This window comes from Desmodus rotundus, chromosome 12, assembly GCF_022682495.2.
Source record: "Desmodus rotundus isolate HL8 chromosome 12, HLdesRot8A.1, whole genome shotgun sequence".
In the NCBI taxonomy this organism is placed as follows: domain Eukaryota; kingdom Metazoa; phylum Chordata; class Mammalia; order Chiroptera; family Phyllostomidae; genus Desmodus; species Desmodus rotundus.
The window spans coordinates 5,027,646-5,171,824 of record NC_071398.1 but is presented as its reverse complement, the minus strand read 5'-3'; the positions used below and the strand labels follow the sequence as shown (position 1 = coordinate 5,171,824).

Here is a 144,179-nt window from a genome sequence, read left to right as displayed (position 1 = left end):
TTATGGCCGGAGAGCAAGGACTTCTAGAGCCCAAGTAAAGATTCTCATTTCTATGCTGCTGACCTGTGTGTGTGTGTGTGTGGACACGCAAGGTGTTGTGGACCTGTCCCCCCAAGTGACTTCAAGGACACCTGCTCGCCCAGTGAACGTGTGCCAAGGCGGAAGGGGGTAGAGGTAGGGGTGGGCCACCCAAGGTGAAGGCAGTGAAGGGTGCTCGACTGCAGGGGATGAAAAACAACGGCAGAGTCAGCTAAAAGCCGTTTTCATTTTTATTGTAACCCTGCCCCAGCAGTTCTAAACTAGCGTCCCCATCCCCAGTGCTGTGCCATGGAGCAGCAGGTTCGAAACCTAAAGGGTCCCTCGGGGCAATTGACCTCTGCGGTTGAGATGGGTTTCCCGTCCCCTTTCTCACACTGCCCCTCCCGACACCCCCCCCCCCGGGACTAGCCCCATGGGATGCGAAGGTTTGTGAAGCACAAACTCTAAAGACTTGGTAAGGACACATTTGTTGTATAAACAATTCATATTTTACCTTAATTAATTAATTATTTAATGATTGGTTTCTCTCTGCAGGCTGTGTTTATCGACTTTCCTTTCATCTGAAGAGTGTTGATTGAGTTTTTCCTACGTGTCGGGCCAGGTGCTGGGCAGAGGGGGGCACAGCGCAGGAGGCGAGTCGGTGACAAGGAGCTGACACTCTGGAACAGCACAGGCAGTGAGCGAGTGAAGAAATGCATAAACAGCATGGTTCTGATAGAGTCACTGACGAGATTTTTTTAAAAGATCCAACTTGGGATTTAAGGACACACAGAGGCTACAGGTGAAGCTACGGAAAATGATGTTCTGTGATCCTGGCGATAAAAAGGGGGGGCACATCTCCATCAGACAAGACAGAGTTTAAGTCCAAAACTGTCACCAGAGACAAGGACGTTACATAATGATAAAATGGTCAGTGCGTCAAGAGGCTGTAACAACTCTAAATGCTATATGTGTATCCAACATCAGAGAACCTAACACGATAAAGCAAACATCGCCAAAATGAAGGGAGAACTAGACAGCAATACAATGAGAACAGGAGACCTCAGTGCCTCCCTGTCAGTAATGGATACAGTGTCCACACCCAAGATCCATAAGAAAACAGAGAATGGGAGCAACGACGTAGACTGAATGGGCCTAACAGACACAGACGGTCCATCCAACGGCAGCAGAATGAAGGCCTTCTCAAGCACACACAGGACTTTCTCCAGGGTAGAGCGTCTATTAGGTCCCCAAAACACATCTAAAAAAGTTAAGAAGACTGAAGTCGTGTCACTATCTTTTTCTGACCACAGTAGAGTGAAACCAGAACTCAACAGCAGAAGGAAAATTGGAAAACTGAAAAATACGTGAAAATTAAACAGCACAATCTTGAACAACCACTAGATCAACAAAGAAATCAAAAAGGAAATCAGAAACTACCTCGAGGCAAATGAAAATGAAAACACAACATACCGAAACTTATGGGACGCCGCAAAAGCAGGAATAGCAGAGGAGTTTATTGCAGCAAATGCTTACATTAAAAAAGAAGAAAGATCTAAAAATAAACAACCCAACGTTATGCCTCAGAGAGCTGGAAAAAGAAGAACGAACTAAGCCCAAAGTTAGCAGAAGGAAGGAAGTAACATAAACAAGATGGTTTTAGCTAGTGTGAAATGCAATGAAGGGGAATGTTCTAGTGTAATGAGGTAGAAAGTGACGGGCAGGGGTGGGTCTGTACAGGGTAAGGTGATCAAGGATGACTTCTCGGAGGAGGTGGCATTTGAACTGAGACTTGAAGGATAGGAAGAAGCCTGCCATGGCAGAAATAGACAGTGAATGCCAAGGTTCAGAGGCAGGAACACATCTGGTATGCTGGAAAATATCAAAGCAGGCACAAGTGCAGCTAGAAATAAGATCCTTTTTAGGGAAGCTGAAGAGATGCAGCTGGTCCATCATGGAGGACCAGAAGACCACGCTGCAGAGATTGCATTTCATAATACAAGCAAGGGGATGAGGGATGAGAATTCAGCTGAAGCTCTTTGCCACTTCCCCCTTCCCCCCCTCAATTATTATTACTTTTTGCTTTGCCACATTGCTGTTTACTCACTTCAGCTGACTGTTCTTCCTGGCATGCCAGTTTGCCCCTCCTCAGCACTTCCCTGCCCACCTTCGCCCTGTTCGTTCATTTACCTTCTGGATGTCCTGTCATTGGCATCCGATTCCCCACGACGGTGTTCTCTCCATTCCGCAGGCGGGTGTTCTGGTGAGGAAGGCAGGTTTGAGCGGCTCCAGGCCTCCTGCTGACCACCTCCCGTTGTCGGACACAATACCAGCTGTCTGGGTGGAGTGGCTCAGCCAGGGGGACCCAGGTCTCCCAAATGGCATTTAGTACCGTGGACTTGCCCTTGAGCCTTCTTGGGGAAAGAGATGAGCCTCCAGGTCAGGAGTGAGGAGGAAGGAAGGAAAGGTTAGGAGCCGCTGAGGCCTGGGAGAGTTTAGAAGAAAGGGTAAAGGTCAGTCAGTGATTCCCTTGCTTGAGCTCTGGGCTGAGAGAAGTCACCTCGTCCACCAAGTCTAGTTCTCTCTTTCCGTCTTCAACAAGGGCCTCTTCCTTCGTCAGTGCATTTGAGGGAGAAAAACAACCATTTAAGAACTGAAAACATAGCCCTATTTGGTGTGGCTCAGTGGATTGAGCGCTAGCCTGCAAACCTAAAATCACTGGTTCGATTCCCAGCCAGGACACAACTCTGGGTCATAGGTCAGGTCCCCCATTGGGGGCATGCAAGAGGCAACCTTCCCTCACACGTCGATGTCTCTCTCCCTCTCTTTCTTCCTCCCTTCCCCCTCTCTAAACAATAAATAACTAAAATCTAAAAAAAAATTTTTAAAGAGAACTTAAAATAGAAACTCACTTGAGGTGGAGAAAGTCTGGTTACCCTCTGATTAACAGAATAAAAATAATGGGGTGTCCCCCCCCGCCTCACTCCTTCCCCACATGCAGGTGCACACATGCAGTCACACAGTTTGTGAGCAGTTAGGAAGCCCTGGTTGCTGGATGCCACCTTGACACAGGTCGGTGGGTTCTAGCTTTTTCCTGGAGTGGAATATGACTTCTATGGAGTCCCTGCTTTAGCTCATTATTTTTTTAAAGAAAATAAATTATAGGAATTGTGCATCAAATTATAGCCATAAATAGAGTCCTAGGAGATGAAGGGCAGGTGAATCTTGGCTTCTTGCCTAGAAAAAGTACATGTCTTTTATTTTAGAGAAAAGAAGATGACAATCCCAGGCTTCTATAGCGAGGAGGGCAGAATTGAGCTCTGGACTTTTTCTTGAGTCCCCTGAGGAAGATGGCTCAGTGTAGCCCTTGACCCTGAGGATATAGCAGAGATTTGAGCTTACCTGTTTTCTCCTATTGTAACGGTTGGAGAAGCCCCTCGTGTCTCCCAGATTTCCGTGGAGAAGTTAAGCCAAGTAAATCATGGTCCCCACAGAGATGACTTTGCAGATTCAAGAGTACATATATCCTTCCCTCTTCAAAATGCGGCTTGAGGCCCTGCCGGTATTACACAGTCACTAAGAATTTATTGATTGCTTGCTCACTTCTGGCTCCAGATCAGGCAGACAGGACCCCTGACAATGCTGGCTGGTTGGGGACTGAAGGCACCCTTTTATTGGACTAGGATTCTTTTCATTCCAAGTCCCCCAGAGAAAACCCAGACGAACACAAAGACATAAATTATTGATGCATAGAAGTGGAAAATCCGGGACTGGGGTTTTGCATCAGTTATCAATACATAATAGATCACCTCACCACATTGTAGCTTAACACAACTATTTTTTTTAGCTCAAAATCTGTGGGTTGGCAATTTCAGCTGAGTTCAGTTGGATGGCTCTTCCGTTCTCCACTAGGCTCCCCCATTCTTCCTTGGTTGTGGGAGGGCTCAGTAGTGCCGCTCCTGGCCGTGGGCTGGACACTTGGCTCCACATCGTCGCTCGCCCCCAGCAGGCTGGCCCAGGCTTTGCGGCATGGTGGCACGATCCTGAGGAAGAGTGTGAGAGTGTGCCCTCACTTCCGCTACATGGCATTGGCCAGAGCAAGTCACAAGGCCAGTCCTTCTTCCAGGGGTGGAAGGAGTTTCCATCTCTTAACACTCTCAACGGGAGAATGTGCAAACTCACATTACAAAGGGCGTGGCCAGAGGGGAGTGTGAAAAGTCGGCTATGTTTTCCCCCCATCTATTGCTTTAAGCCTGGCTCAGGCCGGGCTGTATGTGGGGCTTCCACAGTGCCATCATTCGCCTCTGCTGACTCCAGCCCCTGTTGACTATTGGCTCAATGGCTATAGCAGGTCTGATGCCCACATTCAGGTCTTGGGAAAGGACAGCCCATCCAATCACGCATTGCGTCTCAGTCTTGTGGATCGTGCGACTATAGCTAAAGCCATCTCTGTGGCTTGGCAAAGGCAGTGCATCGATTGGCTCAGGCTAGTCACATGCTCTACCCTTGTCCTGGGGACAGAGCCCAGTAGACGTACCAAGGCTTTGAGGAGGGGAGTGACAGGACCTCGGGTGGAAGTTGGTGGCTTTTTCCAGGGAAAGGAATGGGCTCTGCTGGTCATAGCGGTGATGGTGGGATGCCAGCAGCCATCCGGCGCAAACCCATAACAGAACATGATTTATTTGCTGAGCCTCTACCTGCTGGGTCCATAGATACTGCAGGAAGTTAGGTGAAGGGCAGTGCATCAGATTTGAACCCGGACCTTCAGATCCCACACCCTGTGTGTTGGCCTGAGTTCTTTTTCTCAACGCCGAGCATATCTCTACACAATACGGGTAATAGATGGCCCTGCTGGGGGGGCTTTTACTTTGTAATAGAAATATCACCCCAAGGGCAGCTTTGGCTTTCTTTGCGATCATCTTCTGCGTGCTGTGGGATCAATACCCTTTCAAACACTTGCCCATTCACCAAGGCATTATCTTCCCCAAACTTCTTTGTCCCCACTTATATTTGTCAACTTTACAATCCTTTTACTGCCAGCAAAAGCTTCGGGAAGCAACAAATAAAAGCAGGGATTATAAAAGGATTCTTATTAAAGCATGCCTTCTTGGAGGCCCAGAGTACAATGCCCTCCGTTCTCCCCTTGTGAAAAGATGTGTTTTCTTGTTTAATTAGAAGAGACCTCCATTCCATTAGAGCAGGACAAGTAGGGCAGTGGGATTGAGACTCCAGGCCCCCAGAAAGAAAGGTTGATTTCTTCTGGCTCCAGCCAACTTTAAGAGTGCATTGCAACTTTGTGAAACATTCCGTCATATTCTGAGGTGCGTGAATGCATGTGAAGCACCGTGTGCCTGCCGCATCGCGACTGGTCATAGTCTCCATTTTGGTGTCGGTTTTGTTATTGTTGTGACTTTGCAATTAAAGCCTGTGTTGGAGAAATGCAAAGGCAAGTGTGACAATCAGGGCCCTAGCGGGAAACAGATGGCACACTCGATTTGGGGAACTCAAGGGGAGCTTGGTAAAGAGATTGTTTGCAAAGACGTGAGCAGGGACCACGCGGGACTGTGTTGTACCCCGGCGTGAGCAACGGCGGGGAACGAAGTCTCCCAGGGCAGGGGCTGGCACTCTGTGGTCCAGGGGCCAGATCTTGCCCACTCCCTGTTGATGAAAGTAAAGCTTTTCGAAACACTGCTATGCCCACTTGCTTACGTACAGGGTGGGGCAGAAGTAGGCTTCTAGCTGTGAGTACACGAAACACAGAATTGATTCCTATATCATTGTGTATTCATTATTGCATTATTTTCCATGTGAACCCCTGTAAACTTACTTTTGTGGGTGACTGCTTTCCCATTTCAGAGGCAGAGCTGAAGAGTTGCATTATATAGCCTGCGACACCTAAAATATTTATTACCTGGTCCCTTACAGAACATATTCATATAACAAGCTTAGAGTCAGTATGTCCTTAAATTCCTCACACAGTCACCTCAGCAGCCTCACTCTGGCCTCAGTCTGGCTCGCTGACCCTGGGTCCAGAGAGGAGCTCTGTGGGGGAGGCTGCCCGACAGGTGCCGTGGCTTTCTGGGAAGAGATGCAGCCGAGCCCTGGCCACGCAGCAGACACAGGGATGGGGGACCAATCTCACAACCTTTGTTTCTGCTGCCTCCCAAACCCTCAATGCGGCCTCGCCCCCTTGGCAGGCCCAGGGCCAGGGTGCCAGTGAACAGGTCCTTAAAGATCAGCCTCTTGGAGACAGAGTGGGGTGGGAAGGGGGGAAAGAGAGTGTCCCAGGCACAAACAGGGGACAAGAAGGAAAAGTGAGGGAACGTGCTTTAAATCCCAAGGGGCTCCAGCCACTATAGAATCTTATTCAGCCCCACGAACCTGCATTATCAAGATACAGGTTGTATATCTTAAATAAACACAATCTTTATTTGTGAGTAAAGCAGGCAAAAAAAATATTGTACTAAAAATGGAATCCAAGGAAGGAAAGTTGCCTGCTCGTCTATTCAAACTACACTTATTTCAGCCTGCAGAAGTAGGAGATGCTTCCCAGGCCTGAGTTATGAAAGACGGGGTCAACCCTTCCTTCTCCCCCACACAGGACCATTGTTATTAAATGTGATTCTTTGATTGTTTACTTAAAGCCTGTTTCCCCAGTTGTAGACCCTGGTTCACGGCTCTGTCCCTGCACCCAATCCAGTGCCTGGCATACAGCAGTCATTCAATAAATGTGTGTCGAATAAGAAATATCTGAAAGACCTTGAACTTGAAAATAGCACGGACTGTCTATGGGATACAGAGGGAATGGGCGAGTGATGGACATGGAAAGTAGTCGCGAGGAAGTCCATGGGGTCACGTCGGTAGAGTGGAAAGGAGGAGTTTCCTTTCAAAGACACATGCCTTACATATGTGATTGTAGCTTAATTCAAAACACTTAGATTGCTTTGCCGAGCATTTGGTGTAAGACTTGCCCCCTCCCTCTTTTTTTCTAAAGGCTGCATTGCTTTGCTGAGAGTTCTAGATTGTCTTCCTTACATAAAGCACGTTCACAATGTATTATCTGAGTTTCCGTGTCCTTTTCTTTAAAATGGAATGGGAAACCTCATGAGACTAAAGGAATATTCCAGGGCTGTTGCTATATCATTCTTCACAATTTTCCTCAATTTTTGACAGATTTGCCAACACTCTTTTTAGTGAGTTCCCTTTATCAAATATTTCCAAAGCATTCAATGTAGCATTCACAGAAACACCCCCAGTTCCTTTGTCGTTCACGTTGCATTAATGTACATGTCACAATAGTAAATGTGACCGACACAAGTGGGTTTGGGTATGAACATAGTGGGTTCCTAGTGACAAGCACAGCAACTCAACCGATGGGAGGGGGACCAGGGACACCCCGGAAGGTAGCTTGCTTCTCATGAGCCTTCAACCTGCTGGGAGCATGAGCGCATTTTACAGGCAGAAGGGAGAGCTTTGGTGAATGTGGTGACTTGATTAAGTGGGGTTTATTTAAGAGAGATTTTTACTGTATGTAAACGAACACTCAATATTCTTGAACTCCTTTGGCAAAGGGCAGTCACATCATCACCGATGTTTGCCCTTCTATCCTCCGAAAACAATGGTAAGAGAGACAAAGCGAACCCAGATAGAGGAGCCGCTGGCAGTGGACCCCAATGAGGGTGAGCACCCTGGACTTCGGGGGTCACTAGCACAGCACTGACGCGGGTAGCCATCTGCTGGCAACTACACGCACCCATTTTCCTTTGGCCTGATTTTTGCCCGATTACTTGGACCCTCCCCACTAACCGAGTGGTGAGGGAAAGGCAGCCTGGGCCCAGAGCCAGAGGCACCGATACGGGGCGTGAGTAGACCGAAGGGCAGGGACAGTTCCAGTCTTTTCTTGCAGGAAATAGTCTGCGGTGGAGGGAAGGTTAGTCATCCAGTGACAGGTGCTCTGAGGCTAGGACTGCTACGTATAACCCTGGCGACTTTGGGCAGGGCACACGAACTTCTATGTCCTCATTCAAGTAAATGGTAATTAATAACTAATAAATACTAACCATGCCCTAGCTATTTCACGGAATTGCTGTCTCTAGTGAAAAAAAAAATGCAGTGTACAAGTGTTAACTATTTCCCTCTTCTTCCAGATCAGCATCTGTAAGAGTCAGGATGTGTTACGCTGAAGTAACAAGCGACCCCAAACCCCAGTGGCTCAGAAAAAAAAAGGCTTGTTTTTTTCTCAGTTGCACCATGTGTCTGTCACAGGTCAGCAGGGGTTTCGGTCAGGGTTCTCACATGCTCTGGGACACAAGAGTGTCCCCTTGGATATGGCCAAGTGCCATGGCAGAGAAGAGAGACGGAGCTCTATGAGATCTCCACCAGCCATGAAATATTTGACTTAAAAATGAAATATGTAACTTCTGTCTGCAATTCTTTAGTTAAAGCTATTCTACATGGCCCCCCACCTACTCCCAAGGAGGCAGGAATATAATCCTCCACATACCTCAAAGAGTAAGAACTAAAGGTATTTGGGGAAAAACACCAATAACTACCACACCACCCCTTCGCTTCATCTTGTTTGCCTCCACTCCTTTCCCTTCCCTCCCTGTCTCCCTCCCCTTTCTTTTTCTTTCCTCTCTCTTTTTTTGTTCTTAGATAAAATGTAGTGCAGTGAAGCTATAACCTTTAAGGCGAAGCCAGATCTCATTTCTTACTTACCATTGGTGTAGGCAACTCTGGGCACATCATTCAAAGCCCTTGTCAGTCACCTTATCTAAAAAAGCTGTTCGTTGTGAAGGTGAAATAATACACAGACGAAGTAGAAACTTAACCAAGGTCTGTTTCCTTCCTCAGTCCATCAATTTCTCCTTTCTTTTTCCTCTCCATCAAAAAAATTTCTCCTTGAAGGAAGCAGGGAGGGTTCAGAGGTCAGGTGTGGGGCCAGAGAGAGAAACCATTTCTGCTTTTATTACATCCTCTACTTCCAGCCAGGTCTTCAGATGATATGCCAGTGGAAGCCAGAGTCAACCCTGATCCCTCAAAGTCATCTCAAGATCATCTCAAGGTGTTGAGAGTTTCCAGGAAATGCTTAGCAAAGCAGTTGCTACGCTAGCTTCAGAAAGCCATCTCCCTGTCTCCAGGAAAGGCGTCCCGGTACCGAGCAGCGCGATGCTTCTCAGCCTTCTTCCTGCATCTGTCCGTCTGCCGGGCTTCCAGATGGTTCCAAAGCTGCTGGTCTCCAGACCGTACTTTGAGTAGTGAGGTTCCAGTGGACACAAATGAACATTTACAGTCTGGGGACCTAAATGAGAATCTTGGATCTGCTCCTGGTGTGCTTCGAGGCTCGGGCACAACACGCACCTAGTGCCAGGCTCCCTGCCCCCCTCTGTAAGCGGGCAGCAGTGGTCACGTCACCTCACAGTGTCGTTTTCGAGGCTTAAATGAGATCATACGTGTGGAAAACTTTGTTGACTGTGAAGCTCTGCCAAGTGTGGGCTATTGGTATGTATCTCTTGCAGCTTCAAGCACCGAGCTCTCTCGTGCGCGCGCTTGGCCTCATGCAGCAGACGTGGCTGGATGCCTCTCCCATGTGCTGCGTAAGCACATCGCTACTCCAGAGCGATTTACCTGGTGTACTGACAAGTTTCAGAAAAACGTGGGAGAGGGGCGCTAAGTCTCGACTATGTGCACATCTGGGTGGGCAGGGCGCTTGGTGGAGGGTTCTGGGGTGGCCCTGAGCTAAGGACAGTTGGTTATAAATGCTCAACACGATGGCATCTGCACCAAATGGAACCTGTTAAGCCAGGCCACTGGCGGGGAGACCCTCCTTTCTCTTATGGGATGTGGTGATAAAGAAATTACATAGTTATTTGAGAGGAACATAAATAAAGATTAATAGGTTAATGAGTTATTTTCCTTTCATTACTAAGCTATTGTACTTTATTATAATTGCTTTGCACTCATTTAATTAAATTTGAACTGGGGCCAACACAAGATAATTTGTTTTCCCTGTACTGAACAATGAGTATGCAGATTGGATGTACTGAAGCAGTAATCAGCCCTCTGTTTGCAGCACTTTTCTACTCCGAGTAGACATTATAATTGATAATTTGATTGTTGCAGCACTCTGTGCAATATATTTTAAAGCAACATTAACATAATGGAAATTATGTTGTGAGCTTAATCTCAGCTTTTCGCTGAGAGGCGATTATCTGGCTTCTTAGTGGAAACCAGTGAGAGCCTGACGGTATCAGATCCCTGTCTGTCCCCTCCTCTCTCCCTCTCTCTCTCTCTGCTTCTCTCCCTCTCTCCTGTCTGTTCCCTTATTCCCTCCTTTCCATCCTCTTCCGTTCTTCCCTCCCTTCCTTCTTTTTCTGTTTTGTTCCCCTCCCTCCCTCTTTCTCTTTCCTCTCTTCCCTCCTTCCTTAACCCCACTCTTTTCGTGCCTGCTCTTCTAGAGGTGCACAGGAAGGCAGAGGAGGGAGCAGGGAGTGTTGACATGAAACACTCCCCAGCTGCATTTCCTAAATTTGAGACCTGTTCACATCCGGGACACTGGGGAGCAGAGGCAAACAAGGGCCTTTCCCACAACCAACCAAAAGAGGAATTATTCACCGTGGTCAGTGCGACAGCCCAGCCCACGCTTTGTGCTGTTGACAAACTCAATGCGTTGATTCCCAAGGCAGTCCTGAGTTCTTTGAGGGCATTTCCGCAAATTTGGGCAGATGAGGAAAAAGCCACTGGCATTCTCTTTGTCTCAATTCCCTTCTTCCCTGGAGCCACAAACACTTTCCTGAAAAGATGTGGCCTTTTTCCTGGGACTAGTTTCCTTTGGCGGGACGGTTTTGTGTCCCACCATGGACTGGAGGTGTGACATTCTGTGTCAGCCCCCAGGCTGGTGATCTTGGGCACAGGTGGGGAAATCTTTGCACCCAGGTGACTTTCGTTGAATTTTCCTAACTCTGTAAATATTTGTTTCTGTGTTTGTTTTGGGAGGAAAGACGCCTGTAAGTGGTTGGAAATGGCTGTGTTTGTTTTGGAAGAGCCGAAGAAGAGGGGTTGAGGTATACTTTGTCCTTCTCTGAATGGTCCAGGCTCTGAATTTGTTGCAAAAATCAAATTTCTTTGAAGAAAAGCCTGCTTTTATGTAAAAATTAAAAAAAAATTTTTTTTCTTATCTCATTGCCTTTTCTAAGACCTGGACACCTACACGGTAGCCTTCCGTTAGACGTTCAAACCGTCTGTCCATGTGGAGGGAAAACGCGCAAGCAGAGAGCGCGTGCTTTGGAGCGGGCACCTTTTTTGCAGAATTTGGAGAAGGCGGGTTTATCTCTGTAATGTATTCATTTTCTCTGGTGAACCCTGGAGAGCCAGCGCTGGCTCTGAGAGTCTTGTTTGTTTTCTTTCTCTTTCTACATTTTTTATTTTTCGTAGAATAGTAAACTAGAACTTGACTTACACACCAGTTCAGAGGTGGCTCTTGAAGTTTTACTTTTCACCCCCTTGTCTCCTCCCTTGTTTGAGTAGCGTCTTTGTTAAAAAATGGACTTCTCTCGACTGGGTATACTAGTATATGTTATACTGGTATAATAATAACAATTATTATTGTTAATATTATTAACATTTTTTACCAGACGACAACGCAGAGACTTGTGTTGTTACATTTTACCTCCGTTTAAAAAAAAAACGGAGCACAGCCCTGCCCCGCGTGGCTCAGTGGGCTGGGCATCATCCTGCAAGAGCGAAAGGATGCCAGTTTGATCCCCCATCAGGGCACATGCCTGGGTTGCGGGCCGGTCCCGGTCCCGGTCAGGATGCGTGCTGGAGGAAACCATCGAGGCTTCCCTCGAACATCGACATTTCTCTCCCTAGATGGGTTTGCTGACTCTTGTTCACAGACTCTGCGGGTATGTAGGCCCCGCCTGGTGACACCATCCCAGCCTCTGGCATCAGCCCACCCATGGCTCCCTGCCTCGAGGGACCTTGCTTAGGAAGCCTGCACCCCAGCAAGGACAGAGGGTGGGTTCAGGGAGCGCAGGTGCCGGGTATTCAGGCGTACAGCAGTTTCCCGCCAAGGGGAGCTGTGGCCAAGGGCCTCTCTCCAGGCCCCCAGTTCCCCACCATGGACTCCTGGCACCTGCTGGCTGCACAGGAATCATGGCACTTTGGGGCGCTCGACTTGGCACCTCGGTTTGTAGTTCTTATAATTTGGTTCCTGAGACAAGGATTCAAGTGCAAATTCCGTCTTTTGCTGTGTATAATACATGTGCACACTCATGTTTTTGGCCCAAACTTTCAGGAAAAAATTGTTCCATTTTAATTTTTTAATTCAATTATTTATTTAGTTATTTTTATTTAGAAACAAAATCGATTATCGTATGCCAGGGTATTATTTTGCATATGAATATCGTTATTGCTCTCTAAAGTTGCACTTTTAATGTATAAGCATAAATAAAAGAATTAAAAACATTTATATAGATACGGAATTAGTACTACCCACTTATAGTGCGCATTCTCATTTTTCCCTCAAAAATTTAGGCAAAAAAGTGTGCGTTATACAGGGCACAATAGGGGTACCTTATTTGGAGGTGAGTCCAGAAAACACCAGAGGGGAGTGAGGGGATGGGACGAGGCAGGAAGTTAGTCAACAAGTGACATCATCAAGGCAGTAGTCACAGGGGTTCAACCCTGTCGGGGAACCCCGAGAACCTGTGTTGAGACCATGCCTCTCAGGGTTAACTCTTGGGGCAAGAGTGAGCTGGGGTGTTTACACAGCGGCTCCTGTCCATCATCAGCTCCCTGACATCTCTGCCCTGCTGAACACATGGGCAGAGCAGGCTTGGGACCCCAGAGAAGGGCCCCAGGAGAGATCAGAGGCTGGCCATGCCCACGAGCCACAAGCCTGAGACCCAAGAGGATGCAGACGGGCACCGTAGCGACTGCCACCGCTTCTCTCTGGAAAACTTCCCATGCGTCTCTTCTGTCTGAGGTGGTCAGCTCCGCAGTGACCAGGGCTGAGCTCACGGCCAGTCCGTGTTGCGTAGTGCTTGCCTGGACAGTGATATTTACCCTCCATTCAGCACTCACGCCGAATATAACACTAAGCACAGCCTAGGTTCACTCTATCCATCTTCCCGACATCCCACGAGGTAGGTACCTTGAGTAATCTCCGCATCACAGGTGTGGAAATGGAGTAGGTGACCTGTCTAAGAGGCAGTCGTGGTCTCCAGACTCAGGCAGCCTGGCCCTGAGGGGGTGCTGTACTGGACGGCCTCCCACAGCTTTCTGGTTAGACTCAGCCTGGAAGCTCTGGGGACCCCTGTCCCCCACCCCCCAGCTATCGCTCTACCGGGTGACTACTTCACAGGTGCCTTGTCCTGCGGGAAATGCGTTCCTGTCATGATCTGGTTGTAAGTTACTCACTGAGGCCAAGTCGTATGTACCGTTACCCCCATTGGGAAGTGAAGGACGGGGTTCAGGGAGGTTAAGTCACTCCACTGGTGAATGGAGGAGTCGGGGTTCCGACAGAGGTACCCACCAGACATCAAAGCCACGACTTCCAGAGGCTGTGTTTTCTACCTGGTCCTCTGCAGCAGGGAGCGGGCACGTGGTGAAGGAAAGCAAGAAAGGCAGGTGCACCTCCCGACGTGCCCCAGGGAAAGCAGCTGAGTCGAGAGTCAGGCAAGAAGTGAGAGTCATGGAGACTGTCACACACTAACCTCCTCCACGTGGCTTCCTGTCAGCATGGGGCGCAATCAGGGGAGGTGGTTGCTGCTTTTTAATAACCTCTGATAAGACCCAGAGAACTCTACAATCTACTTCCCCTTCACCTGGCGCAGCGGCGGGGCTCCCGGAACACGGCCGACCTTGCCAGCCCACTGTCAGTGCTGGAGGCCAAGAGCGCGGCTCTCCCCAGTGTCCTGCAGCTGGGGTCTGGGGGTTGCACACACTACTCCAAGCATGGGGGCAACGGCCCAATTCTGCCCAGGTGCACCGTCATCGTGGGGGTGCTGGAGCAGGAGGGGAAGGGGGACCTGCCCGTGTGCCTCTTGAGAGGCACGCCGGGCACTAACCGGGTGGTACGACTCAGGGACCAGCCTCTCTCTTCTCTTTCCGTCACTAGCTCCTTCTCCCTTTGCTTCTTCGTTTTTCTCTCGCTTCTTCCATACCTTTCTGGAAAAGGAAGCCCCGTGCGCTAGCACAAGCGCTGTCCAGGAAGTGGGGAGACCTGTTTGTGGCTAGCCGAGGATGATGGGCACTCCGTTTGCACTAGGCGGCCTCCGCTCGGGGCGTCAACTGCTGACCAGCCCAGCAGGCTTTTTCAGCGCTCTGTGACACGGGCACATACACCTGATTATGGTGCCCGGCCCTTCTGAAAAGACAATAGAATTTTTCCTATGCTATTTACAGTTACATGTGTGTGTCTGTATGGTCGATTTTACGTTTAAAAAAATTTCAAGATCATTAACATTGTTTGCAAAACCAGATAGGGCCACACTGGAGCTACCCTCCCCACCATGCCAACTGTCGTTTGGCACTGAGGTCTGCTGTCCCTCTGGGTGGGGTGTGCCTTCCCCTCCCACACACCACACTCACTCACTCTGTCTCCCACCCACCCTGCTTCTGGGTTTGTTAGAGGCTCGGAAAGATATTATTCCAAAGGGACCTCGGATGCTCCTAAAAAGGCCTGTGGATAGAGAATTTACATGTCTGTGCCTCGCTGTGGGAGAAAGGCCGAGAACAAACAAACAAAGAGGCATCGATTGCCTGGGAGTGACCTTAGACAACAGCAGAAATGACAAGTTCTCAATACACAGTTCTCAAGGTGCCGTCACCCATGGGCGCTCACGGGTCCTCCCACCTGAGAGCCAGGGTCTGTGGGGATCAGGGCAGGAAGAGGAACCTGAGGCGCAGAAGGTGGAGTGACTTGCATGACGTTACAAAGCTGCTGATGGCTGGCGCTGAATTCAAACTCGGTTTTGCTCCCTCCTGTCCAGCACTCCTTCCCCTCCTCCAGGAAGTCTCTCAGCCTCAATGTCTTTCCCCAGGGCCTCAGCCTGGGCGCCTCCAACTACTGGGCAGGTGTTACTGAGCACACTTCAGCAGTTGAGGAAGCTGAGGTCAATTAGGGTAAAAGCAGAGAAAGGAGTGTACCTCATCCCCTCCCCCACCCTGACAATCTAATATACTCCCCCTCCCCTTTTTAAGGCGTGGAAAACGAGACAGGGAAGGGAGAGACCCAGGAGCACCAGACCAAGCTGCATCTCTCAGAAGAATTGTTGCTTCTGCTTCAGGAGCATCTACAATGTGCCCAGTACCTGCTGGGTCCTTTTTATGCCAAATCTCATAAATCCACAAAATATTCCTAGAAGGGCATGTCGTTATCTCCATTGCAGCACTGAGGAAGCTGACGCAGGTTCAGAGTCCCCAGAAGGCCAAGCCTGGGGCTGACTCCAAAGCCCACTCTTCCTCCCCCACATTGATTCTGCAATAGAAAAAAAAAATGCCCGCTGTGTGCCCCCATTCACCCAGAATGCTGTAAATCAGGGTCTTTCCTTAGTCCATCTATCCCCAGTGACCCCTCCTGGGTGTGGAGGTCCTCTGGGCTTATCGGAAAATTAGATAACATCTAGGCTGCTTTTCCATCACAGAAGATTCAACAATATGAAAGGAAAGATAGCCTCCTACACAGGAGCCAATGGTACCCTGGGGTCAGCTCTTGGTCTCCACTTAGCTTACAGTTGTCACTGTAACGTCCCTTTGAAAGGGAGTAAATCTGGTTTAAACTGAGTAAGGAACATTGAGGAAGCAGAAAGTCCGTGCCACACCCTTGACGTGGAGTACCAGGGGGAGGGAGTGAACATTAACCAGAAGGCAAATACGGAAACAGCAGAGAGGGGCTGTGTGGAGGGGAAGGCCCTTGAGGCTGGGTTACAGGAGCCTGAGCTCGTGGACTTGGAGATCTGCCAAAGTCTGGGTTCAAATCCCTTCTCTGATACTTAACTAGCTGCGTGCTATTAGACAAATTACCGAACTGCTTTTAGCCTTAATTTGCTCTGTAAATCTGGGGGGATAATAATATATTCCTGAGTCGTGTTATATAGAGTAAATACTATGTGTAGAACATGCTGGGGGAGGGCAGGGCGTTATTATGGGCTCCGTCAATGATAGCTCTTATTATATGCAATTGACCTGCAATGAACCTACTTTCAGGCTCTCTCCTCTCAAATTTCTTTGCTCTGCTCCTATTTTAAGAACAAGGTCACAAGGGGGTTTTTGTTTGGGTATTCTTTTCCATTTCTAGAGCATGTTCTGTGGCCGCTACAGACTCAGGCTACATCCCCTGCAGTGGGGCTCTCTCCTCCCGCACGGTAGGAATGGCTCCTTTGGGATGGACGAGGGAGACTGTGGAAGCTCCGGAGACAGAGACTGAGGTGGCCCCTGGACTCCACGTGTGGAGGAAAGAAGGAAGACAGGACTCCAACACGTTTTTAGAAACACATGCAGAACGGGCTTGGGGGAGAATGCTGACCATCCATTCCACCCACATCCCAGTCTGGGGCAGGGGCATCCTGGTCAACTGACATCGTGCAGACATGGAAACTGGCAGAGACGGAAAACAGCAGCCACAAGACTCAGTGAAAACAAGCAACAAGCTCTGGTTCCTAAGAGGCAGCATGAAAGCTGACAGTGGTCCTTCCTGAAAAGAGAAAATGAGAGCGTCCCATAGACAGGTGCGCCCTATGCGCGATGAATGCGGGACTTGGGTGGGGCACAGAGTCTGCTGTGCCATTTTGGAGACATTGTTATGAAAAGGAGATTGTGCTATTAGTGACACAGGGTGATGGGGGGAGTGACACCAGGCTGGTATGTTCCGGGGAGAGGGAGGTTGAGGGGAGGGACTCGGGGAGGGGCAGAGCCTTATTCTGAAGTGAAACGGAATAAAAGCTGAAAAGGTGGCGTTTGTGGATCTTTCTCCTGCCTCCTGTCTGCTTCCCCTGAACCCAGATGAGGCAGGGCAGTCCAAAAGAACTGTTTGTTAGCAAGAGCATTTCACGCGTATGGGCATTAAAAAAAATACTAAACATTTACCTGGGAATCTAACAGGGAAAGAAGGATGTGTTATAGAATTAAGGCAAGGAGTGCCTACCGCAGCCATTCTGATGACTTCGGAATAGCACCCAATAATCGGAGAAAAGGAAAAAAGGACCCCAGGAAATGCTGAGTAAGTGATATGCATCAGATCTGGCTTGGAAGTCAAGCACCTGGGCTCAACCCTCACCAGTTAGCTCTGCGACTTTGAGCAGGTCCCTGACTTCTCTGAGCTTCAGGAGCCAGGCGAGCCCCTACCTTACTGTGCTTTTGTGAAGATTAAAAACAACAATGCATATGAAATAGCTGGAATAGGGCCAGCCGTGGAATGGGCACTCGCGAAGGGATAGTTATCGGCATTGCAGTTGCTACCAGTGTCGGTCCACACAACATGGCTGGAAGATGGATCACGTTTTACCCGTGGGGAGGCTGAGGCTCTGAGAAGTTAACTTTTTTTCCCAAGGCCACACAGGCAGGAAATGTTGGAGCTTGTATCCAAACCCTGGTCTGTCTGACACACTCACCCCCCATTCTGCCTCCTGGCAGGTGATAAAAGGAAAGATGAAATCCGACAAACTGGCTATGTGTAATCTGTGATTCCTTCATAGTTACATTTTTCTAGGAACCTAAGTAGCACATATGTATATGATTTCTACACCTAGGAGGGCTTTGTGGCCCTCAGTAGAACCTGACTTATATTTGGAGATCGCGGGAAGATGAATATGCTCAGAAGTCGAAATAAGTGGGGCATGGGACTCTATGCATTACAGCCAGATGGAAGTGGCACTCTGACCAATGGTCTGGAGAGAGAGGGTTCAGTTATTTAGCATCCTGAAGACTCACAGAGCCTTTGTGGGCCTGGCCGTGGTCCTGCCTCAGCAAGCCTACTGTCTCCTGGGGGCATCTGTGTACACCAGCTGCTCTTCTTATTCTCCAGTCCCCCTTCTTCCTTGCTTAGAGTTCAGCATCTGGATTTTGTTCAGGACCGTGTAGCCCCAACAGTGGATCATGCTTGGCCTAAAGCAATCTGGACCACCCATTCTCCTTGGCCGGTGATAGGTCAGGGATGGAGGTGTGGCCCAGTTCTAGCCAATGAGGAGTAAGTAAATGTCTGCAAGAAATTTCTGGGCTCTCTTTCTTTCAAGAGACATGTGAGAAGAAAATGTTTCCCATGGCTGCTTTGTTTCTGCTTAGTATGCTGGTGTGAGAATGCGATGCTTGGAGCCATAGCAGCTGTTTTGCAACCATGAGGGGAGACATTGCCGATACATTCAGAATGGCAGATTAGGGAGAGAGAAAGGGCCTAAGTTTTTGGCTGTGCCAGTCCTGGAATGGTTACTACCAAATACCTTGCTCTATCAGGTAACTAGATGTTTTTATTGCTTAAATCAGTGTTCTCAGCTTCTGTTATCAGATGGGGCCTGGGTATGTGCTGTATGTTTTAAATATTTCCCAAATCACCCTAATAGGGTTAGGGCTGAGAACGACTTTTCTATCCCCATAAAAGTCATGAGCGTTGTTTGAAGTGTTAGAGCTATTCAGAAGAGTAAGAGTGGAAATATGTCAGAGAAGGTAGCATTCGCTTTCCCCTGGGTAGGACGGGTAGGGTCTGGGTCGGGGAGGCCAAGGGAGAAGGGTATTTGGGAGAGCGAAGCTCTGGGAAGCAGAGACCATGTGTGGGGAAGATCCAGCAGCTCTACTTGTCTGGGCCACAGGGTGTGAAAAGTAGGAGATGAGGCTGGAAAAATGGTTTAGGGCAGGAAAGGGTTCCAGATGCTGTTTCAAGGACATGCTAAGGACTTGGTGCCTGACCCTGAGCTAGTGGTTATTGAGGGTGAAGGAGAAGGTTAAGACCCAGCCTGCACCCCTGAAAGGACAACAAAGCAATTGTGAAAACAAGTGTATGGGGAAGCTTCCCAGGGGGTGGCTCGGGGGCAGATAGCTGCAGGAAGTCAGAGTCAGGACAGGAAGGTGTGGGGTAGAGCAGGTTCACGGGGCTTGCAGGTATTAGAAGTAGAAAAGGTACCAGCTGGCTCGGTGCCTGACTTTCTAAGGGATGCTGGAACTTCCTTTACCACGTTCTTGGGAAACGAGTCGTGTACTCTGTCTAACCTCTTCTGGGACAAGGATATCACCAGTTTGCATCTATCATCAGACAGGTTTAGTGATGACTTAGTTTTTTATTACATCAGCCAGAATCAGAGCCCTTAAGCTGTAGCCCACTGACCCTGGCTTTGCCCCACGAGTCTGAGTGGGATCGGTTGATGGTTGTACTGCTCTCTATCACTGATATATCCAGTTCCCTTCCCATGGCCATGCAGGGAGCGAAGGGTACCCTCCTGACCCCTGACTTTGGGATGGCCTGATTTGGGCAGGTAGGATGTGGGCGGCTGTGAGGCCAGCAGAGGCCAAAGGTGTGCCCCTTTGGAAACGCCCTATTATGCTTCCTCCAGTCCCTATGGAAAGACTATTCACTAGGACACCTACTGATCCCCAAAGAAAAAGAAAGGTAGGGAGCCCTGGCCTGGGGCTCAGTTCATTGGCGCATTATCCCGTATGCCAAAAAGGTTATGGGTTTGAGTCCAGGCAGGGCACCTACTGAGGCTGCGGGTTTGATCCCTGGTCAGGGTGCAAATGGGAGGCAACCGATCGATATTTCTCTCTCACATCGATGTCTCTCTCTCTCAACAATAGACATACACTTGGGTGAGGATTTAAAAAAAAGAAAAGAAAGAAACATAGGGAACAAAATGGAGCCCAGACCGCGACCTGGAGCCAAGCCCAGCCAAGGCCACGCCAGCTGCAGATACGCAAGAAAGAGGTAGGGACATGGGGTTATAAGCCAGCACAGCATCGATGGGGCACTGCTGACTAAAAGGTACAGCAACAAAGAGTAGGTTTACTCCCTTTTCCACCTGAACACTCTTCAAATAGATGGCGGTCACCATTATTTCCTGAAAATATCATTATGTTCTCATTTGTCTCCAGTGCTGATAACTAATCCTGGTGTGACATGCATTCCAAACCCCTCTGCACATAATTGCTCACTCTTTCACCCAGAACCGAGTCCACAATACTCCTCCCAGAATCTCGGATTATCACCGCCCCGCCACTGAAAAGAATACTTAACTACTGCGGCTTAAAATTGCTTTAAATTAAAAAAAAAAAAAAAAAAAAAAGCAGCTCCGTTGTTGGGTCATATTGAGCTTTGGGTCAATGAAAAAACCCTCTGATCTTTTCTGATTCAGTTGCTGTGAATCCAGCTCCTGACCCTGCCCTGATATAGCTGACTTTTCTGGTGTTAAAAACAGATACTATGACTCCGAAATTGCATGGGGCAGAGGTCTGGGCCTGAGGACCTAGCCTGCCGACTCCATCTGAGTCCTCACTCTGCCACCAGACACAGCAAGTATTCCTTCTCTGTTTATGCCTCTGTAAATCTGGTGAGTACGCTTGCTGTTCCTCATTCACATCACCAAGGAAAGACTATTGAATGAGAGAGGGGTAGCAATAGAACCTTAGGGCCCAACTCTAGGGACTTCTGGGTTGAGGAGGAGTATGGTCGGTTGGTCGAAACAGGCAACAAATCTGTTTTTAATTGTGCCGTCCCCCACTCTGTGTTTTGGTGTGTTGTCCACAAGAATATTAGGAGTGACGTGGCCAGAGGCCTTGCTTAGATCGGTGTTGATCAGTGAAGGAACTTATTAAAAAAATGAAAATTTGTTGCTTCCTTGTGATCTGCTCTTGAAGAACCGATATTGGGACTTAGTAATTGCCTCTTTCTTTTCTACATCTTTCCTCTCTTCTCGTGTACTATTTCTGAGTAAAATGCAGTGAAAGACCTAAATCATGAAGGTTAATATGACACTGTGTGGCCATAGTGTTGCAGCTCGTGATCGGCAACTTGATGCTGGTAGAGCTCGCTCTGTTGGTTTTTGTCAAAACGTCATTTCCATGATTCGAATAGTTAATAAAGGGGAACATTGTCAAATGATATGTCCAGCAGGATAGATGGTGACGTAGGTCCCTCCAGCACAAGTCTGTCGTTCTGCTACTAGTTTCTTAAGTATCTTTCCGGAAACAGTCTGTATTCTGTGCACTTACAGTCGTGCACTGCCCCCCCCCCCAAGCACGGCGCTACCTTCCTGCTGTACAGGCAGAACCCTGCATTCCACATGCTCTTCCGAACATTGCTTTCACACGTGCCAGTGAATCTCAGGGGCCATTTCCATCGGCAGGCCGCGACGTGCCTTGTTCTCGTGAGAGCTGCACAGTTCTTCACTGCGGGGGTCAATTTTGTGTCCGTGGCTGTTTAGGTGACACCACTTCTTAACAGACTCTGAACTCTAACATCATCTGAAACCTAAAACAACAGGTGTTTTCTTTGTTCACCGTTTTGCAGTCTGAATCGGGCTCGGCTGAGGAATTTTGCTGGTCTTACCTGCACCACTCCCGTAGATGAGTGATTTTTCAACTGGTGCACCACGACAATTTTCAGACGTGCTCTAGCTGATCATTTAGTCCGGGGCACTGACCTCTTTCCCCTGAGATTGTTAAATAAAAAAATGACAACAGCCAACAAAGCAGTAGCCATTCGGTGTGAATGAAAATCAAAATGGTACCTATTTTCTTAGTTAGATTGGCAACAAGTATAGTTTTTGGTGTGCCGCAGAATTTTAGTCATTAGCTTATATGTGCCGTGAGATGAAAGAGGTTGAAAATCGCTGTGTTAGATGCACTGAGGTGGCAGGTCAATTTGGGGTGGGGCTCACCTGTCACACTGGGGTGGCTGGGTCTTTGCTGTCCCTCCATGTAGTCTCAGGGCTTCTCTCTTTCCTCAGGGGCCCAGATGGTCTCTCTGTGTGAGACACCCCCCTTCCCCCCACCCCCAGCAGGATAACTGGGCTCCTTGAGCAGCAGCTCAGAGCTCTGGAAGCCCTGGGCCTCCTCAGAGCTGAGGCCTCTACCTCTGCTCTGTCCTGTTGGTCGGACCCGGTCACAGGCTCAGCCCAGATTCAAGAGGCCGTGGCTGCCTGTGGGTGCGGCTATAGGAAGGTGTGTGGACTTCAGGGGAAACTAACCAGTGAAGGGATCCTGGCTGCCAGCAGATCCCTTTCATCCCCTTTCATCGGATTTGAGATATTTTGTTTGAAAAGATAATTACACTTCCTAATGGCTGAAAGTCGCTGATTTACATCGTGGAGTTAGAAGAGGATGTAGAGAGATCATCCAGCCCTTCCCTTCCATCTGACTGATAAGAGACCTGAGAATCAGAAAGCTTAACGGTCAGAGGAGGGACGACATCCCCTGACGCATGGTACCAGGGTCAACACCCCAATCTTAACACCCCTTCTGACCCTTTCCTGCTTCCCACTGAGTCCCATCTGTGGGCTTCAACCCCTTCAGTTCCTGGTTTACCCAGTGCTCATTGCGCACCTGCTGTGTTCCAGGCGCTGTTCTGGAAGGCCGTTACTGCAGTAAATAGTGACTCTATAGCCTCGCGTCTGGGACAGGTGTGCCGGAGCTGGCTTGAAACTTGTGCGCCCCTCCAGCTCCATGCTCAGGGGCCTCATGTTGGTAGCTTGAAATCAGCCACGGTGTGAATATTTATGGCACAGAAATTGGCAAACACTAGCAATCAAGATTGTTATTCTTTTTTTATCTCCCAAAGAGCTGGTTGTTAAACATTTACCGGTCCACAGTGGACTTAGCCTTAAGTCACCTTCTCTTTCAGGCTGAGAGGGGTTCCGGGACCGCAGTCCGCGCCGCCTAGAGGTCCGTGTTGATTCCCGCACTCATTGATTCCCTCATTCAGTAAATACTTACTGATCAACTAAGGCTCTGTCTAAAGGAGGCAGTTCCTCCTCTTTACCAGACAACTGTTTTCAGGGCCTCGTGCTGATAGATTTGATTTTTTAAAGAGAAGCTGCTGATCCAGATTTTTGTGTGGAATTGCCCAATTTTTCAATGTGAAGAGCAAATTCAAAACAATGTTGAACTGCCGTCTAAACGCATCTTTAAATAGTACTTGTCATGGGAGCTGGCAGTTCGTGACCTCTGTTTGATCCTAACAAAAGCGTGTGACTTCTAGCCCCTGGCCTCTCCACTCCTCCACTGCCAGCAATCTCGCTGCAGTTCACCGGCCTGGAAATCCAGGCACCCACGTGGGACCGCACCCTCTACCCCACGCCCATCGTGGTAAGTTTCAGATGTGCGTCCTTTGCTGAAAGACCGTTTGGGCTCCCCTGTAATGCCCGCCTCTCTAGCCTCACATTCCACTCTCCACTAAGCTGCACTGGCCTCCTTTTACTTCCTTGAACAGCCCGTGCGGCTTTCTGCCACAGGCCCTTTGTACTTGCTGTTCCCTCTTCCCGAGCACTGCATTAACTCAACACAAAGGTGGCTTGCTCAGGGAACCTCCATGCTCCTAGACCAGATCCAGTTCCTCTCATTGATGCTCTGCTATGACAGTATTTTGCTTCTTTGTGATGTTGGGGTGGCCACGAAAGTGCACTTGCTAGATGTCTTACTGAGCGAGCGTCACTGACTCTTCTCTGAAGCCGCCACCCCCTCTCTTCCAAGGCCACACTTCTGGTAACTGGGCGCAGTGGGAATACCGTGGCAGGTCCGCCCTTGAGAACGGGAGACTCCTCTGGTGGGCAGCTTTGGCAGGGCTTCCTGAGAGCTGCCGTGCAATTCCTGATCAGCCGTCTCTCTCTCGTTCCCAGAGCTGCTCCACTGTCTGTCGAGTCTCCCAGTCTTCTCCAGCCCCTCCCTGTTTTCACTCACAAACACACCTCTTGCACGGGTCATCTTAGCGTCTGCTTCTCAGAGGACCTGGCCTATGGGACTGAATGTGTATCTATACGTGCAATATGTGACACATGCTTACCTCGAAGACTAGACTGCGAGGGCAGGCTCAGTTCCGGGGTAGGTTTGTCTCCGGCTTACCGTTAAATCCCCACATCGCCCACAAGGCCTGGCCCACAGTAGGAACTCAGGAAACACCCGGGGATTTGACAGAGGAATGAAACAATTGAAAATACAACACGTTATGCAAACAGAAGTAATGATTCCAGGTATGTGTATTCTGACTATAGGAAGTACTCATTTCAAAATGGAAAACAGAAATTGGGGAGCGTCCCCTGGAGAATAGGTGAATAAACATAAGACAAACTCAGCCGATCCAAGTAGTCTGTGTCCATGTTGCCATTTAGGGACACAGAGCTGGATTACATTCTGGTGACTCGGAGGGACCACTGGTTTCTCCTTTCCCTCGCAGCGATGGCTTGGTAGTGGCGAACACGCCGGATAGTCGAGTCAGACACTGTGCGTGATGACAGCTTCAGCAGTAGTAGGCGCGGCAAACAGTTGACAAAGGAGATTTGAGACCCAACTTGCTTGAAGTCTGCAATGACCCAGCACAGCATCTTGGGAGAGTCACTTCCTCTCTGCAGATTTTGATGTTTCCATCTGTATCGTGAGGGGGGTGGCCTGGGGACCCCAAAGTACTTCTAGCTTGGACAACCCTGGATCTATAAGGGGTGGACAGAGGTCAAGGGTGGAACATCATCCTTTTCCTTCCTTTCTATATTCCCAGCCTCTACCACAGTGCTGGGAATGTAAGAGGCTCTCCAGAAGTCTTGCTGGAATGAACTAACAAAAACTTGAATGGAGGGTACCTCTTCCTTCTGCTGGGGACACAGTGTTTCGGGGCCCTAATCGTGCAGGTAGGGAAGGCAGGAAGCAGCTGTTTGTTTACCTTTGACGGAGCGGCTGGGTGATGGGACCGTGTCAACAACCATTTGCCCAGGTGTCCAGAGGGACCGCGGAGAGAGAACACACATTGATTCCCTTCCTCGCAGTAATGATCCAAAAATCCCAAATTGTCTCTCTGCGTTTCTCCAGGCACTGCGGGAGTGGGAACCTGGTTTTTTGTTTTTTGGGGTTTTTTTTTCCTGACCTGCCTGGACAGATATGTAGGAAAGGCAGTGGATCAGCTACTTAAAAAGCTAATATGAACGTTAAAGGACAAAAGTAGCCAAATCAACTGTCCCTACAGTAAGTGGTTAAGGGAAACTCAAAATGAAAAGATCTAGAATATGACGTCAAAGACATGAAGCGTGGGAGAGGGGAAGTAAAAATGTAGCACTTTAAGAATGTGTTAGAACTTAAACGCCTATCGGCTTAAAATAGATTGCTATATATATTGATATATATAAACGTCACAATGACCACAAACCAAAAACCTACAAAATGTACACAAAAATAATAAAGAGAAAGGAACCCAAACATCACAGTAAAGAAAACCAGCAAACCACCAAGGAAGAGACCAAGAGAGGAAGAAAGGAACAGAGAAGAACTACAAAAACAACCAAAAAGTAATTTGCAACATGGCAATCCGTAGAAACCTATCGGTAATTACTTTAAATGTAAGTGGACTAAATGCTCCAATCAAAAGACGTAAGGTGGCCCTGGCCGGTGGCTCAGGTGGCGGGAGCGTTGTCCTGATACACCAAGATTGAGGGTTTGATCCCCAGCCAGGGCACATACAAGAATCAACCAATGAATGCATGAACGAGTGGAACAGTAAATCAATGCTCCTCTTTCTCTAAAATCAATCAATAAAAAAAATTTTTAAAGACACAGGGTGGCTAAATGGATAAAAAAAAACATGACCCATTTAAATACTATCTAAAGGAGACTCTTTTCAGTTTGAAAGACACACGCAGACGAAAAGTGAATGGATGGAAAATGATGCTCCATTCACACAGAAATGAACAAAAGAGAGATGCAGTAGCAATACTCACATCGGACAAATAGATGTGAAAACAAGAGACAAAGAAGGTCATTCCCTAATAAGAAAGGGGTCAATTCAGGAGGAAATACAACATTTGTTAAATACAGGGCCACATAAATGTATAAAGCAAGTATTAATAGACATAAAGGGGAAATTTGACAGTAACACAATAATGGTAGAAGATTTTAACACCCCACTTACATCAATGAATAGATCATCCAGATAGGAAATCATTTAGGAAGTGCGGGCCGTAACTGACACATTACGTCACATGAACGTAATAGATACCTGTCAAACATTTAATCCCCAGACTGCAGAACATACATTCTGTTCAAGTACACGTGGGGAATTCTCCAGGACAGATCACGTTAGGCCACAAAACAAGCCTCAATAAATTCAACGAGACTGAAATCATATCAAGCGTATTTTCCAACAACAGTGATATGAAACCAGAAATCAGGTACAAGAAGAAAACTGGAGAAAAAACACAAACATGTTAGACTAGAAAACATGCTACCAAGCAACCAATTTCTTTTAACAAAGAAATCAAAAGGGAAATTAAAAACAATCCTGAGGCAGATGAAAATAAAAACGCAACTTGCCAAGATCTATGGGAGCAGCAAAAGCGTTTCCAAGAAGAAGATTTATGGTGATACACACCTATCTGAAAAAAACAAGAAAAATTCCGAATAAATAATCTAACTTTATACATAAAGAAACTAGAAAAAGAACAAACAAAATCCAAAATAAACAAAATGAAGGAAATAATAAAGATCAGAGAGGAAACAGAGATGGGATATAGACTTAAAAAAATAGAAAAGATGAATGACACTAAGAGCTGTTTTTTTTAGAAGGATAAACAAAATTAATACACTTGCAGCCAGACTTCAAGTCCCCCTGACTACAGTGTAAATTTGTCCGTGTTTCCCCTGTTCCTCTCGAACTGCCCCAGATTTTATTCCCATTCGGATCTTCTCCTTGGTCAGCTAACTTAGTCATCAGCCCTCGGAGCTGGCTCTTAGTCACCTGCCCACACTAGACTGGACCAAGGATGGAGAAACTGGGGTAATCGAATTGTCTGTCTGAGGAATTGGGTAAAGAGTGAATGTGAGAGTAGGTCTTAAAATCTCTCATGACAAGAAAAAAAATTGTAACAGTGCGAGGTGATGCATGGTAACTAAGCTTATTGTGGAAACCATTCTGCAGTATATCCACCTATCGAATCATTATGTTGTACACCTAAAACTTGTGCAATGTTATATGGTAATTATATCTCAATAAATCTGGAAACAATCAAAGGAAAATAGGCATGGAGCCTGAGTCTGTGAGCTGCAGAGAGCCAAAAAGAGAGTCACGTGCCTTAGAGGCTGAGACCACTGATGTGGGGCACCCATGGGGGACCGTGTACAGCCGGAGAGCGGGGACTGATCTGTCGGGAGAAAGAGAGACCCGAAGCACACACGCAGAGAGGAGTACAAAGTCGGGACCAGAAAGAGAGAAAGATGAAGAGCGCGGCTGCCTGTTGGCGCCCCACTTCCCATGAGGTCTAACTTTATCGCCTGCACTTTGATTTTGTGAGTTTTTCTGTAGTTTTAAAATAAACTCTTTTTGTTTTTTTGGCTTGAGCAACTGTTATGGGCTGAACTTTGTTTCCCACAAAATTTATATGTTGAAACTCTAGCCCTCAGGGCCTTAGAATGTGATGGTATTTGGATGTAGGGCCTTTAACGAGGTGATTAAGTTAAAATGAGGCCATTGGGGTGGGCTCTTCCCCTCCCACCCCCCACCCCCTCCCCCAATCTGACTGGTGTCCTTAGGGGAAGAGGTAGGTTGGGACTCACAGAGATACTGAGAATGTGTGAACCCAGAGGGATGACGGTGAGAAGAGGCAGCAAGAAGGCGGCCATGTGCAGGCCAAGGAGAGAGGTCTCAGGAGAAACCCACTCTGCCAGGACCTTGATCTGGGGCTTCCAGATTATAAAACGCTAAGAAAATATATTTCTATTATTTAAGCACCGCCCCCCACCCTGCCCAACCCTGGTCCATGGTATTTTGTTTGGCAACCTTGGCAAACCAATGTAGCAAGTTTAAGTGGGGTTCAGTGCCTTCAGTGAGTATAGCAGGAAAACCTAGACTTAATTGTATCAAGAGATAAGAATATATGTTATTCACATACTAGAAATCAGGAGGGACAGCGCTCCAGGGTTGGTTCATTCAATGACGTATGCCATTGTCACGGGTCTAATTTCCCCACGTTCTGCCCCACCACTCCCTTCCCAGCGTGTCAGCTTTGACCTTAGGCTACACCCTTTCATGTGGACGGGGTGGCGGCAACATTTCCAGACGTGACATTGTCCAGACGACGAAATTATTCTTTATTTTTGAGAGTTTATTTTCAAGAACAAGGAATCCCTTAAAAGCCCCCCTGCCCTCGTTTGCACGTCTCATTGACCAGAGAAACGCATCCCAGGCAAACAGGAAGCCAATCACTGGCCATGGAAATGGGGCCGTTGGGATAGGGTCTATCCTGGAGAAACGCGACCCCATGGAAGAGGATCGGTGAGGACTACACAACACGGAGATGGGCTAAGCAAAAAGGAGTGAACCTGGAGTAAGTAGCCAACAGCGCCCCCTAGCCAGCCATCCCAGGACAAATTTGATAACAAGTTTATCATGGAACATTTGGGCAAGTGGGTTCCTGAAACAGAGACACCTTTACTATCACTCCTCTGATCTGTGGATCAATGTACATATATGAACACAAGCAAATTCAAAATCAGTTTGAACATATTTTCATAACCTACATCATTCACAAATGTGTATGCATGCTCTCATTTGCTACAGGTAATAATTTTAGAAACATGAGAAACGGTGGCTCAGACACTTGAAATGACTTGTTCAAGAGCACACAGTGTTTACTCCTGGAATGGTGGGAAAATGACTAGAAGGCACATGTCAGTGATTAGTGGTTGATTAGATTCGAAATATACGGTAATAAAATCATAGGAATCTGGGTCAGATTATGAGGACCCTGAATGTCAGGGGGAGGAGCTTGAAACTGATAAAATGTATAGGAGAATCTTAATTTGAGGAGCGATACGATGCAATGGTATTTCAGGAAGGTTGGTCAACCACTGGCTTCCAAAAACAGTTAGTAGGAGGCTTAATTAAATAGCATATAGAGACCAGACTCAATTTGGGACTCATGTGTTTTCTTCCACCAATGTTTATGGAGCATAAAGCCCATGGGAGGCTCCGTATTCAGCAGTGGGGACCAGGGAATGAGCAGGACAGACAGGGTGCCTAACCTGGAGTCAGTTCAAGTCAGGGAACCTGAGTGAACAGGCTAGGCTCTGCTGCGATAACAAGTAAGCACTGATGTCTCACGGCTCAACAACATAAACACGTTGTTACTCATGTGAGTTTCGAGGCACAGGTAGCCCTCCTCCACCTTCTGCCTATGGCACCGGGAACACCTGGCTTCTAAGGACACTACAGTAGGGCGGTATATATATATATATATGTATATTCGTATATAGAGAGAGGATGAATGCCAGCTCTCAAATGTGTCGGACTGGAAGTGACGCATGTCTGCTCTCAGCCCATTGGCCAGAACTGGTCACATGGTCCCCTCCCCTAATGGCAAGAAAGGTCAGGAAACACATGGTTGGGGGGGGCAGCACATGAACATTTCATAGACAGTCACTGTCTCTGCCACAGGATTTTATAGTAAATACCTCATATAAAGGGTTGTTTCTTCTTTATTCACTTGTAAAGTTCTACTGTGCAAGGATTGGTTATATCAGCATCATTTTAATGACAACTTCCGCTAGAGGAGAAAAAGTATCATATAAACCTTGCTTTTAGGCTGCAGGTATAAGGAGACAATAGAAAATAACTAGTCAATACTAAGGAAAGGTGACATTTTTATTTCTTTGCCTTGCAGTGATGCAGTAGAAGGAAGAGATCTCAATTTACTTCACAGCTCTCTTCTGTTTCTGTGCTACTTTTGTGCTTTAAGCAAGTTCTTTAACCTCTGAGAGCCCAGTGCTTCAACATAGAAAAAGGTATACTGTCTACCTTTGACAGATGTCATGAGGATTAAAATAAAAAATATATATATATGCAAATGTTTATATTGCATTGCAACTGGCACACAGCATAAACTCATTAAATGTTAAATGAGTCTGCTGTGTATGAATCAAAGCAAATTTGCCATCAGAAAACCCAGCCATGTTTTTCGTGCCATCTTCCATGTAGCCTCTTGCAGCAAGCCCAGCGCAGCTGCCTGGACTTCAGAACTCCACTGGGCTTCACTTCCCTCCTGTCTCCTCCCTCCCGCAATCCCAGCACCTCATCCCACCAGGTTTATCTCTCCAACTCAACAATAGTACCTGCTGTCAGGAATTTTGACGTCTCTAAGAATCTCTTCCCCCGTCACTGATTGCATGGTTTCAAAATATTGGGGGCCCCTCCCCACCAGACCATTTCGTGCAGGAGAATCATCCCTTCTGGCCCACCGATCTCAGGCGTGGCCATCAGACTTGCTTTGACCAATGGAAAGTGAGTGGAAGTGATGTGGGCAGAAGCTTTGAGACCCCTGGTATGCTTCCACTATCTTTTTCCTTTGCCACAAGGCCAGATGGAAGCTTCTCTTGCAGCCTTGGTCCTGAAATGAAAATATGGAATGGAGCAGCAGCTGGCTGGAGGTAGACAGGCACGTGGATGAGAAATAGTCCTTTGTAGTGGTAACCCACGATGATAGGGATTATTTTTTATTGCAGCATAATCTACCCAAGAAAGGACTGATACAACCCCATATTCCCACACATATGACCTCTTTTTTTAAAAAATCCTCACCTATGGATGTGTTTTTATTTTACACAGAGAGAGAGAGATGTGAGAGAAAAATATCTATCAGTCGTCTCTCATACATGCCCCAACGAGGGATCGAACCCGCAGTGTCTTGGTGTACAGGATGGTGCTCCAACCAACTGAGCCACCTGGCCAGGCCTATGAGCTCTTCTCTCTAACGACTGTGTTCAAAACCTTCATCCCCTGGGACACTTTTTCATCCTTCTTACCTCCCCCCAGTGCTTTCTACATTAAAATGCCTTCTCCATGAAGCTTCCTCTGGTAATCCCGATCATAAATAACCTCTGCCTTCCCTAAGCAACACACAACATATTATCTGTAATAATATCTGCAAATCAGTTTGCTGACTACACTAGGGAGGGTATGCTTCTCCTATGGCACTGGTTACAATATTTCACTATTATAATACTTTCTCTGTGTCTTAGAATGTCTAGTGTGGACATGGGTCATTTTTTCCCCCCATTTCTGGAACCTTACACCACACTCCTGGAAAGACACGGTAAAAATTTGTCAGATTACAAATCAGTTATCAGTTCTGGATACGATGGAATGATCATCTTCTACGCTCTCTCCCCCACTGAACGCAGCTACACATTTGGTAACACCAACTTTGGTGAGTTCTGATAGCCCACTACCATCAGACCAGCCACAGCAACACATTTGGTGCTTCATGCCCACAGTGGGAGCTCACTTGGAGATACTTCTAGATTAAGAGAGCTTGGTCTTTCAGTAAAACAATAGCTGACATGTGTTTTTGGACTACAGAATGCGTTTCTTTAAATCAGTGAAACACAAAAACTTCTGAAGCTCCTTTCGCCGGGTCTGAGAATCAACCAGGCCCACAGACGTTAACTAGAAAGTTGGACCTTCCATGGCTGTCATTTGAGTGTTGCCCTTGTCCCCATCAGTATGCAATCCACAAGGGTTTGTAGATGTCTCTCTCCAGACGGATGGCTGGAGCACCCCAGTGAAGGTTGGGGAGGAGACAGAAACAGACTCATACATACAGAAAACGGACTGACAGCTGTCAGAGGGGAGTGGGGTTGCAGGGTTGGGTGCAAAAAGGTGAAGCAAAAAACCAGTCACAAAACCTCATAGATGCAGATGATAGGAAGGGGGTGGGGGAGGAGGAAGAGGACAAAGGGGGGATAAATGGTGATGGAAGGAGACTTGACCTTGGACGGGGAACTCACAATACAATATACAGATGATGTGTTTATAGAATTGTACACTTGAAAACTATATAATTTTATTAAGCAATGTCACCCCAATAAATTCCATGAAAATTAAAAAACAATAAATAGGAACAAAAAGTTGGGAAGAGGCATATGACAAAGACCCCATGGGTCAGAAGGAAAAGCTGAGGAAGGATGGTCTGCCGTTCCCAGGGGGAGTGTATGAGTGTTATCTGCATACCCGGTGAAAGTGGCTTCATCTTACAGTGGAAAAGATATTTGAGAAACAGTACAGGGTCCTTCTTTGAAAAACAAAACAAAGCAGTTATTTACTCCTGGGAAAAATAAAACAGCGGAAGGCACAGTAGCACCGGACAGACGGGACAGTAACTGAGCGACTTGAGAAGGAAATCAAATTTGGACTCTAAGGTTTAGGAGACTTGTGGACGCTCATGGAACGTGCTGTGGGTGGACAAGGCAGGGCCCGAAAGTGGGGAAAGGATGCAGGACCAGGGACACCAGTTGGGGAGGGTGTCACTTTTTTACTAGATTCTACCTCAGGATGTCCCAAGCAGGCACCAGTTCTGACGAGCCTTCCACTGTGGTGGTCACGGTGTCCTGCCTGCTCTGGGTTTCTGTGGGTGTGGCTTGGGATAAGTGGAAGGAAGGAATGACAGTGCTATTTCCACTGCACAACTCTAGGGGGCGCCATCCACACCTCATTTACATAACAGAAGTTGTGTTCTCCTTTCCTACCAGCAGCTGTGACAGAGAGGAAATGTGTTTTCCCTGTACTTGTCGAGACCACCTATTCGATTTCCACGATATATTCCCCCACTCTTCAATTCCCAGAACCTTAGTCAAAATTTATTTTTATTTACTGATTTTTAGAGAGAGGAAGGAAGGAGAGAGAAAGAGAGACATCGGCCCACCATGTTTCCCATTTACATGTTCGGGTGCCCTGAGGACTGGCATATTGCGGGGAGGGTGATCTAACCCACCAGGCTTCCTGGCCAGGGCTCAACATTTATAATATTCTTTTCTTCATTGTGTGGTTGACACAGGACACACTGCGTAGATAAAACAAAATGATTTTACCTGCTGGCCTGAAAAAGAAAAGCACTTTTGCTAACTAGTCTCACTTTCTTTTCAGAAAAGCACAAATCCTCTAATCCGACTGGTAAAACATTTAATATTTTGGATATGTGGCTTTCACGACCATCCAAAAGTCAGGCCGCACGGACAATAGGAACTGCCGGACTATTGTTCATTGGCCACAAAGCCATGAGGTGGCTCTTTCTCCCGGGTCAAGAGGTCAAGCCCCACAGCATTAATTTTGCTGAGTTTCTTTGTTATAAATAACAAACAAGGTCATTTATTTTCATTTTCGTGTTTCTAATTGCACGCATCTACTCCCGAGGAGGATGAACTCCATAAACAGGTGGCTGGAATGCTAGGGAGAAAGCTTGAAACGGTTCCAGAAAACAGGGCATGTCCCACTCTGGCAAAACAGTTTGATGAGTTAGAGATTTTGTCACCGCAGGATGCGCACCTGGACAATTACTCGAAAAGCAAACACTCATCTGTTCGGCAAGCACAGATCTATGTAAATCAGGGGAGATTATTTTGCTGCTAGTCCTTGGCTGTTCTGTGATCAAATGCAATTGTTTCCCATTTCTTAAGAAGCACAATCTTTATTAGACTCAGTTCTTTTCTCCGTTATTTTCACGATTTTATTGTTCTATGGTTATTAAAAATAACATGCTGTATAAATTAAGCCTAGAAACCCGGGTGCTTATCAGAGAAAGGATGTCATCAGAGGCTCTAACTAGGAGAGATGTTTGTGTGCAAGGGTACACAGATCTGTCACGGAAGGGTTTAATTAATATCTGCCTAATGATATTCTCTTCTTAATGCCTCTATAGCTGTCCCTTGGTGAAGAATAAAAAATGGACTGACCCCCACCCATCCCTAAGAGAGTACCGGGTCCTCAGCTTTCATTGTTCAGCCAGTGGTCTTTGTGGGCAACACCGAGGGGCCCCTCTTGCTAGAAACCTTCTCAGCTTCCTGATTTTCACTCCGGTATAACCTCCTCCCCCATCACTACCTTTGTCTCCTTGGGGGGAAAAAAAAATCTTGTCCACTTGAGTAAAATAAAAACTACCAGGTTTTTGTTTCTGGATTGTAATTATAAACTTCGATTGTATATTTTTTTTCCTGGTTTTGATGCTTATCTTGAAGAGTTCAGGGAAAATAAATTGTTTTTATGAAAGCAGAGAGACCATTTGATAAACACGCTGTCTCTGAAAATTGTTCCTGCAAAAGAGGTCATTCTTTCACTATAAAAGAAATAGAATATATTTCAGAAAACAGGCAGGACCACAGTTGAGGATTTCTGTGAATACAGGATATTTTTTTCTAAGGACGGGTGTAAACACGCTGAAAATTGCACACCTCCTGACTGTGTTGAGAGTATTGGTTTTTAAAATAGCTTTATTGCAGAGCTACTTAGGTCAGAAGCAAATACTTGCTGCACTTCGTATTTTGGGGAATGAATTCTCAGCTCAGTACTTTCTTGCTACTAGGATTTGGGGGGTTACCATTCCACAATTATTATATATCTGTCAAAACCGATGGGTGTGTCTATTCTGAGTAAAAGTAATAGTCACCTGGGACAGTGATTCATTTTTCTAGAGCTTTACTTGGCCCTGGGAGCACGGAGACCAATATGGCCAAGATGAGTAGTAGTAATATGAGATTCAACCTCTTGCACTTAACTGAGTATATATTTATTATCATGTACGGAACGTTCGTTTATTCCCCCCACCCCTACCCCCCGCCGCACTTGCTCATGTTTCTGCATTTTCTCACCTACGTAAAGCTATCAGAAGAGTCCACATTTCCAGACCACATGAGTTTGCATCTATTGAAATAACAGCTAAGCATGACAATGCTCGGGGATTTTTTTCCCCACCGTAATTGCTGTGTGGAACTCTCCCGGTGATTAGTGTCCGAGCCAGTGCTGGAGACTTGTAATGAGGGCCCAAGGTCAGAATGCTTCCTCCATGGCACGTCTACTTTCACTATTGTGAGAGCCTCGCAGGGCCTGAGTTGATGTTATCTTCGTGTGATTTAGACTGGGAACCTGGGGTGGTGAGCCTCTGGCACGGAACTCTCTTAAGTTTCGCAGAGATGAGCTGGGCAGATACTAAGAACCCGTGCTGGAGAGAAGCACTAGGCTTTATGACCTGAAGTCAAATTCAGATATAAAACCAAACACGAGACATTTTACCAACATAATGCATTAGCTGTTACTATGGGAATAGATGAGAAGAAATTTGAGAAGCTCTGGCCTTGTTAATTTCCATTTGGAGTTGCTGTTAATTTGGCTGCATCACACATTGCAAACGAGGATCATAATATTTGGATAGGACTTTTCATCACCAAAACTCAAGAATATTAAACCGTATCTGATCTTAATAGTATCCTCTCCTCATCTGGGAAAGCAGGACGCGCAGGAGTTGAATAGGGCCCTGAAGGCCGGGCACCCACGAAGTATGTGGGTATGTGACTCGGCACTTTCAATGGACTCCTCATGGGGACTTCCTTGTTTAATGTGGAGCCAAAGTAAAGAAATAAAGTTTTTAGAGTTTTGTCAAGATGTAATATAGTTTTTCCATTACAGTTTGTGGACTTTTCCCCTCTTTTTATTTTTACAGATTCTTGAATGACACTGACTAGTCAATTAGCAACACCAAGCTAATAAGACAAGAGTTTTGACCCAAATCACATAGAAAGCCTACAGGAGTTTTCGAACGCCCAGACATTGTATTTTGGCCGCATGACTGATTCTCGCGCGGCTTTTCTAGAGCAGTAACTGTTAGCACTGTTCAGCATAAATTATGAGTACGTTCAAGATATGTTCCTGGAGAGATTTCTTCAAATTCAAGGCTAACCTAGTACAAAGGAAACCTCTGTTTATGGCGTTTCTGAAACAAAATTACTGACCGACTGAAAAAGGGGACACCCTGAAGAAGACAGCGTGCCCGTTACAACTGCATTACGTTTTTAAAGGCGTCATTCTGAAGTTTTCAATGGATGGCCTTCACATCCACAGGGGCTCTCAAAACTCGATGGTATTCCGAATGCAATGGAGGGTTTAATCAGATCAGCCCTGAATGAAACAACACTCGATTCGAGTTTGAATGTGGACAAGGATCTAAAACAGCGGAATGCAAAAGGCTGCCCCCCGCCCTGCACCCCTTCCCCACCCTCAATTTGTTTGTGCACATCGGAATCAGCGGTCCTAGGTTCACTCTTCTCGAATCTTCCCTTCACCAGGTTCCCTGGGAAGGATACTCCACTATGAAACCATGGTTTCTCCCCTTCCTCCCTTCCCATCTGTCCTTCCTTAAGTGAGTATTTATTTATTGCAAAGCACCTAAGTGCCAAACATGGTCCAAGGTTCTTGGGATACAGTGCTGCTCTGGGTGGGGCTCTGGAACAGCAGGTGCTGCCCCCTCCCTAGAACTTCTTTCACAAATACCTGGCTTCCTGAAGCCTATGCAGATGTGAATTTGTTTATCAGGGTTGTTTCTCTCCGTAGTATGGCTGAGTCGGGACGGGATCTCCGGGTGAGTACATGGGACAGGTGTGTACCGGTGTGTGGAGTGTCCAATTCATAGTCTCTGTTGAGGATTTTCCATGTGCGTCATCTGGGGGTCCTTTCTCCTTCACAAGTGCCTCAAACAGTACCTGGCAGAGCAGTCACCCCAAAATAGCTGCCGGGCGCCTGGAGACCCACTGTGGGCAAAATCGGGCAGCCTTCCCAAGTGACCTGTTTCTGTTCTAGTAATGTTTGCATTCTAAGGGCCTCACCAGACACATCTTTAGACAAAGCACAGTTCCTTTCCCCCCCCTCTCCTTGTAGTCAAGCCCTAGTCTGATTTTTCCTAAATCGTCATCATCATTAAATACTCACGGATGGAAACGGTTCCTTCCCAAAGGCGTTTGCATCTGAACAGGGAGGGGGATTTGAAGGGGAAGGCTTTCCCCAAAACAATGGCCAAGAGGTAGCATCAGACAAGACCCTGTATCCCTAAGTCTTGGCGTTTCCTGGGAATCTTGCTTCAATTTCTGGGCTCCACACCCTGTTCAATGCAAACAGCTAAGCCCACATCTCGCAGCTATGAGGTTTTCACTGCGAGGATTTGTATCCCTCTCCTCCAGGCCTGATTACGATTTAGCTTCTCTCTAACTTTGATTATCCTTTCCTTCCTCCTCTGTAATCAAGCTCAGATCGCTGCTGACGCAGGACAGACCGGGCAGGTGAGGAATGTAGGTGTGTCTGGAAAAACTCTGCTCCCCAGTCTTTTGGGCTCCTTTTAATAATCTCTGGAAAAAACCCTAATTTTTGGTACTTCAGACCAGCAGGCTTCTCCTCTCCCGTGGCCAGATGCTGCACTCCACACCATTGTTAAATACTAATAGTGAAACTTAAAAGATGTTCTCTTGCGAGACAACAGGTGGCCACTGCAACCTCCAGCTCTGATTGGTGGAAAGGCCACAGGCGTGCCCAGTGGCCCAGAGAAAGGGCCTCCACTTCTGCGTTTCAAGAACCTGCTCAATGGGGTGTTGTCCTGATAATATCTCAGCTCACTGCCAATTTGTGCAACCCGCTGGGCCATTTGGGAGCGCCGCTGGGTTGTCAGCGTTAAATGGAGACTCCGGAGGGGAGACCAAAGCTTTTTGGGGGGTGGGGAGGGTCGGTGTCAACCCAGAGACAATGTGAGCAGTTGTTCCGTTCCTGAATACACACTGCTCTTTCCCGTAGTCTCCACACGCACATTTCTGCTCAGAGAAGAGCAAATACACAAACTTCCACCTAATTGAAGTTTATTTTCCTTGCTTGGTTCCAGAAAGATAATATTGGGCCAAGGTACATACACAGGTGTCGCCGAGCCCAAGTGCCTACTTCGGGGGACAGAAGCAATGGAAAGCCCGTGGAATGTCTGGTAAAGTCCAGGCCCTGGGCCAGCCAAGGGCCAACCTGTGAGAAAGCGGTAGTGAGTGTCAGCTAAAAATTTTGTAAATGTCGCCCTTTGGGTTCAAGTACCTCCTCAATTACCAAATTGGGGAGGGGCTGGTTTGGGGGGGCACTTTACTCTTACCCCTTTAGTTCTTCTGGTTGGCCAAATAATTGAAATGACGTAGAAGATCAGCAGGAGAAAGTAAAAAATGTTAATACGTGTGCATGTGGAATTCACATAAGCATAGAAAACGTCAAGGACAGTGAGGCAACATTGGGTATATATGGCATTTTGGACAAAGGAGGGGGGGAGAGTCAAGCATTTGTAAGTTCTTGCTGGGCCACCCAGAGACAATGGGACACAGGAACAGATTTTTGCTTGGATCCTCCCAGTCTGCCACACTTAATTCATCTGTCCTAAAGTCACTATGCTGAAGTTCCCTTCCTGAAGCATTCCCCGCCCCCCCCCATCTCCACCACCCCCCAGCTAAATCTCTTTAGGCAGGTAGTAGGCGGGAGGTAAAAACAGCTTCCTGAGTTTGTTGGGCTTTAATTGTTTTCAGTTCAAAAGAGTCTGCACTTTCTGGGGACAGGGCAAACCTCCACACCTCTCCCTGACGTTCTGAACTAGTGTGGAAGTCCCTTCGCCAAGGCTGGGGGCCAGGCTCTCGAATGAACCCGAAACAATCGATGCGGGTGGGGGGAGATTTAGTTTACAGACACAGAAAGAAATGAAGAGGGGGTAGGCGAATGCAGCATGAAGAAGTTAACCACCCGGAACCTTTTAGGAAAATGGGGACATTTTCTCAGAGCAGGGAACGATCCGCCTAGATCCAGTTACGCAAATGCCTTCCTAATACAAACAGGAGCAAAGAAAACACGAAGGGAAACGACTCGAGGCTTAACCCGGGAAGCCTCAGGTCTGCCTACCTGTGAAAGGTCAGGCCCCGACACCCTACCGCAGGTGTAGGTGGGGTCCCAGCTACGCGTGCAGGTTGGCTGCTGGGTTAGGTGCCTCCAAGCAGGGGACATGAGTGGGGCTAGGCAGGGTGTAGGGTAGGAGAAACCGGGGACGGGCACCCATGAGGAGGAAATGGGGGCGAGGAGAAGAAAACGATGGAAAGAAGGGTGGGACGGAAGCAGACCGCCTGTGGCTGTGGAGGGCAGGAGCTAGGGTCCGAGGGAAGAGGTGGTCGCAAAGGCGGGGGGAGGGCCACACCGGGCACGGCGCTGGCGACGGCCGGGCCGGGGGAAGTAGGGCGCGAGGAGCGCTCCGAGGCAGCGGGGACAAAGAGGACCGGAGCGGGAAGAGGGGCGAGGTGGGAAGACCAGGGGCCCCGAAGAGGGGGAGGCCGAGGCGCGGGCGATGGGGAAGGCGCGGGCTGCGCGAGGCGCGGGGTGAGCGCAGAGGGGCCGCGCGGGGCAGGGCCGGGCGGGGCGGGGCGGGCGCGCCCGGAGGCGGTCCGGGCCGGGGAGCGCACCGGCGGGGCAGGCGGCGCGCCAGCTGCCCGCGGTGGGAGGGGCGGAGCGGCGGCGGCGGCGGAGGCAGGAGGGGGAGAAGGAGGGGAGGGGCCGGGCCCCTTGTCTCCGCGGCTCCTCTCCTCAGTCCGCCCGGGGAGGAGGAGGAGGAGCGGGGCTAGCCGCCGCCGCCGCCGCTGTCCCAGCCTCGGCCGGCGCACCTGAGCTCTCTGCGCCGCCCCGGGCCCGTGCGCCGCGCCCCGCGCCCCTGCGCCGCGCCCCGCGCCCTAGGCGCCCGGCCCGCGCGCAGCGCTGCCTCCGTGTCCCGGAGGGGCGCGTCCCCTGGGCCGCCTCCCGCTCTCCCGCGGCTCGCGTGGCCGCGCCTTTGTGTGCGGCGGCCGCGGCTCCCGGGCTCCTCGGGATCCGATTGCGGCGCTCCTCCGGCCCCGAGTCCTGCGCGCCGCCCCCCGGACAACCCCGACCGGGCGCCCCTGACGGTGGATCTAGCGGCTTCGAGGAGGCGGGCACCCGCCCCGGCGAGCCCCAGCCTCGGCCCCCGGCCCCGGGCCCGGCTCCGGCATGGATATGAGGTTCTACCCCGCGGCGGCGGGGGACCCCGCCGGCCTGGACTTCGCGCAGTGCCTGGGGTACTACGGCTACAGCAAGGTGACCGGCCCGGGCCGGGGGGGAGGCGCGGCGTGGGCCACCTCCCATCCCGAGCGCGCCCCGCGCTCCAGCCTACCGCCCGCTGCACTTTCTTTCCCCTCTTTCCTCCCCTCTCCACTCCTTTCCTTTTGCTTCTTCGTCTCTGTCCAACTCTGCCTCTTTTCTTCCTGCCCTCTTCCACCCCCACCCGCCTTTCTCCCTTTTTTGTCTCTGCCGGCACTCCCCTCTGCCCCTGTCCTCTGCCTCTCCTCCCACTGCCCCCCCCCCAACCCGCCGACTCTCCTTTCCTGCCCCAAAGAAGCGAGGAGCAGCCCGAGACTGAAAGGGGGACTTGCGTGTGATTCTTTGTTGTTGTTATTAGTAAACACGATCTTAGCCCCCTTGGCGGGGGGGTGCGCAGGAGACCCTGATCTAGCGGTCGGCTGACCTCGCCGCCCCACTCCCAGTCCATTCACCTCCCCCCTACGTTACAAGGGCTGGACCCCGGGCCGCTGAGGGAAGGAAAAGAACAAACTTTTGAGCGTGCCCTGGATGGGGGGCTGGGGTGGTGAGTGGTGAGACCCCCGCAGGTGGCTCTCGCTACCCTCTTGTAGGGGCGCTTTGGGCCACGGAACGGAGGTGCCCACTCCTCTCTGTTAGCATTAGTAGCTTCTCATCTTTAATTTTTTGGGGTAGGGGTAAATTTAGCTTTGGGGGCAAGATTAGGTCGGAGACCTGCACGCCACGCCCTAGGGTACCCCACCTTCCCCAGCGCAACTTCGAGGACCGAACGTTTCTGGCGGCCGAAGGCGGATCTCAGAGGGTGGCCGGCTGGCGCAGCTCCGAGTGGCGAGTTGGTGCGGGAGCCGTAGCCCTTCGGTCAGGGCGGCACAGCCTTGCGGTCCCCGTCCTTCCCGATGCCCGCAGGGCTAAGCTTTGGAGGGAACAGCACCCTGAGGGCGATTTCAGAGAAAGAACTGTGCCCCGGCTGGCTGGTGCCTTTTGAATGTGGTTTTTCTTTCTCCTCTCCCCGCCCCCCTCGCTCCTCCCTTCTCCCCTCTTTTTCTTTCAAATCTTAGTTTGTTTATGATTGCTTGGATAACAGAGGAGGAAATAAGGAGCCTGCCCAGAGAAAGGTGCTATACAAAACTAATGAATAAATAGCTGGAAGAGGAGGAATTGTCTGGCGAGTGAGGAGCAGCTTGCTGTGCCCCCTGCCTGTTACAGCCTCGTGTTCCTATTTATTTGTACTCCGTGCCCAACTCCAGTGCTGAAGTTTGTGAAAGACCTTTGGGGTCTCTTTCTCACCCCGAGACATCGTCGCCCCGTGCCTGGCACCGAGGGGCCTTCCCGCAAAGAAGGAACATTATTCAAATGCGTTTTAACCCGTCGGTGGTGGGGGCGTTCGTGCTCTCCAAATTCCAAGAGTGATACACTGAGCACAGAAAGAGAAGCAAGAGGAGGCCTTGGAGCCAGAGTTAGGGTTGAGCGTCCTCTGACTTCGGATTGACTAGGGTTATTAAATGCTTTCAAAAGTCCCTAGTGTCTGCTGAGTTAGGGACTCGGGCAGCCTAATTAAGTATGTAGCCTTTCTGAGACCGCCCCTAATTGTTCCAGCGCGGTATTATTTATCTCCCTACATGTCGGCCTGTACCCAGGCAAGCCTTGTATAACCGGGCAGGCTCTTATTTTTGGAAGCCATTACCTTGCCTAATGTCACTCCTCTCTCTGATTTAAGATCAGCAACACTCGAATGACACCGAAATAGAAACCTTTTGTACTGATCCAGTCACAGCGGTGCGTGGCAAATCTCTCTGTTCACTGGGATCCCAAGGGTACTTCAAGGGACCAGAGGAAATTGTGGGTGTTTTGTGTGTGTCTCTTTCATTTTTTGAGAAAGGCTATTTTGAGTCCATTTAAAACTCCGAACCTTTATTTCAGGGAGGGCATAGAAAGCTCGAAGACAGACTTTATTTATTGAGATGCATGTTTAACTTCAAGAGTTGGGGGTGCATGTTGGTTTACTATCATATTTTCTGAATGCAGCTGTTTGCCAGAAATAACTTGGTTTCTTGGTAATTCAGCATTCCGGTCGTCCTAAGTGCTGTGTATGCCCAACTCAGGAAAGGTAGACATAGCGCTCAGTGGTGGTAGAAATCAAATTGTACTTATTTTAAGGGATGTTTGCGCACGTACTTCCTTGAAAAATAAAAGAAAAAAAAAAACAATAACCTTTAAACGGAACCACAAAACTGTATTTTCCTACTCTTCATTGCATGAGGGAAAAACCCAGTTTTATTCCTTGTAATTTTTCTTTATAGGGAGAATGGAGTAGAAGAGGAAGTATTAACTTTGTGGGTATAAAACAGCAAGTGCTAATTAAAGGTTTATAGTGTTTGTTTCACAGCTAGCTTGCGTGTCTGAAGTGGTGCTATTCAGTATGGGTTTATATTGAAAATGTAAAAACTAGCTTACAAAGACGTGCATTTATTTTATTGGGAAACACCTGTAATCGTTAATTTCTTGAGACTTCACTTTGACAACATGTATTATCTTTCTGGATGGGACATGATGGGTTTCAAAGACAGTAGGTTTCGGCCCTTTCTTGTTTAAAGACCATCTGGGAAACTTTAGAAGAAATACAGAACGCTCCGCTCCAGGCTTAGCAAGTGAAAAGTTAGCGCTTACCTTTAAATTTATTTACAAACCGTGAATAATAGGGTTTCATTCATCTCTCTCTCTAACAAATGAGCCGCCTGCTTGGTATAAATTATTTGCGTGTATATTATCTTTACATTCTGGGAGTATATGGGTCCTTTTTAAATGTCAGTGCGCATGAAAGTGTACTCCGTCTGTGGAGAATGGATGAAAGAGTTTTGAGGGTTCAAAAGTCCTTGCAAGTAGCAGAAAAACTTCAAATAAAATATAGCCAGGATCATTAAAATCAGTTAATAATTCATGAACCAGCCAGTGATGTATAAACTTAAAGTCATCTCTGTTTTTGAAGGGCTAATTTCCATTTTATTTTCAAGTGGAAAAATCTGTTTGAACAGTTCTTTTTCTGAGGCAGCCAACAAATTAAACTCTCTCTCTCACACACACACACACATATACACACATATATATTTTACAGAAAGGCCTTGTCTTACTCAAGTGAATCGCTGACCCATTATCCATATAGCTGGATTTTTCTTTCCCTGAGTTCAATTTGTCTCTTTTTTTTTTTTCTTTTTTACAAGAAGGTAATGTGCAGCCTGTCTATCAATTGGTGGGTGTGTAATTGTCAGAGGTCTGCCACCCCAAAATAAACTATTGCGTTTAACGTGGGTGGAAGGTGAAGTTACACAGTGGGCTTAATGATGAACTTGGACTACACACCAGTTGCTAGCTTTTTCTGCATATTCGTGGGGTTCTCCCCTCTTTCAGAATATGGCTATTAACTTCTTACCCTATGTAGAATAGTCCTGTGTTGTCTTTACTCATCGACCCCCAGCCGTGCTTTCTAATTATTATGTGTGTTATTGATCACTCTGCTTAATTAAGATGTTCTGACGGGAGTGCTTTAGCTTTACCTCATTGGGCCTCTCTGTCTTGGTCAGCTTGAAGGGTAAGAGGACCTGAAAGGTAATTTGTCATTTGTCTATCTTCTTGGAGACTGGTTCAAATTGAGACCATCTTGAGAAGGGGATTTGATCGAAACTCTTGTTAGGTTGATGCCCTGTGAACTTGACATATGAGAACTAATGATTTCATTTCTAGGGTCTAGAGTATGGGGGTGTTGAATCTTGAGAGCAAATGAGAGAGTTTTCAATACTTTCCCATGTCAGGTCTTCAAAGGAGAGATGGAAGCCGCATTGTGAAAGAGAAATAAGATTGTTGTAAGGACCTTAGACCGGGGTCTTTAACTCAGATGTCCGTGGCAACGGCCAGTTACCCTCCGTGGAGACAGGGTGTGTGGGCTAAGGCTAACCCGCCCCGTTTACCGGGTAGCCTTGTCCAGCAGTAGTAGATTCTTGCTTGCCGCGCAAACATTTGGTCCCAGGCTCTCCACATTTTGTAATTATTTTCTCAAGAGGATGCTAGTCTGGATTTTCATGTGAAATATTCTGAATTTTAAGTGTTGGTAGGAAATTAACAATGCAAACCAGTTGTGTTTGGCCCTCCCAACACGGCCACGTACTGCTTCTTTGCCACTTTGTCTTAGACAAATGTGCAGATAGGGGTCAAAATCACTTGTTTATCAGTAAGTCATTTCTGGTTTATGTTCAACTGTATGGACAGTTCCAGCCCCATGTCCTGCTGGGTGGACAGTTCAGTGAAGTGAGTGGAGGACGAAGAATCTAACCACTTCCAACATAGTTCTAGTCTGGTCATTTGGATTCTATCATTGGGTAATTGCATGGTCTGAAGTCCATGGAGACGTTCTAGATCAGGGGTTGGCGAACCCCAGCCCACGGAGCACATCTGGCCTGCCATCTGCTCTTGTATGGTCCGTGAGTGAAGAGTGGTCTTTACATTCTTAAGTGGTGGAAAGAGGCCCAAAGAAGACTAACATTTTACAACTGCGGGACTCACACTTGTGTCCATAAATAAAGTTTTATTGGAATACGGCCCCACTTGTTTGTTATGTGTGTCCGTGGTTGCGTTCGTGGTAGGGGAGCAGATCTGAGTAGTTGTGACAGAGACCGGATAGCCAACACAGCCTAAAACCTTTACAGGACAAGTTTGCTGACCCCGTTCTAGATCATCAGAGCACTTGATGAGCTGCCTTTGTTCCGAGCCTCGCGGTAGTAAGAAAATCTAGTTAACAAGAAGAAATAACTGGAAAAGATGACTATCTCAGAGAATGTTTCTCAAAAATGCTTCCAGAACAGTGGGTTCCCAGGCCTGGCTGTTCGTTAGCCATGGCTGAGTGGGAGGGAACTCCTTAAAAATACACACCTTTGTCTTTCTCCAGACCAGTTCACTAAGAAGACTCTTTGGGAGTGGGACCCAGGCAGCAGTGGTTTTAAAAGCTCCCCAGGTGGTGGCAGTGGGCAGGCCTGGTTGAGATGCTTGATTGAGGCTGAGCATCCAGCTTCGCAGGGATCAGCCTCCAGGAGCTGGAGGATCGGGGGGTAAAGAAGTTTGTGATTTGCTGTAACGAAGACAAGACTTAGGGCGGGAAGGTTGGTTCCCGGCTGGCACTCGGCCTTTTTCAGACCTTGGCGGGTTCCCAGTACTGTTGATCCACGCTCTCCTCTACTTTGTATCAGACATCAAAGTCATCCACGTTCTGCATTCCAAGCGATACGGCACTGTATCGGAGTTGATTAGTTGCATTTTGCAGACATTTAATTAAGCATCTGCTAATTTTAATTTTGTAGTTTGTGTGTGTTGTGTGGCCAATTAATTTTTTTCGTACATTTTATAAACAATTTTGGAGGTCCTTGAGAAGCTCGTAGTTCTGAGTGTCTGGTTTACAGTGACTAATGGATAAAATATTCCAGCTCTCACTCACTGGAGGCCTACCGACTCCCCATGCTGCCCCCCGGGACAGTGGAATGTTAATGAAAATCCCGTGCTCGATAGAGGCTCACCTACAGTTAACCACAGAAAGGTAATTGTAGTCATTTTAGATGAAGTCAACACTTGTATGTGGCTACCGCACTCAGAGAATGTGTAGGTATTTTACGAACTAACTGCTTCAGGTCACAAACTCTCAGGGGGATGCTGAATCCTCTGGAGGACTTGTTTAATCTACCCAGTATTTTAAAGTATTCAGTTAGTCATCTTTCTCTAAAAATCTTTGCATATAGATCTAGATTTCCAGCTTTGCTTTGGAAAAACACTGAAATTCGGCAACACTAGACCAGCACCTTCACGTGGCGACATCTGCTCATTGCCCTTCAGTTGGCCACGCCCTTCCCTCAGGGGTCCCCTCCACTCCCTGTGTTCTTCTGGGGTCCCTGGAGACTTCAGGTTTGAAAACTTTGATTAAGGAGAGGCGAAATTAAATGAACGGCCAGTGATGCTCAAACCTAGTGAAACAAGGCCACTGTCATTGGAGAGATACAGACCAGGTGTTCCTCGTGGTGTGTAGGAGGCTAGAGGAAATGGGAAACAGTAACTTGTGACCATGGGACAGCAGTGTTTCTCAAACCCTAACACGCACAGGAATCACCTGGAGAGCTTTCTGTGGCACCGAGTGTTGGCCCTTACCTCTTGAGGAGATGGTGTCGTGGGTTTGGGGTGGGGTTCCCAGGTGACGCTGATGCTGTCCTGGGAGCAGCATGGCGCAGAGGGCCTTCGGTGGTAAGGTAAGGAGTTTGCCCTTTGTAAGTTTATCAGTGAGAATGCTTTGGGCTGCAGGTAACAACACAACAGAGTGGCATGAACTCTAAGGAAATTTGTTTGACAGACGTTTTGTAGGCAGTGTCGGGCTGTTTTGGATGGTTGAGCCATGTCTTCATGGACCCTTTTTCCTTTCTTTTTATTTTGTTCTGCTATTTTTTGGTGTTCCTGCTGTGTCCTCACAGTCACAAGTTGGCGTCTGTAGCTGAGGTATCATCCTCACATAATGGCATGCCAAACGGGGAGCGAGGGAGTGGTGGGGAGTGGGGTGATAGCAAAAGACCACGTTCTCCTCTGTACCTCCCTTACCAAGAAGGACAAGCTTTCCTGGAAACAGTTCTGCTACACTCCTTTTTATTGTATTGATCACAAACGAATCACATGTTCACCCTAGGCCAATTGTTGACAAAGCAGAAGGAGATTGCTGTGATGGGCTTAGACCAATCCCATGTCGCCTGCAGCTGGGCACGGTGTCCCATGAGCATAATTGGTGTTATGCTCTGTCAACAAGGAAGAAGACCGTTGGAAAAAAGACCAACAGTATCTACTACGGAGCACATTTGAAGAATTTTGAGTGGGCAGTGGTTTGGTTGGAGCTGCACCTTGTGAAAGTGGATTGACTAGATTACCGTAGTCAATTACTGTAGTCAGACAAGGAGTGGGGGGGCCGGGGAGGGTGCCATTGCCCCACCGAACTAAAGGTGTGAGAAGGAATGAACCAAGGAGATGGGAGTGTGGCTGTGAAGGACAGGAACGTGCTGAGCAGGGCATCTCTGTAACATAGGAAGGGAGCAAGAGGAGGCAGAGATGGCTCTGGGTGTTTGAACTTGGGCCCTGGATGAATGTTAGGACCGTGAGCAGAAGCAGAGCGGTCAGAGCAGAAGCCGGTTTGGAAGGAAAGATGGAGGTGACTTCGGATATTTTGGTGGAGTATCCCCACACAGACATCAAGTAGGCACGTGGACTGGTACACGGGAACTCAAGAAAGCTCAGCGCTGAAGAGCCAACGTTGAGTCTTCCTGTGTGCGGTAAAGAGATGGAAATGGAGTGAGGAGACAGGCATTGCAAAGGACTTGTCTTTGGTCTTGCGGGTTGGTTGGTGTTTGCTGATTCTACTTCCCAGTTAGAGAGGAAGTAATGTGTGGAACTCAAAACTTTTGAAACCCTACTGTGTCATCATAAGAGTGAGACACAAAGAAGTGTGTGTGTGTTTGCATGATGATATATCCTCTCTGTCTTAACAGTTATTTCCAAAAAAGATTCTTAAATGGTGGTTATTCAGTGGGGATGATGCATGATTTGCAATAACATAATTCAAACCCTATCAGCCATTTGTGAATTAAAACTTTATATATTTTTTTGTTTATGTAAGATGTGCACTTTCTCATTGGATTTTGTGACATGTTAATGATGTCAAGTATCTTGGAGACTCTGTTTTGAGTGTGGTCGATAAGGAAGGTCAGTTTTTACTAAGCAGGCTTGTAAACTTAAGAACGATTTGAAGGTGGAGCCAGCACTTCCCCAAAACGAGAACACACACGTACACACACGCACACAACCCTGTTGAAAATACGAGTAGAAGCTTTTGTTTAAGGTCTGCATGAGCTTCTGACAGGCGTCATTTTCTCCCTCCCTAGTGGATCATTTTACTCCTTGGCTTCCTAGGTTTGCACCCTGATCCCTTCCCCGGGGAGGCCGTGTTCCCTTAAATAGTTCCGTGCTCGTGTGGAACACACCAGCCCTGGGGCAGCGGCGCGTCTAAATTTAACTTTGTTTATAGAAGAATAATTTGAATATCTTGATCATCCATGAGTTAAACAAATTGGCCAGTATCAAGAAGTATTTGGATTGCACTCTAAATACATATTTAAATGACATAAACTCCTTCTTTTGGTGGAGACATATTTCAAGCTGGGCCATTCTGTTCCAAAGGCTGCAAGTTTAATACGGCCTTTGCCACATTCACTAAATTGTTTATGTAGAGAAGTTACATTAAGTATGGAGATGGGAGTGAGGTTTTTAATATTTTGAATTGATGTAGTAGAAGTCACTGTACCATACTGAGAGATTTCTCGGCAGTTTCTGTAGGTGATTTGTAACGAGCAAGGGATTTTGATGTACTTACTGTAGAATAACCAATGTTTTAGACCTTCTTTTCAAAATCTTCTACATGTTAAGGACAAGTCCCACATGCTGACCTGACTCGATAACTTTTATGAAATACGTGTAATTGGTTGGGAGTTGATTTTCTTGAAAAAATCATGAGTTAACTCTAGAAATATTGAGCACTGAAAAAGCATGCCTCATAGATCTGTTTTGCTACTCCTTTATGCCTGCGTCGTGAGTGAGAAAAAAGTCAACCGCGCAGTGAAGTGGGGCTTGACGATTTTCAAGGTTTCTGAGGGTTTGACTTGTCCATGCTGCTGCCGCTTTGGGGAAACCAGAGAGGGCCTGTGCCCGTTGAATGCGGATATCGTAATTATTCTTTATGAAGTACTTATTAGGAACGCACTTGTTAGGGGCTCAGTTACATGTGGTCTGCCTTTGAAATGCCTCCTTTGTTAGGGGAGGGGATGTGTACATGTCAGTGTCCGGGAAACGTGTGTGCACACGTGTGTGAATATGGGTACTTAAGGGCGATACTCTAGGCTGAAGCCATTGATCAGTGCTGGTGAATGTGCTCCAGGAGCAGATTGGGTGATGGAGAAGGTCCCCAAGGGATGGTGTGACCTGGTGAAAGAGCTCACAGAGGCTCAGGCTTGGGATGGACGAGGGGGACAAATGGGACTGTGTGATGGGAGATGTGGCTGGTTGAGACCAAATAGCGGAGGCACTGGAATGCCTGGTCACAGACCCGGGGTTTTATTAAATGGATACCAGTAAATTGTGTGTGTGTGTTGGGGGGGGGGGGGTTACGTTTGCACGTGCAGGTGTAGTTGTGTGTGTACGTAGATGCTGATAGTCTGAACGGGGGGGTGGTTAGCTAATGAGAAAACGTTTTTAAGACAGTACCTGAGAACGTTGGAGGGAGAGATTACCGAGGCACAAATAGAGAGGGTGGAGTGATGGACAGGCTGGTTGCTGGTCTAGGAATGAGGCTGTAGATAAAGGGGCATTAGCCTTGGAATAAAAGCTTTGCTGACCCTTCTTTGAGATGATTGGGAAGGAAGAGAACATGGGAGAAGGGGGGAAGGGAAGCAAGGAGGGAAGGAGGGAGAGCAGACAGTGAGTACAGAGCAGATGTGGAAGTCGATTGACAAACCCAAGATCTGTCTCCGCCTGCTGCTGCCTCATTCTTCACCACTCTCCTCCCGGCTTTCGTGTCTTACCACCCCCCTTCGCCCCCATCCTTCCGCACTTGTTCTTCCCTCTGTCGGAATCCCTTTTTCAGATATCTTTTTCTCAGTATTCATGTCAAAGCTTTCAGGTACAGCCTGATCATGAAATAACATCTAAATGTTTAAAATACCCTTTCCCCCATCCCTCCGTCACTGTCTCCCCACCCGCCTTCTATTTCTAGCACGTACCCACTTGAATTCTGTTTACTTACTCAGTCGCATGTTTCTTGTGCCCCCTATTCCATTCACACTCCTCGAGGGGAGGGAACTTTGATGGCCGCTGTATTCCCAGCATCTGGAACGGTGCTTGGCACATAAAAGAAAATGTGATAAAGAGTGAACTGGAGTTGAATGGAACTGTTGTTGGGAAGATGTAATTGTTGTTTAATCTGTGAATAAACATGTTGGGCCTACTATGTGCCAGACACTTCTAGGAAAATGGGAATGCAGAGTTGAAGAGGCACGTGCCCTATTCTGAAGGAGTTGGCCTAAGCTGTAATGATCCCTGTTAGAAGGTTTTAAGCTTACATTTTATTTGAAATTCCCTCTCGCAGTATTTCATGTGCTGCTGGGTGGATCTTGCCTGGGCGGGAATGAGAGAAGGACAGGGGTGCAGGGAAGCTGGCGAAGGAGGTCATCGAAGTGACTGTTCTTAATCCAAGTGTGTAGGCCGCTGAGGAAAGGGTCAAGGCGGGGGAGACTCCAGTACAGGCCACGAAGTGTGTTAGTTAGGACTCACCCACTAGAATTAGGAAAAATATGAATAACTTAAGTAGCAGTGGCTTCAATGAGGTCCATGTTCATGTCTCTCTTTCCTAGCGAGGTGTAGAGGTAAGTAGTTCAGGACTGGTGGCTTTGTAGACACCTGGGAGCCAAGCTGCCTTCAACTTCCGTGTGACCCTTGTTCTCATGGTTCAAGGTAGAGCGCCTCATCATCCATGGTCCAACCGGGAAGGAGGAGGAAATGTCAAGGGTAAAGGGAGGTTTCCAGAAGGTGCCGTGTGACATTGGCATATTTTTCACTGGCCAGAACTGGGACACATGGCCACATGTATGACCACAGGCTACCCGGGAAATGCAGGCTGTGCCGTGGCTGGCTGTGGGCCCAGGGAAACGCTCGGTGCCTGTGGAAGAAGGGCCGAGTGGGTAGGTGGGGATGACCCGTAGTTTCTAGCAGGTGCGTGGGAGTGCGCGATGGGTGAGGACCAAGGAACCCTTCTTGAGTATCTGCAGGTTTGAGATGTGGGTATAAAGTGTAGTATTACACGTGGATAAGCTTCATCCACTGTTAGTGTTCGTTTGCTGCTTGGAGGGTCCTCCTTGGCTGATACACTGTGATATCTTTTCAGGTCTTTCTTCAGTTTGGGGGTTTTATTTGGGGCCTGCTCAAAACCCCCAATGATTTATATGCTTTGTAGGAACTGTAAAAACCTGTTCTCATTTTAATTGATTATACCTATATCTTAGGCCCACTTTTCTCTGCTTTGCAGTATACCTCATGAATCTTTATGCTACCATTCCTCAAGTCTCCAGTGTTGGTAACAAAAGTTTTCAGCACTTTTTCCAAACTAGATTTTTAAAACAATGTAAGTGGGTGCCTTTTCTTTTTGATCAAACCCAGCTTACCTCCCACCGCTCATATCTGCACATCTGCTGGATCTTCTTCCCCGACACTAACTGTCCTTTTGTGTTCCTTCTCCTCGTTCCATCCTTGGGCCTCTTTAGTTTGCCCTCGGCTCTTCTCGGGGGCTTGACTGCAAAGCCGCCTCAGCTGCCCCCTGCCCCTCCCGCACTCCTCGGTCCCCTCTGCTTTAGCTGCCTGTTTTGTCGGCCTTCAGGCCCGTCTCGTTTCTCAGCTTTAGGACAACTGAAAATGGTGTCCACTTCCCTCACTGCAAGTTAATGCTGCCTCAATGTCCCTGGGCCCTCGCCGCACCACCCATTACCCATCCGTTTATTCTCCTGGACATCCTCCACACACGCGGCCAAACCAGCTCGACCGCCATTCTTACAAGAGCACCATGGTCTCTCACTTCCTGAGGAATGGCGACGTTACTGGGTGTGAATCACCTGTTTGTCGTCCTCACTTGCCTTGGGTCCACTTCTCTCTTTCTTCGAGACGCAGGGAGAGAGAGCCTATTCTTTGGGATGAAACCTTCCAACAGTGTCGATCCTTTCTGATTGCTGACTGTCCCGAATTCTACAGACGACGTCCCTCTCTCCAGCTGGGTTGCTTTCCCCTTTGAACGTGCCCAGGTTTTCCAGGCTTCAGTGTGTTGAGTGCCACCTCACTGCCACATTGTCATCTCCTCATCCGACCCGCATTATAATAGTCTTCGCATTTTGGTTTGACTCACTTTTCCCCCTTAAATAAAGTAATGTGACATTAAGACGACCTCACGTGGAGAACTCTCTTACTTTTCATACATAGGAGGAAGTCCTAAAAGTCAACAGCAGGGGGGTAAACAGGATTGTGGAAAGCTCACAGGAGACCTTGCTCACCCAGGCTCTCCTCTCTGTTTGTTGGAAAGGGAGGCGTGCACGTGTTAGGAAGAGTGTGAAGCTGGGTTAGCGCCAAGCAGACGTGTCGGATGTTAGCTGGGGTTTGGAAGGGCTTCCAAGTGGAATGCCTTTCTCCCAGTCTCTGCTGGCCCAGAGCAGGTGTGCCTCAGGTCTGCTGGATAAAGGGGGGCTGGATGAAGAGTGGATCAGCAGCCTGGGGGGGTGCCCGAGGCTTGGCATGGCTGGCACGGTCTCAGGTGATGGGGGTGTGCTGGTTCCCGGCCACACTTGCAGGTGTCGAGTGTAGAGAAAGGCCGTTGCACTTGGGTGATTTGGCCTGACTCTGCGGACCCTCTCTACAGTGTTTCTGAACAGCTTCTCAAACAGGAAACCTTTACATAGCGTTCTACCTCCTCCCCACTCCCGCCCACCTTGCCCCACCCTGCATCTGTTTCTTTCTTTTTTTTTTAAATTTAATTTATTTATTTTTAGAGAGGGAGATGGAGAGAGAAACATCTATGGACTGCAGGCCCCCAACCCAGACATGTGCCTTGACTGGGACTTGAACCAGCGACCTTTCCGTTCGCAGGCCGGAGCTCAATCCACTGAACCACATCAGCTTGGGCCCTGGGTCTGTTTCTATTCCCTGTTAGGTTACTGAACATATCTCTTCTCCAGTGAGCTCTGCTGTGCCAGATGACACACGCCTTCTGGAATATGGACTGGCTACTTTTCTAAGCCCTGCAGTTATGCTGTTCCGATGACTCCTTGAAATCGCCCATCTCTACTCTTACACCTCTGTCTCCCCCATCTCCTATGTCGCTGCTTCCCTAATGCTGCGTGTTGGATGTTTGCATGGCTTTTGCTCTGCCCATGTGTCTGCTTCTTACCATTGAGAGTATCCTCCCAAAGCTTGGCTCTTACCCTTGCCTATTTTTTCACTTTATATATGGATCTTGTTTGCTGCCTTTTGTTCGTCCCACTCTGGTACTGTTTGTATCAGTTATCTGTTGCTGTGTAACAAATTAAACTGTGTGGCTGCTGGTTCTGCAAGCCTGCAATGCAGGCTGGGCCCGGTGGGGACATTCCCTTGTGTGTTTCCAGTCTGTTGCTGCTGTCCAGGAGGCTTTGCTCTGGGTCTGGCTGGCTGTCAGCTGGGTCCCCTCTTTGTCCTGTGTGTGTTGTGTCTCTCACCTCTCTGTGCCCAGGCTTGCCCACGGGCCCTCCTGGTGGCAGCATTCTGCATCGTACTCAGAAGGGCCACACTGTTCCTTCTGCCACACTCTGCGGCCCGGAGCAAGTCGCAAGGCCAGCCCAGATTCAAGGGGAGAAGAAACAGATTCTATTTGTTGAGGAGAGGGGCTGCAAATATTACCTTACCAAGGGGCATGGATACCAGGGCATTAGGAGGAATCGTGGCCATTTTTGTGATCTACCCCAAGGCCTCAAATTTTCATCTCCGGCTTGATCCGCCCCCTTGTCTCCTGTACAGCAGCTCTGCAGGCTGTCCCCCACTTCACCGGCTGCCGTCAGTTCGAGTCCAGCATAGGGTACGTGCCGACAGGCATTGCTTCCACCCCCAAAGTTCCTCCTCACATTTTCACCACTTATCTGCGGGCCTCCATCATTTCCAGATGCAAAAAATTAATTTTGATTACTTGGCCTCTTTTATTCCTTTAGGTCACTGAAGTGCAGCCTAGGGAATACAGGCAACAATAACATTGTAATAACGATGTGTGGTGCGGAGGGGTCCCTTTGTCAAGTGTATGGTTGCCTAACCACTGTGCTGTGCCCCTGAAACTAATACAGGATAATACTGGATGTGAACTGTGATTGAAAAATACACTTTAAAGAACCCCACTGGGTAAGTGTCCAGGACGATCGGATATGAATTCCCTTGTGCCGGTCACGTTGGCTTTAGTATAGTCTTAATTCTGTGTTTTCTTTGCTTTGATTCTTACAAGTATTACCCGTCTTTTTAGAATCAAATTTACTTTCAAGAGTCACCCCCAAATTTTATGGAGAAAAGCAGGTTACAAATAAAACCCAAGAGCACTTTGACGTGCGGTGAGCATGTTTGTAGAGTGTGGAGGAAGCTTCGCCTGTCTGTACGAGGGAAGTCTCCACACCGCTAGTGTACGTGTGTGTGTGTGTGTGTGTGTGTGTGTGTGTGTGTGTGTGTGTGGTGTCAGTATTGAGAAACTGAAACACAAACTTTTGATTCCTCCCCCGTTTGGCCTTCTTTATGGGGATGAATACAATTCCCAATTTAAAGCAGGAGCTGGAGTTCTTACAGGATACTTCCCCCCGCCCCAAATTATGGAATCTATTCAAGTTATGCAAATAGGGAGATTGCTAGACTCTCGCTCTTTTAAATAATGTTTGAACTCTTCTACTAGTAAAATAATGTGAATTCCTGGAAGTTCACACCTTGCCCTGATCAGCGTCTGCCCTGATTAAGATGTGCTTTGAATTTCACCTGAAGTCTGTGCTGAGATTAACTGGCATTGGGGGTCCACTGGACCAGTCGACCTGTGCTCACGCAGGGACTTTGTCCTTTGAGAAAGCACTGCTGTCTTGGCTTGGGGGACCCTGCCTGGTGCCAGCACGCACTCCGCTCACTTTAAAAGAAGCAGTTAGCTGCCTGGGAAACCAGCCGCCTTCTTAGGTGGCTTTCAAGTGACTCGTGGCAATGCCGAGGTACTTTACCATTGTCTTGGGGGGTGACTGTTTTGTTTTCCCAGCTTCCTGAAAAGCAGAAAAATGTTGTTTTGGTAACTTTGGAAAGCAGCCTGACTCATTCCAGCTCCGGCGCTTGCGGGTTCTGTTTACCCAAGGCTAGCTGCAGGAGGGCTGATGGATTCCAGTAACCGCAGGCTGGCAGGGTGCGAGGGCGGAGGCCTGGAGTGAACCCCTTTCCACAGTCGGGCCTGTTCCTGTGCCTCATCTCTAACACGGCGATTCTGTTCTGGCTGCTGGGTAGAACCAGACAGAGCACGCCTTGCTGTACGGTGCTTACATTCTAGGGCCTTACAAACTCAACCACAACATAGGATTAGTGTGTATAATAAATAAGCTCGCCACGTAGAGAATAATAACAGGGTTGCCGTTAAGTATTGACTGTAACTGTCTGTATGGAGCACTCATTACTGTTGGCTATTGTCATCATTGTTATGCTAAGACATTTCTATCCTCAGCTCAGGTACATTTCTTAACCTATGGATAATTGCAGCATAGACTATGGGAGAAGAATCTCACCTCAGAATATCCCAGTATTTTAACAGATTAGGAGGACTTCACCCCTTGGGCACTGGTGGATGGATCCTCTGTTCTTAGTGTTTAGCAGCATCCCAGGCTTCTACCCACTGAAGGTCAGCAGCTCCCCCCGTAACGACAACCAGTAATGTCTCGAGACATGGCCAAGGACTCCCCAGGGCGCAGACCGCCCCTGGTCGAGAGCCAGTGAGATGGAGGAATATTTTGCAAAACTTTCTGGTTTTGTCATTTAAAAAGTGCTAACTGGGATGAGTTCCTCCTTTGTTGCAAAGGGCATCTCTCTAAATATAGGGCATGCATTTCTCTAGGGCCCCGTGGCGCTCAACGGGGCCCCCACCACTGGAGAGCTCAGAAGGCCCGTGTTCGTCTTGAGTGGACGGTCGCCAGGGAAGGAAGCGTCTGGGCCAAGTGAAAGAATCACCTGTCTTGTCACCTGCCAGCTGGTCTTGCTTCTCTCTGTTTGGCAGTCTCTCTGGGTTAGTAAAACTATCTTTAGAATTTACCAAGCTGTGTGATTTCTGTGGGTTAAGAAGAAAAGGTCTTTGTGTCCATTAGAGGCAGTAATTGCCCACGAACTGGGGAATCGGCTCAGTTAGGGCCCGCCTGTGTCTCTAGGTGCCTGAACTCAGTCGGTCACAAAGCTACTTGGGATGAATTATTAAAACACCACCACCAGTGACCAATGTCACACAAGGGTTGTATGAGAAGACTAGACAGAACCTGGATGTTAGGGATTTATACATCTTGCTTCATTTCTTCGGAATGTGTGGGGCACACACTCAGTTGATTATTTTATGTGTTGGGTTGGTCTCAGTGTATCTGCTGGTTTTTTTTTAAGTCTTGAGTCACGTGAACCCCAAACTCAGAAGTCTTTTTTTATTTGCTTGTTCCTCAGATGTTTATGGAATGGCTACTGGGTACGGCCTGGGGTGTGTAGGAGTTGAAGAAGTAGCTTTGGCTTTTCAAACTCTTGCGTTCTGGAGAATAGCAGCCATGTCTATTTTGTTTGTTGCTGGGTACCCAGCCCTGAGCCGGGAGTGTAGGAACATCTTAATACCTAACAACCTAGCTGCAAGATTTTATGCTAATATTCCATGTCCTTTACCTAAAGATTTTTGAACAACTGACAGAATATCATAAGGAAACCTGTAACCATGTGTTTAAAAGAATAAATTCCAAGAAAATGTACTGTGGTGCTCCAGCATTTCCTAAGCAGGAAATCTCCAAGCCTACCTGGTTGTCCTTTCCCAAACCACTTGTCACTGTGTCCCCCAGCTCTCTGCCATGCCTGGAATTCCCAAAGGGAAGGGGAGAATGCTGCAGACAACAATGTCGCCTCTCTGGCTCTGATCAGGGTTTTATTGTCAGGAAATCCCCCTTTTCAGGGACTTCATTGTCTGCATCCTCTCCCCAGCCCTCCCCCAGCCCCCCAGCCCCTACCAGCCAACGATTTCAAGGCTTTATGGAAATGAAAAGTTGCTCTTCTTCACAGAAAAGATTGGGGGGAGATAAAGTGATTAACACTTATTTTGTTCGGGAATCCATCCGAGCTAGCATCCTTGAACACTCATTTGGCTTGTAGGAAGGGTAATCTCTTTCAGAAACATTGGACAGAATTGACCAATTCATTATGTATGTAAGTCTGCTTAAGAATGTTTAATTCAGTGAGCCCTCATGCCCGGCTTCGTAATCTCCCGCCTCGGCTATTCTGTTCTCTTTGAGTTCCTGCAACTCATTTCTCCCCTGATTATTGAATCTTTCCCTGGACTTTCTCCGGGCTTGGTGGAATCTCAATGAATAGAGTTATGGAGGAAAAAAATTCCATACTCTTTTAGTTGGTTGTCGATGACTGGATCGTTCTGGGGTCATTAAGCTTGAGGAACTACAAGCTTAGACGGAAAAGCATGAGACAACTTAAGGCAAAGGGAGTGTTGGAGAATGCCTTGGAGGCAGTGGGAAATTCTCATAAAAAGGAGCTCCTCTGGACCACGAGGTCAGTTTCCGTAGAGCCAGCTCTGGAAGCCCTAGATGAGAGCAAATGAGCAGACCGATGTTTTTCCTATTTAAAGACAGGAACAAGTAATGCGACGGTGGGTGTCTTTCAATGGGATTGCACTGCCCAGTTTTTCAGTTTCTCTTGGGTTTTGGAAGGGTGTGTGCGTGCATGCAGCTGCCCTGTGGGACTCAGATGATGTCCCAGCATTGGGGTGACTCGGAGGTGTGAGAACAGGCCCTTCTTCAGTCACCGCCTTTGTCCTTCCTGCCCCGACTATCTGGTAGCACAGAAGCAGGGAGATAGATTCGTAAATGCTTGACAGTAGCCACTAATTTGAAATTAAAGTTGGCCCTTCCAGGTGCTGGTAAAGTTACTGCCGGCAGGATGCACGCTTCTGAGCAAGTGGCCAGATGCCTCGAGTAGAATTTAATTTATTATTTTATTTCATACGTGCTCTGTTGTCTTAGTAATTTAGGTAGGTGTTCTGGACTCAAGGTAAGTTTTATTTCCATTGCATTTCCAGTAAGAGGGCTTCAGGGAAGAGGACAAAAGAAAAAGATAACAACTACAGACTTATTCCAGTGGATCATTTCATTATTATAAATACATGGATAGCGCCCCTCCCCCAATCATCCACCATTTCATTCATCAGCCAGAGTCCCGAATTATTTTATTTCCTGTATCTCATTAGGTGCCATGTGATCAGCACATGCAAAGCCTGGAACTGTCAGGTTCTACAACTTTTATTTTATTTTTTTAAAAGACCCACCCCCAAACCTTTCCCACCCTCAAATATCTCAGCTTTTCGATTTTTGAAACCAAATAAAACAGATTTTTTTAAAATTTAAAAAATAATTATCTCTCCAACTACAGAAGGTCATTTGGGAAGTTTTGCCGTAACAGAAGAATGTCGGGGTGGGGTGCCGTAGCAAGGCAGAAAGTGGGGTTCTCAGAGAGGAGGGGAGTTGAGGCCGGATTGTGGAAGTGCTGGCCTGGCCAGGTTCAGGGCTGGGGCTTTATCTTGCAGACACTTTCAAGCTCTGTCTGCACCGGGGGCAGGGCTTAGATCTCTGTTTGGCCCTGTGAGGGCTGGCCTGGGGGTGGGGGGGAGGAGTGGCCGTGTTCTTGTGGAAAGAGCTGAGTCCCAGGAAGGTCATGGGCTCTGCCTTTCCGCCTCCTTCGGAGAAGTCTTCTGAAATCTCATTAAGAGACTTTGTAATCACACACACCTCCCCAGGGTGACTTGAGACCATTTGCATTTACTGCCCCCTCCACGTAAATCATGGTAATTGTAGGAAGAAAAACTTGCAAACATCTAAAAAATTCATTTGAATTCGTTTCTCCAATTCCATCTTTAATATATCCTTTTCTTTCAGGCAATCTAGCGTCTGATCAGAATTATTTTTAAAAACTGAGACAGACCACTTTTAGGCCCTGTTGGATTCAGCGAGTTATTAAATTTCCCATCTTTCAGGTTTATTTTTTTCTGATGCTGTAGTTCAAGATAATGTTTTTTTAATACTACATGCAGAATTCCAGAGATTCATAATAGCTTATGACATCTTAATGTCCACAGTGACATTCCACTGGTCATAACCAACTGTGATAAACAGCTCCGTACTCTGGGAAGACGACAGCCACTAAGTGAAATGCAGGGACATGCAAATAGTCCCACAGTCTTATGAATAATGTTGCAGGTCCTGAATGTTAATTTTGAAGAAAACACATGCTTAAATTTAAAGTTTATGCCTTCAATTCCTAGTCCTTTTATTCTTCCAGGAAAAAAAAAATATCAAGCAGCTATACTTTAAATGAATTTAATGAACTGCAAAGACTGACATTTTTACTATAAAAGTCACACTTCATTTAATGAGTAGTTAAATATTGATGCTATATTAAAATACAGGCAGAATAAAAATGGCCCGATGGATTTCCAAATAAGAATTCAGGGTTCTTTTATGTTGAAAATTTCATGAACTGAAAAAAAAAAAAGTATCGCTCATCAGAATGTCTTCATAAACACAAATAATTCCAGGGAAATAGCATATTAGCCTACAGTACATAAATCCCAGGAGATGAACTGAGGTAAGTCTTTCCTTTCACTGTTTGATTCGACATCAGTCTTGGCTGCCAAAGGACCCAATGATGTTAAAGGTGGTTCTTGTCTTTCATGAGAAGGGTGCTAAAATTACAGGAGGGGAAGCTAGTTTTCTTGAACTGACGTACTTGGGTGTGAAGGAAAAATCAACTGTATGTTGATGACTCTTCTAGAAAAGTAATTGAGCTGGTTCCTGCTAGTGCTCTTGCTCCTCTGCTCTGCAGTGGCTCTGGTTCACTCACAGTAACAGTCGAAGTCCTGCCAGCCTCAACTTGGTGGCTGCCATGATGTCCTTGACCTTGTCTCCTAGTCCTGGCTCTCTGCACTCCTGCCACACACCGGTGTCCTTGCTACTGCTGGGAACCCCCAGGCATGCTCCCACCTCAGGGCTTAGGTGTACTTCCGTGCCCTGGACTCTTTCTTCAGATGTTTTCCTGTCTCACTTCCTCATTTCCTGAAGGGCTTTCCTCCACAGTGTCCTTTTCTCAGGAAGGCATTTTATGACCGCCCCATCTGAAACTGAACTTTCTTCCCCTTCCCTGCTTTCTTCATCCCCTTTCCCTGCTTCCTTATTCTCCCAGCGCTTGGTCTTCAGGCATACCCTACGTGTGTTTCGTTGGTTGCCTGTCTCCGCCATGCTAGAACACACCTTGTAAGGGCAGAAATTTTAGTGTCTTCACTGTTTCGTCTTTGTTGCCCAGAGTTGCGCTGGCTGGTTCAAAAAGTATTTGTGGAATGCACAAATGAGTGGAGGAAAGTGTTTTTTTTTTTTTTGAGACAAAAGTGGGATTCTTTTCAAGGGAAATACTCCCTTTGGTAGTTGGGAATGGGGAACAGAATACGGGGGGAGACATGTAGAGGGTGGATTTGGGAGCCTCCTGCACGGACAGGGCGACCAGTTCATCCCAGGTTTCCTGGGACTGGCCCAGTGTTAACATGAGAGACTCTTGTCCTGGGAACCCCCTCAGTCTCAGCAAACTCGGAGGGTGGGCACCCTCTGCACAGAAATGGACTTGAAGCTCCTGGAGTTTGCAGGAAGGCAGAGCACACGCTGCGAGGACTCGCGCTGGCCACTTGCAGCTCTAGGGCATTGTAGAGCAGTGTTGTCTGAGCTGCAGCATTTTCAAGGGGAGCCAGCAGCTTTGATGCTGTGATGTGTTCCGTTTTTAAGTGTTGGCAGCTAATTGACAATTGTCTAAGGCTTGCGTCTGGTCGGTGGGCTGCCACCTGGCTGCATCTGCTGAAGTGGACTTGGGCATTCAGCTCACTGGGAGACAAGGCCTGTGAACCTTCATTTTAAGTCCTAAGTGAAGAACATAGTTATTAAATGTCTTTACTGTGTAGAGGAAAGAAATATCATTGTTAGCTGTAGGTAAAGGTTTTATGTAACTTATAAGGGACCATATTAATATTTGTGGAATATTGCCAAGAACTATTTATTCTAAGCACTGAACAGGTATTAATAAATTTAACCCTCAACAACTCTATAAGGTAAGTACTCTTAGTGTTCCAATTGACAGATGACGTCATAGAGGCAAGGCCAGATGAAATAACTCATTCAAGGTCATGCAGGCTAGGAGGTGATAGAGCTGGGATTTAAATGCCACAGGCTGGTTCTGGGCCAGTGCTCCTTGCCCTCCTGCTGCTCACATTTTAATGAGCATCAGAATCGCCTGGAAGACTTGTTAAACTGGAGATTGCTGGGCCGCACATCCAGTTTCTGATTGGGTTGATGGGAGTGGGGGGTGTCAGGAATTTCTAACAAACTCCCAGGCGATGCCGGGGATGCTGTGCGGAAACCTCAGGTTGAGTACCACCATCCCAAAGCCTCTGTGTGGACCTGGACCGCCTGAGAGAATATACCGGCATCCACTGGAACTGTGTACACACAGTAGGTCTCTGGTGATAGGCTTGCCTACTCTGGTGGCTACTGTCTTCTACACGGGCAGCCATAGGCATGTGCAGAACTTATTTAATAGGCATAAAATGGGGTTTATGTCAAAGGAGGCACTTCCTGGACCCCTGTAGTCTTAGACAGCTTAGGGCCTCTATTTCCAAATGTCTGACTGAGAAACTCGGGCTGGCCAGCGACACCAGTGGACACTAGAGTGAGTTGGGGTAGGATGAGGAAGTAGAGGAGAGCGCTGTTAGTGGGATGTGATTTGACTTTTAGTTGCAGAGATGTGTCGTTGAACCATATGGAATTACACAGAGAGTATTTCATTTCTCTTTGCCTTTTAGTGCTGCTTCTTACATCAGTAAGGAAAGTCTCGGTTTGGTGCCAATATGTTTTTAGCACCTAATGTTGCTTATCTCTTTTTCTACAGAGAGATTGAGAGAAGGAGAGGCAAAGGAAGAGGGAGGGAAGGAGGAAGGAAGAAGAGAGGGAGAGGGGGAGGGAATTCAGGACTCAGCACCAAACCTTCCATAGCTAATAGTTTGCTAGAATTAGATTATTTTGCTATTACTGTATTTCTTTTGGTGGTTATATTCTATAGATGTCAAGGAATGTTGGTTTTCCACTGATGATACAAAGTTTTGTTAATAAGAAACAATTGTTTGCATTCAAATGACTGAATTCAAAGATAAAAGCTTACAATACCTTATCCGTAACTCCCAAATTCTAAAAGTTCTGAAAACCAAAGTTAAAAAAATAAGTTTATGGCGGCACATGCACAGCGAAACCCGAACAGGACTCCCGCGGGGCTGTTGTAGTCCTGTCTGTACCTCCCTTTGCGTGATACCCGGACGTGTTACTGCAGAAACATTCGTGTGTTTGATGATGGGGTGCTTGCTGCCCACGATCACTAGAGGTATCACGTGAGAGACGGAATATGCATTGTAGAACTCCTAAATCTTAAAAAAATCTCAACCATAAAACACATCTGGCCCCAAGATTTTGGCTAAGGAAGAGTGTGGACCTGCTTCCTGTCAGCAAGGTGGTCACACGAATCATTGAAATCCCGAAGGCACTGATGTAGGGGAAGAGCTGTAATTTGAGGTGAGTCTAGGAACATGAACAGAACATACGTGACACGTCGTGAAGTTGCCCCGCGTTGGCTTGCTGTCAGCTATTGGTGGTGGTTGCATCTCTTTGTTCTATGTTTGACGTAAGATGAGGAGGTGGTCCTGCTGCTAAGCCTGATCTTTTAAAACAAGCTTTTTGGGAAAGTTGTAGTATAGGAAAGACTCTACTTTTCCTGGAAAACTGAAGATATTCTACCAAGAGCCTGTTTGAAAATGGATTTTGAAATACTATTTCCGGACTTTCAAAAATACACCAGTTACTCTTATGGATCTGCTTTTTGTGTTTGGACTTTATATACCAGCACCTCATAGAACTGGGCCTGTCTGGCATGTAGTGTCTGCATTTATGTTCCAGTTTCTATTGGCCGTGGGGATACTGAATTTGTGGGTCATCTTACTAGTGATGGCCGGTGTGTAAGCCTGTCTTAGTGTGAAAAATGGCAGACTGTCCAACTATCCTATCCCTTGCCTTGGCTGAGCTGGGATTTGCCTCTTTCACCCACTGCAGTCCAGCAGAGGGGCAGAAGAGAGAAGCGGTAGAGAAGAAAGACTCAGATGCTCTCATGACATGCAGTGAGAGGCCAACCTGCTCCAGGCGCCGCCCCACCGATGAGAGTGGTGGTTGTGGGATGGCCACCTCTCCGGTGGTCCCACCCGTCTGGCAAGGTTGGTGGATGGACCTCCATGGGCTGGCTGACACTGCGTTTTATCAGTTTCCCGGACGAACACACGAGCTCTCAGCTTTCTAGTTTCAATAAGGTGAATGGTTGGGAATAAGGAGGTGTAGGTTTCAACACCACGTGCACGAGCTAATGAACAGTTCATGGGCTTTAAGCAATTTGTAGCCTCCGACATTCCTGTAGGAAACTCAAGATAGTTTGGCCCACCCGTCTTCCCAGGACTTTCACTGCTGGAAGAGGTTGGTGTGATGTGCCTTCAGTGATACTGTTTCTCTCTGATCTCCTTGACAGTAGTTGTCCCCACGCTATTGTCCTCACTGGCAGGGTGGATTTCCTGATGACTGACATCATGCCCTTCCATTGTTTCTTCAGCTTGTAACTCCAGGCTCATTCGTCATTGTCCTTTGTGTTTAGACTCAAGTGTAAATTTTGGCAGAGAAACCCTGAAATGACTTTACTCAACCCTAGAATATTAATGATGATGGGAATGTGATTCAAATCAGAAACATCCCATCGTGGACAAGAAAGTTCGGGAAAGCGGTTCGTTGTTCATTGTGTTTGAAATCGGGGAGAAATCTGGGAAGTAAAGTGGTGGTTTTTTAAAATGTACATTATTCAGAGGGACACGAAGGCCCCAGGTCTAAACTATGTCAGTGACTCTTCACTTCCGTGCCATATCGTATTACCAGTATTGCATTTTATCAAAGTAAATGTAGATATCTAAGAAATACATTGCTGCCAATTCTTGTAAATATTAGAATTCTGCACAGGAATATTGATACAAAAGCTGTGTTAGGACTGATACCATTAGCGGCAATATAGAAAAGATGTTTTATTAAATACTAATTTCATATGTTATTTAACAAGTCGCCAGCTTTGAACACATTAATCTCTCTTTTTAATTCAAGGTTGATGGTCTGGGCCTTACATATTATATCCCTGAATAGGCCATTCAATAACTATGCAAACTATCTATTTCTCCCGTGGGTATTTGAGCTTTGATATATTCTGATCCTTATTAAATTTAAACAGGATCAAATTTATACAGCTCTGGCAGAGATTTATTAAAATACACTGAACGGACAGCTTGGTGGGAGTGCAGTGTACTGTAATAACATATGCCTTTTACCAGAGAATAGTAATTATTGAGACTCAAATAAATCTGTAGGAGGTTAAGTATATATGGAAAAGATATCAGCTGCGGTTCTTCAAAACCAGCCTGAAATATTATTTGAAGACGTGTTACTGTGCAAAGTAACAAACCCCATCCTCTTACAATCTAAATATTTAGCAATATCTGAAATGTAGGTTTTTAGGGATGTTTTAAATTCCGAAAGGGGGGCGGGGCTTCAGCATATCGGAAGTGTCACGTGTTTAGGCGTGCTCCATCTGTAGAGGCACCTGTTTTTCACTTTGCCCTACTTCTTATTAAATAAAATAGAAAACACATGTATTGCACAGTTTGCAAAAACATTCTTTTGGAAGCAGAAATTTATGTCTCCTTTGCTTGGGGCTTTGGGAGAGGGATTGCGGATGGACTAAATAGAAACCTTTTGCATATTTGTAATAGATTATACTTTCCAAATATTGTTTTTGTTTTCCTTCTGTCTTTTCAAAGTGGTCTTGGTGTGTTTAATCTGACTGAAGAGGTCGCAGTATTCCCAGTTTATCAATTTTCTTGGGGTGATGGCATCGTGGGAGAGGGTAGGGATTTTAAATACTGAACTTGTAGGTAAGATACATGCAACCTGCCTGTTCTTTCAGAGCTCCTGTGGTTCTAATGTTTTATCCTTCATGACCTATTTACTGTGTTACGTTTGGCATTGTTAGGGCTTTTGTCTTGTCTCTATTTCTAGACACTCCTGGGGGCTGGCCTGGCCACACCGAGGACAAGAGGGCCACCAGTGTGGCAGGAGATGGTTTTGCCACACCAAACCATCCTGGCCTTGCTCCTCCTTTCTTCTCCATCTGGAACTTGAATTTCTTCTTCTGCGTACTTCCTGTATAGAAGCAGAGGTATAGGTAGAGGTGGGCTGCCCCTCTCTCCTGGTCAAAATCTTTGAGTGTCAGGTGAGACCAGACTGAAGGGTCTGGAACCAAGGGAGTCTTTGAGGGGGGGCATCTGAAGGAAGTGAGTTAAGATTCTCCAGGAAATGTCCCACTTCTGCCCTGAATGACACTGAGCATTGGTAAGGGATAGTTAGGGCAGGGAGGAGGAAATCTGTTCTTTGCTTTGTGTTAGGGTGTCTAACTTAATTTTTGTACTTGTTATTTCTTAACCCACAGTATGTTTGTGTATGTGTGTGCTCTGACGTGTGAATATGGTTTTATGAGAGAGTCACTATTGATTCTTCGGAGGACTAGGTTGGCTCATCAGTAATAGTTGTGTGTAAGCTCTAGGTAAGTCATTCTGTAGAAGTTCTCAGGTGCCGTGGTAATCAGGGGTGTGTGTGAGAGAGAGTGTGGTCAGATTTACTGAATCTTATTTACATATAGTAACACTTGCCAGGTTTAAGTTCTGACACATATGTACAGTTGTGACAACCTCACCTCGATACAGAACATTTCCATCACCTCAAGATGTTACCTGGTGCCCTGCTTACCCCCGACCACCAGTCTGCTCTCTGTCCACGTGATGTTCACGCATTTATGTTTCAGGCAATGAAATTGAACCAATAAGTATGTAAATATTTATATATATATCCATAGTCAAACCTTTATGACTAGCATTTATGCTTCATTTTTTTAATCATTTGCTAAATTTTGGTAATGTGGAGTCATTATCAGAAACAGGAAATGCCAAATATTTGAGTAAAAAGTTCATGTCAATTACAGTGAAAAATATTGTGCCCCAAATTATTTACTTAGAAAATAAGTGTAATTGACTTTATTCTCCTTCATTGTTGCTTGTGAATGAGAAAGGTTATTCTAAAAGCTTTTAAGTAATGCATTCAGGTCCCTTTCTCCTGCAAATAAAAATTGTATTTATATATCTGTTTTTATATGGACAAAATGTGATAATTTGTCTTTTACAGTGTGTGTTAAATCCACAGGGGTACATAGACTTAGTTTCTGAAATTGAAAATAGATAAAAATGTTAAATGACACTGTTTTTAAAAATCTAAACGTGTTCATGTTAATCTTCGGTTGATGTTCTTAAGCATTGTGTCTGCGATCATGGTGGGTCTCTGGGTGCCGTTCGGAAGCTGTTTTACATTTAGGGCCATTTGCCAGTACCAAGACCTTGGACTAGCAGAGTTCAAATGACCTTTCAGTTTTACAATATATGCATCTTTGAGTTTTTTAAAAACATATGTGTGTGTTTGATTTGTGTGTATGTGTGTTTGTATATAGGTGTGTGTATAAAGATTCACACACACATGAACTCTCAAAGGGAAAGAAAGGAAACAATTCCACAGTGAGTATGCTATTGATATCTTAAGAGTTATTGGTTCAGAATATTGATTGTACAGATAATTAAAAATAAAAAATACTCTAGAGGTTGATTATACCAGTTGAAACTGAAGAAAACCAAGTAACATTTTTGCTACAGGTATTCTTAATACCAAGAAAAATACCGAAAAGAAATAAAAAGGACAAAAGGCAAAAAGAATCGGCTTGTTCTGTTCTTCTGTTTTACCTCCTTCAACTTTATAGAGTAACGCGGGGCACTCGCTTCATAAATGCCAAGCTCTTAAATCCTTTGCAGTAACGAGGGCATTTTTCAGTGTTGTCAGAACTTTTGTTTGCACCTGGTGTTCCACTTGATCGCTGAATAATTGAGTGATAATGGCTGTTATTTTTAAACTAAAGTATAACATCAGGGGAGGATGAGAAACAAGTACCGCCCAACTTCCCCAAGGGAGTAGGGAAAAATAGTGTCAGGCATGATGGAGCTTTCGCAAATACGAGCAGTCAGCTATGCACACTGAGAACAGAAGTCACGGAATGGCTTGTTCTGCAGCTCGAAAAAATCAGACCCTTTTTATTTCATGAAGATGGGATTTCCAGGAAAAACCAGTAGTGACTAGGATTAAGAAACCATCATAACTAGACAAACACAATGATTCAGGACCAAGGACAGAGGCACAGGCCTGCCTCTCCCCACTTTTTTTTTTTTTTTTGGTGGTAAACTCTTCATTGCTATGCTTCTAAGTTCTCCGTGTGCTTCATCTATTCATTCAGCAATGACCTACTGAGTGTGTGCCACAGGACCAAACAGGACAGACCAGAACTCTGCTCTCCTGAGACTTGCGTTCTCTTGGGTGGTTCTACAAAGTTAGCTCTTTCATCAGCTTGTATCTTCTTTCTCTCTTTCTAGGACTTGCCTCCTCCTCCAAGGTCATTGTATCTCAGGTAAATACCTTTTAGATTCTCAACCTACTAGTCTTCTTCCAGTACACTCATCCTATCTCGGTCTTCACAAGCCTTCGGTTATCTGGCTCTGTTTTTAGACCTGTTCTTATCTTGTAGCTTACGACCACATTGAGAAAACAGTACCTACTTTCCTTGCTTTTACGTGGCTGCTTGAAGGACGAATGAAGTATGCCGTGAGTACTTTAGTGGTTAAGTACCAGTCGGGGTCTTGCTCCAAACCAGTTGCATGGAGTTCAATTTGTAAGTGCCGGCTCTTGATTTATGGCTGCTATGATAGCCAGAAACACGAGGGGAGACATGACGATGTTTAATAAAAAAAAGGCATCTGTTGAGGCCCCAATGATAGGAAATTTGTTAAAGTTGTGTATTGGAGAGGAAGTTTGATATCGTGGAAAAACATGGTTTCGGAGCCTGAGAACCAACAGTTTGAGTCCTATAACTGCCGTGTGCTAGCTTTGTGCCTTTGTTCACGTTATGTAATATCTCTGAGCTAGGATTTCTTCGGAAATAAGGAGATAGTAATACCTACCTCAGGTTCAGTGTGAGGTTTCATGTATGTAAACTATCCAGAAAAATGTCAATTTCCTGTATTTTTGATGAGTCAGGGTACAGGAGGGATAAATGGTGATGGAAGATTTGACTTGGGGTGGTGAACACACAATATACCGATGATGTGTTATAGAGTTGTACACCTGAAACCTATATAATTCTTATTAACCATTGTTACCCCAATGAATTCAATAAATTTTTTTAAAGATAGAAATAAATATTCAACCAAAGGTAAAGAATCAATGAAATTCCCCATATTTTAAAAGTTCTACATTTTATTTAATTTTTTTTTAGAGTTCTACATTTTAGATTTTTCAATTTTAGATTGGCTTTTCCATCTCAATTCTAGGTCACTCTGCTTTTGCCCAGTAGAGTGAGTTTTAGAACTGGAATAGAAACAACAGAAAAACCATCACTTTTATTTTGGAAAAGAACTCACATTTCCTGAGCCCTTATAGGATCCTAGGTACCGTGGGAGGAGCTTATATTGCATATATTATCCTATGTTAACTACAGGGACGACGGTTTTCAGTGTGTTTTCCATTTCTATCTCATCTAGACTTCTCAGTCCTTTACTCTCGCCACGATTTCGGTTTGTGACTGTTGGGGAAGCATGGGCCTGGCCCTAGATAGTTCTGTACATCAAATTTCCAAAAAAGAAATGCTTATTTGTCACCTTTGTGCTGTGTGTGCCGTACATCTTCAGTTGCCACAACCCAGAATGTTTCCAGAACACAGACAGACGTAAGGGTATCTTTTCTATTGTCTGGGAGGCGGAGCGACTACATGGGAGGAAATGGAGAAGCAGTGGCCTCTTGCGCAGTATGTGTCCTTAACAGTGTTTTTCGGGCCAGGCTGTGGTTGCTACAGACATTTGTGTTGGTGTCTCCCCCTCTTTTAACATCAGCCCCTCAAAGAATTAGTTGCCGTCTGTTTGCACGTTCGCCCTTCTTTGCTTGTGATGCATTGCTGTGGTTCACAATGGCATATTATGAACATACATAGCGATTGGAATTGCAAAAAGATGCAGCAGCTTTTGGATGGTAGGTGGTAGCATTTAATCTTTTTGCTTCCCTTGCTCCCACCCTGTTCTCTCGCCCCTTCCTGTCCACGCTTGTCATTGTGCTCCCTGGCATGCACGTTGCTTAAGCTGTCAGAGCTTGCCTGCTTTCTTTCTTTCCTTTTAAATGGCCGGCATGTTTCTAACGCAGGGTTCTTCCACGTGTTCTTCCTTCTGCAGGGAATGCTTTCCCTGGCTCCTGGGAAGGCCAGCTCCTTCTCATCACTCTTGTCTCCGCTCAGAATGCCCCTCCCCTGAGGAGCCTATGTCTCCTCCCCACAATATCCTTCCCACCCTGTTATTTTAACATAATCTTATTTTACTTTCTTCACCTGAAGTTTTTATTTATTCTCATCCATCTTTGTCCCCACTCGTCAGAGGCAGGGACTTTGGTCTTTTTTGTTCCTTGCTGCCTCTTAAGCACATAGAATATAGTACCTTACATACCATAATAATAACACAGCCTTTGTAACTGTGCTCTGGGTAAGTAGGAGAACAGAGGCTCATGGTGGTGGGAGCCTCCATGGAGGAAAGTTCCGGGTGGTAGAACATTTGGGGGCTGGAATCATTTGAGGGGGTCGAACATAATTCATCAACTTCGGAGTTCTTCCTTAAAAAACCTTCCTGGCACTTGGACAACTGTTTCTGAGGCACATTTTTGTCCCTTTAATTCAGTTGAAAGAAAATCACTTTGAGCCAATATTTCTGTGTTTTTTTTTTCCCAGAATGCGTCCTGATTTCTGGGGTATGGTAATAAAAAATAACTTACTTTTATGCTAAAACTATCTTAAAGATGAATCACCAAATACAATCAAAGAAATACAAGCCCTGAGGATTGTTGGTTTCTCACGTTTGCCCCTCCCATGCACTCTGGGAGGGAGATCCGAAGGCATTAATATTTTTGAAATGTTTGGCATTCGCTATGTGCTTTGGTTTTCAGTATTCTCTGAAATTATAAAGCCAGACACAATTTACGCTGAATGTTTTTGTCAGTATACTAAATTTTTTAAGTGTTCGGAGGACAGGCTGATAGTCTGCAAATTTCTTAAGACCTGAAGACTCACTCTTCCAACTATGGCTGGGATCCTTCGTGTTTTTTCCAGAATAGTAGTTCTTACTCTTCTGGAGCTCTTGGGGTTACTCAGAGTTCCTGTGTCCACTCTTTCCTACCAACACCCACAACGAGAAATGCAGCTTATAAAGAAGCTCATGCAGGAGAGGAGACACACAACATCCAAACTCGTGAACACTTCACCCAGCAGGTTTACCTTAAAATATCTTATACTCAACGGTTGCTTGGGATACTTTACATCACCTTTGCTATTTTCCTGGCCTGAATGTAGAGCTTTTTATAGGGTGCACTTGTTCTACTGAACTATAACTCGTATTCTCCCGTTGATGCTCAGAGGTCACTGCATGACCTGTGGGGGGGGGTCTCCTTAAGTTTCCTCCTTGGTCCTCTTGGCTACGCCCCCCAGACATTCCTGAAAATACTTTTGCTTTCTGAGAGCCACAGGAAGGAGGTTCCAGTCCCTCCTGATGGTCTCCTGTCCCAACACATGGAGTTAGTTCTTGTCCAGGGAGCTCTCTGATAGCTTTCGTGGGGAAAAGCATGAAAGACCAAACTTTGGCTGCCGTTCCATTCACGTGTCTCTGGAAGGAAGAAATGACTCCCCCGTTAGGTCAGTTTAGGGAGAGTGCTGTGGAAAAGATACTTTTTTGTGAAGGTCACGAGTTCAGATGGCTAGTTCTGATTTCAATCCAGCATTGCTGAATCCATTTTTATTTTCTAATATAAAATTTTTATATATATTTCTACTCAACATACCGACTATACATTTTTAAGGCCCTTGTCCTAACAGTTACTTTCATTTCTCTTCTTTAATATTTGATTTTTATTTTTTTATTTTTTATTGAATTTACTCGTCTACCATTTTATTGTAGTCACTTTATGGACACATCTATTTTTTTTTAAATCCTCACCTGAGGATATATTTATTGATTTTAGAGAGAAAGGAAGGGAGGGGGAAAGGAGGGAGGGAGGGAGAGAGAGGGAAACATGGGTCAAGGATCAAACCCACAACCTAAGTATGTGCCCTGACCAGGAATTGAACCCGCAACTTTTTGACCTTTTGGTGCATGGGATGACATTCCCAACAAACTGATCCACTGTTGAGGGCTGGGCACAATATTTTTTAAAGATTTTATTTATTTATTTTCAGAGAGCAGGGAAGGGAGGGAGAAGGAGAGGGGAAAAAACAACAATGTGTGGTTGCCTCTTGCACGCCCCCTACAGGGGACCTGGCCGGCAACCCAGGCATGTGCCCTGACTGGGGATCAAACCTGCGACCCTTTGGTTCACAGGCCTGCACTCAATCTACTGAGCCACACCAGCCAGCGCTGGACACAAATATTTTGAGATTATCCATGCTTGTCATAAGAGAAGAGGGAAAGATATAAAAAAGAATCTTGCATTTTAACTTGTAAGGGACATCAGTTTTAGCAAAGCTTCTCTCTCTTGGAAAGGCAACAGACATTTTTTGAGGTTCAGGGGAAGGGGATGGGTTTCCAGGGACTGGGGGACAACGGCTCATTTTGTGCTTGGAAACCCCATCCTCATCCTTACCAGCAGCAACTGTCTCCGGTTTCCGGGAGGAATGGGGCTGGGGGCCCTGGGAGAGTTCATCTCTCAGATCCCATGCCTCTCCATGAGAGCACCGGCTTGAGAACCAGTGCAAAAGAAGGACCTCAGACTTAGCCAACTCAGATTTAAAGGTGAACTGTATTGGTAGAACTGCTAATGTCAACCACTGTGTTAAGTATAGACTAAGAGGGTAGGCTCAAAGTCTTTTTAAACCAATACCTAGCAGTTAATGTGTTTGTACGTGCTTGGGTGTTCTGCATGCCTGCATGCGCGCTTACACACACACACATACATCAGGCCACGTTGCGTTATCTGGGGGAATTGTGAGTGGGGGGGTGTGATTGGCAAGTGTGAAATTGAATTTAATACGAGCTTCTCTGTCTTAGGTAAAATATTTGGAAGAACATTGATAGTGAAAAGCTGTCTATCTTGGGGAAAAAATGGCTTATGTGTTTTGGGAGCAAGAGGTTTGAATATTATCATTTCACGTAAATGGCAGAACACTTTTTAGAACTAGACTGAAGAATTTGGTTTTAGTGGGAAAACTGTAATTTGCTTATGACATGAGGCACAAGTTATTAATTGTGCCAAAGATAACATACTAATTAAAAGGTTCATGTATTGTTGTCAGAGGTTAACAGTGCACACTGACAGACTTGGAATAGAAACTAATTATATTATGTTCTCTAAAAGGAATATTTTTACCCACTAATCTAAGATACCTTATTATAGTACTGGGTTGGTTTTTTTTTCTTAGCTTGGAGAGAAATCTTTTCCATGTTCTTTGTAATAAAACTGCAATGGTAAGCATTCAAACCCTGTGATAAAGCTATATAAATAGCTTTACTTGCAACTTCAGCTCCAAGGATAGCTAGAGAGATAATTCCCAGTAAACATTAATTCATATTTGCTGCTCAGAAGGATACACAAAGTGGAACTTTCCTAAACTTTATCATCCTGGGTTGAAAGACACTGCAACAAACAGGAATTCTGGAACCTACTCTAATACTTTATTTTTAAGTTACTTATCAATAGCAATCATTTTTGGATTGTTAGTATCCCAGAAACTTGGGCTTATTCACTCTTCTATTGCATTTTAAACCTCTTAATTGTTATATATGTAAATATCCATGCACATAGAGCTGTCCATGTGAATTTAAATTATGAAATATAATTTATATACAAGAGTGTAATTGATGAGTGTGTTTCAAAGCTGATGATAAAACAGTCATCTGCTTACCCAACTCAACTTGACTGAAAGTCACGTCCTTCTCAGCACAGAAGTAGTCACTTCTCTGAATTTCATATTTATCATTCCCTTGTATTTTTTAAAGATTTACCAGACATCTAGTTGCCCCTCAACAGTAGGTGGTTTGATTTTGCATATATCTGATCTCTGTAATAAGTGGAGTAATACTTTACATGTTCCTTTCTGACTTGATTTCTCCTCAATATTGTTTTTGTGGTGGTCATCTGAGATCATGCATGGGGCTGAACTTTGGTTTTCACTGCCCTAGACCCTTCGGTTGTACGAATGTGTCTGTTCTGGACATTTGCATCTTTCTGGACTTTGCTAGAATGGGCAGTATCCCTGCAGCCATCCTGTATCCTTCCCCCTGTGCAACATGCCAGAGGGGTTTGGGGCCGGGCACGTGCTGGACTCCGTGGTGCTGAGCTGTTTCCCAGAAAGCTCGTACTGATTTATAGTCCCACCCACTACGTGTCCGTGTTGGGCATCGCCTCCAAGGCAGGCTTCCTCCTCCTGTCTCCAGCTGTTTGTCTAGTTCATTCATTCTCTAACCAAGTCGAGGGGAAACTTTTCTTACATTCCTAGGAGTTCTGCTAGGATAGCCTATGTCTTAGTTCACAGTGCTTAGTCAAAAGCGCTCAATAGTTTTGATCAAATATTAAACATGTTCAGTAAGAAACTCGAATCTCATTTATCACGCTGTTACAGTTATGCAAACACTTGAGCTTCTTTGTGACACGAGCTGAGTCATCTGACTGGCGTTCACTCCTCCCTGAGCACCACCCAATGTGATGGGAAGCCGCTGTTTTCAAATAACGTGAAAAACCAGTATTCACCCTAGTAAACATGATTCAGATGCTAGGAACACTGGAAGAATGACCTGATGTATTTCATTTCTCTGTTTACGACTTCTGGACTCAGTAGTGGTTCCGGACTAACTGATGTTTTGGGATAGCCCTGGCATTTCTTTGCGCTATTAATACGGAAGTAATTGAGGTCATGTCATTTTCCTTAAAAGAAGTTTTTGACATAATATTTTCCTAAACATTCCCTTGTTGGTGGCTTGCTTTGCTTAGTAAAATACGGGCAAACAGCCTCAGTGTTGGGGTGATGACTTCAGCGTCTCCGCCAAGGGTCACCGTCCTGGACGCACGGAGAAGCATCCCGATGGCGGAGAAGGCAGAAAACCCATCGTCAGAGTCACTTAGCTGCAGCAGACCCTTAAGCCTCTTGCTTTACTTTTAGATGCAGATTTTGCGTTCTTTTATATAGTATCCCCATGTCTGTAATAATACACAAGCCATATCTCCCTCTCCTCCCCCATTCTTTGGGAAACGACCCGCTTCACCCTGTAACTTTGAAAAATGTTAATGTATTCCTTAGTTGTCCGGACCCCAGTTGGAAGAGTGGGGTGCCGCACATGAACTCTCCGGGTCTCCTCACCTTGAAGCCCGTGACCGCTCTGTGGCGAGCTTTGCACCGTTAGAGCAGCTTTCAGATCTCTGTGGGTGACTCGAATCGAGGTTTCCAGCTACCGAAATCCATTAGCCTCCACGATAACCTCCTCGCAGAACCTGACACAAACAATACCGCATTATAAATGGTAGCTCTTCTTGGCTGAAGTCAATTTAGAAGGACATTCTAAGGAGAGTCAGAGTTCTGAGGAGGAGAATGTTAATGTGGGATTTAATCATGTTTTTGAATCTTTAGAATGATTATAAGTGGTATCTCATTGTTGGAGGTCTCCCCAACCCCCCCACCCCCCCATAAGAGTCCTCTCCTCTGCACCTTGCCTGCAGCCTGGAAGGTGTCCTGATTATGTTTTTTAAATTTTTATTTATTGATTTGAGAGGTGGAGGGGGGAGAGAGGGAGAAACATCGATTCGTTGTTCCACTTACTTAGGCACTCATTGGTTGGTTGTTGTATGTGCCCTGCCTGGGGATTGAACCTGCAACCTTGGCGTATCAGGTTGACTCTCTAACCCAATGAACTACCCAGCCAGGGCCATGTGATTACTTTATGAACCTGACCAATACGCTTGTGGTGACGAGCATCTTGTGGAAGGGGGCTGGCCACCATGACCCTATGGTTGGTTATACCATTGCCCAGAGGCTCCCCATCTTAAAGCAAGGGCCAAGAATCCACGAAGTCCTTGTGTTGTGCACTGCAGCCCGTTCATAAAGTCCCTACTCTGTCCGCGGTCCAGTCCGACACATTGCTTGGTAGGCCGGGGTGCGGATGAAGACAAGGATGACGGTGGGTTTTGAATTCTTACCTTGTTCTCTCTTCTTTCTTCCTCTTGGGCATGGCTTCTCCCTACCATTTGGAGAAGATGCTCCTTTTGTCTGTCCCGTCCTTGTCTTTTGGTAGCTAGACCTTTGGGGTTCGGGGAATGGAGCTCGAACATTTTGTGTTTCTGGCACATGCCTAGCGAGACTTGCAGCCAAGAGGCGCTCTGTGCCTCAGTTTCAGCCTGAGAAGAGTGTTCATCGCAGTGTGTCCGAACTTCTCGGATGTAGATCAGCCAGGCTTACAGGTTAGTCTTGAGACCCTTCTACAATGATTATAATTTTGACTTAGAGTATCCATTCAAGGCTAAGTTAATAAAATCCATCATTGTGATTTCAAATAGGTTTAGATAAAAATGAGGCTTTCCCCACGATTCTTAATTCTCGTGATGTAAAATAATTAGCTCGTCGAATGTAACTTTGACTGTTTGGCATTTTCTAGAGGGACCTCAGGCTCATCCCATTCTCAGGATGCCAAAGCAGTTTGTGATTTTTGTGGCAACATCCAGTCCTCAGCTTTATGGAAACCCAATCTTGGTTATACTTCCAGCATTTCTGCAACTAAAGCTGTGCTTCCAAATGATCAATCCATCTGTTTTCACGCATCCTTCGCAGACCCTGACCTTCAGAGTTTCATACAACTAAGGAAACAGGCAAACAGGTAATCTTATGGAAGAAATGGATTAGCCAGATGATTATTCTTATTCAAATGGGAGGCTAATAAAATCAGAACTCTTGGCGGCATAAATTAATCATTAGATCTCAACTGCCTTGAAGACCTAAGGAGAGTAAGAAGAAGATCCGGGCACTCCTAGCCAGGCTTTTTCAAAATTTCCCACATCTTGTTCTCCTTACCTGGTCGGCACTGTGTTGCTTCTTTGGAAGCTTCCCTCCTTTTCATACGTCACCAGGCACTGCTGTTCCAGGGGCCCCTTGTATCTCCACTCTCTGCTTCCCTAGGTCAAGTGCCACGCCTCTCCTTTCTGTCTCTCACGCTTGATCTTTTCCTGGTACAACCCCGAGGTCTTTGAGAGCCTCCTTCATCCCACCAGTGAAACGAACCACATCTCTGCCGCCCTTTGAACCTCTCCTGTGCTTTGAAATGTCGTGGGAGCAGGAGAGAATACAGACCTGATGGTGCTCTTCAACTCGTGGGTGTCTGTGCAGCGTGGGTGCGCAGACATGGCTCACCGCTCTCCATTTCAGAGTCTGAGCTTCCTTATCCTGGGCCTTCTCCTCCTGTCCCGGCAACAACCGTTGCTGCACAGCCTGCCAGAACGGCCCTCTGAGGCTGGCATAGGTTGCTCTCGTTTCCAATGTGGCTGCAGAGACGCTACTTAATCCCTGGATCTCCAGGGCCTCTTATTTATTAAATATCTCGTCTCACGCTGTCGTGACGATGAACGTGGAGATTCTGCTGGAGAACACATACCAGCACACGACTGTTTGACTTTAAAAACGACAGTAAAGCAGGCTTTGGAGCGGTGTGTGATTATCTGACACATTTGTTCTCGGACTGTTGCCGTATCGCATTGGAATTGGTTAACGAACGAATACAGTTTAAACATTCACTGTTACTTCCCATGGCCTTCCTTTTTTTGTAAAACCTTGGAAGATTCAGGTTGGGCTTTAATTTGGAAATGAAGGTAAAATTCCGCCATCTCCCTCCTTTCTTTCCTTTGCTCATTCATTTAACATGAGAATCTACCTACTATATTTGGCCGTGTATAATGTGCTCCCACGTATAATGAGCTTCCATGTTTTTGGCCCAAACTTTCAGGGGAAAAAAATCTTTCGTTTTAATTTTTTAATTAATTAATTAATTAATATTTAGAAACAAAGCCAATCATATTCCAGGGTACTATTTTGCATACAGATATCATTATTGCTTTCTAGAGTTACACTTTTAACACATAAGCATAAATAAAAGAATTAAAAACATTTATATAGACACGGAATCAGTACTCCCCATGTATAATACACACCTTTATTTTTCTCTCAAAAATTTGGGCAGAAAGAGTGCATTATACATGGCACAATACGGTATATTGCCGTGGTCCCGGGTGCTTTTGGTGATGTCATTAGCAATCAGCGGAAGGTGCGATAGGGTGGGTGGTAGGGTGGTACTTTCTGCCCCTTCACTTGTGTGGGCCTCACAATGAATGACCCTCTGAGGTCAAGACTCTCGTCATCGCCACTGTACAGATGACCAAACTGACCCCTAGAAATGGTAGGTCACTTGCCCAGATCTGGTCCCACAGCTGTCCTGGAACCCAGCCCTGTTTGACGTCATAGCTCAAGGCTCTTTCTTCATTCTGCGTTTTTGAATATGTGAAATTTCCTTAATGAACAAACATTATTTTTATAGTAGAAAGACTGCAATAAACAGCAATCCTGAAAAATAAAGTAGATACAAATATCAATTTAAATCAGGGGTCATAAACTACGGACCATGGGTCAGTTGCCTGTCTTTGTAAATAAAGTTTTATTGGCAGACGCCACGCTCATTCATGTATGTACTGACTACCTTTTCTGTGGTTGCTTTTTGCTACAGCAGATGGGGCTGAGGAGTTGCAACGGCATCTGGCCCACAGCCTGAAGTCTTTTCTATCTGGTCCTTAAGAAAGAGTTTGCTGACTCCTGATTTAAAGTACCACAGGAAAATGCGTTGTTATTATTATTTGTATTAGTATTAAATTACCAACAAGCCAGTGTTATGCTTAATGCAAGAAGCAATGTTATTGGACAATTGGAAATTTCCAGAAGCTGAGTTAATGAAGTTCAGTCTTCATGAGGGTATCATGGAATTCTCGTGTTAGTCTCTCAATTGTTTGTAACTGTAAAATACTTGCTCTGCTCTTAGCTTTGTTAAAAGTTACATTTGAGAAATCTTCCCGGAATTCTTCATTCTGCGTACGATGTAATTAATTTATTTGGTTAAACTTGAATACTAAAGATTTTCTTAAAAACCACACTGCTTTTCATGAAGCATGGCAGCCTGAATCAATGGTAATTTTCCTTCTTTGCTATGGAAATATTTCCTCAATCTGTTTTTCTGTTCAAAGTAGACTTTTACATGTGACTGAAAATTCTCTCCTTGAAGACATTGTAGGTGTGACTTGCATAAAATTTATTGCTGCTTATCTTGCTAGAAACTGGCTTTCTGGCTAATATATAAGGGGAGAAAGACAGTTTGGAAACGACTGAAATCGAAGCGTGGAAGAGTGTGGTGTTTTCCCACCCGTGCTAGATCTCCCTTTCCTTCTTCACTTGAAAACCTTGTTCCTGAATGGCCGCAGCTTTTCTTTCTGTGCTCCCTGTACTTCACATAGGCTGGCAAAGAGCAGGCTGTCCGGAAGTGCGTAACTGTTGGTCAGATTGTAGGGCTGGAAGGAACTTTCAGGAAAGAGAGGAGTTTCAGTGTCCCAGAAAACCAGGCATTGATAAGCCTCCTGGGAAGGTGCGGCCACTTCTCCCTTATTCACACACTCGCCCAGGTGTTATCTGGTGGGTATACAGACTACGAGAAACTATAATACTCTCCTTCCCTTTTCTGTCACTACCTTCTCTCAAGCAATTGCAGAGTGGTGAGAAGAGTCTCTGTCACCCCCGGAAGGAAGGTGGTGGGGGCTGTAGTTGGTGGCACAGTGGTCTTTTATGGAGCCTTCCAGATAAGGGAGGGTTGTCAAAGGAATCTGTTTCGGTTAGTGGCTTAGGGCAGTCATTTTCCCCAGCACGGTCCACGTGGCTTTCGGACTGGAGAAGAAAATAGCAGTTATTCTGTATTTTCTATCATACTTTTAAATTATGTTCTTTGACATATTTTAGAAATGCCAGAATGGGGCTCAATGCGTGTATACTTTGTAAAGAAGTAAGTAAACCTGCCTAGACCGGATGTGGGTTTTTTTTTCAGTTTTTAAAAGATTTTATTTATTTATTTTTAGAGAGAGGGGAAGGGAAGAAGAAAGAAAGGAAGAGAAACATCAATGTGTGGTTGCCTCTTATATGCCCCCTACTGGGGACCTGGCCTGCAACCCAGGCATGTGCCCTGACTGGGAATTGAACGGCGACCCTTAGGTTCGCAGGCCAGCACTCAATCCACTGAGCCACACCAGCCAGGGCGACCAGAGGTGTTTTGAGAGACAGTAGCTCGGGAGTGTGGACTTGAGCTTGCTTGTCTGTATCACCCCATGCCCTCGACCAGGGTCCTTTGTAGAACGGGTGTAGTGGTGGTGCCTGTCTGTCGGTCGTTGTGATGGACTAATGACTTAGCATGTGAAAGGGCTCTGAACCGCTTGACCTCACAGTAAGTAGTATGAACATGTTAACTGTTATTCATATGAACATCTTTCCTACAGGCATGTCATGAAACTAATTGGAGACTACTTACTGAGAATTTAAGATTTCAGAATCAACCCATTCTTGGTTTGAGTCCTGATATTCTTGCCGTGTGATGGTGGACAAGGTACTTAACCCCACTGAGCTGTTTCCTTAGCAGTAAATGGAGGTGGCAATAATAATCGCACCATACTGACTGACCAAGGCACACATTGTCTCATGGTTTGACATGTAGTTGGCTTGTACCTTACAACCAGCGGTATCTTAGATTTTATGAAATGTGATAGTTTCTGCTTTATAAGGTTGCTGTTAAGAATACATTAGATAATTAACAGGAAATGATTTGCATAATGCCTAGCATACAGAAGGTGCTCAGTAAACATTACCTGTTATTATTAAGACATGTGGACGTAGGGACTCTGCGAAAGAGGAGGTGAGAAAGCTTAATGCCGTGGCGGTACGTGGAGGGTGCTGGCGGCCGGCCCTGGAGCTCTAGCAGGCGGTGTAGACCTCAGCCTTCCCAACTCTCGGAATTGCTCCTGTGGGACCAGTGCTCTCCAAAAATCTTTTTGAAACATCCCTCTAATTTATGGTGGGGTTTTTCTTTTTTTTTTTTTTTGAATCAGAAAACCTTGCGGGATTGCTTCTCGACCTCCTGGCTGAGACCAAGTGCAGAAAACCGTGTGTTAACACTAGACTCGCACGCGGCTTCCGTTCCCATCGTGAGTATGTGGAACACATGCCATGAAGAAAAGCGGCAGGCATGCCTCTCAAATAATTGACAAGGCCTGGGTGTCACACGTTACTCCCCGGCAAAGGCCGCCTGGCTTCCCTGGAGCAGCTGTCTGTGCCGCTGGGCCGGGCGGGGAGGCACCTAGTTCGCGTCTTGCCTGCTGGCCTCCCAGTTCTTCCCCCGTGATCATGGTTATAAAGCCTAATTTCCAGCGGGTCTTGTGAGTCGTATTAGTAGCCTTGTGTTATAATAGCAATTTTATATTGCATTGGTATTCATTTTCACTGTTACGGAATAATCAAATCAGCACCTCGTATTAGGCCATTGAAATAGACAATAATGGGACTGTAATGTACAAGTGCTAATGTGACGATGAAACCCGCTCACTGTGTGAGGGTAAGAATGTCCTCCTTTCTTGTTCCAGCTCACTGGAAACTGTGATTGAGGAAGGGAATGGAAAGCATTTCTACCTCTGTGATAAAGCCGGCGTCTGTCCTTCATTTGAATACATAATTGTCTTTTTATGGCTCAGGGGGTGCTGGTTCGCACACTCAGAGCCCATCCCAGCCTCCCAGGGCCGGGGGCTGGGGAGCAGGAGGCTGCCTGGACCTCCTTCCCACCACGACTTGCCTGTCGATCGTGAATAACAACATCTGATGTCTGTTTGCTTCCCGAGGGATTGTTTGCACCCTCTTTCAAGCTCCTCAAGGCCCTCTTCTGGCTTTTCTCAAGAAATAAAACATAAAAACATGGAGAGCCCCATTTAGGCTACATTGTTCGAAAGTACAAGCCCCCCAAAGGTTCTGATTTGACAGGGATGCTGGGAGGCAGGTCAAGTGACTGCTTAATGAAGATGAATGAAGAAAATGGTTGGTACCAGGATCACGAGGGGGCTCCCAGTCCAGGTTGTTGAAAGTGTGATGGAATCTCATCGCTTCATTTATCAGTGTCATATTTGGGCTAAAAGTGAGCAGTATTGTTCTCATTTCTCCCAGATGGATAGGTCAACTTTAATATTTATTGCTCTTGTAGAACATTTGTTTGATGTATTTCCATTAGCTAGGCAATAATAGAAAAGCAGCGGAGAGAAACATGAAACAGTTCCCTTCCTACTCAGTTGAAATACAGCGCGCACTAATGTCTAACTACGTCCCGAAGTGCCATTGATTTCGCCCCTTTCGGTTGATGACATGATTGTATATATTAAAGATTCCCATGGAAATAATGGGGAGGCAGCATGAATAGAATATATATATTGAGAGCAGCTGGCAGGGTATAAATTGTGTTGTCTTTTGATTTTCATGATTTGGTCATGTAATTGGCGAATTTCTCTTGGCTAGATATTAAATTCTTAGCCCGCTGTCATTTTTCAGAATTGGGAATAATGGGCGGTAGATTGCATCATTCTCTGTGCTCCACAGCACATCTCCATAGAGCCAGAATTTTTTGCCCCCTGTGCTACAGAGCCAGTTGTTTTCAGTCGCCGAATAACGTTGATTGTTTTCTTTATATCTTTGCGGGAGAACCATGCCTTGTATAAAAAGAATTTCCCCACACGTTTTGAATGTAGTAAAGATAAGACCCTAAACATGCAAAAAGATCGGCTCAGCTAGGACACCCGGCTCCCGATTTATTAGCTGATGTTCACAGTTTGCAGGACTCCGAACGTTGAGACACGTTATTTCACGCTGTGGAACCAACCTAGCTCTTTGTGAGGTAGGTGTTGTCTTAAGTGCAAAGCAAACATCCTAGCCATATGTTTCTATAATTTAAATTAATTTGGTACAGTCATACTGTTAATCTTTAGTGACTTGTTGATTGGCATTTTGCAGACATATTTCTGGAAGGCTCCCAATACCATTTTCTGCAGCCTTTCTGGCAGTAGCAAAGAGCAGCATTTCCACAAATTGGAATCTTGTACAGCCCTGGGAAGCGAGCCAAGATTTAAATTAGACAATAACCTCTGCTCTGTATATAGCTTCTATTCTTCAGCTGTAGGCAGGGTGATTTGTTTAATACAGTCAGCCCTGTAGCATATAATAGACTGATATATGAGTCACTCCTTGGCAATGTGTGTTTCTTAAATTTATATAGATTGAACAACTGGTTGGTAATGTACTTAGTTACAGTTGTACAAACAGTAACTATTAGCAGGGCTGAAGCAGGCCTGGAAAAGCTGCCCTGGACTGGTGTTGGTGGGAGTCCTGCAGTGTTGCCGAATTTCAGAAAAATTCCCCTTTGGAAGCTGAGGGAGACTATTTCATAAACCTGAGCATGCTTTTCTTTTCTTTTTTTCTTTTTTTTTCTTTTTTTTTAGCAAAGTAGCAATAAAAGTTTTGTGTTATAGTTTTCTGTTTCTCATTTTCTATTTGCTTAAAATTGAATTGGGGAACCTAATTTGTTTCAAAAATGAAACTTACCATCCGTCTGCATTTGGGGCAAGATCATTGGGTTGGAAGGGTGTGTGTGTGTGTGTGTGTGTGTGTGTGTGTGTGAGTGAGAGAGATTTAAAACATTTGCTATGTCTTCTAAAAGAACATTGGTATCAATACGTATTTTTCATTTCTTTTTCCAGGTTAGATTGTCACTGGCATTAACTGTTCACAGGTTGAAAGAGATCTTTCTGAACAACAAAGATCTTTTCTTAAGGGAAAAGCTTCTGCTCCAAGTTCAGTTCATGTTTATTTAAAAGATTAAGATCATTAGACCAGATCTTACACTTTTTTTGTCCGAAAGAAAATTGATTTTGCTCCCCCTAAAAGTGGGGTCTCAAAGAGGATATTCAGGAACATGCAGAGAGAGGCAATGTAGAAATCTGTTTGTACAGCTGAACAAAGCGATTCTGTTTTCACCGCCGAACACGGGCTTAGCCTTGGTGTGAACATTTCTGAACAGAATTGTCACCTGTCTTTAGAAAGCACTTCTTTTGTGAGGCAAAGGGGATCGTTTTGATCTGAAATGTTTTAATGCCTTTAAAAAAAAAATCTTAGGCCGACTAGACCATTGATAATATAATACACCCTGTAAATATTGAACAATACAAAGACATCTTTCATAACAGTTATAGTGTGTTGCGTCTGCTCCGGGGAAGCCAAGCAGTAGTTAGTGGCAAATGATATGCCAATCAAAATTATTATTGCACGTATAACCTGGTATAATGTAGTATCTTATCTGGAAGTGTCAACTTGATATAAACCAACTCTTTGTCTTCTGAAGTTAAGCTCTTGTTTGCCTTCAGTTAATTCTGTCTCCCAAAGGCTCATTGGAATTGCATAAAGGATAATCTACTTGACAGTTTTATACATTTAAACAATCTTGATTATATGGTATTTTGCATGTGTTTTTAAGCTCCCAGTTTCTATTTTATGTAGGCTTTTAAGTCTTTAGTAGAAAAGACTGAGAGAAAGTCATAGGTAGAATTTGATACTCTTTTGTGAGCAGCATTTAGTAAAAGCAGGTATAGCGCCTCCTTTCATCGGCCTGGGATCCATGCTGTTAATAATATTTGGTTGTTGTTGACGATGGGGTGGGGCTTGATTTCAAAGCTTCTCGTACCAGAATTCTAGTGAGCGTCGGTGGAAGAAAATGTAATACTCATGTTTCACTATACTGAAATAGAGATTTATACATAATCTTTTGCCCTCCCCCCCCATGATAATTTGGAGAATTTCTAGATGAATTCTAGGGGAAATTTGAGGCTCAACTGCCTTGCTGCAAGAATTTGGAGATGTTGTGTGCACCAGCTGTGCTCTGGAAGGACAGGGAGTATGTCTGAACACCATGGTGGGCAGTGAGAGCGCACCGTCTGGCATCAGACAGACGGGCCTCAAGTCCTCTGTCCACCCCACGGGCATGCACTTGTGTGACTTTTGACCAAGATGCTAAACTTCTCCGAGAACCAGCTTCTGCATCTGCAACCTGGGGAGAAAATGATACTTCCCTTACAGCTGATGATCAAGGGGTAAAGTACAGAAATAGCAATGAATGTCGGTGTTAAAAGGTCTGCTAGCTGCTTCCGATCTAGGGAGAGTTGGAAAGGCTGGTCCCGAGTGGTGACTTTCACGCATGCTTTCCTTGCACTAGCACGTTATTCGGTCATCATGAGTGGAAGGTCACTTGGCTGTTCTCCATAGTGCCTGAAAAAATGAATTTTGAAGAGAAAATAAGGCACCAGGGAATTGCATTTTGAGGAGACAGGAAGATCTCTGTTTCCAAATGTACTGAACTCCTGACTCCTCTGAAGGCCATATGATGATGTCCTAGAGGTAGAAGAGTTTTCTTCCCATCTCTTAGGAGCTGCCAAACAGTGGTCCTTTGAAGTCAGCATCAGAATAGAGTTCTCTCTATTCTCTCAGGAGGAAACAGGAGCTTAGTGAATTTAAGGAATTGATAAAGTGCTTACATAATCCCAGCTGGTGGGTGGGATTTGAACCCATGTCCCTCAGACTGCAAACCAATGCCCTTTTCAACCACAACAGGCAGTATCCCTGTTTTTAGAATAAGTTCTTCATAGAAAGTACTGGGGAGGGTGTTGTCATAAGTGAGCTAATTAAACCCTCTTGGCTGTTGGACATGAACTCTTGTACCCACTGGCATGCCGATGACACAGGTAGATGGTTTGTCACAGGGAAGCAAGTAAAGTAAAAAACCTCCTCTCCTCTAGTATCATGAAATCAGGTTGGCGAAATAACCTTGCATTTGACATAAGAGAGCCGAATCAATATTTACTGATGAGGGGATTAAGAGAGTGATGTAACCAGATACAAGTGAACTTAACACAAACAACACCTAAGTGTTGTAAGGATGAGTTTTGATGGAAGTTTGTATCAAAAGGATGGACTTGATCAGACAGTTGAGGACAGAAGGACACGGAATGACCTAAGGAATATAGAGCCCCGGAGACGACCTCAAAAACCACAAGAAGTAGACGGGAACAAATGGGAGGCGGGGGCCCGCTCAGAACAGCCCAACAAGCTGTAACAGACCCAAAATGTAGAGTAAGGTGAACACAATTGAGATGTGTTTCTTGTTCGCCTCCATAGCTCAAGGTTGGTCTTGGTGGTGGTGACCCAAGGCTGGTGGAGGCTCTGCTGTGGTCTTGTAAGTGCCAACAAGGAGCTCAGGTAGAAGGGGGTGGAGGCTGGGGACAGAAGGTGGAGAAGCCACATTGGCATCTCAGCTGCTTTGGTGCCACAGTGACGCACGTGTCTTCTGCTCAGGTTGCGTTGGCGAGCGCTGGTCACGTGGCCCCACCAAACGCAAGGAGGTTAGAAACAGCCATTCATTCTCTGTTGTGGAGCGAGGAGTGTGACTTTTAGAAAATAATTAGCTGAGGCTGCCACAGAAGACAAGCAGATTTTGTTTGCCAATGTTCAAGGATTCTTTTGGGAGTTGGAAGAAGAGCTTATAAAATTATTCTTAGAAATTGTGGGTGGAAGGGTTAAGAGGGAGTGTTGGATCATCAGTCAGAAAGTATCTGTTCTCCGAAGATAGAAAATTCCAGCCTTTCAATACTGGTGGAGATAAGTGTTTAAAGAGCTCGTGCCCGCAGGGAGAGGTATAAACACTGGCCGAGCGTCTGGAGTATTGGGGTTGAGTGGCGGAGCGCGGCTGTGGCCGCAGAGCTGTCTGGGTAATTATGCGCTTAAACAGATCGGAGTTTGGGAAATAATTACCACCTTTCTTCCAAATACGGGGGCGGGGGTGAGATTTTCGGAGGAAAGGTGGGATTTCAAGAGGTGGAAGCAAAGGCCTTAGTGTAGAGATGAGGAAGTCACACCACGTTCTCTGATGTCACAGGCTCAGCTTCTACCATTCTGAGATGAGGTGGGATGAAAATACGACCCTGAGGACATTCTCTTGTGAGAAACATGGGTTGGGAAGGACAAACGAAGGGTTTAGGGCTGTCAAATACTGATAACCGATTGTCTTTATTCTTGCTGGTCAGTAATTCTCTTCAGATGGTATTTGGTCTAAAATGTGCTTTATTGCTTTTCATCACTCTGGAGTTTATTTATCCGTCTATTTCTTTTTTATATATATACATATATTTCTTAACCTCTCCTGGGAACTCACCATTACTACTTTTACTTCAGGGTCCCATTTGTGGATCTGCCTCACTTCAATAAAAAGTGTTACTCTCACTTTTCCGAAGGGCTAGTTTCTGGGAGGAGGAGGCGGACGTGAGGGTGGAGGAATGTCCGTCCAAGGCTCAGAATTTCTTAACCCCACCTTACACGGATTTCTCCCTTGCACGTTCTTCTGCACGGGTCTGCACGCGGCGTCGTCATACTGCTGCCGGGATCCCGTTCCCTTTGCCCCAGTTGTCCGTCCCTGGTTTCCAATGCCTGTCCCCCTTGGCCGGGTGGGAGTCCTCCCAGGTGTGAGGACTGAGAAAGCAGAGGAAGGCTCTGTTCTGTCCGCCTGCTCTGTGTTCCGTGGAAGTACAAAGTACATGTTTGTTCCACTTGCAAGTAGAAAGGAGAAAAACCCACCTGTTTTGCCTTCAGAAAAATTCTTTTGATCTGACTGTTCTCAGAGCGAAAGCCGGGCTGGACTTTTTTTATTTGCAGTTGGGCTGTCTGATCTGCCTCGTGGCTCTCCTGAAAACAGAACTGGGAGTTGAAAGAGTCTACTCTTCAGAGGGGGAGAAAGCGAAGATGCTTTTCATCATTCTGCAAATCAGAAGCAACGATAAGGCCTTTTATTTTTCTTGTCCCGTCCGACAACGCCTGGTAACATTTGGAGCCCTGACTCAGTTGGGAAGGGGAAGAGTGACTTCATTTTGATTGGCCATCTGTCTAAGGACCCAGATAACTGTCCGTGGACATTGAGTTTCTTATGAATGTTCTACCTTCTAATGTTAAGGATTTTTGTTTTGTGTGGTTGTACAAGTGACGGACAACAATAGCCCCATTGAAAAGTTTCCCAGATATTGCCAAAGTCATTTGATACCTACGTTCATTGTACAGATCCATCTGGAGAAATAAATCTAATTTATAAAGGAAGCGAGGAACGACTGAGGGAGTGATGTTTCAAAGTCCGCCTTTGTCATGTCAAGGGGGCCTAGCAGAGCTGTTCAGATTTGGGGAGTCCTTCAAACGCCAAAACTCCTACCGCTCCTGGGCAGCGAGGCCTCTGGCCTTGCGTGTGGTTTGCCATATGGCTATGGCGCCTTCTTTCGTGAGTGAAAAGAAACCTTCGGAAAAATTATTACAGGCATTGCAAAATACTGACAGTATCATTGTCCGATTTCTGACGTGAACCCCTAACCAAGGTGCTCCCGCTTCCATCTTCACTCGCAGCAGATGGAGGTAATGCCGGGCTTCGCCTCACAGGGTCATCCATTCATCTACGCAGGAAGTGTTTATTGGCACCTACCATCCCACACGGTGTATTCAATACGCAGAACGAAATAGTGAGCAGAGAGAGATGCGATTCCATGGTGACATTTACGGTCAGTGGGGCCGGCAACGTGGTTAGTCAGGTGATTCCCCGAATGCATTAAAGTTGCAGCTGCAGCTCAGACATCATACCTGGCACATACTTAGCACATACTAAATGTGAGCTCTTGTTCATAAGTAGTATTCAGTGAGTCCTAATCTGGTGACACGCCCACATGAAAAACTGTTGTTTTTGTTTATTTAACATGCATTGGAGGGGCTGCTCTGAATCTATTTTTAAATTTTATTTTCAATTACAGTTGACATTCCGTATTACTCTGTATTGGTTTCAGGTGTACAGCAAAGTGGCTAGACAATCATATACTTTACAAAGTGAGTCCCCTGATATTTTCAGTACCCACCTGGCACCGTACCTAGTTATTACGTTATTATTGACTATATTTTCTATGCTGTACTTTACATCCCCGGGACTGTTTTGTAACTGCCAATTTGTACTTCTCAATCCCTTCACCATTTCCGCCCAGTCATCCAATCCCCCTCCCCTCTGGCAGCCCCCAGTCTGTTCTCTGGATCTGTGGGTCCGTTTCAGTTTGGTTTGTTTGCTTATTTTGTTCTTCGGATGCCACACAGAAGTGAGGCCATGTTGTATTTGTCTTTCTCTGGCTGGTATATTTCACTTAGCATAAGACTCCAGGTCTGTCCATGTCGCCACACGTGGTAAGATGTCACTCTCTCTCATGGCCAAGTGCACTAACATGGTGTGTCTCCTGGGGAAGCTCATGGTCCAGTTAGGGAGACGGAGGAAGAAACCACTCTTCTTCGGTGTGAAGGACAGCCCAGGCACCTCAGCGGCAAGGTCTGTCAGCGCTGAACAGGAGGAACCTAGAAATGAAGGGTCGTGGGAGCAGAAGGGGTGACGTTCACAGCCAAAGAGGAGGGGAAAGGAATGAAGCTGGGCAGAAAAGGGGTGTCCACTTGTGAATGGCCTTTTCCCCTACTGAGGGAAGACTTTGCAGTCATTAGCCTGTGGGTGTCTTTGAAGGGTTTTAAGCCTGATGAGGACAGGTGCCGTCAGGTTTCTGTTTTGGAGGCCAACCCTGCTGAGAGCCGGTGGATTCATGGTCTCTCCAGCCTTGGCGTCCTGCTTGGCTTAAAGATCACATCTTAGGAGGTGATGGCTGAGGAAAGTGGCGGCATTTATAACGCGTATTAAATGTACACACTTTCATCCCAACTTCGGTTTTAGGATTGCATACGCTACAGAAAAGAAAAGCAAAAACGATGCCAAATTAGTGAATGATCCTATTGGGAGTGGGCTGTGAAATGCTTTTTCTGTTAGTCATGCATGCCAGTATTTTCCATTGTTTTAAACGATGTAATAGAAACATTATTCAGCAGATAAGTGGAGAGAATGGTAACTCCAGACACGTTGTGGAGGGTGGATCAGAGGGAAGAAAGTGGAATCTGAGGATCGGCGGTGCTTTTAGAAGAAGTGACGAGAACGGTGTATAGTTGGCAAACCTGAATGGCCCTCCGTGGAGGATGAGAGAGGATCACAGGGGCTTTTGGGTGGGAAACTTAAGAGATACTAATGGGTTACTTGAGGGGAACATGCTGGAGATGGATCAGGATAAGCTGGGCAGCCGGATTTGTGGAAGTTGAATTGTTGGTAAGGCACTCACTCTGGGACTTTGCAGCTCACTGCTCGACAGCCATTGAGACTGCAGAGGGCTGGCGGCGGATGCATCCAACGCGATGAGTTATCGGGCCATGTGAAGAAGAAACCGAGACATCTTCTGGGGGACGAGTAAACTGGCCGAGAGTAACTGTTTCCAAATGAAAATACTCCTTCGAAAAGGGAATGGTCGACAGTGTCAGGAGGGAGAGGGACCGTTTGAGACGGAGATGCTATGGGGAAGTGTCCCGTGGGATTTGGAAGTTAAGAGTCTATGGTAGACAGAACGACAGCAGATCATTAAATAAAAGAAGACAGGTAGCTGGAGGGCGAGGAGGGAATGGCAGAGAGGTTGAGGTGTGGAGACGGAAACTGGGTCAGTAGGTTGTGGTGAGACTAATTTGAGAGGGGCTCTGTGGTCTTGGCTCTCCCTTCCTGCCACCCCAAGGATGAATGGGATTTGAACATTTTTATAAGTTGAGGGAGGAAGCAGTACAGTGGGAAAAGTTGACGAATCCCATGAGAGGTAAACTGATACAGCCAAGTCTGGATGGGAATAGGACTCAGAGTAGACCGTGAGGACACGTTCTCCTTGGCAGGGGAGCGAGAGGGGTGATGGTGGAAGAATTCCATGTCCCGTGGCCAGTTCTCTTGGTAAGGGACAAATTTCTTTCATGGAAGGGGTGGGGACGAGGGGGAGGGGTTCAGCAGAGCTGCTGTGGGAAATGCAGGAAGACGTACAAAGCATTGCTGCCATCTGAAACCTAGTAAGAAAGAGACCAGGCCTGTCGGAGGGGGGCGGCGAGATGGGGAAGGGGATGTTACGTACAGCATGGGGAGTGTCGTCAGTAATAGTGACTGTGTACGGTGACGGTGGGTAACTAGGCTTACTGTGGGGTCATTTTATAGTGTCAGTATCCAGTCACTGATGTACACCCGAAATCGATAGGCTGTCGTATGCTCATTGTGCTTCAATTAAAAATGTATCTCATGCGTATGGGAGACACATATTTTTGGTGCACATGTATCCCAGGCTCATTCATCCTTTATGTGTGTGGGTGTGTGTGTGTATTCCATGATGAAGGCTCGTATACATCTGTTGAATAAATGAGTCAATTGCAGATTTTTGCAGGCACTTTTGGGGGTTTGGGTTTCTAGGACCCACCTGATATAATGTCAAGATTTGAATCCCTTTTCCTTAGGTCCTACTTTTGTGACCTTTTTTTTTCTCTCTCCAGCGGGTATTTTCCACTAAACAAAAGTTCACACTAAAAAGAAAAATTAAATCCAAGTAATTACTGTGTTTCTTCTATGGATAAAGCATTGGATGTAAGCTAGTCCTGCAAAAGAGGCACAGAGGACGGGCTGGTCCGGCCCTGCAAGAAGCTCCCCGTTTGGTGGGCGTGTGGGGACTGGGGTAACACACTGGAAGGATTCATTATCCTCAGCACATGCTGACCACCGTAAAAGAAATGAGAAGAAGGAAGGGCTTTGACGATCCCAAAGAAGGAGGCAGCCACTGTAGCGTCCTGAGCTGAGAAGGCTCTTGAGGGAGAAGAGGTGGTGGCTGTGGCATGATGAATGAATGCATGGCGGCTGGCGGTGGGGGCAGAGTGCCAGGGGTGTGCGGTGCAGGTAGGAAGGAGCAGCGGTGTCGCGGACGGAGGAGGTGGCCAGAGTGGGAAGATGGTGGGGGGGGGGGTGTTCCAGAAAGAAAGTATATACCAGAAATGTATCCAGAAAGTACAGTCCGTTAGTGACTTTTTTCCAGTTTGGAGACTTGGAAGTATATCTTTGCTTGCTTTATAGGGCTGACAGGACCTCCAATGAAAGGGCAGAGTCAGCGTGGGTGTGCGTTTCATTCTTTATACATGTCAGAATCGGGGCGGGGCGGGGGGAATTCACCTTTCCTGATTAGTCATTAAATTTTTGATTTCAAAAACTGCAGACTTGCAGGAAATCGCCCTGCTCCGTAGACAAATCCGCCCATTTAAAAGTGCCCCGACATCAGCATTTGCCAAAACCAAAGTGCTTCGGGAGAAATGGCCTCTAACTTTATTAGAAATTGCCTGTTAATGTTTCACGCATTAGCTTGAGGGGTAAAAGGTAGTCTGCATCTCTTGTTTCTAAAACAACATCAAGAAGACATGGGACCGCGGTAGTTCCAGGCTTACGAATTGGTTGTCCCAGAGACAGGAGCGGGCCTGGTACCCTTCTTTCTTCTGGTAGGTATCATTTTCTTCTGAACACATCTGGGTAATCTCCCCTCCTTCCAGGGAGTGGGGGAATGAAAGTGGAGACAGGAGGTGTTTCTCGCTCAGTACACGTATGTTTATTTTTCGACTGTCCCTATGTTAGAATTAAGTCTTGAGGTGAAGTCGATCTATAACACCTTTAAATAGATGACATTTGCTAGCAGGGAAAGGGCGCTGGGGAAAGCTCGTGTTTTTTCCCTTTGTCACACAGATGGTGAACGAGTGTCTTTTACCTTTTTTGACACCTATGACTCAGCGGCTTCCATGGCCCTTGAGCTATGGTCATGGTCATGGGCACAGCCTGGTGCGTCTACCTCTCCCAGACCGACGGCCCGCGGGACACCCAGCTCTTCCTCTTCACTGGCAGACGAGGCCTTTCCCGAATCCCAAATACTGCATCTTGTGCTTTATTATGAGAATCTCTTTTGTCCATTTGTCTGGAGGGACTTTCCTATAGGCACTCTTGGTCTCTGCTTATCTGTGGGAGGATAATTTATATGCTGATTACTCTTTTGCACAGACCGGTCCAGATCACCTGATGGGCGCTGCCTGGGCTGCCTTCTCTCTCTCCTCCCCTTCTCTCATCCTCCCCCCGAAACTGGAGTCGAGTGTTTGGGTTTCTTTGGCTATGGTTCTGAGCCGGTGCCTGTCTGTCTGTCCTGTCTTCACGACTCCCTGAGGGCAGCTGGTGCTCTTGCCACCTCGTGTTTCGAGTCTTGGCATCACTAACCCCCTCCAAAAAGATGTCAGCTTCCAAATTTTTGCGGTGTGTAACGTGACTGATCCCTCTCGCTACCCTGCCAGTCTCTTGCAGGCTCCTTGGCTGGATCAGCGTCCCTGTCATTAAATGTTGGGGTTGCTCAAGGCCCTGCTGTAGGTCCTCCTCTGTGGGTTCCCCCTTCCCAGGTCGCCTTCATGCTGACGGCCCGTGAGTCTTACAAAACAAGTCTCCCTATCCCAGGCCTTCCCTGCAAATGATAGGCATCCCTCGGTGCCTCCACCCCAACACGTTTACAATGTACCCATGATTCAACCCTCCACCCATCCCCAAGCCCCATTTTGTTTAGCTTCCCTCGTTTCAATGAATGGCATTGTCACCCACCCAGTCACACGAGCGCCAGACCGACCCATCCTCCTCAGCAGCCCCTGCTCACTCACCTCTCTGAACTCATCATCACCCCGGATTCCACCCACTTCTCAACTTTCCCCATCTTCACCCCCCACCCGCCATTACCACCCTAGTGCATGCCGGTATCGTCCCTCACCTGGTCGGCTGCAAGGTTTTCCTTCTGGTCTACCAGCACCTATGCTAACGCACCCTGCGTCCTCCTTCGGGGCATGCTTCGCAGGTGGGGCTTCACCATTGTATTTCTGTCATCACTTGGTTGCTGTCTGACTTCCCTGTTCTGGGCCATATGCTCTGTGAAGGTAGGAAACCATCCTTTGGGCTCACGGTGTATTCTCAGTATGTTAACAAACTGCCTAGCACAGGGATGCTGTCACGAAGTATTTGTTGTAAGAACGGGTAAACGAATGCGCAGTAAACAGGGAACGTTGCTGGCGTTTGCTTTCAGGATTTTTATTTACTTCCATGCTGACAGAGATGAAGGAAATACTTCCTCATACATTCCATTGTAAATGTTGTTTTCCTTCGTTACAGAACTAGTAGGTGCTAATTTTAAGAAAGCATAAAAAATTACGTCTTACTGTATGTGGTTTTGATTTATGGGTTCCTGTCATGCCATGACCATTTTCCTGCGTCATGAAAACCACTTCAGAACTGTTTAAAATAAAATCGATGCGTTGGAGGCACACAGCCTTTCTAGAATGTGTGTATTTGGTGCCGTAAAACTCTTGGGAAGACCTCGTTTAGTTAATGAAGTTTCTCTACACTGTTGGAGTCCGTAGGTTTGGTGAACTTTGGGATCTGTTTAAAATATATTACAGCCCTGGCTGGTGTGGCTCAGTGGATGGAGCACCAGACTGGGGAAGCAAAGGGTCACCGGTTCAATTCCCAGACTGAGTACATACCTGCATTGCGGGCCAGGTCCCCAGTGGGGGGCGCGTGAGAGGCAACCACACATTGATGTTTCTCTCCCTCTCCTTCCCTCTCCCTTCCCCTGTCTCTAAAAATAAATAGATAAAATCTTAAAGGAAAATATATATGTTACATTGTGTTTAGTGTCAGATGTCTTCTGCTTTTGTGCTGCTGCTTGGTAAACTCCACGATGTCATCTCGACCCTCCGGCATTCACATTTCCCAGGAGCAGGGTGAGGGCCCCTCGGCCAGTATTTGTCACAGAGCCACACGTGACCACATAAGGCATCAACTTCAGGTTCTGCCATCAGGAATTAAATCTTGTCTCTCTTTGGTAAAGTTACTTTTCTTATATTAAAAAATGCCCTGACTGGTAAAGGAAGAAACTTTAAAACTTTTGCCCAACAGTGGGTGGGTAGGCCCCTGAGGGCTTCCTTCTAGCTCTTGTTTGTGGAAGGGGAGTTTATAATCGCCCATGCTGGGATGGGGTGGGCACCCCGTATTTTCTCAGCTCTTCTCTTCCGGCAGTGCTGGGGTCAGGCGCTCTCCCAGTATATTTCCAGTTGTCTCCGAAGGGTTTCTTTTCTCATGGTGAAATGTGATCTTTTCATTCACGGACTCTTCCTTCTATACGAACCTTTTTTTTTTCAGTCGTGGTTAGGATTTGCAGCTTTATAATCATACTAACGTCATTAAATGTGAGAGAGAGAGTTAGGGTGACATGAGTTATTCTGGAGGGCGCGGGCTTCTGTGAGCACTTATTTTTGGTGTGGAGTCTTCAGAGAGAACAGTGGGGAAGGGGACAGCGGCTCGTGGCTGATGCCAGATGGACGTCCTTCATGGCATCTCTCCCTCATCCCAGGGGCCCTGTTATACTGGGGTTATTTTCAATATTAATCTTGATAGGAAGGCAGCTGCAGTTCTTTAAAAAAATCATACCTCTTATTTTTGTTATGGCCAAAGTAATTTATAGATAGGCTTTATGGTGGATCTTCCCTCCTCTCTCAGTTATGAACCAGCACTGTGGAATGTGGACTAATTTTTCGCGTGTGCCATATATATCCGTTCACTAGTAGCAATGAGAAAAAAATTCTCTTTGTAGGATAGATGGAGTCAGTATAGGTTGGTAACACACGCATTATATATGAGTCCCTGTAAATAAGGTGCTAACGTTTTACTTTAAAGCCAGGTTTGCCTTACATTTTTTTAAGTTTCTAAGTAAAAATCTCACACCCCTGTCCCCCCATAGGCTGCATTTTAATTGGCACGTTGAGAAGGTTAGTCAGTTTTTAGATATTATTCACACAGCCTCACTGATATCCCTTTGTGATTGTTTTAAGATTTTTCACATATCTTTTCTCTCCTTTTCGGCCACTTTTGCATTTACAACTTGATATAATTTGCCTTCATATAGTTGAGTCACTCCTCTGGAGTAGACTTTGGTTTTTGATGAAGCGTGTGAAATCTGATACCTGATTTAAGATGAGCGGCTTACAAATTGCTCTACAATCCCATCTCTTTAAATTCGTGCAAGGAAACGTTAAGGTAACCTTGAATGCGTTAATATGCGATGGCTGTTTTGGATTCTAAGAATAAAGCGCCCCTCTTGTTTAGGAATGCTTAAGTTCATGGTTATTTTACACAAAATGCTGTGATAAGTTTGGGTTTTACACCAGATTAACATTGACATCTTGGCTGAATTCTGCTATTTGCCTTCAAGGTGAAAGCCGATGGCCCGACTTTGAAGGGATTTGATTTTACGATGCTGTTTAGGAAACTATTAGCCTCATACTCAGACTAATTAAAATATAGGTCTGGGGGGAAAACCCTCTTTTAAAGTAAATATATAAAATCTTACGTTGCAAATTTCAGAATCCTGGGTTGAGAGGAATGTGATTTCTCTCCCTCTTTCCCCCAAACCTCATCCGAAGTAGGATCTCGTCTCCTGTGAGACTTTCCGAGTAACAGACTTGAGATAAAGAAACGGACCCAGAACTGGGAAGATACAGAGAACTAATGAAAGCTGTACGGTCACCCGCCTGGTAAAAACTCCCTGCAGAATTCAGGCAATCATAAACGCACAGAGAAGTGCGTGTAACCAAGGTATTCTTGCAGCGTGAGCGAAAGCCCTCTGCCGCTGGCTCTGAAACACCGGCCCCGGCGTGTTTCAGCGGCCAGACTGGTTCCCGTGGTTTCCTATCCAAGTCTTACAATTTCTCATCAGCCTCTGAGACTTGTCTGCCAACTTTTGGAATTGATAGATAGGAATTAGTAGACCTGAGAAGACCTCCCATGTAATCCTGTTTGATTTAAGTGATTATATATGCCGTCTGCTGAGGAACTTCTTACCGTTGATGATTTCTGAGTGAAGCAGGGCTCCAGTATTGGGTTTACCAAAAATGATTGACGTCAATAGGGTATACAGGCAATACTACTGTAGTAACTATGGATGGTGTCACGTAGGTAATAGACTTACTGGGGTATCACTGTGTAAATTACATAGAATACACCTGAAATCACATCAACTGTAATTTAAAAATAAATGAATAAAAATGGTCGAGGATTGAAAATAAACACATTGTCACTTAATTCTTCAGGGAGAATTTATAGTTTATTGATCCTTTTTAGGCGTTAGCCTTAGAAGAACATGTGAATCTATTTCTATTTCTTATTCACAACAGGAAAAAAAAAAGAGCAACTGACTCTTTTCATAAATAGAAGGCTTTATAGATGACAACCAACTAGTTGATGCCTATTCGGAACACCTGTAAGATAATCCTTGATTGCAGTCCGTGATCTCACAGATACATGTATCCAAAGTCAGCTTCGTGCCCATTTGAAGAGAAAAATGCCAGTTGTGTTTGGGTCGTGTAGAAGCAGCAACCCTGTAATACTTATTTTAAAATGCTTTATCTGTTGTTTGTTGATGCTCAGTGTATGGATTGCTGTGTTTTAGAGTCTCTCAGTCTCCGTGCCATTGACATTTCGGACAGGATGGGTCTTTGTTGTGGGAGCCGCCCTGTGCGTTGCAGGAGGCTTAGCAACATCCCGGCCTTGACCCATTAGATGCCCAAGGCACCCGGTCGTTATGCCCATGAAGTCTCTCTGGACATTTTCCAGTGTCCCCTGGGGGAGCAAAATGGCCCCTAGTTGAGAATCACTGATCTATATACCTACATATTTATATATAGGTATTTAGACATGATGTGGCTTAACACTATGAAATTTTAGACTTTAGAGATGAAAGAATGGAAGACAATATAAGAAGTTGTTGGTGTTTTGATGGAATTCGTACTAAGTCATAATTAGAGGGGTTGAAACTGGAGAACATGTTTTATCATTAGTTAGTAGAGTTTCGTTATTGAACTAAATAAATGTGATTAGGTAAGATGTTTTTATTTAAAAATACTGAGGAACGTTTTTCTTAATTTGTTGTTCCCTTAAGTCTCCAAGGTCCTTAGTCATTTGGTTGCACATGAGCTATAAATCTGGCAGTACCGGGAAAATTACTCAGACTTCATCTTCTGGGACTTTGCATTTCTCTTTTGTTTTAAGGCTTGGCATACTTTGGCAGACCATCACAATGGATGGTGCCGTGTGCACAGAAAAATAAACAGCTTTCTCACATGTCTTTAACCACCATGAAGCTGCCCATTGCAGGTACCCCTGAGGTTGACCCTGAGGCTGTTGCCTTATCCATTGACTACCTACTGTGTGCCAGGCCATGAAGCTGCAATAGCCAATGAGGCATAAATGGCCTCTGCCCTCAAGGGCACAGTGTACAGGGATGTACAGGTTGCCATGGAGCTCGGAGGAGGAGAATCCGGTCCAGCTGGGGGGTGGTCAGGGTGGTGCCAAGGAGTCGTTTTCTGAGCATCCTTGAAGATGGTCCCCACTGTGCACCTCGGTGGATCTAGTTCTTGCAAACAAGTTCACACTGAAGTGCCTGTGGTGCCTGACAGCTAAGCTGTTCTTCCTCCCGGGGATATTGGAATTTATCAGGAGGCACAGCTCTTTTGAAACCGCAGTGAGGCACTGCTGGTCACAGACATTTGCCTGTCAGTGTCTCATCTTTTGGGGCCAGGGGAAGGGGTCCTTCTGATTCTAACAGTGACAGCGAAGAAAGGAGCCACCTTCTCCATCCATACTAAATGGCTGCTCTTAGCTGTTACTTCATTGACCTTCCAGAAACCAGAACAGACCAAGCACGTCTGTTGTCAGTTGTTGTCAGTATAGAAAAGATGCCCACACTTTGCCACATGCAATAGAAGACACGCAGAATGGGCACTGTTGTTACTTCCTGGAGGTTATACTCTGAATCTTCCTGTTCTTATTGACTGATCTTCCTTGTCTTTGATTTTAGTCTCTCCTCCGTCCACAGAGGTACCTTTTATCGGGACAGCGTGTTGGAGCAAAACCTCTCCGAAATGAAGTGTGTAGTTGCTGGCTCCCGTTGCTGCCCTCCCTCTGTTCTCTCCGCCAAGAACGTGTGAATTCCCATGTTTTGGTCTGTCCGGCCCGCTTTCCTGACAGTTGTCCTTTGCCCGAGTAGTTGTCTCCACCAGAGTGCTCTTGTATCACAGACAGGCTCCTACCCATCCTTCAAGACCCCAAATGGCTCCTCTTCTTTGAAACCTTCTGCCGACTTTCCGGAGAGAATGCTGTGCGTATATCCCTGGCGTAGCGCCTGCCTTGGGGAGTCATAGGTACCCTTTCCACTGGAGCTCTCCTTGGGTGAGAACTGAGTCTCCTTCACATTTTTACCCAGTATCTACCATTGCCTCTTTTATATTGTAGGCACTTAATAAATATTACATGACATGTTTTAATTATTCATTTATTTTTCCCAGATTATCACATTCCTACCTTTCCAGGCTCCTCGTTGTTAATTTTCTTACATTTATCCAGTGCGTCTTCCCTCTGACACTCTTTGCTGGGGACTTCGTGTCCTCTCACTTCTCCCGGCACAAAGTTCTGTCCTTTCCTCCTTAGAACGGAGGAAATAGAAGTTCAGAGAGGTGACACGAAGCAGCCTACCTGATGATACCCAGGTTGTAAGTGGTGGAGTTGGGATTTGAACTTGGATCTCTCTGGCTCATTCATTCACTCCCTCCTGCATCCAACAGGTGTATACCGAGCACCTGCCTGCCACCGTGGGCCAGCCATGGCCTAGCGCCAGAGGAAGCCGCACTGATGCGGACGAATTCCCCATCATCCTGGACTGTGCATTCTCGTGAAATGAGACAGTAGACAGACAGACAGACAGCTGAATGAGGTGAAGTCGGGCAGTGACAAGCCCTCTGTGGGGATAAAAAGCAGGGGAATGGACAAAGACTGAGGGAAGGGGTGTGCGTGTCCTGTTAGCCAGGCTGATCGGGGGAGGCCCTCCCGAGGAGGTACGTTAGCAGAGCTCTATACAAGCTAAGGCCGGAACAGAGGGTAGTCCAGGCCGGGAGGAGAGTGGGTGTGATGGCCCAGAGGGGGGAATGAGGGGCAGCCGGAGCAGTGAGCCTGGGGCTTCGTGGGCGACAGCGGCCTTCTTGGGAGGGAGATGGATGAGGAACCAGCAGCCAGATCATGGGGGGACTTGCAGCCCATGGACACGAGCTTATGTTTTACTCTATATACCGTTGGGAAGCCATTGGAGTTCTTTAAGTAGTAAAACTGTTGGGTGCTCTTATGTAAGCCATAGCAGTGTGTAAAATGTGTGTGCTTGGTCTGTTTTGGTTTCTACGAGGCTCATTGAAATGTTACCTTGGCCATTGGTGCAGAAAGAAAAGGTGGCTTTCTGTGTACTAACCCATTTAGTCTTCAAAATGCTCAGGATGAGGCAAATGCTATTGTTATTGCCGTGTTCTTGGTGGGAGCCTGAAGCCAAAGAGGCTCAATAGCTTGAGCACAGTTACCTGGCTGATAAATAGCTCAGCTGGGATTTGAACTTGTCCTTCAGACAAGATAGGCAACTTGCCTACCACCCACAACTAGTTCAGTGAGATCAGGGTTCCATGGCAGTTGGTTTAACTTGAGATGAAGCGCTCTCTTTGTTTCGTTCCCTCTCTGCCCTGTCTGGACGCCAGCAACATCATGCGAGCCTCGGCGTGGTCTTCACTGGTCTTTTTGCTTCCAGTCTTGCCCAGTACTGATCTTTCCGGTCTCTTTTTCTGCCTCCTCCCTCCAACAAAGTCCTTCAGGGACCGTCCTGTTGAGTACATTGCAAGACATTCAGATTGGCCTTCAGGACGCTGCAGAGCTTGGCTGCCACCATCTCTCCCTTCTCTCAATACCTGGCACCTGCCCTGCAGCCGTGTCGGCCTCTGCGAACCAAGCCTGCACACACTTCATTCAGTCTGCTAGGATGCTCCCTCCTCCCGCCTTCTTCCTTGGTTCAAGACTTGTTACTCAGAATGGCCATTCCTTCTCCTAAACTTGCAGGCCATTTGTCAGTTTCACTCACTGACGGGGCGCTCAGGTTGATAAATGTTTGTGCCCCATCACCCTGATTGCATTGTTATCTCTTAAAAGCAACAATCATATTGTCTCCTGCTACTTTTTGACGTCTTCAGCAAGGTAGATACATACCCCCAATATGTCCTCTTCATTAGCATCTGCCAAGTCCTCACTTAAGGGTTGGTAAGGAGTTTCAGAGGAAGGGCGGTGATAGACCAGAATGACTTGGGAAGTGTGGCCCCTGAACAGCATGTGTGTTGGTTACCATTGGCCTCTTGTGTGTGTGGTTATGGAAACCCAGGGCCCCTTTCTCCCGTTCTCTGAACGTGGGTCATGCTTGGTTGCTGGGCCCATCCCCAGGATTGCTCCATTTTTGCTAAGACAGAAAATGTGATGGGGGGGGGGGCAGGCAGAGGAGGGCAAAGGGGGGAAAATTGGGACAACTGTAATAGAATAGCAATAAAAAATTTTTTTTAATCAGGAAAAAAAGTAAAAAGAAAACGTGATTTGGGAAGCCTAGTAGCCTCTCCTCTACTTACATTTGTTTCCGATATTAAACAAGTGCAGTTGGTTTTAATTTTTTTTATCCCTTGCCACTTCTAACTAGTCCAGATGGTTCTGCAATTCACAGACTCAAACGTGTCCAGATCATGGAAATCCAAAGGCCTCCCTGTTTGGGGAGAGCCCATATGTTTAGGCATTGCTGTTCCGTCTGTGGGTCCACAGAACTTGGTTCAAAATCTGACAGTGGAGTTTGCCTTCCCTGCGTGGTCCAGCTTGGGACGCTCCTGTCTTTCCTCCTGGCCGATGGCCGCCCCACTAGTGGCTGCATTCGCCTGTAGCAGCTGCTGCTGCCTCAGCCTTTTAGTAAGACCCTCGTCAGGTAGGTGGAGACATTTATGTACCAAAAGAAATTCCACCACATTAGTCTGAAATGAACCAGGCTAGTCCTTTTCGAATATTCGTGTGTTGTAGAGTTTCTGAGAAGCTGGCTAAAAATACAATAAATTTTAGGGGCCCCCTGCCTGGAGATTCTGATAGAGTAAATCCAAGGTGGGGCCAGGTGATCTGCATTTTCAGCAGGCACCTGGCTATCCTGTAGTCCCCTCGCACTCGCACCGCACTGAGAAACTGGCCTGGACTGTAAAGCGGTTATTTTTTAACAGAGATTTTTAAACCATAAAAAAAGAAAACCAGCTGTCAAATTTCACACTCAAATGCTTGCCCCATTATTGGCTTCCTCTTCTCTCAGCTCTTTACCTGCCGGACAGGACCTGTGTTGTTCTTGAAGCTCATTCTCAGCCACCTAAGGCCCTGCCCTGAAAGCTCCAGCCCCATCTGCCTAGGCCTCTGTGTATTTTCTAGGAAAGGGTTAGTGCATTTTCTAGAATAAAGCTTATGCTTCAGGCTAACTATCTCTAGCATTAAAAAATATTAATTTTATATAACTCATCCTGTTACCACGTTTTCCCCATTGGGTATGGTCCGTGGCGATGGGTGCTTGGCTTCTCCTTTTCACTTGGATTCCAGGTGTGTTTAGACCTTGCCCTGCTTGGCTTGGAGAGCAATTCTCCTATGTATCATTTCACATCTAGAAATCAATTCAGTTGAGATTTACAGAATATCTGCTGTCTATCAAACATTCTCTCATGGCGCCGGGACATCAGTGTAAACAGCGGGCCCCTGATTCTTTTCCTTAAATTTACATTCTAGTGGGGCAGGGAGAACTACAATAAGTATTTTGAAAGGTGTGAGGGAAAAATCACCTAGGGGAAGAGCAGTAGAAGGTGCTAGAGGTGGAGGGCTGGGGTCAGCAGAGAGAAGGGGGCATTTGAGGAAAGACCCAAAAGGAGGGGAGTGAGCAAGCCATGGGGACATTGGGAGGACGACATTCTCTGCCGAGGCAGCAGCCAGTGGCAAGGCCCTGAGGCAGGGAGAGGCTGTCTGGGCTTTTGATGGAACAGCAGGTGGCCAGCAGGTTGGAGTACCATGAGCAGGGGGAGACCATCGGCCAAGGCTCGGGGAAGAAACCAAGGTCAGTGTGTGGATCTGGGCATCTTCCCTGAGTGGGCAGGAAGGCACTGGAAAGCTTTGAGTGGAGCGATGTGATCTGACTTAGGTTTTCGGAGGATGTCCTTGGGTGTGTGCTCCAAATACACTGTGGTGTGGGGAGCAGGGCTCAGCTGGGGCCTGGGAGGGGCTACGGCAGTGATCTGGGAGGCAGCAGGTCCCGCAGGGTCCCGTGGAGGTGGTGACACATGGTCAGCTTTGGGTATCATTGGAAAGATGAGCCAGCAGAAACTTTGGATGGGAGACCATGTGGATTCAAGCATGCCTTTTGGCTGGAGTCACCAGAACCCAGCCAGTCCCCATCAAAGGAGATGGGGAAGGCTGTGGGTGGAGCTGGGTTGGGGGAGAAGAGGAGGAGTTTGGTTTTGCTCATGTGACTGATTGAGAAGTCAATTGACCCCCAAGTGGAAGAGTGGTGCCGTTGTATGTGTGTGTGACTCTGGTGCTCAGGACATAAATACCTAGGAAGTTTCAGCATGTGGAAAGGCCAATAATATTTTTGTAGCACAGGCTCCCCCACTAGGAACCCATCTGAATCAGTGTGCCAGCTGGTGGTATTGTGAGAGGCTGCATTCGGCTTCAGTGAATTTTGTTTGAGGGGCTGTTTGCCCATTTCATGATGGGTGATTTACAAGTGCACCTGCCCACACTGTACTGAGTGTTCAGCAGTTTTTGACCAGAAAGGACATGACCCCCATGCCCCACGCCCCCTATTCACCCAGTCTCACCCCAAGCAACTTTTTTTTTTGTTTCCCTGGATGAAAAAAGTCCTCAAAGTGAAATGTTTTGCTGATGTGGAAGAGGTCAAACAAACAAACAAACAAACAAAAGGCAGAAGCACTAAAAACCATCAAAATCGAGTTCAAAAACTGTTTTGAGCAGTGGGAGAAAACATCTCGATAGGTGTGTTGCATCCAATGGAGAGCACTTTGAAGGCGACTGAAGTTTAAACATGTAAGAATAAATACACAGTTTTTTATAAATACACGCTGATTTTTTGGGTCCCCCTCATATGTGTGGGGGCATATATATATAAAATTATATGTGTGTATAATTCTATCTAATTGTACACACACAGTTAGCAGAAGTGTGTGCGTGTTTGTGTGTTCTGCTAACGACAGCTCAGAGTCCTCCTTTGCCAGTGTTTGTTTCCAGACTCCTGTGAACCCCTAACTTTGGGGTAGACTATCTTTATGCACTAAGTCATTCTTTGTTTCCTGATGGGGAGCTCCAGCTCTACTCCTGAGGATTTTTGGTATTGTTATCCTTTGCCGTATTGGGCTTGTGTTCACTCCTTTGGGTTCTGTGCCCTGGAACAGATCACCGCTGCTGAGCATGGTTACAACTTGGTCATCTGCGCTAAGTTCTTTCCCACGGGGTAGTTAGCAGAGCCTGGGAGAGCAAGCGCCGCCTCCCCCGTCACATGACGATGCTTGGCACACTTGGTCCACGATGGCACAGTTCATCTGTGTCAGCAATGACAGATGTCCTTACTGAGGCATCAAATTGGATGGTGTCTGCTAACAAACCTAATGGGAAAACAGAAAAGAGAGTTTGAGAGATTATCTTTTTTTAAAGGATTAAATTTATGCCATTTAGCTGTTTGATACCCTGTGTTTAGGCTGCTTTATTAGAAGCTATAACGATTCTTCACAGGGGTGTCAAAATAATTTCAGTGGGAGTGGGGTTGTGTGGACTCATCAGGCCAAAGCATCTGCCTTGGGATTACAGATGGCTTCTCGTCTGTGCTGCTCCACGGCCTCCCCAGCCTTTTGCTGGACGGGCTGGACTTAACAATCACCATTCATTTCCTTTGGCACCTCACACGCTTCGACGGCCCACGAACACCATGGTCTTGAATAATTTTTTTTAAAACCCTGCAATACTTCTTTTTAATTGATGTCCTTCATAAATCAGTACTCACCGAAGCTGTAATTACTCATCAAGCAGCAAAAGTAAATCTACTTCCAAGTGCAATGAAGATGTTCTTTTGTTAAATTATGAAGATACAGACGTACGCGGAGCAATTGTGTTCTGCCTTGTAATTAGATTTGGGAGGATCATCTATTAGAGCCTATCAAAGTGGCGGAGACCTCATAAATGCCCCTGCCTCCCAGTGACCATTTCCACGTATACACAGGACCCTTTCTTTCTTTCATAATGTCTATGTGTACTCTTTAGAGTAGTTTACTCTCTTCCACATGATACTCACTTAGTGTATTTGAAGTACTTTGTTTTGACTCCTAAAATCTAAAACCTCCTGTGGTTGCGTAGGAGACCTTTGAAGGAGCAACGATGAAGTGTTACCATTTCGAAAGTCTGGAACTAGGCCAAATGAAGGTGACTTACAAGGCATAATTTAGAAATTCTTATTTAGTGGATTTGCAAAATGCATACACTTTACCATTGCATGCGATTAGCTTATTACCTTTAGTAAGGATTCCGGGAAAATAAAAGAACACTGTCAGCAAAGAGTTTGGGACAAGGTTTCCCAAAGTGTGTTCCCACAAGGCACTGCGGGCGAAACCGAAAGGAAGTGTCCCACAGACAAAAAGATACTGCCGGGCGCTACTGTGTCACCCTCGAGAAATACGTGAGCTCCATCCACGTAGGAGCCTTCCCATCATCTTCCCCGTTTTGTCTCCAGTTCCTACCACGGTACCTCGTGGGTTCCTGAAGCGTTAACTGCAGGGCTTCTCAGAGCCTTTGACTTTATTGCAGGCTTGTGACTCATCAGAGAGGGCGGGGCCTGCAGCCTTGGCCAGACTTGCAGGGCAGTGCCACCCTTCCCCTGGGAACATTTCACGGGGGTCAGGAACCCAAAAATGCCCCCTGGAAAGTTCTAGCTTTGAGCAAGATAGATAAGATTGATAACTTTTAGGGTGGAATTGATCGGTGAAAGAGTCAGGTGTTTGTGGGTGTTGGATTGTAAGTGATACAGATTGGGAGGCAGGACGGAGGTCAGACGTCCATGTTTGTATCTGATTTGGGGCGAGCAGCTCGACCCCAGAAGCCTCTGTTTGTTAATTTAGAAAATGGGGATAGTAATGACGTGTATGTAACTGGTTGTCGGGAAAACAAGTTACCCTTAGTTGCACTGAGGGAAGTTAAATAATGTAGGTAGAAGGCTTTCCGGAGCAAACACATCATTATCATCATCTTCATCACCATCGTCATCACAAAAACAGAAGTGATACCGTTACTCCAGTTAGGATGGGTGATGACGAGACACTGAAGTTAAAATGGGATTCCTCCTTTCCTCCCTCCCTCCAACAGATCTTGGAGTGCTCATAATGTGCCAGGCACTGTCGTCAGTTCTGGGGGCGCCAGTGGGGAACACAGTCAAGGCCCTTCCCTCACGGACCCAGGATTTCTTGTAATGGAATGTGTTTATCAAGGTTACTGTCTCTTGGGACATAAATTTAATTGTATACAATGTAGTTGAAGTTAGTTGTTCAGAGGTCATTTATTACAGACCTGTCCCCAAAGAGTCACTTTTTCTCTAAGAATCTGATCTCTTCTTATACAAACAAGTAAAGCAGGTTCTTGGGTTGCATTTGAAAGTAAGTGAAATTATGCTGGCATTACTTGATAAGGTGAGTCACCCGGAAAGTGGCGTCCCTTCCAACATGATCAGGGTAACCACCCCAAATGCAGGGGTCAGATTTACACCGTGGCTGGTGTGGCTCAGTGGACTGAGCGGCGGCCTGTGAACCAAAGGGTTTGATTCCCACTCAGGGCGCATGCCTGGGTTGCAGGCCAGGTCCCCAGTAGGGGGCGCCTGAGAGGCAACCACACACTGGTATTGTTCTCCCTCCCCGCTCTTTAAAAAACTAAGTGCAATCTTTAAAAAAAAAACCCAAAAAACAAAAAACACCCAGCTAAATATGAATCACAGATAAGGAACACTTTTTTAGTCTAAATGTAGCCCACATAGCGCATGGCCCACACTTACACTTTTTTGGTTTTAAGTTGTTAATTTGAAAGTCAGATTGAACTGGCTTCCTGTCCTGTATTTCATCTGGCTGCCCTAAACCAGGGGCCTGGCCGCCTGGGCAGGAGAAAGATGGTTGCCTGGGACACGCCAGCATCTGAGGCCATCTTTGTAGAGGACACGTTTTATGCCCAAGAAAATAGAGACCTTTGCTTCTATTTCAAAGGGTTGATAACTCTTCCAGCCTGATGGCCAAGTGTGTCTAAAGAAAAGCCATTACTTAAGGCCTTGTGTAGACACAGAAGATACGCAGGGAGCGCTTTGTGATGGCAGCTCAGTCCTCCAGGTGAGAGCTTTTCAAATGGCCTGGGCCCCTGGAGCTACCGGCTTGCCAGTGCCACCCTCGCCTGGCTCACTGGAGGTGCCTGCTTGGTACTGGCTTTTCTCATTTCCCCAGGGCAAATACTAATTAATGGATACAATTCACAGCTGATTAGCTGTAGTTTCTTCAGTAATTACATTCGCATTCTAACTGTTCAGAAGAGGATTTCTAACCCAGTTCTTATTTCACTCTCAGCTTAATTTGTTTTTTGAATTGTTTAGGCCCTTAGTTTAATAGCCATTTTATTTTTCTTTGTTTTAGATGCTATTAGATAATAAGTGAGTTTAATCTTAAAAAAGAAAATACTCTCTGATAATGAGCTGTTGGCCTTAAATGGATTTCTAACTCCCCCCACAAAACCTACATTTAAATAAGGTTAACCTTGAGATATAGGCTGTTGGTGGTTTGGGGAGCCAGGATTGGTGCGTGAAACACACGTGGTGACCCAAGTTCTCCGAAATATGTGTAAGGAACGTGAGGAATGGAGGCCCGAGATTTGAATTCTAAGATCATTAATTCATCAAGAATTCCAAGACAGAAAGTACTTTCTCCTTGCATAGTTTTAACATTGTAGAAGCACGGTGGGGGGGGGGGTGCGTTTGTGCGTGTTTGTTCCTGTGTGGTTGTGCGTGCACGCGTACCTGCTCCTGTGTTTGGATTTTGAAGTCATGTTTAAGCCACTTTATGGAGGCACGGTGGCCATTCGTAAAACTGCGTATGCGATGTATACAACTTGACGGTGTGGAGATAACTACCCGTTTGCTTTTGATGTCACATGGCTTCCAAGAAACCAGACAAAGGCCTTTCGGAAGCACGGACAGATACATCTTTCGGAAATCCTCGTGAAGAGACCTGTCCACATGCGTCTGAGGGCTCGCCGTGCGAGTGTGTGTGGAGGTGTCGCTGTGCAGGGTTGGATTTCTGCTTCTGTGGACCAACCTGCTCTGGACCCTTTAGAGTCTTTCGTGTAAGCCCTGCTCAGTTCTTGGGTCCCTGACATGAGAAAGAGTAGCCTATCAGTCCTGCTTTGTGCACGGGTCTTCGGGGTTCAGGCTGACAGCCCCCCAGAAAGAAGTGTTGGTGGGTTGGTTGAGAGAATTTACATCTATGTTCTATTTAGTCTCCCGGTCTCTCCCCCCACCCCTGCCCCTGGGAACATTGTGCCTTCTACTTTAAGTAATTACTAGCTCTGTGTTTATTGAAGAATGGATATATACATTTCACCCTTTGGAGAGCAAACCTCTGTGTTATTTAATGCACTAAAGGAAGGAAATCATATACTTTGTAAAAACGAGGGCATCCTTTTTATTACTGAAAACTCATGGAAATAATGCAACTCCAGCTAATTTTGCTCGCAGAGCCTTTTCATCTTGCCAGACTGATAACAGAATGTTTAAAGCAACCAAACGTGCTTGCTTCTCCCGTCTGAACCTGAAAACACATTTCTGCCCAAATCCAAGTTTAACATTTTGATAACAGGTCTCTAGAAGTAAAGAGCTTACGTCTGAAATGCTGATACAGTCTTATTTGTGATGGGATGAATGGACTATTGTGTTAGGGAATTAAATAAAAATTGCTGTGTTCATGGGATCCCGCTTATTTTTTAAACCTCTTTGCACTTAATGTTACATTGAGAGATTAAATAGCACTATTTTCAGCAGCTCTGATGGATATAGATATCGTTTTAAACTCTGGAGATTTAAAAAAATATTCTTTAGTCTTATTATTTATTTATATTCACGACACACCCCATTCACTAGAAAATAGAATTTGAGTCCTGGGAATTGAATTCTGTTCCCTTTAATTCACATCTTAACCTACCCACACTTGCGACATCTGTTCTGGAAAAGTAAGCTATGAAATCGCAACATGCTTTAAAAAATATGTCAAGGTGATTTGGGGGGGAGGGCAACCCTTTTCCTTCTAACCTCTGAGAAATGGCGGCTCCATAAATAACACACGCTAGTGACCAGTTGGCCAAATGTTTGCAGTCGCCTCTCTTTGCTCTTAGTCTTGATGAGAAACAGCACTCTTTTCTGGAATGATCGAGGTCGCCCAAATCCATGCTTGATTTTTCTGAGGGCACCAGCCAACAGGAGAGAATGGCACTTTGAAACTGCCACCGTTCCCCTTCCCCTTCGCTCTGAGTAAAACCACTCCTGCACCTCCCAACGCCAGCAGTCTTTCCAAACCCCACCCAGTATTAAGTACTCATTTGCATGTTAACCTGAAACAATCTGTTTCCTTGCAGTTTGGAACGAACAGTAACTACATGAACATGGCGGAGGCGAACAATGCTTTCTTTGCAGCCAGCGAGGTAGGTGTTTCCCTCGATGTGTCTGTTCGTGTTTTGTGGGTTATTTAGATCATTGAAAAGGCTTGAAGGGAAAAGCCAAGTACCGAATGTATCTTCCTCATATGTGGCGCAAGGTGACGACTTAGGAGGGGACTGAGAAAGACCTACGGGAAAGGAAAATAGCCTGGCCCGTGTCTCTCACTTGTCCGAAGCTGCTGCGAATGTCAGCAGTTCACACACCCCTCTCGATGAAAAGAAATACATATGCAAACAAAAGTAATACGGGAGAATATATAAAATCCATCTGTCTCTACAAACTATATTGGTACCTAAGCAGGTAAGTAGTTATTTGGGAAACAAGATGGACGTAATTTTTAATAGGAAATATTTTAACTTCACGTAGCCCTGGGGATGGTTTCACCAAGTTGCCGTGATCTGGGAAGCAACGTGGCAGAACAGCGTAGTGTTCCGTGGGTCTTCGGTGGGAGAGATGTGAAACACATGTTTTGGTTTTTGTTAGTGCCCCACAGCCTAGTACAGTGCCTGGCATGTAGTAGGTGCTCAATAAATACTGATTGACTGAATGAATGGACACGGTCATAGCCAGGAAAGCTGAGAGAACGTAAAGGCAGCACCATGTTGGCTCTGGGATTGTCTGCAGTTCACTGGTGCAAATGGAACACGTACCTTCTTGTTTTTTTACTGAACTCCTTACTTATTGGCTTAGGGCTGTTGTCTGTCTCACTGACTCCCGCCCCAGAAAAAACCTTGATCTTCATCAGACCAAGGGAAAGGTTTCTGAAAAATGGTAGACTCTGAGGTTGAAGATTTTATTATTTTTTTAAAGATTTTATTTATTAATTTTTAGAGAGAAGGGAAGAGAGGGGAAAAGAAAGGGAGAGAAATATCAATGTGTGGTTGCTTCTCGAGGGCCCTGTAGTGGGGACCTGGCCTGCAACCCAGGCATGTGCCCTGGCTGGGAATCGAACTGGGGACCCTTTGTTTCGCAGCCCACACTCAATCCACCGAGCTACACAAGTCAGGACTGAGATTGAAGATCTTAAAACAAGAACAAACAGTGACATCAGTCCAAATGGAACCCCTGGGCAGTTCCCATAATAAAAAGCCTTCCTTTCCCAGACACACTCGAATACAGGACACTGAACTAGCTTGACCCCAGAGAATGACATTCGTAATGGCTTCCTCAATGATCTTGGTCCAAGGAAGCAAGTGATGAGAAAGAAATTAACCTTGAGCAGTTCTTCAAAAATAGGGGGAATCCAGTAGTAAGGGTATGCGTAGATTAATTCCTTCCCACAGTGACCATCGACTCCCCAACCACGGAGACAGCCCAGAGAAGGGGACGTGGTTGGCACTGGCCGCTGTGCTGTCTGTGATAATGAACATGAACCCCATCTGTAAGGACAACATGATGTTTCATTCTGGAGGATTTTTTTTCCCCACATTTGAATCAAACATTGATGAAAGCTCTGCTGCCAGCAGCTGCTCGGAGACAATTTAATTCCAGCTGTGATAATTCACCGTGTCAGACGTTGGCTGGTGTATGTTGATACAACAGTTCTCCAGATTTGCATTTTTATCAAAAGGAACAAATGTTTTGAACATTTCGGTACAGATGGTATTTAACCATGTGCACACTACTTTAACATGTTCAAGGTAAACACTGGGAAGTCAATATCTGTGAGAAGCAATCAGAGAAACTCTAAGTGATGAATCTGCTGTTGGCCCTAAGGCACTGTGTGCAAAAGCCGGTGCCTTTGTTTCTGCTGCTGACTCCGTTTCGTACATGAGTATTGTTACAATCTCAGATAACCACTGTTTATGTTACGTTTTTATCTCAGGAATGCTTAACATTGTATTTAATATATTACCTCTCTTTAAAAGTGGTGAAGGATTTTAGCATTTTCTTGATTATGTACTGTAGTATAATTTTATTGTATGGTTTTATTAGGTTTGATATAGGTATACTAATAGGTATACTAAATCCTAACTTAAAATTACTTTGTCTTTAAAAAAAAAATTATGCTCCTAGGACATGTTATATAAGATTTCCCTCTTTCTAGTCCTTAACAAAAATTAAAATGAAAACCTCCTAATTCAGACTGCCTGGCATAAGGTGTGTTTATGTTAGAGTTTAGAAGGCAATCTTATATAATGATTTCCCTGCACATCATTTTTGAACAAAAAATAAAGCCCAAGTAAATGCTAATGCGCTACATTATGGTGAGTGCCTAATTTCCCAATCACTGCATTAAAAGTAAATTTATTTGGTTTTTTCACATTTTAATGAGTGCAAACTAATTCAGGAAGACTTTAGGTTCGATGCAGTAAAGTCGAAATTGTGCCTGAAACCAATTCCCCGCACACAGATTCCGCCCTGTGGATGACGCTATGGGGACCGGGATCGTCAGTCTGAAATTCACACGTTGGCTTCGTGTTTTCTGTCTGTGTCACGATTACCCTGACCATTTTTAAAGTACTTTAAATATTTATTGAAATAATATTTCAAGTGTTAATTACAGTGGTAATGAAAACAGCCAAATGCCACATATCAAGAATGAGTGTTTATCCGTATTGTTAATGTGATATGTTAGATTTCATTAAGCAGTAATGGGGTAGCAAATGAGTCACAAATTACAGTTGCATCTGTTACTAGACGGCATTAGTGCCAAAATAACAGCAAACGCAACCATAGGGTTACGTTCATTAGCCAACCACGCTCGCAGCCAGTGCTTCCCTTTGTGTTTGGGAACTTGGGGGACCGTAGTGGGAGAGCAACCCCTTTTGGGGGCTCATTATTAGAGTAACTATGTCAGAAAGTCTAGTATTTCTTTCTGACTTTCTCATGTGTTTCCTCTGCTATAATATTGGTTTCCGTATATTGAATCTGCTAAGCACCTGAAGATGTCTCATTGTCCCTTGTGGCTTATGACCTTTTTATTTCTGGTGAGATAAAAAAAATAACAGGTGATAGGGTCTGCGTGTGAGGGCTGTGTTCTCTCCCTTCAGTGTGTTTCTGTTTTCTCTCAAGTGGTTGTGAACTGATATCATCGGTTCATAGTTTGAGTAATGAGGATTTTCAGTTCTAAATTAGTTCTCTTAACCAATTACAGCAGATTCAAATGATCTTGCACCAGTTCATTCTTCAAAAATGTTACTACTAATAAACGAACTGTAAATTTGACCCTCTGAGCTAAGAATAAAAGATAGGAGTGCCCCTCCAAACTCTTCACTCTACCAAAAATAATTCTGTAGACCTTGACCACCCCCACCCCCACCCCCAAGTCCAAGTTCTAGCTTAAGAAAGGTGGTTGGTGGGGTTGAGCAAAAAGGCCTGATTTACATCACAAAGCCATATTTTATAACACTACCTTGAAGAATCTAAGTAGCTACGAAGGAAGCAGTGCACTATTTGCTCTTAGGTCTTGAGAAGGAACACTTGTCCAAGTGAGCCACCTCAATGGAGTTAAAATGTATCTCTCAGTGTATCTCTTGTGCTCCTCCTCCAGGTCCTGTTTAGAAGTTGAGGACTGGCAGCAAATGTTCTGATAAATACATATCAAAATCTCCCTATAAAAGGAAATAACTCTCCTTGTAGTTTACATAAAAGCCCTGGAACCTTTTAATAGACGTCTGATGATAGTCCTTACAGAAAATGCTGCGTTGCAGACAGTAGCAATTTCCGCAGACGCATTCCTTGCGCTTGGGAACGTGTCAATAAGGAAATGGGAAAAGCAAACCACAAATTGAATATGACGCGTCTTATGTGTTGTGACAGCAAGTAAATACGTGTAATGTTCACTTCTGGATTAATGCTGTGCGCGCGCGCCGCGGCCGCGTCAGCATCTTATGAAGCATGTGGCTAATGCGAGCGGTCTTTGCTGTTTCACTAACGTATCAATAAAGGGGCAATTTGTTATATAGCCAAATCTAGTGTCGCTGCTGCTCCCGCTAACAACAGAGACAGATGTTGCTAATTAAGTCCGCATTAAAAAACTATTAATACTGATACGCCTCTAAAACCATATGATAATGAGACTTAAATCTTTAATCAGAATGATCGGCAAAACTTTATCTATGGCAATCTGGGCGTAAGATGTTTTCACTTGAGAAATAAATGTGTGGCCTAGCCACGTAGTGTTTTCGTGCAAAATCTTTTTCTCTCCGGGGGGAAAAGCACGATACAGGAACAGGGTATGAAAATTATCTGTATTTTGTTTCCTTCCAGCAGACGTTCCATACGCCCAGCCTCGGGGACGAGGAGTTCGAAATCCCCCCAATCACGCCTCCTCCGGAGTCGGACCCCGCCCTGGGCATTCCGGACGTGCTCCTCCCCTTTCAAGGCCTCAGCGACCCCTTGCCCTCCCAGGGCAGCGAATTCACACCCCAGTTTCCCCCTCAGAGCCTGGATCTTCCGTCCATTACAATCTCAAGGAATCTCATGGAACAAGACGGTGCGCTCCACAGCAGCGGGTTGCACATGGTAGGCAGCAAGTTCATTGCTTGAACGTTTTTTTGTCCTCCGTACTGCTCACGGTAAAGATCTGAGGGTTCCCGTTCTGAAACGTGTCCATGCCTGTGTGCCGGGGGACACGTGGGTTGTTCTTCCCAGTGCCGTGCACACACGGGCACCCGATCAGTCCCCGATATTTGACAGGAGAACGTTGGGTTGGTTGACAGTCACATGAAAGAGGATGACCCAACCAGATCTTTCCGATCGGAAATGATTTTTCCAAAAGTCAGATTCTTGGGTTTGGAAGCACCCAACCTTCCCTTGCCTTTGGTTCAAAAAGCGGCGTACTTGAGTCCAAAGGTTGCCCAGGCGAGAGTTTAGAAATGGTAGCCCTTATCGGGGCCTAGGCGTATTGCATTGGTGGGTGGGTTGTAACATAATGTTTCTGATACACAATATGCTCCTACCTCGAATGAAACATCAAACTGTGATACAGAGAAGAGGAAAAGCATAATCACTTACAACCAGCAGAGGAAAATACAGATTCAGTTACTGTGTGAAATATACCTAATTGTGTTATTTATTGTCACAAACATTGAATAAGGCACTCCAGAGAGCCAAGATTACTAATGCAATCATTTTGGTTCTGTTTTTCTTAGTGAGCAATTATAGTCAGCAACCACCAGCGTAAATCTGCTTAAGTATTTTACCTCTTCTGCTGGAATTTTTGTGTGTGTGTTTTTCACCATAGTATATAAAGCATTTCTGTCTATCCAGGTGGGGTACTGAGCAGAGATTTTAAAACAAGATCAATAGTTTGTAAGACTTTATTTTTTTTTTATCCCCAGTAAACTGAAACAGATGTGCTGGTATAACAAAAAACAAATCCCATTGCTTGTTTACATATTTCTCTGCACATTAGGACCATGCCAGTGGTGTCTGCTGGTTTCATTGTTAATTCCCCCGATAACAGTAGACAATTGCAAAATGTGTAGTGGATTAGTGTGCAGAGATTGCAGCGTGCTCTCTGAAATATAAGATTACTTTTCCAAATAGGATTGCGGCAACATAATTTTCTTTGCCTGTGATCTTTTGTGTTTGAGCTGAAACATCAGGGTTTTTATTTTTACTTTTTTGTGGGAAAAGAATGCAGCCAACAGTCGGGAAATGCCATTAAGTATTCAGAGACGTTCCCCGCCGTCACGAATAATTGTTTCCCATGGACTCTCTTACATTTTTGTCCCTTCGACACTAGAAAGAAGGATTCTGTCTCTCTTCCTCTCCAATCAGTCTTGCCGTGTTGTGCCTGAAAAATAATAAAAATAAAAAGGGTGTTTAGTCACCAAGAGAGTTACAGGGTTCACCACTCTTCATAGATGCTCAGCCAGGCTCGTTAACGTTACAGAAATAGTTAAAAGACCTTATAATGTGTGCTAAAATGTGTACTTTATTACATTGGTAAATATTTATTAATAATATAAGAATCTGCCTTTAAATTAAACATCTGATGAATCACTTTCCCTTAAAGCTATAAAACTGTTATTGCTGCTATAAAAAAGTGTAAAGGAGGCATTTTGACTATGAAATTTCATTTCATGGTCAATTGAATTTACTATATTGGAGAGAACTGAAGATGGAATCATAAAATAATTATGATATTCACATACACTTAAAGAACAATGCTTTCACGGACTGGCATTAGGAGAGAGGACTCAATTTTTAATGCTGCTTTTGTAATGTACTGCTAATCGCTACAGCAGTTGAATTATTTCCTTGATTTTTAAACGTATCAGAACATTAGCTAAGGGCAGGCTATTGTCAGGGTACTTCCCTGGACCTCATCACCTTTATTGGGGCCTTTCTAAAGTTTTGCTGAACCTGAATGATATTTATTTTGGCTTGAAACAAACTGATCTTGTTGAAAATTCTAGTGGAATTTCACCTTGAAGAAATGTCATGGGGTTTTAAATCACAAATGTTGGGAAAAATAAAATGTACCAGGACAGAATGATGATGAATACAATGTGTCGTTGGCTTTGTTCTATGTGCTACTTGACATGTTCACCTATAAACTTGAATTCAGAATTGCCAGAGGCCTGGTTAAAAATAGGCTGTGTCAAGGTTCTCATCCAGCTCCCTCCGGGTACCGAGTCGGCTGGCTCCATCCTAATGCACCCCGGCAGCTCCTCCGAGATTTCCCTCAGGAAGGTCACCAGAAAAATAACAAATAATACTTTATACCTCATGCATTCGGCGTCCCCCGTGCATGGATATTTCATACCTTCTGCAAGTAAGAAGTTGCATTATCCAAATGAATATGGCTGGCTGTTGAGGATTGCTATGGTGAATCAAGACTATCGTGCAAGAAAAGCCAGCTTGTTTATGTTGTATTAAACCAGCTTTTCTTCAGAGCTTCCTTGGTTTTTCCTTTAGGAAGAGTGACAGCTTGTCACATTGCTGATTAGCTGCGTTTTTGTTGGCAACAAGCACAACATGTTTATCTTCCTTAAATGTATGCCATTATATTTAAAAACAGAGCGGGAGCAAAAAGGGGGATTAAAACGAGTCGAAAGCAACAGACTCACAGATACAGAGAGCAGACTGACAGCTGTCGGCGGGGAGGGGGCTGGGGGCTCGGTGAAAAAGGTGAAGGGATTAAGCAGAAAAAAACAACAAAACTCCTGGACATAGACAACAGTATGGTGATTATCAGAGGGAAAGGGGGGGTGCGTGTGGGAGGAGGCAGAAGAGGATAAAGGGGGAGAAAGTGGTGATGGAGACTTGGAGTGGTGAACACAATATAGTATACATGTGATGTGTTATAGAATCATACCTATATAATTTTATTAACCACTGTCACCCCCCAAATTGAATACAGATTTAAAAAATAAAATAAAAATATTAAAATAAAACTGTAAAAAATGAGTCCAAAACAGGATTAGCATTCCCATTTCAAAATATGCAGATCATACTCTGGTGTCCAAAAATGACTTGTTGAAAAACTGCAAGTCGATGCATTTGTGACTTAAAAGAAGAACCTGCATGTGCCTGTTGTGGGCACGTGAATTCGAAAGCAGTGTGTGGCTGGCAAGTGGGAATCAACAGTATATCTGATTAAAAAATTCCTTACCTCGATGCGTTATCGTCAGTTCAGTTGATCATCTGGAAATTATTGTGATCTCCAAAAGATCGCAATCTGAAAAATCTACAACAAGCATGCCGACGGTTTTGGTTTTTTTTAACACCTCTCTGTAATCTGCCCAGCCTGCTGAGTAGCATTGACATCAGTAGTACATCAATTTCAGAAAGTGGATTATTTTTACTAGACAGCTATTGTGACATATTGGGTCAGTCATAAATGAAAGATATTCATGCAAGCATGCAATACTTGTAATGAAGTCTCACTCTGACCTTCTGTATGATTGATTCTGTAATTTAGTTTTCTCAGGCAGTGCCTGAAATGAAATGAAATCATGTTGAACAAGTTTTGAATACCCACAGTGCACCAGGAGAAGAAAAATCTACAGCCCTAGAGGCTTGAGAGAGAGCAGCTGAACGATTTATCTCTATGCTATTATAGCCTTTGCCAGCATTCAACATTCTTTTTTTTTTCCCCCTTATTTGGCTTAAGTACTTAATTCTGCAGGTAGCTGTAAATGGGAAAATAAAATGCTGTTCAGATTTAAAATGACAGGACAGGAGTACGTGCAGGGGACTGATAAAATATCTTGAATAGAACTGACCTTTCATGTAGCTGAAAGTTACTGGGGGATTCATCCTCATAATTACCATATAGATTATTTTTATTTCTTTCCTGCAATGAAACATTTCAGAGAGCAGTAGTGCTGATTGAATGAAAATTGAACTTGTTAACATTCTTTTCAGCTTAGCCTGTTGTACATAACAGAAGGTTAGCTTTGATGAATTTCAGAATTTTCTTTGATAGCCAAGAAACAGACAGTAAAATAATTGTCTCTAGTCTGATATTTTGGGGGCCCCCCCAAGAGACAATTTCTAAAACATACTGATAATTCACGTACTTTTTCTTCACATATTGTAGGTTGTGTTTAGAAGACCGACTTTCTGTTTGATACTGCTTTGGATTTAATTGTGGTAGCACGCACGTATGGAAAAAGCCACACAGCTGTTCTCATAATATCAAACATCGTGTTAGAAAATTGAAAAAGATGGACGTGAGGGAGGTGTATTTGAGTACGACCATCTTTGTACCTGTTAAGTAAAGAGAAAAAGAGAGAGAAAAGTCCCACTGAAGATAAGTAGGCAGAGAAGAAAACTCTTAAGCTTTTAAAACATTCATTAAGACACTTAAGTTGTAATCTAAACAGGTATCATTTCTGATGATCAGAAGAAAATAGAAATATACAAAAATAAGGCATCTAAAATATCGGGCTTAGGTTAGAGATTTTTGTTTTTCATAAAACCATTTGGTGTGGCTCCAATTTTGAAGGTGAATTCTTCTTGTTTTGACAAAATGACTCGCATGCCATTTTTATACTAAAAATGTTGCTTTAAGAGAAATAGCAGACTTGCCACTAATACCTTGTTTTAGTAATGTTGCCTAATGTGTTGCAGATAAAACAGTTATTTCATGGGTCATTAATGTGTTTAATGCGTGGAACGTTCTATTAAAACAAGCCCTTATTATTATGAACATGTCCGTTGCCTTCGGTTGAGTCCGCAGAACTAAATCCCACAGGGTGATTCCTTAGCCATTGGGGGCACTGCCAATCTCATGCAGATTGGGTAGTTACTTCAGGAATGTTTATTCGTGGTCAAGTTATGATCAGAATAGTTTTATTAGAAGTGAACAGTATAAAAGGCTTGACTGACATAAGCAAAGAACTCAACTTGAATGGTCTAGGACCTATCTGTTCAAAGTCTAGATGGTAAAATTGAAAACGTGTATTAACTTCCAGCAAATATTTACTGAGTACCTACTAAGTGCTTGTATATTGTTTCTAATAAGTAGAGACTGATTATACCATGTATAAGTTTTTTGATTGAAAAAATATTTTCAATATTTATTGATTTTAGAGAGAGAGGAAGGGGGAGGGAGAGAGACAGACAGACACATTGATATATTGTTCCACTTACTTATGCTTCATTGGTGGTTCTTGTATGTGCTGTGACTGGGGCTTGAATCTGCCACCTTGGTGTATCGGGATGATGCTCTAACCAATTGAGCTATTCAGCCAGGGCCTGAAATTGTTTCCTTGGTTACCAGTGTCTCTTTCACCTACTACAGAAAGTCACAGCATCTGATGACTACTTTAGATGCCCAGGCCACAGACGTGTGTACAAGGTACCTTTTAAAGAAAAGAAAATCCTTACCTGAGGATGTGTTGATTGATTTGAGAGAGAGAGAGAGAGATTCAGTGGTTGCTGCCCCCCCTCCACACTACCTAGGTAGGTGCCATGTCTGGGAATCGAACCCGTGACGTTCAGGTGTTCAGGATGATGCTCCAACCAACTGAGCCACTCGGCCAGGGCACATGCTACCTTTCTTCTTTCACCATAAACCAAATAACCTACCATCTAGAGCTTGAAATAAATATTCTTTATTCTTGGCCTGCTGACCCTGAACACACGAGTGCCGTCTTTAAGGCTGAGTTAACTTTAGGGCCATCTGTTAGAGGGGGAGTGTGCTCCAGAGTCCTCTGAAACCCAATTAGCTGTTGGGAAGTGACACGTGATGACTTGCTTGATGTACAACACTCAAGGACAAGGGCTGTGAGGAAGTTACGCCGTGATTTATTTCCCCGTGTCTCGTTTTCACCATGCAGCCCGCAGTTACCTCCTACACCGTAGTATTGCCAGCGCTTCCTAGCGGGTCAGGGACAGGAGAGACACCGTTTGATGTCACTCTGATTCCCGAATAACACTGGCGTGGTGGCGCAAACGTTTCTTCAGAGGAAGGAGAGTCACTCTCCGCACCTTTGCCCCATTTTCTTTGGTTCACAGCACTTGTCGCCCTGCAGAATGGGCCCCTTTGCCCGCCCTGTCCCTCCCCTATCTCTCCAGTCACTGTCGTCCTCGGACCTGGAAGAGTGCCTGGGCTGGAAAACACTGGGTTCTCCATAAATATTTTATTGGTTGGCTACATGAATGAATGCAAGGGCAATGAAAAGAATATTTAATTTGTTACGAAGAGCATACCTTGACTGCTAAATAAAACCGGACGGGCAGGGCTTTCAAGTATAAACAGCTGTAAAACTGGAATTCCTCTTTATGAAATTTTAATTTAGGACCGAATAAAATAATAAGCATGGAACTGGCTTCTTGTTAAAACAAAGGAGATACAGGGTATATGAGTAAAATACCATTAAGTGTTTTATGATAAACTCTTGAAAATTTTATTTTGCTAAGAAACTATTAATTAACTTCTGGGAAGACTGTTTTTCATAAAATGTCCGTGTGTAGGTATGCTTGATTATAACCCTCAGAGTAGTTATTAAGTAAAAATTATCTATTTCAGAGCAGATATTTGGACGAAGGTACACTTGGTGGTATGTAGGTGTGTAATTATCATTGGCATGCGCTTGGCATAGCTATTTGTTTCAAGGTCTGTTGGGGTTAGGAATACAGTACTTTTGCATAACTAGTGATTGCTGTTAATTTGGAAATAAAATTTTAACATTTCTATTGAACAGAACTAAATAATTGAGCATAACATCATTGGTTTGATGTTCATATTTGTAGTCCTCTGGTATTTATGAATAGGAAGCATTTTATTTTTACTGGTAATTGTCTAATTACTTCAATTCTCAAGAAGTATTGATTTAAAAACTAGCACAGCGTAAATGTATTTAGTCACACTCTAATATGTTTGGGTTATTTGCTTCTTAATTAGATATTATCTTCTATTATGAAAACCTAACGTTGGATCATTATTTGTAAAAGTATGTGGAACGTACATGAAAACACATTTGCGTATTTGATTTTAAACATTTTTTATGATAAAATCAACCCAGAGGGAAGTAAGCACCATCGTAATGAGCAAAAATAGATAATACAGAATAATAATGGATGATATTTAAAATTAAAAAAATAAAATTTGAAAGCCTCTATCTTGCTGGAAGTACAGGGGATGCCAGTGGGGGAAGGGAAGACTGCATGGAGGCAGTGGCCTGAAAGAATGAGTGAGATTTGACCGTGTACAGGAGGCTGGATTTTCTTGGTTTAGGAAATAGGAGCAAACTGTACCCATTCCTCGCCTCACCCCCAGGCCCCCATGTCTCATACAAAGTGTGGATGCGGTAATACCACCGTGATTGACACCAGTAAGGGTTGTTTTCATCCTTCAGTTCTCTTTCAGCCTTGATGAAGTCGAGGAGGGAGCCTCAGTGTGGGGCTGCTCAGGCCTTCATACCCACCCCTCTTTTGTTCTTTGTAAATAAGACAAAGCGAAACTCCAGCCCAGAGCCTAGGGCAGGGCCTTGCATTTGACGGTATTATTTTCCCCCCTCGATATTTCTTTGACCTTCCATGGATCGCTGGTGACCCCGTTTTTTTATGTACGCTAGTGAGCTCAAGTTTCCTTTTGAATATAGAATGATTCCGACTTGAACAGTTCGCTGACGCGATTGATGTTCAGTAACACACTTGGGGTTTGGGCGATTTAAGAAAATGAAGGACCACTCTCAGAAGTATCCATCCTTTGGTTTCCTGTTTAAAAAAGAGAGAGAGAGAGAGAGACTCTTTCATCAGGTGGAGAGAGAAGCAAGCCTCAGCTGAACACTCCCCCCACCGAGCGTGCACAAACCATTACGGCCTTGTCAAATCGTACTTACAGGCGAATAGAAGGCAATGAATGCACTTCTTACTAGGAGTGCACGACCTGCCCACGCTGATGGCCTTCTCCGATTGCAAATATTAATCCTTGGGTGCTCTGCAAGACACGGGCTGAGATGTTAGGCTATACACCTATGTTTACATTTGCACTTACATTGTTTATATATAAGTCCAGTTGTGTACCGTTGGTTTAGATGGGCTGCCCCCGAGTTCTGGTCAGTGTTCACTGGAATGAGTAAATGCTCAGGATAGAGACCAAGCCTTCCAGCCTTCGGAGGCATCCTTCAACCCTGAGTGAAACCCAGACTTCCCAGGACGGGCTGCAGGGCCTGTCACTGGATGGTCGTTACTCGTCTCTCCAGCGCCATAGCCAGGCTTGCTTTCTGGGGCCCTGTAGCACTGGGCTCTGATTTGTTACCCGTGATGGGCTTCCTTATCCCCGGGCCTACCTACGAGTTCTTCTCTGCCTCGGAGTCGCTTCCCTCTTTTCTGCCTTTGTTAGCTTCTGCTGTCCCTTTACACGTTAGCTCAGTGGGGCACCTCCTCGGGGAAGCACCCCCTGACCTCCTCACTGCGTGTGATCTGGCCCATTCCCACCTGTCCAACCCCACTGCCTTTCACTCTTCACCTTGCCTACCCGGCTCCCAGCGGTACTGGGCCCCTTCCATTTCTCCCACCTCAGACTTTGCACATGCCGTTCCCTCCACCTGGACCTCGCTCCTCCTCCTCTCATGGTTGGCCCCTCCCATCCTTTAGATAGCAGCTCAAATGTCATCTTTGAGAGACCTTCATGTCTATTTTTGAATAACCTATTTATTTTCTTCACAGTATTTGTCACATTCTGAATCTCATTCACACACACGTTTCCCATTTATGCAGACAAAACACAGGCTTTGGGCATGTTCTCCCCTCCTGACTCCCCCTTAACCATCTCCCCCAAGGTGGTTTCCTTTGCATTTGTCCAGTGAACTAGTTTGCAAATGAAGGAAAGTGTCCCCCCTCCAGGAGACACTTGCCATTGTCAGGACACACTGTGGTTGTCACAACCTGGTGTGGCAGGGGAGGCTCCTGGCATCTAGCTAATGAAGCCCTTCCCCCAACAAAGAATTACCAGACCAAAATGTCGATACTGGCCATGCCATTGAGAAACTCTTATCTGGTATTGTCAGTTAGAGGACAGAGTGAGACCAGGGAGAGAGTAGGGCTGTTCCCAAGTGACGAACAATTTATAGAAAACGATGCGCCTGACCCCCAGGTGTGACGCGTAATTGCGAAAGGGGTCAGAGAAGCTACCGGCATCCCACCCTTGTTGGATAGGGTGGCATCCGCCTCTTAGTAACTCAGCAGTGGCTTTGCCTTGCAGTAATCGTTGGTAACATCTCAAGATTTAATGTTAGTAACTGAGAATGATTTGCAAACAGGCATTATGTGTCTTAGGTTATATCTTAAGAATGAATGAACCTGTGGTACACATTTCCTTATCATGTGGTTACTAGTAGAAGAAACTGTGAGCTATTTCGAAGGAGTATGTGTGAATTCTTCTTGCCTTCACATTGTCACAGTAAATGTATCAGACCATTCTAAATTACGTCTACTTAGAGTAATGTGAAAAGAATGACAAGGTAGTTTTCAACAATGGGAGCATCTATATGTTGGGTCCTGTCACCTGGCACATAGTAGATGCACAATAAATATCTTTAAACAGAGCTGACATCTTTCTCTTTTTAACCGGAAATCCTAAGATCAAAGGAGACATCTCTTAAAGGTTACTTTTTTATGGAAAATGATCGGCTCTGTTAAGGATACCAAATTCCCCAAGGCTATTGGGAATAATCGGTTGTCCTAAAGGAACTGGAATCTTTGAAGAGACACTTTCCCGGGATCCATCTGAAGCACTGTGGGGATGGGATGAGTCACTCAAGCATCTGCCGTGCTGGGCTTCATAGGCATTCGGGTCAAGAGAACAAAGTAACTCCTCTGTCAGTGAGAACGCTGTGTAAGTCATAGATTCATGTTGTATGGCCGGGCCCGTTAAACCAGCGTGTTGTTACATAGTCAGAGCTGAAATACTTAATGTAAATGGACTCTGGAAATTGTAGACAATTTAAAACATTTAGCTTTTTAAGTCTGAAAGGCCTTTTAAAAAGCACTTTGCAAGATGGAACTGAAGAGTAAAGAGTAAGAATTAGCTAATGCCCAGGAGTGGGGGGTGGGGGGTAGAAGGGACATAAGCAAGCAAAGGAGGAACTTGAAAAGAACGTGGAAGAGTGAACAGTTTTGAAGAGAAATTGCTAACTGTGTGGTGGAATGCTAACAAAAAATTGGGACAAACTGAGAATGTAAAATCCACTTCTGCGACACGAGCCTGCAGTGGGACGCGTGCCAGTGGAATGGAATATTTTAAGAACGGCGGACGAGAGTGTCGTCGGTGAGACAAGGAGAGGGGGATTGTTCTGGTACGGGTGACACTTTTCTCTAGGGTTCCACAGGACATTGAAAACTCAGAAATCACTAAGAAATGGGACATTTATGTTTTTACGATTCAACCCTAGCCATTAGCTACAGACCGTTGTAACTACTCATAGGTTTCCTTTTTAGGTTTTCCGGATTAAAGTCTTTTGGTTTATGTAGTTTGCTTTGTGTTTTTGTACATGGAAAAATTCAAGATGCTCCCCCCTCCTTCCTCCTCCAGCCCTACTCCTTACAATGTAACCACTGCTTAGAATTTGGGTGCATACATTTTTCCTTTTGAAACAAAGAGGGTGTGTACTCTCAGTATTTTGCAACTTGCTGTTTCGCTTAGTGTCTCTGGACTATCACTCCAGGCCAGCGGTTCTCTAGGTTCTCTACTAAGCGCAGTTGTGTCCCACCCTGGGTGGGGGTGGCACTATTTTCACGGCTGGAGGGGACAGGGGGGGAAGTTGCTGTCGGGAAGGTAGAGGACAGGTTTCCTACAAAAGCCCTAGAAGTGAAGGACAGCCCCCGTGACAAAGAGGTCTCTGGTCCAATAGGTTAAGAGTCCAGATTGAGACACCCTGCTGTAGGTCAATACATATAAATCTAATTCATTATTTTAAAAAGCTTCCCGATACATTGCGGTGTGGTCATCATCATTACTCAACTAGTTCCCTATCGACAGCCATGGTTTTTTATTTAGTGGCATTTATGTACTCAATATCATCCAACCAAATGACCCCAACTTAGTTATTTACAATTCATCTGTTTCTTTAAAGGGCAAAACCCAGCCTTTTCAGAAAGACTCAAAGAGGACCGGTTAGGAATCCATAGGCTCGCGGATAAAATTAGATTCTGGGTCACTGTGAGTCAAGAGAGTTTGGTTTCAATACAACCCCAGACTCACTTTAAATGACAAGCCTTAAAGTGAGTCATTTGAAAAGTATGTCTTCATTTTTTGATTCTTCGGAATTAAAAAAAAAGAAAAGAAAAAGAAACAGCAACCGTAGAGCCTTTCAGATGACCCGGTGTCCTCTTTATACATATTTCTTTTTAAAGATTTCATTTATTTTTTTTTTTTTAGAGAGGAGAAGCGAGGGAGAAAGAGAGGGAAACATCAGTGTGTGGTTGCCTCTTGTGCACCCCCTCCGGGTGACCTGGCCTGCAACCCAGGCATGTGCCCTGATGGGGAATCGAACCAGCAACCCTTTGGTTCGCAGGCCAGCGCTCAATCCACTGACCTACACCAGCCAAGGCCTCTGTATACCTATTTCTAAAAATGCATTGGTTCATTCAATCATGGTGGGTTGAACAACAACAGCAAAGCAGGTTTAAGATGAAAAACAGGATATCCAATACTGAAGACATTGTCATGCAGAATGGGAGGGACCCTCTGGGTCCCCGCAGAGGGGCGAGCAGAGAGGGTGCCCCGGGCCAGCAGTGGGTGCTGTGTGCCTGCCCAGCCCCACGGCAGAGGCCTCCTGGGAAGGGTAAGGTAGGGTGTGGGTCTGTCTGCACAGAGCTGGGTCAGGACCAGAGCTGTGTGTGAGGAGACCGCCAGCTGCCGGTGAGCCTGAGGGATGGGCCTCTACTTGCTTCACCCCCTCCCTTGTCATCGCTTTCCTTAATGAGAAGCAAGGGTGGGAAGTTTCTCTTTCCTTTGCTAATAGTCTTTCAAAGTTATTTTCTAAAAGTCATCCAGGGACACTTCTGTAGTGAAATAGACTAGGCTGGATAATTGAGGCCTTGTACTTTTGACCTTTCACCTTTTTGGCATGAGTCCTTATAGTTAATAAATTAATAGAGGTCCTGGCATGGGTCAGACCTGTCAAAATCGCAACAGGTTAAATCTGAGGGACTGTGAACGTTAGAAGCTCATTGATTTATTTAAATTGAGGTATAATTGACCTATCATCATTAATAGTTTCAGGTGTACAGCATAACGATTCGATATATGAACATATTATAAAGTGATCACCACCACGAGTCACTGTATGATACGTAAATGAGTCACCACAGCCGTACATCGTTACACATTTTTTTCGGCGATGAGTACTTACTTCTAAGGTCCACTCTCAGCGCCTTCCAAACATGTGCTGTGGTGCGGTTAACCACAGTCTCCGTGTTGTTCTCACATCCCCATAACTTCTTTGCTTTATAATCGACAGTCGGCCCCTTGTGCCCCCCTTCACCCATTTCACTCGCTGACATGTGGGGAACCTAAAGGAGTGTCCTCTGTCGCTTTTGCCGTTGCAGGACCAGAGCCACACGCAGGTGTCCCAGTACCGCCAGGACCCGTCCCTGATCATGAGGTCCATCGTCCACATGACCGACGCCGCCCGCTCCGGGATCATGCCTCCCGCCCAGCTCACCACCATCAACCAGTCTCAGCTCAGTGCCCAGCTGGGCTTGAACTTGGGAGGAGCCAGTTTGCCCCACACGTCTCCTTCACCTCCAGCCAGCAAATCAGCGACGCCCTCCCCTTCCAGCTCCATCAACGAAGAGGATGGTGACGAATCCAGCAGAGTAAGTTCACTGCTAAGGATGGAACCATCCAGAGAATTCGGGACCACCCCATGCTCGTGTCTTTGACCTTCATTCACGGTTCCATCTTCTTTCTCTTCATGGATTTGGATTTATGATGATTAATTTTTTCCTTCTGCTTGTTTTCTGTGCAATGTGTATTCAGCCAGAAAGTGGGAGATCTGGCTTCTCCTGCTGGGTGTGAGGCATTGCGCAAGTCATTTAACTCTGGTAGGCCTGATTTTCGGAACGTGCTAAGGGAGGGCCTGCAGCCGACCTGCACCCTACACCTGCTCTGGGTCTAAGTTAATGGCCGCGTGGCTGAGTTTCATCCATTTAGTCCCCTTGCACCCATCGAAGGTGCAAGGCCCCGCCCCACTTGACAGCCTTGATTAAGTTCTAACGGTCTTACCCCTTTGCTTTTAGCGTGGAAAAGCGTAGATTACTTAAATATACATAGTTCGAATACAAACTTAGTTGCAGGCATGACTTTTCCGAATGCCTAGGAAAGCGTTCCATTTTATTCAAGTCACTTATTCTAGGTCCAGAGTTGCTCATTCCTTCTTTGTTAATTATGTGTTGTACACCTACTGTGTGCAGCGTTGTACTTGGTTCTGGTGGTATAACAACTTAGACGAGAGTTCCTACTCATGGAACTCCCCACTGGGTATGCAGAGCGTGGTGACAGGGAGCTGTGGTCACTGAGCGGTGTAACCGATGTCTCTGGCGTCCTGACATTCTGCGTGGGAGAGCAATCGTAGCACGACTTTATCGGGGAGGTGGTATTTGAGTTGGGTCTAAGAGGATGCAAAAAAGTTTGTGAGGCGGAAGACAGAGGCTGGCTTCCTGGTAGATGGAGTACTGGAAGTACAGTCGAATTTGTGGGTATCATGAACAGTTTGATACTGGAGGGGAAAGAGAGGAGTTGCAGAAAGAAATGGCTGAAACGTATCCGCCCTTCTCCCATTGGTAGTTGAGAGCTGATTAATTACTTCCATGATGGGATGGCCCAAGCAAATCTATGCTTCAGAAAGATAACTTTGGCTAGGTAGAGAATGCGTTACAGGGGGAGGGACCCGAGAAAAGGAACCCAATGAGAAGACACTTTTTATGAAGTGTTTCATTTTAGCAAAGGAAGGAGTGGACAGAAGGTGCCAGATTAGTGAGACGTTCGAGAGGGAGAACCAACAAGGTCTGGTGACCCACTGGAGCCAGAAGCAAGTGGGAGATAAACTGGGTTTTAGTTTGAGAGCCGACATGAACATAAGTAAATGAGAGGATCACCCCAGAAACACAGGAACGTTATTTTTTCCCCATTGGGAAGGGTTTGGCATGGGTTGAACTTGAGACGCTTCTGTTTGAGTCGAGCACTCAGTTCATTGTGGGTGGAACTGTAGACTGGGGACCGGGAGCACATAAACGTGAAGACGTGGGAATAATCGGAATTTCTCAGAGTCAAGGCCAGAACCCCAAGCATTGTTTATTTTTAAGTAGTAAAGGAAGACGAGAAGCTGGAGAAGCCCGAGAGGATGAAGAGAAGAGGGGAGGGGAGAGTGCGGTCATAGGGATTTCCAGCAGGGTTTGCTGGTGGATCGCATCCTCTCAGCCCCCCATTGGACCCAGGGCAGAAAGATGCCCTAACAGTCCCTGCGGCAGGTCAAAAATAGTGATGATAGAAAGGGGTGTCAAGGCACAGCCAAGTCACAGATGCTCATTACCCAGTTCAGGTGGACACCTTTCATTTCACTCACATTCCCACGGGCTTTAATACTTACCTTGGTGGCAGTCTGAAATTGTCTCGTCCCCAGGGAAATTGTCCTGTGACGCCTAAGCTCGCTCCATGTTAAGCGAGGGTCTGGGGTTTATGTGAAGACAAGGAACCCAGTTTACCTTTGCAGCAGCTTAGCTGAGAAAGGAGGATTAACTTTACCGTTGATTATGTCTCTTTGGGGGAAAGCAGTTTCTTCACCTTTCCCAACCTTTTGAGCCCCAACTGCAAAAAAGTTTCTTTAGGAGAATTAATTCTGAGCTTTTGTTTAAACCATGAGATTCTTCATTTCTGGTTTGTTCTTAAAAGGTAATGACGATCAGGGCTAGTCAAGTTTGTCCAAGAAGGACGCTGAGAGTTGTCGATATTTGAATGTCATTTTACAGAGAACGAAGTCAAATTCATCTTATTTGGAAGAAGCGGCCCTGGAAATTACTTTCCTCTTGCCATCGGAGTGTTATTGTTGGGGCAAATAGTGCCACATTTTTTCCAGGAAAATAATATAGATGTTGGACTCAATCAGAAAAATCTGTGTATATATATATTTTTTTTTATCTTGTGGCTCAAGTAATATATTTTCATTGAAGGGAAACTTGGCTTCAGCTGAAGCTCTGTCTAAAAGGCATCTGCCTCCTTTGCAAGTTAAGATTCATTAACTGGAGTCGAACAAGTCTCACTTATTCTGAGAATTTAGATAAAAAGACTGAGGGCTGTAACATTTTATTGAATCGTGTGAGTTATCACAGGTGGCGTTTTGGAGGAAGCTGAAATATGGCTTACCCCCATCTGAAGTATGCGAAGTAATTGTACACGAGGGAGACCCCCCAAAACCTGGCATTTACTTATAAAACATTATGTATTTATTCTTGTGTATTTAACCCTCAGTCACTTTCCAGGTATTCTCCATTCGATGCAAAACACCTATCAAGACGTTTTTCCACTTCTCAGAACAGTTTTTGAACTCATCGATTTTGATGCCTTTTAGTGCTTCTGCCATTTTCTGTTTCACCTCTTCCACATGGGCAAAATGTTTCCCTTTAGGGACTTTTTTCATCTGGGGGGGGGAGTCATTTGAGGAGAAATGGGGTGAATAGGGAGTGTGGGATACAGAGGTCATGCCATTTTGGGGTCAAAAACTGCTGAACACTCAGCACAGTGTAGGCAGGTGCACTCATACATCACCCACCCTGAAAAGGGCAAGTGCGTTGAACAAGTCTTCAAAAAAATTCATGGGAGCCAAACACAGCCTCTCACAACACCAGCCGGTGCCCTGATACAGATGGGTCCCTAGAACACTCACGTAACGGGGGACGCCTGCACTTCACAGAAGATAATTCTGGGTTTTTGGGGGGTCACCCTTCAGGAGGTATGGATATTGTTACCACTCAAGGGGTGCAAACAGTCAGTCCTCCTAGAAGTAGACTAGCAATTTCCCAACACTTTGAGGGTTCCATGCTCTCAGAAGACACATTACTTACCCCGTCCCTCCCCAAGAATTTCGGTAATTGGATTAAGTTCCAAATGACCCTCATTTGGAAAGTAATGATACTCTTGGAAAATTTGAATTAGGATTGAAGACTCAAGGCCATTAAAAACCAATCTGTTAGTAGCTTGAATCTACCTCTGTTGATCTTGCTTAAGACTGATTTTGTCAAACATTTCAGTGTTCTGGGCGAAGTTAGCTGCAAAATTATCTTCAATACAGCATATTATAATCCAGGGGGTGAAACCAGGTCGCTAAGTCATGCCTGCTTCTCTGACACATGTATCATCTTTGAAACTAGGTGGTGGTAGCAGGTGAATCCAGAGGTCAGTGGTTTATAGGGCTGGAGGGCTGTACCCCAATCATTTCTATGTTTTTAAAAAAATTTTACCTTCTGTTCTTGTTTTAAAATAATTTTATTTATTTATTTTTAGAGAGAGAGGGAGAGACACATCAATGTGTGGTTGCCTCTCACGCATCCCCTACTGGGGACCTGGCCCACAACCCCAGCATGTGCCCTGACTGGGAATCGAACTCCTGACCCTTTGGTTTGCAGGCTGGTGTCAATCCACTGAGCCACACCAGCCAGGGCTCTATGGTTTTGACCTCTCAGAGCTCATGTTGTGAATAAGTGGGAGCACCTGCGTGGCACTACTGTTCTGGGCAGGCTTGTTTACCGTGTATAATAAAACTCTTCTCGGTCTCCGTTTTAGTCTTGGTGAGGTTAAGATCAGCTATTGCCCTATTCCAGGATTTTAATTTTATGAAGAGGACCAATCTTTTTTCCTATCTTCAGTTAGAGGAGTTTTGACATTTTTACATTTCCTGATGTCCTATTCTTTAGAGAGTTATTGTTTTGGAAAATAAGGATAACCTTACCCTATCATGCAAGCTTAGGGCTTGTAGCTAATTTCCATTGGAGTTGCTGGAGACCCTTAGCAAAGTAACATTCTGGTAAACTAAAAAATAAGACTCAAAGCGATCATGTCAGACCCATTGTACATATGGCATGTGACTGTGGCAAGGGACCGTACCTGAGTATAATCAACATCCTGAATATTATTTAGGTTTACTTCTAAAACCCCTGAAAATGTAAACTATTTTGTGTATGTATACATGTATAGCCTAGCGTGTGTGTGTGCACGTGTGTGTGCGTATGGCATCGCCCGGTATGGAGTCTCCTGCTTTTCATTATTCATAATTGCTATTTAGAGCATATGTTGTAAATGTATTGAAGATTCTTCTGGATCTCATTAATCAATGTTCTAAATGCTAATCTCTGCTGTCCAGTCAACTCTAGGCAAATTCACCCCTCCCCTGCCCTGGGTGGTGATTCATCTGTTGATGACGCTTCACAAAACCTTAAAAGAATAATTATGGACCTGAGTAAGTCTTGCTGCCTTCTCCGCAAATACATTGCAGGCGGTGAATTTTTTTCATGCTTTGCAGGCCATTGGAGAGAAAAGAGCCGCTCCAGATTCTGGCAAGAAGCCCAAGACTCCCAAGAAAAAGAAAAAGAAAGACCCCAACGAGCCTCAGAAGCCAGTGTCAGCATACGCCCTGTTTTTCAGAGACACGCAGGCTGCAATCAAAGGCCAAAACCCCAATGCGACCTTTGGAGAGGTCTCAAAAATTGTAGCATCCATGTGGGACAGCCTCGGAGAGGAACAAAAGCAGGTAAGGCCCAGCTCCGTCATGGCCGCGATACTAAAAAGTGGCCAGAGCGGTTCTTACATCTTTTCCAAGTGACTTCCTTCCCTTGATATGATCGCTTCCCACGAAAGCCTTTCTAAGCTGTGGAATTAAAACAACACACACACACACACACACAAATACAAATGAATGACCGCAGACCACTGGCCAGTTACATGGACTTAGTTCCCATAGGGCGTATGTTCCGAACCCATTCAGAGGAGAGTTGGAGGAAATCCAAGCAGTACCCTGCAAGCATACACTTTTGATGGTAATCTCTTCATTTGAAACAACGTGGAATATTTTCCCCCTTTGTGCAAAAAGGGTCCTATAAAGCGATGAGGACCGTGCCGCCGGCCTTCCCTTTGATCATCTCTGAACTCTCGTGCTGTCCTGGTGGGTTTCCAAACTTTGAAGCCGCCTCTGCGTGTCTCATTATTTTCCCCGGGCATTTGAAATTTTATTCCAGGTTCATTTGAAAGCTGGGCAGTGTGAGAAGTATTGAGAAATTAGCCCAGCTGGTGGGAGACACTTCCTCAGGGCCCCGTCTCTTCTTCCCCGAGCAACTCCCCCACACGGTGCAGAAGAAATGACTCCTATAGGGTTAGTCCTCCCTCGGCTCCTGGCACGAAAGTCCAGTGACCATTAATAGGAGTTAACTTTCCATAGCTGCAGAAGAATAGACTCCTATTAGGAAGAACATAGAATACTTGTTTCAGGTTCGGAGAATGGAAAGCCCTTAATTTATTTTTGTTCCCCCAAAGTGTGAAATCGGTTTTACCAGCTGGTTTTGTTGGGATGGTGCGACTGTCGAATTTGCCTGTCTGTTTGCAGTGAGCTGAGTTGCTGTGTGATTTTCTAGCCCAGAAAATCGTAATCCTCAGGGTCTGACTGCTGCACCCAACTTTAAACTCGGGAGGGAAAGACCCTGTGCTTTGGTCCAACACCCAGCCGTCAGTGTGTTTGCGGAACACACTGGGAGGTGCTTATGTAACTCACGGGTCTCACCGATGGCAGTCTCCCGTGTTTTACCATGTATGACTAGTCTTCTCTGCAAAAGGAAACCAAGGTCCAGAAGGCCTCCATGTCTTCACACGCTCTGCCTATCGTTGGCACTTTAATTCTATGACTTGGTACAGTTTAGAAATGTGTTGGGGGGTAAGAAGACATTGATGGAGAAACTTGTTACTTTCTATCATTTCAACCACTTGCAGCACAGTGTATTCTTCTTGCTGCCTTAATTTACCTTATTTTTCAGACCGTAAGACGCACCTAGGTTTTAGAGGAGGAAAATAGGGGAAAAAATTTCGAAGCAAAAAATGTAAAATATTTAATTAACATAAATAACATAATATTTCACCAATGGCAATGTAAGCTACATTCGGACTATAAGATGCACCCCCATTCCCCCCCAAAATTTGGGGGGAAAGGTATGTCTTATATATAGTCTGAAAAATACAGTACTTCCGATGCATGAGGCCTTCAGCTGTTACTCTCAAGGAATCTATGCTACAACCTGAAATCTTTTTCTCATTTGCCACAGTAAACATCAGATTTGTGCTGCAAGGAGGGGACTGGGTTTTGTTTTGGGGTGTGTGTGTGTGTGTGTGTGTGTGTGTGTTTGTTTACGTTTATCAAAGCCACAGAAGCCAGTGTTTTATGTGAGTTGTGTGAGTTACTTAGTGACCTAAATCCTACAACAGTTATTTGATGGTTCAGCATTTGTGGTGCTCACTGTGGTCTTTCAACAGGTGTACAAAAGGAAAACAGAAGCTGCCAAAAAGGAGTACCTGAAGGCCCTGGCTGCATACAGGGCCAGCCTCGTTTCTAAGGTAAACCCATGCTGGGGCGGCCAGTCTCTGAAAACCCTAACCCTAACCTTAGCCCTGACTATTGAAAACATAAATGCAACTCCCTGCAGACTTAACTGAAAAGCCTCTTGAATAACTTGTACATTTATCTGTTGCCATTATGAATTCATGGCGTGATGGCATGAAAAATATGATAAATTGAACTAATTTAAGCTGTTAAATCTAAATTGTTTCCAAAGGATTCACTGGTTTCTCTCTATGTGTGTTGAAGCTATTTGGACAAATTTTAAATAGCTTCTTATTCTTTCTTCCCCCCAGAGGCAGAGATGCATGTTAATGTCCCCTTTTTAAACTGGGAGGCATGTTTGTCAGGCATGTTTGGACACCATATCATAAATTTCCCAATGGCTACATTATTGCAACAGGGGAGGTTGCATTTTTGACCAAACTGTTCCGCATCATATAAATAAATAAACCTCATGATTATTTAAAATAAAATTAAGCTCCCAGTTCTGAAAAAAAAGACATGTATATGTATTATACATAGAGTATACAACGGACCCTGATGTATTACAAAGTGCGCCAATATCCCAGAGCAAATGTCAGTCCAGATTATTATTACCTTGATCCAGAAGGAGCCTGAGCTTTGCATTGTATTATTTTAACATTTAATTACCTTTGTCTTGAGCCTTCCTAGAATTTAGAGAGGCTTTGGGGGAGGATAAATTGAGCCAAGGATTTTTATCTGGATGAACCCCCTCCGGCGAGCAGAGGTTCCATTCCATTGTCCTTGTTTTTACCTACAGGACCTCAGGGCGTGGTAGGCTTGGTGGCAAAGCCATTTGATAGGGTTTATTCCATGGTTCTCTTCTTCTCCCAAATTATGTCTTCTTTATGTTAAGATCGACCCTGGGCAGCTGCTCAGAATCAGATCCAGAGAGGGCCTCCTGTCTTTGACAGCTGGCGGACCACTTTCTGCATCTTTAGAAAGAGGAAACAGTCCAATAGCAAAAGCTCTTTCTGAGACTCTGGAAGATGAGCTGCAAAAGACATGGTACCAGTTCTGGCCTCCGATTTCTCGTTGACAGAAAACAACCAAATGTGGTCTATCAATATTCAGAATCGAGGTGTAGTTGACGGGCAATTAGATAGAGTGAAGTGAATAGAGAAACGATGTGCATGTCCTTCCTCGGCGGATTATTTATTCATTCACTTACCCAGAAGCAGTAGAGGTGATCTTTGTGCATTAGAGCATGAGTAATTGACAACACGTGGATTTCGGCCAAGAGCCAGTAAAGCAAAAGGTAGGAAGGAAATCACCAGGGTGATTGGCTTATCAGCTCTGTGGCTGCCTTACAAGGGGAAAGTTAACAAGGTCCACATTGACTATAGAAACTGGATTCAGAAATAGTTCTGAATGGAATTCAGCAACTCCAAAAAGTCAATAGGAAGGGGTGTTATAAGAATAAATCTAAAATATTGTATGTTGGTTTGTCTATTCCTCAGCTAAGTGCAGTTTAAGGGCGCCCTGCATTTATATTCAGAGACCTGGTAGGAGCTAATGCAGTCCGTGGGTGTAAGTGTAGAACAATTTCAACCGGGACCACAGGTGTGAAACAGCTGCTGATATGCTGACCTCACAGGAAGAAGTGGTTCTGGTTTGGGACCCCACAGTCTAAAGAGGAATGGCGGCCCCCACCATGGTGAGGACGGAAAATCAAATCATGTGCAAGTAATTGAAAGAGTCAGGAACGCGAGGATTGGGGAGCTTACGATGTTAGTCTCAGGTGTGAGGGAGGCCTGCGTTTCATCTCTGAGCCCTAGCGAGAAGCACTCCTCCAGGGAGCAGTCTCCACATTGGAGACAGTCCAGCCTCCACACTGGAACTAACAAGTAGGGTTGCGTCCTGTGCAAGGATGACTTATGCTTCTACAGTCGGAGCAGGGCGGGGGGCTCACTGTCTTATGCTGTGACTCGACTGTCACTTCCAGTCTCCGCCACAAGCAGAAAATGAACGGGAGCTTCTATTCAGTGACGCCATCGGTCATGACTATTCCTACATTCAGTGGCTGTCCTGACATCAGAGTCACTTCTCAGGTTCCTCCTAATAGTAGGCTTTATACATCCGAGTAATAAAAATCTAGAAGTAAACATTCAAAATCATTTGAAGAGAGTGGCTATCAGCTTGATGGTTCCATGGGGTCCCCATTACGCCTCCTCCAAAGCCCCCTGGTTTTGTGAAGAATAAGAAGAAAAAATAGTCTTTAAGAAGAATCATTCCAATCACTGTTGCATTAATAAAAAATATGTTTCTGAGGAGGTAATTCTGTGTTTTTAGTGCAAAACATAATAGGTAGTTTCTCTCCACGTTGACTCCCAGATTGGTTCTTTGTAACAGGTCATTCAGTCACGTGAGTTCCGAGCGTTCTTCCCGCATCTGTGGCTGCTTTGATACATTCTAGAAATCTTGGCCAATAGTTGGTAAACTAAACCATTTCTAACATTGTAAAGTACTTCAATTCAGTACCTCTAAGGAATGCAATTATGTTCTTCTTCTATTCAACTGAGCACTGTTACAAAATAATCACGCAAATGCGGGGCTTTGACGCGTTCCGGTGGCAGTAGTTGTTAATGAAAATTGCTGATGTTTACTAAGTGCTTCCCGTGGGCCAGGCACTGTTCTACACGCCTCACACATGGGTGCTGATTGAATTCTCACCACCTGTACACAAGACAACTACCACACAACCCCATTCTGTAGATAAGGAAACTGAGGAACCAGTGGGTGAATGAACTTGCCCAGCGTCAGAGTTGCTAAGTCAGAGGTTTGAGAGACAGTGGTGTGGAAGGGGGCAAAACTTCCCGAGACCTCACTTCTACCACATTCCATTGAGCAGAGCAAAGGCACAAGGCCAGCCCCGGTCAAGAGGTGGGGAATTTGATTCTATCTCTGGGACAAGCTAAAAAGTCACACGACCAAGGGCTTGAGTCCAGGGAAGCATGAATCATGGTGGCCATACTGGAAAATACTTAAATATTTTAACCACGTGTGTGTGTTAATATTTTGGACTTCTCTTCCCCAAACGCAGGCAGCCGCTGAATCAGCGGAAGCCCAGACCATTCGCTCTGTCCAGCAGACCCTGGCGTCCACCAATCTGACATCCTCCCTGCTACTCAGCCCTCCGCTGTCTCAACACGGAGCGGTGTCGGCAGCACCTCAGACTCTGCAGCAGTCGCTCCCTCGGTCAATTGCTCCCAAGCCCTTGACCATGAGACTCCCCATGAACCAGATTGTCACGTCGGTCACCATTGCGGCCAACATGCCATCGAACATTGGAGCCCCGCTCATCAGCTCCCTGGGCACAACCCTGGTGGGCTCAGCGTCCTCCACCCAGGTGAGCCCTTCCGTGCAGACCCAGCAGCAGCAGCTGCAGCAGATACAGCAGCAGCAGCTGCAGCAGCACCAGATGCATCAGCAGATCCAGCAACAGATGCAGCAGCAGCATTTTCAGCACCACATGCAGCAGCACCTGCAGCAGCAGCAGCTGCAGCAGCAGATCAGCCAACAGCAGCTGCAGCAGCAGCTCCAACAGCAGCTCCAGCTGCAGCAGCTGCAACACATGCCACACCCATCTCAGCCTTCGCCTCGACAGCACTCGCCCGTCGCCTCTCAGATGACCTCCCCCGTCCCTGCCATCGGGAGCCCCCAGCCAGCCTCCCAGCAGCACCAGTCGCAAATACAGCCCCAGGCACAGACTCAAGTATTACCGCAGGTCAGTATTTTCTGAAGACACGTGTAGCGGACGGATGGGCACGTGGAGGCGAGTGGGGGCTAAACCATCTGCAGCTGAGACTCGAAAGTCGGTGTTGGTTCTGCAGAAACGTGGAACAGATCACATGGTCCTCTGAAGTGTCTATTAGATAGGCAATAAGAACTACAGTGCAGCGGAGCATCCTCTCGAGCTGACGCTCTACCACTTTGTTTTTAAACAAGAGAAGCTGTGCTCTTTTATGTGATGCCTTTTTTATTTATTCAGGCTATACCTACAATATGTGAATCGAACTGTTCCACGAATCCTGGGACATACCGAGGACTATAAACTGGCCTCTCTGAGTCACAGAACATGGCCTTATTTCTCCAGGAGTGAATAAACCGCACTTCCAGGCTGTGGGAGCTCACGAAACCCTAACAATCAAAAGCACAGTTGTAACTACCTGAATATGAAGATTCCTGTTTCATACAAACATTTGTATGACGTGAATAGTTGATGGCATTTTTTTGTCATGAAAAAAATAATGTAAATCACAGACTTTTGCCAAAGGTCTTATTTTTTTCCCCCTAAATATCTCCAGAAAAAAAAATGCAAGTGATTAGATTCAGTTATTGACTCATTTCCACTTTTTACCCGTGACTTCTCCAAACCGAACCACAATATATGTCCTGACAATATATCTCTGACCGCTGTTAGCCCGTTATACGCATTCCAATTAGAGGAAAAGAATGTGAATATTATATTCTGTGTTTTGAGTGACAAGTTTCGAAAAATAAAAACACTGTATTTTTCAAAGGGAAATGAACTTAAATGAAAACAGTTATTACAAAAAGTGAAGATTTAAAAAAAAGCAAGAGTTTTTATTATGATGTAATACTGGTAGAATATTTAAAAGGTGCGCCACCGTGAATAATCAATGTAAATATTTTCTTTCAAAGTTGTAAGTTTTCCTCTCACGTGTTGTAAAGTTTTCATAAACGAGGCTTTAACGTAAACCCTGGTGACACGAACCGTTCATTGCTACGTTGCTTCTTGTGTTTTTATGCTGTTTTCTACTTTTTTATGAGTTACGATAGCAGCAATTAAGTTGTTTGTATTTTGCTTAACGAAAACAAAAATGCTTTTATCTTGCTATAGAATAAACACATTTCAGTAAAACCCGTGGACTGTATTTTGATGCAACAGCCAGGAAACTGTTCACTTTTCAAATAAAATGATATGTCACATTTCACTTTTGGTTCCTTGAATAAGTATCAGATGGGGAAATAGGCCAAGATACCAACTTTTATTTGGGCTCAAGCTCGTCTTCCACTTTCAATTGGAAAAAGGATACTTGTAGCTAAGAATTTGCATGGCATGGCTCCACACCAGGGCTCTTGAAAACAAAACGAAACATTGGAAATAGTTTTGTAAATTATCTCTTTGTTAAAGTGCAAGGGGGAGGTAAGTACAGAGGAAAAGCACTTGTATGCTGGTATTAGGGGCTAGAGCTAGCTGGCTTGTGTTGTTATTGCTATTAAAACTGAGGGTGAATGCTAATTCTTAAGCCAAAATAATTATTTCGGTGCCCATTTCTTCCCCCCTTTTTCTTGCTCTTTACTGGCTCCTCTTTGAGAACAGTGTGACCACTATCCCCAGTTGTCTTGCATGATTAATTACAGCATCTGTCGTGTCAGAAGCTATAATGAAGAGGTCTTGATAAAAATTGCAAATTACCACTGGCAACAGTCTTAAACTGCTTATGATAAAATGAAAATTAAAAACAGCAAGTGTCAACCCTGACCGGAATCCTAATTTGAAAAAGGAAAAAAAAAAAAAAAAGAAAAAAAACGAGGGTGTGTGAACAATAGTGTCCATAGTTACCGTGTGCAAGACACTCAAAAATAATGGACTGTGGATGCCTCGAATTTGTTGTGTATTTCAAAGAATATTTACTGTATGTTGTGGGCTATGAATAATGAATTCAGCTTTCAATATTTCATAATCCTCTCCTACTCCGTATTATGTACAAATATTGAACAGCAAGAGATTCTAATTATAAATTTATAGATTTCTTGCTGTAGAAAAATTTATGTCTAAATTGAAGCTTTTCATAAGATGCATTAGTTGACAAGTATCAGTGTTCAAACAGTCTTCGAACGGTGCCTAATCACCTCTACAAGGGAGGAGACTGCATTCCACAAAGAAGTGATCTGCCTGCATCAGACCCATCAGAGGCAGAGCTGACAGCAAGGTTTTCGGTGAATTGCAACTAACATTACATAACAATAAGAGCCATTTTATATTCTGTTGTGAAACCTTTAGACAAATGTCTTCAAAATTAATTGCCAAACTACATGTGACAGTAATTGTGTATTAGGTCTGTAATTGTCACTTTGAAAACCCATGAAGTATTGCTTGGGAAAAAAAAATGTCACTAGTGATAAGACTTAATTGCAAGTGAAGTCTGTTTTCAACTGTTTGCAGTTAGAAGCAGGTGTTGTAACATCTATGAAATGATTTTATAAATCTTGGGTTTTATCACATTGGATTAAATGCTGCCCAGCCACTGATGGTCAATTTCAAGGAAAAAAAATATAGTTCCATTCCTACAGTTTCAGAAATTAATCATCAGGCAAAACTAGATATTCAAAACATCAAAAGGCTTGAATTGTGAGAAGAATTTCCCCAAACTTGGTGCCAAATTATTTTTCTCAAGATTCGCTAATGTATTATGCATCAACTTGCATTTCAATTCATACATGGGACCCTGGTGCCTGTTCCGGAGAGTTTGGAGGTACTTGGTGTGCTTTTTGTTGTGACAGGGCAGAAATAAATCAGGGTAATGACAAGTGGGCATGGGAAATGTGGTCTCTGATTAGTGGGGTGCCTGCATGGCCTTCATCCCCCGCTCTGAAGTGATCTATAGCCATTAACGGGGTTCTCCCACACCCTCCCACCCTCCACCCCCATCACACACCTTTCCTTTTCGGTGCCCCTGCCGTGGGCACATTATTTCATTACTCTGGCTAAACATGTTCTCCTTCTTACATTAACCTGGATGCCGTCTGATGAAAGAACATAAGGAGTTTTCATTTTTAGCTGACACAGGGTCATTAGTTCCCGACTCCAAGAACAAAAGCTTAAATGCCTTGGTGCCGCATAATTTCTGCGATACATTACCACCTGACGGAGGTTGGAAGGCTTTCTAGACAAATGGATTCCTATCTCAAGTTTAAGTAGAAGTCCGCCCGCCGCATGCATTCAGCGGGCTTCAGACATCTGAATGGTCCCTTTCCCCTTTCTCACTTCGTGGAGCGTTTTTCAGCACCGGACTTCAATCTAACCTTTCCTTCTCCCCCCACCCCCTTTGTTTGGCTTTTGTTTTGCAACAGCTGTTATTATCGTTTTTGGTCAGCTGTGATTGCTGGAGGCAAAATAGGACCAGATGGTGTTTTGCTATGCATGAATGGGGAGTTAGAGGAGTTGGGATTGAATAGGCCAAGTTTGAATGGTGTCTATGCACCACCTGCCTGCCTGGGCTGCGGCACACACATCACAGTAGCACGAGCTGCCTCAGACCTTCTAGAGTCGGATGGGAAAGTGGGGAGCTGGGTGGATTTTCCCCATAGTTATTGATCTTCCATGCACCAACTGAATAATGCGGTGTGCAGTCAGTTTGAGCTAATTAGATATGACACAGGTTGGGCATGCTCCCTTTCACTCTAGAATTCCCGTTTGCTTTAAGGATTTCATCTTTCTCCAAAGTAGGCGCACACACATGCGCACACAGCCCCACGCGCGCTATACTTTAATAACAGAAATCACAGGGCTGATCGGGCACATGTTTCAAAAGTGTTTAACACAGCAGACTTCACTAAGAGCCTGAGGTGGAGGTGTTAGGAAGGCGAGGGACTCTCAAGGGTACTTGCATCCGTTAATAATAGAAGGGAAAGAAAAATGAATTCTGAGATGTAGGCAGAGTCCTCATTATTTGTAGATTTTATCCATCAAATACTGCACATTTGTAACAAATGCACCTTTGGTGGGAACACCACCCAGATACCCAACCAGATTAGAATTCTCGCAGGAAATATTCTTGACTGTATACATTTTTCTCCTCACTCCCCCAGTGAGGTTAGCGTCGCCAGCTATTTGAGGTGACCTCAAGGACACACACTTCCCTGAGTTTTCAAGCTGCCGAGTAGGCGTGAGCCATGCTGACTGTGATTCTACAGGTGTGTGAGTTGTGTTGCCCCAGTGTGTTAGCGAGGACAAGCTTAACCGTCCGGGAGACATGGTATCAGGTAGGCAGGCAGGCAGCTCCATTTGCCTACGGCCTTCATTACTTAAATTTACTTCTGTTACATGCAAAACACTGGGATAGGTCCTGAAGGAGATGCAAAAATAAGCACAGCCTTCTGTTTACTTGGTATATGTTTGAAAGTTTCCATCACGAGAGCTCAAAAAAGAATAAGCCCTCCTTAACTTAAGGAGCCTTAATTTTTTTTTTAATTGCAGTGGAGAAATGTACTCAGCAGGCAGAATGATTAGTGTGCCAACAAAAGACATAAAACAAATGGGGGGTGGTTGTGCTTTTTTGTATAATCTGAGAAAATTAAAATTTATTTGGAAAGGGAAGCGATGGCAATTGGGTAGGGACCTGAGGGGGAGTCGCACGGGGTTCCTGGCATGGAAGACGTGTGTCAAAGGCTGGGTAGGATTTCAGTAGGCCGAGATGAAAGTCATGTCTTGGTAGAAGTAGGAACTACCTCCAGACAGGGCGGAGCAGGAGAGAAAAACATTCATGTTGAAAATACAGGCACCATCCAAACATCAGTAGAGGACATAGCAAGTTGGACACTGCACTTTGGGGGAGGTGAGGGAAGAAAATGCTAGAAAGGAAGTTTGGGGTCTTGTCTGCCTGGTCAGGGACTTGGGCTTAACAAAAAAACCACGGAGGTGTCTGAGGAAGGAAGGGAATGCATGAAGGATTTTAACCAATTACCTTCGAGAAGGGAGGCTGCAGCTTGGCCTCCCTAAAAGCTGAAAGAAAAACGCAACAAGATTCCCCTTTGAAAATGTGTCTATTTTAATTATTCACATGCATAAATAAAGCTTCCGCTTCCTGCTCGCTCTCACCACTCCCGCCTTCCTGGTGCAAGAAAACACCACCGACAAAGCCAAATCGAGGCATTTTTGGTGCCAACTGTAGAGGAAGCCTTATCCTTTGCATTAGCATCGAGAGGGAGCTCATTTTCTGTGTTTCTGCTGTGAAAAGAAAGCTATTTTCACCACTGGTAAAAAGTACCTCTTGGTGCTTGAACTCAAATGTGATGAATGATGAAAAGAAGCCCTTGCTTTGTTGCTGAGCAAAAACCTTAGGCAGCCCTGGGAGGGATGTTGGTTATGGTCTCAATTTAATTTCAAAGAAGAACCTTCACAGATAAAAAACATGAGTGCGGACACGCACTTAGCAAAGGAATAATGCTCTTTTGTAAAACACCGCATTATCCCTAGCACGCGTGTGGCACCCTGTCTTTCGCAACGTGGTTTTCTGTGGGTTACCTCCTTCAGTTCCCTCTCTAGACAGGGAAGGAGTTAACCTTGTGGAACAAGTTAGGAAACCGAGGCATGGGGAGAGGAGCGACTTGTTCCGCTACCTCTTTGCCTAGAAGAGACGCAGAACTGGAATGGAAGATTTTCCACGGTAGATCTCCTAGGTCATTGACCTAAAATGTGCATGTGGATGACATAGATTTGAAGTTTTTGTATCTGTCATACATATTTGTGTGTAGGATGTGTAGATGAATATGTGGGTGAATAGGTAGATGATATATATATATATGATAGGTCCGTCGGTACCAAAGAGAATAAGGAATGCATGTTTTCCTCACGGCTACTCAGGCAGTGAAGCAGCGTGAACGCCACCTAGCCCGCGCTTCCTGTGGGGCATCATGCCACGTGGCCCTTTTTTTCCATGTGAACTCTTCCCCGCCCAATTGTTTCTGTAACAAGTCCTCTCTGTAATTGTTTTGTATTCAGGCAAACAGCTTTGACTTGTGTTCCACTCAGGACTGGAGATGATGCCACAGAGGTGCCAAAGCCTAACACCGCTCTACACATTTAAAGAGAAAAAGCAGGCTTTAAGGAAGATGGAGATGGGTGAACGCCAGGTGGGCGTGTCCTGTTTGCATTATTTGAAGGTGTCTGGTCAATCAATATTGCGTACAGGAAATCGATGACTGCTTAGGGGTGCATCTCCCTAGGGATCATGCAGTAGCCACCCTGGTACTGCTTCCTGAGTCTCCCGTCCATCTCCAGACCCACTCCCCACTCCCACTAAGGGGTCTGTGCTCTACCATGGGCCGCCACTTGTCACAAGAAATACAGAGGTGGGGACCTCTAATTCTTCATCCCCCATCAACAAGACTTTAGTATTGTCTTAACTTTAAATGAATAGTTAAAGCTCCCTTGCAAAGAGTCATTTGCAGAGATTGAATAGAAATGAATAGCAATTCTAACACATTCATCCAGAACACCAGATATAAGCGTTCTGCTGAACAAATTCTTGGAGCCTTTCATTTTCAAGGGGCTTTCTTTTTTCTAATTTTTTTTATTGTTCAATTATAGCTGTCCCCATTTTTCCCCCTTTACTCTTCCCCTACCAAGGTGTTTGAGTGACTTAATCCAGAGTCAAACAGAGTCATGGTTATTTTGAGATCCGGGTCTTAGGTTTATTTTCAGATTTTTGGCCTACTTTTTCTTTCTGGCCAGTTTGCCCTGCGTCCAAGGATATGTTACCAAGTCGGATTCTTTTGGTAACACTCCTCGTTATATGTCATCCCTGGGACATGCAGAGAGAGCCTTAATTTTCAGGTTGTCACAGTGAGCGAAAATGATGCCATGTTCTAAACCCGCCTTAATTGGTCATTTGCAAAGATGCTACAAGATCTCAGTCCAAATCATTCAGGCCTGCTGGTCTACCCTTGCCCTGTCTGCCCGTTTGTAATCCTTTCCTCTGTAATTGGAATTGAGTAGGTGGAGTCCCAGGGGACAAATAACGGCATCTGAGGAAATTACCTACATATAGTCTGACCTCTTCTGTGCCGTTTTGGATGCCAAATTAAGTCATTCATCTTTGGCTGTTTGGACAGTTACCTGGAAGGAATGACACCATTTTCTCCATGATAACATTTTTATAAATTGTGTCCGAAAGCTGGCATTCCTAGAGTGTGACTTTTTTAATGAACAGAATATTTTGGCCAACAAATGCAAGTATTTGCAAAGAATTCCATGGAGGAAATGTGGAGTCCTTTTGCATGCAAAAA

The 144,179-nt window shown here is 45.5% G+C and overlaps 1 protein-coding gene across 3 annotated transcripts; it reads left to right on the top strand.

Moving 5' to 3' along the window:
- Positions 1-39,547: 39,547 nt before the first annotated feature.
- TOX3 (TOX high mobility group box family member 3) lies at positions 39,548-138,088 on the top strand. 3 transcript variants are annotated; one of them, XM_053916195.1, is made up of 7 exons: positions 39,548-40,111; positions 109,035-109,100; positions 113,332-113,583; positions 126,076-126,345; positions 131,043-131,270; positions 133,037-133,117; positions 136,186-138,088. In XM_053916195.1, exons 1-7 carry the CDS (start codon positions 40,025-40,027, stop codon positions 136,882-136,884), a joined length of 1,683 nt encoding a protein of 560 aa, XP_053772170.1. In that variant the 5' UTR covers positions 39,548-40,024; the 3' UTR covers positions 136,885-138,088. The 3 variants fall into 3 exon arrangements, with proteins under 3 accessions (XP_053772170.1, XP_053772169.1, XP_053772171.1); XM_053916194.1 differs by having other exon boundaries at positions 113,329-113,583; XM_053916196.1 differs by lacking the exons at positions 109,035-109,100; positions 113,332-113,583.
- The last annotated feature ends 6,091 nt before the right edge of the window (positions 138,089-144,179 follow it).

Bases quoted from the DNA above. Each gene is read 5' to 3' on its own strand.
- TOX3 (XM_053916194.1), top strand. From the start codon at position 40,025: ATGGATATGAGGTTCTACCCCGCGGCGGCGGGGGACCCCGCCGGCCTG. The intron at 40,112-109,034 runs GTGACCGGCCCG...GTTTCCTTGCAG, and splicing joins GGTACTACGGCTACAGCAAG to TTTGGAACGAACAGTAACTA. The intron at 131,271-133,036 runs GTAAGGCCCAGC...GTCTTTCAACAG, and splicing joins TCGGAGAGGAACAAAAGCAG to GTGTACAAAAGGAAAACAGA.